Source organism: Lytechinus variegatus, chromosome 3, assembly GCF_018143015.1.
Source record: "Lytechinus variegatus isolate NC3 chromosome 3, Lvar_3.0, whole genome shotgun sequence".
NCBI classification, from domain to species: Eukaryota; Metazoa; Echinodermata; class Echinoidea; order Temnopleuroida; family Toxopneustidae; genus Lytechinus; species Lytechinus variegatus.
Genome location: NC_054742.1, coordinates 28,405,685 through 28,549,863, shown reverse-complemented (window position 1 = coordinate 28,549,863; position 144,179 = coordinate 28,405,685). Strand labels below are relative to the sequence as shown.

The following is a 144,179-nucleotide window of genomic DNA, read 5'->3' as shown; positions in this document are numbered from 1 at the left end:
TCACTTTCATCCTAATCATCAATCATTTCACACAAACAACAAATCAGAGTCCTAATTAATAGCTGTTTGCTCTCTTGCTGGTGGTCATTGATTGAATGGAGTTGTAGGTTGAACTTGATTATTACTCTCATTACTATTTCATTTCTTTATTTCATTCAGATGCCGTGATTGAGAATAGAGTATGATATTACATTGAGGATTTATTACCTCGTGTGTTGTCGAGAGAAGTTTCACACGCAACGCCAAAGTTAAAGATGCGACTATGGAATCACGAAAATTATTATTCCAGGTAGGTATAACAAAATTGCCTAATTCCAGACCTACAAATAACATTTACAAAGAATTTGACTTGTGCTGGCACCAAGTATATTAGAAGGGAAATCAAGAAGGTTTTGGGGGATTTGTTTAAATTATTTTGTTTTCGTTTTTTTTTTCTTAATTTCATTTATCCTGGGTTAATTTTCCTGTTGGGTGTTTCACAAATCTGTACATAAGTTACGATTGACTTTACAAACGATTGGCAACCATTTCTTGTGCAAAATGATATATTCCAATATAGCTGACTGAACTAATAACATGTTACAGTCGTTGAAATAATTGTACGGATGGCCGTTATAATCGGGATGTTTTCTTAAAAGTAATTTTCCTGAAAGCGGCTATCATGATTCTCGGTGACCTCAGTTTTTTTTTGTGTGGGGGGGGGGGGGGGGTAATGACAGGACATGTTGAAGAGGATGGATAGTCTTTAACACCATTTTTCATTATCTATTTGCTGATATCCGGGCATGTTGGCTCAGTGGTAGAGCGTCCGCCTCATGAACCCCCGGCCGAGTCATACCAAAGACTAAAAAAAATGGGACATTCTGCCTTCTTGCTTGAACTGGAGAATGGTAATCTTATGATTGAAATTGCTACCCTGGGTAAATAAAACGTTATTGTTATCATTTATCCTGCAGCGTCTATATAGTAACACGAGTGACCGTCATAACCGTAGTGGGCAAGCCTACGAAATTGCTTTTAGGCGTTCACAATAAAGTGCAATTTCGGGGAGGGGCCAAAAACAAAGTTTCACTTCAAAACGAGCTAATGCTATAATCATGATGATAGGGATGACAAATGCGATATGTATTCAAGTGATGAAATGGGAAAAGAGATGATCATAATTATCAGGAATAATGGTGTCTTCTGAATGAATTACATGACATTACAGACCCCAATATAAACATCCCCCATATCATGAAAATTGAAAAAGCACATGAAACATATAGACTGTGTTATGGTTAGTGCAAAAAAGAGAAGAGGAGATGAGACCTACACATTTGTCATGTTAGTGGCAGAAAAGGCAAATTTTGTTTGTACAAAGGGGAAAATACATGAAAATAAAGAAACATCTCGCGAAAGGATATATCTTAAATAATCTTAAAGGGATACTCAAGGCTGAAAATGTGATTTTAAGAGATGAAGTAAAATCAGACAAACAAACACCACTTTCATCGAATTCGGACAAGGAATGACAAAGTTATGACATTTTGATTTTTTTTAATTGTTTTGGTGAAACAATTCTATGCATTATACAAAGAATAAGCTGATGATAATCATGTCTCCGCTTATACTTAATATGTATTTCATTATATGGAAGTCACTTTCAAATGTGTCATCCAAGAATCAAATAATTATTATCAGATTGAATTCTGATTAAATGTGTAAACCGCTGCATAATTATTATTTTGCTACAAGGGAGATATATCTTATAGGCCTATGTCCATACACACAGGTATGCAAATATGAAATACTGATTTCACCTATTGCACCCGCCTATTTCATATTCATGACGACTGTTTTAACAAAATAATTTTAAACTTTGAAATTTAATGACTAATGTGTAATCAGATGCTTAAATCTTCATCGTGTGTTGTGGGGGTATCTCATCTACTCCCTGGATTTAAACTAGAGGTATACCATTTCAAAACTCGCATTTCCCTGTGTAAAATAGTCTATCAAAAGATTTGTCTATTACAATGAATATCCAGTAACCTACTTTAGCACATGTCTGAAACATTTTCTCCGTAGTCTCAGCTTCGAACGTTGTTCAAAGGTATGAGTTTCATGTAAATCGAGCTTTATATTCACAAATGTTTGTTTCAAAGCCTGATTTTTCCAGCTGTGAATATAATCATGTTTACGTCTAATGACGTAGTCACATTTCCCTTACAGCGGCGGCGAATTGAAAACAGTCGTTTCAACATTTTTTTTACCAGCTACATATAATGTTTTTAAATGATAAAATGAATAAAATGGCTGTTTTCAACTTACCGTACGGCCGCCGTCGGGGAAATGTGATTGCGCCATAACCAGCATGACCAGGGAGTTGTTTAAAGGGGAGGTTCACCCCGAAAAAAGTCTGTTGGAAAGCCACCAGAAAATAATGAAAAATACTGGTGAAGCTTTGAGGAAAATCCATCAAAGATTAAGAAATTTATTATTTTTATGTTTTTGATTTGCGATATCATATACCTTGTACGACCGGCTGCTCCATAACTAATATAAAATGCATAAATTTGATTTTTTAATGATTCGTGATTATGATTACAATTCTTTTTTTTTAGGCAAGGATGTGAAATGGTTTGTCCGTAGAAATACTGAAGGTACAATAAAAATCATTTTCGTGGGTTTTTTTGGTAGAAAATGACATTTTATTGATTTGTTTTACTACAGAATATATAAAGACGCTGCTTGCATTATAATGTCACAAAACACACATACAAAAAATATAATAACTATTTTAGTATTTAATCGTTTTTCCTCTAAACTTCATCTTTTTTTCCCCTGCTAATTGCAGACCGTTCGCGGTTTGCTTGATGGTCTTGTTCTAGATTTTTTAAACATCTTACGAAGCTCTATCTTCACAAAGCGCCATAAGAACATCATACGAGCTACACAAATTTTGTAGAGTCAAAAGACAATTGTTGTATAGAAGCCCTTTATTCTTACGACGATCATAAGTCGTACATAGGGTTGCCTTACAAACGGAAATTTGCACAGCGCTGTTATGAACGACTTACGTTTTAAGGCGTTCGCAAGAGAATCGTAAGGCGTATAGGCATGGCAGGTAAACCGTTAATTAAACTGCGGAGTAATACACAAATAATGCACGTAAGCGCGTGCATGAAGGGCCAAATAATGAACGATGTGCGAGAAGAGCCAATAGACCGCACCGAGGTCCGCACGACCGAGTGTGGTATATCAATTTGGCGAGTCGAGCACATATTTTAGGTCTAATTTGCACAAGAATGCGTGCATTTTTTTTGTTTTATACAACCCTCCCCACTCCCCCATGTTACCGAGTTGCCCCTAATGCTATATTTGATCTAAATCCAATATAATTCTAGAGTCTAGACAATTCCAGACAGTGGCGAAGCTAGGATTTTTTTCCTGGGGGGGGGGCACTGGGGGGTCCTTGCTTTTTCAGGGGAGCACCATTTTTTCTGGTGTGTACGTGTGTATATGTCACAAAGGCGGATCCGACTTTCGCCAATAGGGGACGGGCCCCAAAATGATCTTCACCTATTTTTTCCCCGATCAGTCAATTCTTACTTTTATTCTTATGAAACAACATAAACATGAAATAATGTCATAAGCCTTATAAAAAGTGCGACTGCGAAGCACGAGGGATTTTTTTTTACTTTCATGTATTTTGTCCAGAAAATTAATATTCTGGGCAATGTTATGTGTGATCCTGAACAAGACTCGTATGTAACTAGATGGTTACAGCGAACGCCAAGGGCGAGCAGAAATTTCTATTAACTGTTCTAGCATTATCGAAAAGGGACATGTTATGGACTGCTTACAGTTACCCACGAAGACGGTATATATTTCAATAATGCGAGCGCGAAGCGCGATCAATTTTTTTACATTCCGACCTAAAAATGGTGATTCTAAGCACTTATTGTGTTAATAAATAAGATAGGTGTGTGACTAAACAGTTGGTGCGAGCGCGAAGGGCGAGAGGACGAAAATTGAGATTTTAGACCTAAAAGCGGGACACTCTATTCATATTTTGTAAATCATAAATAGGATATAGTTAATTGGGTATCATTAATAATGCGATCGTAAAGCGTGAGCAGACAATTATTGATATTCTGATGTGAAACTGGATAATTTAAGTATACTTTAGATAAAAAGCATGCAGGCTATCGCGCATGTTTTAGATTTAGACCTAGAATCTGGGCATTCTGACTACATTTGTTTAATGGAACATTATGGATTACACGTTGACAATGGGGACTTGGCAAATCAAACAATGTGACCAATCAGCGTGAGCTTAAAATGCTGATATGTAGACCATAAAACAGACATTTTACAGAGCAAATTTGTAAATGAAAAAAAAATAATGAAAGCTCGATGTTCGAGCTAAAAAATTCTGGCGCGAAGCGCAAGCAAAAATTTTATGTAGTAATTAACATGAAAGATCTTTTTTGCAAAGTCTTCCCCTCACATTATTTCATTCACTCGTCTTCCTCTTCTTTTTTTCTTTTGTCTTTCTTCTTATATTCCTTTTTTCTTTTCTTCTTTCTCCTTTTTTTTTGCTTTGCCAATTATTTTTTTCAGGGGGGGGGGCACCTGGTGGGGCACACCAAATCTCAGGGGGGCACGTGCCCCCCCCCCGGCCCCCCGTAGCTACGCCACTGATTCCAGACCTCCCATTCACTATCCAGAGTGCAGGATAGTGCATTTTGGATGCCATCGTGCATTTCGCTGAATATCATGTGATCCGATTTGGACCAATCAGATAACAGAACATTCTTGGGAGTTGTATAATATCTTCTTCCCGATGACTTCTTCAGTTCTTCTTACCAGTGTCATGAGTTGCATGTCTGACCGTTTTGTGACATTATTAAGATGGCCGCAAATATGAAGAATAACTCAAAGCATTCTCACGAAAAACAGAAATTCTTGGGCCATTGAGTAACTGAAAACAATTTTGTTTCTCAAGAAAGTCTTGATTTGTTCCTAAGAAGGCAGTAATAATCTATGCCCCATCTGCGATTTTACGAACTCCCGAATTCGTACGAACATCCAGATTCGTCCATCATGTCAATCCTACTGGTTTATCCTCTTCTTTTGGAGAGTGGGTTATTGTGGTGATTTTTTTTTGGGGGGTGGGGGGAGAAATGCATGCTGCATATTGTCCTCGTACGTGCCAGTTCCTAAAATGACCCCCCCCCCAAAAAAAAAAAAAAAAAATCTGTCAACGGATACCGCCACGAAATATGAGTTTCTTTGTTTATATTGGCTTTATTTTATGGAGCCTGATTGTTATCGTTTTAAAGGCAACACCGAAAGTTACGAGGTGAATGGCGGATCTTTTCTCATACAAAAAGGACGAATGGGCTACCTTTACACACACACATCATCACACACCCTCACACACACACTCACATATATATATATATACATGTATATATAAATATATACACTCCTCAAAAAAGTTTGGAAATCTGACTTTGATCGATAAATTCTCCTCGCTTTTACATGTTTTAGTAAATATCAATGTGTGGTTAATATCAGTGAATAGAGCATATAATTTTCTTTAAAATGATGCCATACATGATATGATTTTGGTTCACATGGAGGTGCAGTGCCTTGAAATGTGGGGCAAGGTCAAAATTCAAAAGCTGCAAAATGACACAATATTGAAAGTCAGTGTTCTTTTTACCGTGGTGATGAGTGAGTTTCTTAGCGGTTTCTTTTGACTGTAATCGATAATTCCTCATCGGTTTTAGTAAATATCAATGTGTGATTAATATCAATGAATAAAGCATATAATTTTCTTTTTTAAAAGGATGCCATACAGGATATGATTTTGGTTCACATGGAGGTGCAGTGCCTTGCAAAATGACACAATATTGAAAGTCACTGATCTTTTTCATTGGTGATGAGTGAGTTTCTCAGCGGTTTCTTTTAACTATTTTCATGCACTTGAACACCAACTTGCACCTTAACATGAACATGAACATGGAATCACACACATCTCTGCACAAGCAAACACATAACAAACCAACCAACATATATATTATATATATATAATGTTTGAATGGAAGTGTACCTTATACAAATAATTTGAGAGGGATAAATTGAGAAGGATGGCTTTAAAAACAGAGGGAGTAAAAAAGAGGTAGTAAGATAAAAGTATATATATGATATAGAATAAGGCTTACTGAGGGGAAGATGGAGGACGGCTAACTACGAATTTCCCAAATCACATCTCGATGACAACCTTTAGGCCTGTCCTTCCCCTCCCACGTCAATCCGTTTAAACCAACTCATAGAACAATGTATCATATCATGTTTTATAATGGTTAAAAATGGGGGGGGACTTATATTTTGCATGTTTTGTACCTCACGTTCGATATGTCGGCATTGCGCGGTAGATCTGCAAGCGCAGACATCGTTCTTTAAATTTACGGGTAAAACTCCGCTAAAAACCACACCGGTTGTAAGTTATAATATGGCCATAAAACGAAGCGAGGCGGTATCTCTTTGAACTATCTGCCCTTGTCCGGTATTTGGTCACGGTGTCATAAAAATACAATTTTCGGTCCAAAATCCCTATCATATAGCGACCTTCTAGTTTAAATAGAGACACACTCACCGGAGACAAATACTAATATGTATATGTTATCAGCCTTTTTTCCAGCAAATATTAGGCATGTACATTGAGTTAGATTAATATTTCAGTATATTAGATTCCCATTCAGGGTTCAATTAGTGCTGTGGTATTTATATTTTCACGTACTTCCTACGATTCATATCTTATTGACGGTTGAAACGTTTAGGTATTTTGTCGCAAGCGGGTAAACTTTCTGCATAATTCGCTGATATCATTGGTTAATATTAGAAATTAATATATGGGCCTACATAATTATATTAAAAGTAAGAATTTGTTTACATTATTGGCATATTCCATGATGGTCACTTTAATCAAATACTGATAAGATAGACCCATATAATTTGCATAATTTACATATTTATGGAATTTAAGTAATATTTAAAATGCTTTACAATCTCCGTGTTCCTACAGCGAACCATGCACTGCCTTAATTGTTCATGGGTGTACGTTGAAAAATACACTTTTCAATTTAGATTGGAAGTACAAAAAAGGCGGGGAGCGAATGCCCCTTGTGTTTTTCAAAGTGATTACAAGACACAAAAGGAGAAATATGTTGGGGGAAGCCCAGAAAAGTGGAAATATGAAATAGGAATTTCTGGTTCATGGAATCATGGACCCTACTATTGAATATTCTCAACTGATATGTATAAAGACTAAAGTCTTCATGCTTAAAGGTAAAGAAAAGTAGCTACAGTAATGAGAAAGTCTGTAAAACCAAGATGAATTGTCACAATATCATACTAGATCTATATAGATCTGGTACATATACATAAACTGAACTTTGTGAAATCATTAAATCTGAGCTGAAAAAATGATCAGGCTGAAGATCACTACCTCAAATAAGCACATGTGGGACAATGTATTATTCATTCTATTATTGCCTGGAAAAATTCAGACATTTTGGTGAAATATCATCCTCTTTTACAATTTATTTCTTCCAAAATTACTTGGCACATATATGCATACAGACACTTTGGTGGTAATTTTATTGGATTCTGTATGAAATGATTTTGAAATCGTTACCAAATCTAGCATTTCTCTTCCATTTACCCCACTCCGTAACCTTGATGCCGCTTTTCTATAGGGGAAGGCGGGGTAGTTGTGACAGTTTTTGCTTTTTGCATGTTAGAATTGATATGATTAATAATCTTGTCGAAATAAGTACCTTGCCTTGAAATTTAATTCTTCTGAAATATTTTCCACCTAACTTTTCTATCCCCACACTGAAAGTCATCGTGACCTTTGAAAAAAACGATGTCAAATGGCTCAACTTGCCCCATATATGGGGTAAGTTTGAGCCACCTTCTGGGGTAAGTTGAGCCACAAAAATTATGTACAAAATGTATGAGGGGAGAACCAGCATGTCAATTTTTTGTTTAAAGTCTTTTCACTTGCTAATTCTCTATAAATACTAACATCCTTTAAAAGGAAAAGGGCAGTCGTGTAAATTTGCTCCTTTCAGCCAGCATTTCAATCGATTTTTATGGTTTGTTTGTTTTTTAAAATACATTACCATAGGAATTACCATGGCTCAACTTGCCCCATGCTGTTTGGCTCAACTTACCCCAGTCCGAACTTAGTGCGATAATTTTGTATCCACACATTTATTATGCATCCATCATATAAAAGACTATCACAAGAATGAAGATCCGTACCTGGACTAATAGTGTTATCATGTCTTTATTATATTTAAAGACGTGTGTGTTTATAAAGCACTTATCTATTTCACACTCTGTTTTACTTTTTTGGCTGAAATTCATATTTTTCCCTCTAAAAAACTAGTTTTTGCTTCAAAGTTGAAAACAATATGGTGGGGTTAGGGGTTATGCTATGGGTCATCAATACACGACACCACCACAATGTCTGACTCATTCATTATTGGCCTGGGGCTGGTGGCTCAACTTGCCCCTATGCTCAACTTACCCCGCCTTCCCCTACATATAGGGGCTCTAAAACTTATCATTATAAAATGACCAATATGTACTTTCTTTTTCAATGGCATTCCGTTCAAATTCGATTGTGTATATAATGATTCTCAGAATTGATATTCCATTATACTACCATACAGGTAGCCCTGTAAAATCCTAATATGTACTTTGCTCAAGCCCAACACCTATCGTTTGGCTTATAATTTACGACCTTCTTGAAATTTAAATGAATAAAAAGATTAAAAAAGATATAAAATCATATGAGCCATTGGACCATGAAGATGGTTTGGATTTAAGGAAGGACAAGAGAGAGATACCTTATTTCAAGCCTCGCGTATACTAAAGTATAGGTGATGGTGGAAAAGCGTGGAAGGTGGCATATGTTACGTGCGGGCATGGGATGGGCTTGGGAGACTTGAACTTGATCTAGGAAAAACAATTGGGGGTAATCAACATGATGAACAAAATAGAAAGAGGTCAACGATCACACTCTGAAAGCAAGGCGACTAAAAACGGAATAGATAGAAAGAGAGAAAAAGCATAATATAAACACGATATAAGGGAGGGGTGAAAAGAGGATGAGCATGCAGAGACTACAGGAAACACGGTAGATGTGGTACAGTAATTAATTGTAACACAACAGCTTATGTCATAAATTTTGAAATCAAATTTCCACTAAATGCCTCGAAGATCTAATATTTCCCTGTTCTTATCCAGTATCTCTAATTTTACTGAATTGAATATATACGGGTAGGATATAATTCATTAATTTTCTATTTAATAAATCACCTTGATCCACTTTTAATTTTGACTTCTGATTTGGACTGAACGTGTCGTTGTAATTGTTGAAATTTCGCAATGCAACACGAATCTTGCCACATTATCTGCCTCGCTATAATCATAATAGCGGCCTAGAGTCTGTAATAGACTGTACGCAAGATTTTAGTTGATTTTCGAAATTCATTGTTGGTAAATACGCGTATATAAACACTTATTCTTTTAGGTTTACAAACATCTAAATAGAAAAAAAATCAAAACAAAAATAACAAAAAGAAGAATATAATTACAGCAGGAAAAAAAGCAACCAGCATCAACTATAATGTTCTTCATCTGTTTCTCCTTATTATTATTTTTCTTCTTCATCTTTTTCTTCTTTTTTCTTCTTCTTCTTTTTTCTCTTTCTCCTTCTCCTTCCTCCTCCTTCTTCTTCTTCTCCATCACCTCCTTCGCTTTTCATTTTTTTAACGAATAAACTTTGCTTTCTAAGTCCATGTCACTGTGGTTAATATCCACCGAAACGAGTATCTTATGTAGTTATTGACTTTATCCAAACTTTTTAATCGAACTTTGCAAACTTTGTAAACGCGAACATTTTTTTTTTATATTCATGTAAATACGAACAGAAGAGGGTTCTTCTTCATGAAAAAAAATGTCCAGTTCGATATCTCAATATACGTCAATATACCATCTTTTGAGTTACGTCTTTCAGTATGAGCATGGTTGGTGGTATCATGGACCAGACCTAAATAGACAAGGATTAATTTGGCTGTGCAAACCAAATCATTAGCACTTATTCTATACACACAAGAACATTTGTTAATTTATGCGCGCATATAGTGTCAAGGACAGGTGGTAAAATTGATAAACTAACAAACTACTTAAAGGTCAAGTCCACCCCAGGAAAATGATGACTTGAATAGATAGAGAAAATCAAACTAGCATAGTGCTGAAAATTTCATCAAAATCGGATATAAAATAAGATAGTTATGACATTTTAAAGTTTCGCTTATTTTTCACAAAACAGTGATATGCACAACTAAGTGAGTCAGTCGATGATGTCCCCCACTCACTATTTCTTTTGTTTTTTATTGTTTCAATTATACAATATTTCATTTTGTACAGATTTGACAACAAGGACCAACTTGACTGAACCATATAGCATTAAACAATGCTAATTCCACACGTTCAGGGAGGAATTAATCATTGTATCACTTGACAATGAGGAGAAAATTATAATATTTCATATTTCATATAACATAAAAAGGAAATTGTGAGTGGATGACGTTATAGTCTCCTCATTGCATACCAGCCAGGATGTGCATAATATAACTGTTTTGTGAAATTAAGCGAAACTTTAAAATTTCCTAACTTTTTTATTTTACATCCGATTTTGATTAAATTTTCAGCGTGATGCTTGTTAGATTTTTCTCTTTTTATTCAAATCAACTTTTTGTTGGGGGTAGACTTGTCCTACAACATGTCTAAAATGCGCCGTTTAGATTTAAACATCAAATGATTTAAGAAAACAACAACCAGTGATTGTCTCAATGATCAGATATTGACATTATAAGTGAATCTGCAAGGCTGTTGCTGTTGGTTGTAATACAACGATGATTGGGTAAAGCTAAATTCAAACGATCATAATCCTGGTAATGAACAATAAAAGAAAAGGGTCTTTTAAAAGAGTTGAATGATTATCATATCACACAGATTCAAACATTGGCATATTACTACCTAAACTCTTAAAATGTTGGACGACATTCTGTCCACTCAACAATTGGTTAACAAATTGATCCAACTCTGGGTAGTTTTCAACCAATAGACTGTAGTTTTCACCCAAAGCACACTTTATTGGTTTAAAACTAACCAAAATTTGATAAAGTTTTAACATAATTGTTGTGTGGACAGTATGTTGCCCAACATTTTTAAGAGTGTAAGGCTATTCAAACTTGTGTTATACTAAAATACGAAAACCGAGTGATATTGGAAACCGTATAGCAAATAAGTCATAGATGATATCAATCTATAAAATCATACGCATAACAAATTAATTCGTTTTATTAGGTTTAATTTGTTAATATAAAATAGTAAAGTTTTTCTTTACACGAAATATAGGAAACCCTTCAAAATCTTCTTTTCGTTGCTTCTTATTTATTTGTTTTTCACATTGTATAATAGTATTCACATAGACAACAAGGACGTTACATTAATAATTTGCTGTTTATAATAAATACTAAACATAATATGTGCAGATAAGTATTTTTTTAAAGAAAAAACGTGGCTTTTAAGAAAGTACTAAAAGTATAAAAACCCAAAACTAATCAGTTATAATTTGGTACATTTGTATTCACGTGGTTTATTTTGCAAATGTGACGGCATTAAGATTATTCTTAAAGGACAAGTCCACCCAAACAAAAACTTGATTTGAATAAAAAGAGAAAAATTCAACAAGCATAACACTGAAAATTTCATCAAAATCGGATGTAAAATAAGAAAGTTATTGCATTTTAAAGTTTCGCTTCATTTCACAAAACAGTTATATGCACATCTCGGTCGGTATGCAAATGAGGAATGACATCACTTACTCACTATTACTTTGTATTTTACTATATGAAATATGAAATATTTTGATTTTCTCGTCATTGTCATGTGAAATGAAGTTTCATTCCTCCCTGAAAACGTGGAATTCCATTATTTTAACATTTTGTGCTTCAGGAATGATGTCCTAATCGTCAAATTCGTAAAAAAATAAAATTTTGTATAATTCAAACAATAACAAACAAAAGAAAAGTGAGTGAGTGACATCACCGACTCTCTCATTTGGATGTAACTGGCTCGTTCATATAACTATTAAAGCGATACCTTGAAATGTCATAACTTTCTTATTTTACATCCGATTTTAATGAAATTTTCAGCATTGTGCTTGTCTGATTTTTCTCTATTGATTCAAACCAACATTTTTCTGAGGTGGACTTGACCTTTAAGCATTCTTTATACTGGTATGGCTTACACGAATCGTTTACGGTTCAGTGCAATCTGGGGCCTGTTGCTTACAATCTATTAACCTGAGAAAAACTCTGGTAAATAATGAAAACTAAGGTTAGTCTGATTTCTGCCATTGACTTTAACACAGGGCAAAAACTTCGGTAAAAATAACCTGAGTTTTCTCTGGTAAAAAGTTTTATGCAACGGGCCCCAGTAGTTCAGCATCCTATTTTTAATGGGGGGTGGTTGCATTATACGCACAATAAAATTATGCTGATAAAACGCATTATCCGAGTTGAATTGAGGTATGATATGAAAAAAAAAACAGAATGACAAACATGCAGAGAAAAGTCAATCCTCGACAACAGATTATATTTTCGATGCGAGATTTTACATAAATGCTTGAAAAAAGGGCCCCTTTTATTATATTCATTTAGGTTTTATCCGTTCCTTAACATGTTTAATGGTCTTTTTTCAATTCTTTTAACAACTTGATGCTTGTATCTAGGCCTACTTGTATGTGCCTATGCAATAAAGCTGAAAATAAGCCTTAAAAAATCCTCTCCGCATTGTGGATTCCTTGTGATTTTGAAAATATTCATTCAGTCATTGAGAAGTCTGATTAAAAATTAACAATCCAATTTGGGCCTCATTGAGAGAGTTTGACGACGGACATGTAGGGGGTATCCTCCATGGTCTGACCATGGACTGACTTACCGTTAATGTAGTCAGTAATTCAATTACTACAAGTTCGACACTAGCTGTGTAACTCCTAGATGACGTAATCCATTGTGGTCGTTTTTATTCTAGTTTATGGTTATTGCTACCTAATGATGACAGCTACGTCAGAGTCATTAAACCCGCCGACCCTCATCCCCCGCCGTTTAGCCAGATATATCAATTTTATTACCCTCATGACTCGAGTAATTAACAATTTTTCTCTTCCCTCTCCAATGAAAGAAAAGAAAGGAAAAAAATCTTTTGTCGAATTCATTGCCAAGCTGCCTCTCCATAAAACGAACAAAGTGCCACATGGAATTCCCGTTGGGCCACTGTTGGCGAGATAAAATCCTTCATATTTCCACTACTTGAAGATTAAAGCCCTCCCGTTTTACGATATATCGTATAGTTCTCTATACGAGCGGATGCCATTTTACAACTGTTTGGGCCGTTAAATATATATATAAAGTTTTACAAGGTGTTCCAACTGGCAATGATCCTGTTGAAAACTGATCGAGGTAGTATAAATCCAGCTGCTTGTTGGCAGGATTGTGTTTCTGGGAGCAAATATTCAACGGAATAACATCAGGAACATTTTCCAGGGAGCTTATCAGGTAATATTGATTATTATTATTCACATTCAGGTAAAGGAAATTGAAAATTGAATTTATTTGATATTTCAAAATCCTGATTAGATGTCCCTTCAGTTTTGTTTTTATATATTTTGTAATTGTTTATTTGTTATTGTTAGCTAATCCACAATAACACCTGGAAGTATTGAATCATGAATTTCTAGTTATTTGTGATCATTCATGATAAATTTCATGTGTGATTATCGAGGATGTAACGAAATTGAGAATGTCATGTATTAGTCCACAGTAATCAACACGTGGGACTGTTGGTTTATGCTGAAGTTGATATATTCTACGCCGTCAAATATTCATCCTTTCTCCACATTATCATCGATTCTTTTAAAGCGAGATGCACCTCTGAGATCCCAGCAAAATGGATAGGGTTGTCTCGAAATTCAGAAGGGAAAGGGCGTGAAAAGAAATAGTGAATCTATATCTCTACAGGCTCTTCAAAAGTGTGATATCATGTGATATTGTGTGGAGCGTTGTGGCCCAATGGATTAGTCTCCAGACTTTGAAAAAGAGGGTCGTGTGTACAAATCTCAGCCACAGCGTAGTTTCCCCGGGTAGTTTCCTTCAACACAAAATACATAGCCATTTTCTACTGCAATCGATCAATGTGAGGTAAATGGGATTAATTTCTTGAAATGCGTGCGCGCTGTTAATTGTTGAGGCCACCAAGCTTAAACCGGGGTAGTCATAAAATCATCCAAGTCTTTTGGAAGCACATAGAGACGTTTTAATGATAACTGATTATTATTATTATGATGATTATGTTTGAATGTAGCTGTCAAATATTTTCGTGTGCCAGTATACCAGTATACCCCTCCCACATTCTCTCCGTTCAATACACATGATATATACACTAATTCGATCATATTTAATTCAATGTTCACAATAAACATGCTTGCTCTCAGGATACAGATTGAAACGAGTTTCTCATGTCCTTACAAACTCTCAAACCACAAGATCAAAAATGAATTTATTAGATCAGGCATGTCAGGTTGCGAACAAAAGAAGTAGATGTTGCAAAGCCTTGCTTTTGTGAAAACGTACATGATTATGATTTTATGCGAATAATAGTGATCTACACTCTAAAAAATGAAGTGCTAATTTAGCTCTTAAAGAGCGTGTGTAGTGACTGCACTTCGAAGTGCTGATTTGTCTAGTTCAAATTTGAACTAGACAAATCAGCACTCCGAAGTGCAGTCACTATACACGCTCTTTAAGAGCTAAATTAGCACTTTATTTTTAGAGTGTATGAAGAACACAACATGATTGTATAAAGCATGTGTAAAGCGTAAATGTATCATCATTTTCATATAAACATTTATCAATTTGTCATAAAGAATATAAATATATACGCATTATTTGCGTAAAGGGTTGTACAGAATATTCACATAACATGACATAATTCTTATTGTATGAATTAAATGTACCCGATCGATAAGAAAGGAGGATTGCTTGTATTGTGTTAGAATAGACAGAGAACTCCCGGCTTCACATTCTCTCCCGAAATTTAGAAATAAGGAATATAAAATCAATCCATGGACCGAAATACCAACCTTCACGACGATTCAGACTCCTAACCGAGCTAAGCCCTCTGCTAACCCTGCTTACAGCAGTGGGTATCAACTGCAGTGTCATCCATCGCAAGAATAATTGCAAAATATTCTTACCTACCCCCCGCCCCCCCAAAAAAAAAAAAAAAAACATAAATGAATAAATAGATTAAAAATAATAATAATAATAATAAAAAAATCTAACGACAATGTTCATATCAAAATCGATGTACTTATACTGTTGGAAATGTACATGAGGTACGTTACCTCTATGAGGTAATTAGGTTCAACGTTATAAAATAATATTCATTTACTTTCGCCAATTACGATATTTAATGTATTCTACTGATCTAAATCTGATTTGATAGGTTTGACTATGATAGTGGTATTAGACAAGGTTTGTGACAACTGCTCCTTTTTCATCCAACATGTCCACGGGCATAGGGTTGGAGTAAAATATTTTATAGTGAGTTTATTTCAGGTATAGATTCTGGTTTACATTTTGATCCGGGGTTGGCATTCTGTATACTAATTACAATACTATTTCATATGTCATTTTGCGTCGTAATCATTTTGATTGTATTTGGGTTCGTAAATTGACCAATTCAGTCTGTGCTGCTGGTCAGTATTACTTTATATCAAGTAAATATATAGATGAATAAACATATTTAATACTCTGCATTGTTTTCATGTTCAAAATCTTCACCGGAGTCAACTCCATCCAATCTGCTCGTGATATCAAATCGTTCAATAAGATACAGTGGAATAAACTCAATTCAGATAATCATTGAGTAAAAAATAATATGTTTAAGCATCACTTTTCTCTCGTCTGTCGTCATATCTTAAAAAATATGCATGTAGAATAAACAGATTCATGATTAAGAGAGGACGGGGTCAGAAATAGAATCAGTGATATGCGTATGTTTTCTGAAGAAAAAAAAGGTTGAATAAAACAAAGGTATTTCAAATCGGCATAATTGCACTTCGTTGACTTTATATCTACCAGCGACTATACATGTTTGGCCAATAGTCATCACCAAATTTGACGCACCCTTAATTTTCATTTTTATGTTTATAGTATTTATCAGCATCATTTCATGTGTTGATTATAGTAAGATTCCGAAAAACAAACCGTTATTTTCCAACCACAAGGTCGGATGATTGAGCAGCCAAAAAATATAAACATGAAAAGCAGCTCATATTGACAGTATAGGTATCTAAAATACTATAGAGAGGTTATTTTGTTCAGTCTGCAAATTTTAATGTATTTAGTAACATATCTTCGTCAACTTTAGTAATGAACCATTATTTTTTTGTGCCATGTTTTCCCTGAAAATGATATTATTATTGAAAGCATATCATGGCATTGGTATATAATCATTTTCAGAATATAATTTTCATATCTATATAAAACGATTTTGTTCTAATTTTTAAAGCCATCATCAAAATTCATTGATTACTTTCAAAAGCCAATCTCTCTACAGAGAAGTGGTCAGTTAATGGTGTCGTAAAGTTAATTAATGACGCCAACTATGTCATTGCTCGGTTACATTTTTCGCAGGTGCACCGCCATTTTGATTTATTGTAATCCTTGAAAAATAATGACCAACACAAGAAAATGGCAGCCAAATCGTGTCTTATCACATACGCCATCTTGTTCAATGCTTGCGCTAAACGTACTAACGAGAATTCGAATCTCTGTCATCATCTTAACTACCTCCCCATGACTAGAGGTAGGTATTACACAAATTTGTCCATTTTTGGCAGAGCAAAGCTTTAGTTGATTTGATTGACAAATTTGAAAATTTACTGTAAGTCAAATGTGAGGGTAATCTGTATAATATTGTGGATTAATTCGTTAAATTCGTTTGGTTCTGACAAAATTTGTATGTTCATCTGTTCATGTAGGCATATTCATAGTAATAAGAATATGGAGGTTTTTAAATAAATCATATAGGTATACCATTATCAAATTATCTAGGACTGAAGGATTGGCATATTGACAACGGGAAAAATATTTTCACATGTGTGAAAGTAACATTATCATGAGATTCAAGATTCGAGCAACAATATTGCTGCTATATGACCATAAAATGCATAGATTGATTTCAATTTGCAATGACTAGGATGGATATGTCATGTAATCAGAACAATAATTATATCGTTGATTTTGTGATAGATGCACAGGTGTTCTATTGTTTTCTTCAATACAATCTAACAAATCTTTTATTCAATAATAACAGGTTTCATTCAACTTTTTTTTTTCAATTCCGGTTTTACGCTCAGGAATGGGTGTGTAAATTAAATGTAATCTTCCTTGCTCAACTTCAAAGTAAAATTTGGTTTAAACGCTACCATCCCTAAACATGCTAAAAGAGTGTATGTTTTATCTTCGATTTCTTTTTTAAAGGTACACAGTGGTTTTTTTTTTATTATCTACCCTATTCCGTTCAAGTACAATCATGCTTCACTTTCCTCTCTTCTCGAGTATTTGGATATTTGAAAAAAAAATGTCATCATTCAAAATCTTACAACTTTGCAGCTGAATCCAATAATGACCACCAACGTGTCTGTATGTATAGAGATTTCAAAAAGAAAATATACACCAAATGCTTAAAATGATTCAAATGAGCTGAGAAAAAGGCAGCACCCAGATGAGATGTGTGTTTTTTTTCTAAGCAAGAAAAGTCCCACATAATTATGCTTGTTTGTGTTGGCGATCATTTTGTTCAATTCTCAGCTTATTTTTCATTATTTTACAGAGTTAGGTTTATGCAGATGAAGCAGATTCATCGATATGGTAACTTGATTTTAGAAACTTTCTCATTTAATAAAAAAATAAGGAACCTGTTGTAGTCCCATGACAAAAAATATATGTTTCAATGAATGTTTTTCATCTGTACTTATGATATTTTAAATGACTGGAGTTATATTCAATCTATTCAACCATTCATGAAACTCTTTCTATCTCGATGGAAACCCCGAGACGCTATTTTCATTTCAAATTAAAAGTATTTTCTACACGACATTCTATCTGAGCTAAATATACAGTTAATGTGATTTTCAGGTAGCCATTTTCAAGGAATACATCTGTCATCTTGAAATGGATTTTACACAGTTTTAGTGGTCCCATGGGGTTGTTTGATGACTTCCTATATGACTCTATACCTGCCCTTTATTATCCTAAACACACAATAGATCACATTGGTGATATACAAGCACATTGTATTGTTATGTCCTTAGGAGGATGCAATCTACAGCCAATTAATAAAGTCTTCTTGCTCCGGTTATAAGGATTGAAACATTTCTATGGCAACTTGATCAAATAATCATAATTTTTCAATAATTTCAATATCTTGTAAAAAAAATGTAATTTTGTTATCAAAACGTTTATTATGAAATCTGACCGTATACATCTATATTGTTTCAACTATTCACGGTAGCGTAAACTATCAAATTTGTCGTTACAAGGTGTGAAAATTGAATTTTAGAAATGATACTTTTTAGAGATTGATGAAAGCCATAAATGATAAGTCCAAGGTGTATCTTGTTTTCAAGTACAATTTTACAAGTTCAACAACATTTCCCTTGTTCCCACATGACCCATCGATAAAATACAAATAAGGATTAAGTAAATGATACAGAAAGCTTTCATCCGTTGGGGATGAGATTTTTTTCATTTGCTCTAAATGGTTGATTTAACTTAAATTCTAATCGCTTTGCCATGTATTAGATCGATGATATTATGGAAAGAATCAAGTTTATCCGAAAATGTGTCGCATTATTGAATTACTTTTGTATTTTTTATTTGCTCAATGCTCCAATCAACTTCTGTCGTGTCTTTAGCTAATATTCAGCCTGAGGTATCGGCATGGACATCGTTAGGGTATGGTATCCTCGGGACCTCATTAAAAACTGAAAATGGGCCGCTAAAGATCATTTTAATGGCCTCCCTCCTGCAAGGATGTTGACAATAGTTTTAGGTTATTATCAGCACTAAAGACAAAAAATAACGGGTTATAGAATTATATATATCATGTATATTGGTGCTCGTTATTGAACAAGGTTATGGACTTTCTTGAATAGTGGATGGATGGGCCTACATGTATAATATTGTTCCTTCATTGTACCCCATCGGTCAAAATAACTAATATGTTATTATAGGTAAGTTTCTGTATCCAACCCACAAAATGGTCTGAATGAAAATATTTTTATCACAAACATTTTGACCAACACAATTGTTATTTTGACTGATTATAAAAATGGGATTGAATTATTGTTCTCAAGTTGTTAATTTGTTTTAATTATATGTTTTATTACATTTGACATTTTGGAAGACAAAGTAAATTTGTTTTGTCCCCTTGATTTCAGAATAGGAGTTGGGGCCGGAGAAGGGTAAATCTTAGAAGTCTCTTTTATATATTTTTTCATACACCAGCACCGCCCTTTATTCAGACATTAAAAAAGTGTAAAATTGCACATCAATCCACCAGAATAGCTATGAAATCACAAATGAAATAACTTGTTTAATTTTTACATCAAAGTAGAATGAATATTATGTTATTTTGGACTATCGTGTATATTATGTAAGCCGAATTGCAATCATGACACCGCAGCTCAATCATGAAAAGAAATGACAAATTGTGGATACAATATTAGGAAAGTGATAAAGATTTGATTAAGTACATTATTATACAAGTTTTTAACTACATGGATATGATGGTAATAACAATACAGATATGTAAGGCTAGTTTAGTTTTCTCATTTTTATATTGAAAATGTTTCAGTGGGTGTTATTTCCCCTTTTATTCATGTCTTTATTAGATTTCCTCGCAGACATTGCTGATGTAAAATTTCTATAAAAAATAACATCATTTACCTTTATCATGTTTATAACCCTCTTGGTAGTTATCTCATTGGTTAGTTTAAATGGCTGATTTTATAGTAGGACTCTGGTTTTCTGGGAAGGTTAAAGGTAATTGTCTGAAGATGACAATGATAAGGAATTACGCATAAAGTCAATTGGATGGAAAATACATCGAATGGTATATCTTACTCCTGTTAAATAAATATGTTATGATTGCATAGAAATCGTATATGAAAGAGCGAGAGTATATCTTTTTAAATGAATTAAATTAATTCTGCTTTAGTTAAAACTGACATTGAACATGAAGTATTATTTGTCATTTGGGTTTTCAAAAGTCACCTTAAGTATGACCGCTGATTCATTGAACTCTTAACATATCGATGCTTTGAAATAAATTATTGAAATATAATGATAAGTATGATAAGTAAATTAAACCAATGATATCATTATAATTACTAAGAAGGAAAGAGACTGAACAGACTGATAGATAAGAGAGGATATAGCGAGGGATAAAGAGAGAGAGAGAAATGTAAATTTACAAAGAAATGAGAGACTCTCTTGACATGTTGATGTTTCGCAGATGCAAGGCTCCGGAACGAAAAAAAGAAAACATAATTGAGAAGTTTTATGGCGTGTGCAAATTGATAATTAATGATGGTTTGGTATTATATCGCCTTTGGGAATTTCAATTACACATTCAGATCATCGGAGAGAATGTTGCCTTGTCTGTACGAGCAAAATACATCATCGTTTCAAACATGGGAACTCGCATTATGTCTAGTTGACGTCTATGTATGAATCATTTTTCCTATTCTCATAAAACAATGATGGTTGGAGAAAAGAGATCATGAACAACTTGATAGTCATATCAATTAAACACATTACCTGACTGATAATGTCGTTGTTCAGAGAGCTGCTAAGTACTAGGACCAGCTAGCTCTTGCTTGTCGTCACTAGACGGACAAGCTCAGGCGTCGACGACAGACTAGAACAGATGAAGCTATCACCGCAGCGCAAGATTCATTCTTACTTATTCGTGAGGAATTCATGATTCTTGCGTTTGTGTAATGATTCGACATAATAAGAGTACCATGTTCGATTATGATGTCTCTTTCCTTCTCTGTCATCCCAGAGAGTGTGATATTCGTGTTTTGAGAGAAGTCTTCATGAGTTTTGGGTAGTCATTAGTAGAACGTGCCGATCGGAGGATTTGGAACAACATGTAAGACGACAGCGGATATTGGTGATTAAGTTCAACGGGAGACCCATGCTTGGTCATCGGCGAGCTCCCGGCTAGTGTTCATTCCACCTTCGATTCAACGTTTATATACGCACTTGTCTCTGCTGTTTTCTTGAATTGACTCCATGAAATCATATTCAAATTGCTTTTTCAAAATCGAAAGTAACGTTAAAAGTTGCTTCATCATAATAACGCCTACATCTATGAAAATGAATAATGCCAAGTGTTAAAGTAACAATTGTTCCTTATTGAGAACGCAAAATATTACAATGGTTCTTAATATCAACTTACTAATCATTAAAATCAAGCATTTCTGTGCATTTAATTACTATCTTGCTCATTATCAAAGACACATTTGATACTTTCAATCCTGAATTTTAATAGGAAACACTAATCAATCAAATATTTGGGGGAAAAATAAACCTAATCGATCTGTCCATTGGTCAAGAAAATAAACTACATAAACATCGTTACAGCATTAAACAAATATGGCTCAATTATACTTTTTTATCTTGCTGTAGGCAGTTGGGCTGCCCGAAGGGTCACTGTTCCCTCTTGAATTTATAAAATATACTATTTAATTGATTTTTTTCCCTTTTAACTCCCCCCCCCAAAAAATCCACTTAAACTGTGCACCAATTTTTTTTCTTTCATCTTGGAAATGGAAGGGAAAGAGAGAATGGTAAGCCTATATATGCTGGATTATACTTTAATCTCTTATTTACATTGGGTTTTCGAACATTCTACATATTTTGTGTGCCCCCCCCTTCCCTCGAAAAAAAAGTTTGAAAAAATAATGTGCTTTCGACCATGTCTATCCCTTAAGATACAGTGTTTTGCTGAAATCGTATATATTAATTCGATAGAAAGCTCTGTATCAAAATAATCAAGATGTCCTTGTTAAATCAAGTGGTGAAATCGGCGAATGAATTGCTGTATTATAAATTTCAAGATTCATATATCAATGGTAACCTTAAACTATGTAAAATTGTTTTCATATTCATTAAGTATTGGGGTGTTTCCTTACTCATGACAAAGCAGAAATGATTCAACATAAGTATCCAATTTTTAATGTCATGAATGTTAGACTAACAGTGAGCTAGTTATAAAGGAAGAAAAGAAACAGATAGGGATGGAAGGAAAGAAAGCAAAATACACAGAAGATGTTAAACGAAAGCCGGATAGACACAATCGGGATCATTGCCAGAAGAATATATTGTTTAATTGAAATAGCTGGCTAAGTTAGTTACGTCATATACACTCGAATAGAAAGGTTGTGTAATCACCAAGATAAAGAAGTATAGGTTTTCCGATATCACGAACTTTTGATATAAGGTTTCAATGGTTTATCTAATAACATGTCTTGTTAGCATTTACAGGACCGCAATCTCATATCATTTTCTACAGAATGACAAGAATTTCTGGTCCTGTTTTTCATTGGCAACACCATTACAGAATGAACCCTGGCAGTCACGTGACTCTGTTAAAGTTACATACTCTGAAACTCATCGTAAGCGCCATGTATTCGATCAAGGTAAGTGTATACTAACAGGGCGTGATTTATCCACGCAATCTAATCCTACTACCTCGCTCATATCCTTTACAACCTTTAAGCAATATAAATACCTTTTTGAGACTTCACCGGGTATTAGTGTCTCACCCTCTTTTATAAATTGATGATGATCACGATGATCGTTTGTAGATATTGCTTGATGAGAAAGAAGAAACGTTTACAACCGTGCTGTCCTTGAATAAGTTTTTTTTTGGCTCTCGCACGAACGGAGCTTTTGATTGGTCCAAAATTTGGCACGTGGTGTTATGTTTTGACTTTTCACCGTCCCATTCACCAATATCGATTCGGAAATGTTCGTCGTGTGACTAACCAATGATTACCAATCTTGAACAAAGGCCGTCGGATCATAAGATCATTAGAAACTGGAATTATAATAACTTGAAACAGTCAAACTTTAAATCTCTTGAAGAATGATAAAAGTGGTTTTATAGATGATGACCTTTTACCTCGATACTCTTCTGCTACCGCAGGTCATGTTAGTCTGTTGTCTTTACTAGATGATCCCAAAGGCATTGATACCCTGCCTCCCTCCATTCAATATCTTCGCAAGAGGTGTGTGTTGTCAGCTACCGTTTACACCCATATGAGGACGCACTTTATGACAATCGTCAATGTCCTGGGGGAAACGATAATAACGTCGTCTGCCTGAATATATAGATAAACGCAACGAAGATGAGCTATTCTTTTACGCTTATATAGGTTTTTGTGTAATTACCGAAGCATAAGCAAATCGGACGTTTTCGATAACATGGTAGACAAAGCACAAACTCAATAAAAGTGTATTGGAGATTTTGATTGTTACTTAGATTTTGGACAGTGACGATTAACCAGGGGTGGCCAAAGAGTATAGATTATTTCTACTTTTGCCAAATGGAAGGTATACAGGCTCCCCGTGCTTTCCCACATAGCATTGGAACATTTTATGACACGGTTGCCAATGGTCATAACAATGGTTATAACCTTTCTCACGATGGTAGTTATGTTGGTTTAATGAGCAGATTTTCTTACCACAGCAGCACAAACTGTTTGAGAGGCTACCCAAGTCCAGCGGGCAGTACCAGCGGAGGAGGAGTGGGCGTCGTCGACTCGGAGTCCATTTCGGCGGGATGCTGCTCGTCGACAGCGGCTGTAACGCCGGCGAACTGTCCCAACACTGGTGGGCATTCATGGACCTCACCTCCTCCTAATCATGGTGATAAGCCTGCAGGACATTTTCCTTTCTTTTACCAAGAAGTTTTCACGCCGGGTGTTCACCACAGTCCACCGACATCATTAGGTCACCATGTCCTGGCTGCTCATGGAAAACACGGATACTCGAGCGGGTCTGGTAACCCTCATCCCGCCTGCGGGAACGGCGATGAAGACCCGGCAAGACCAGATAGCGACTCAGGTTAGTAACACAAACGAAGGCTGTATGCCTATACCTTTATGTTTTATTGCATTCCTTTTCATTATTAATCAGTTTCAATTTTTCTCTTAATTAAATTAAATGACGAAAACGTAGTCAAATGTGAATTACATTTAAGATTTAGCATCTAACATCATTTTCGTTTCCTCGTTGCGCTCGGATGACTTTCTTTCTCCATTTCTAGTATGTAAAGGGAAATATCTATCTTTTAAACGCAATTTGATATTCATCCTATACCATTTCTATTTCATGGATGATTTTCTTCAATCTAAATTTGTCAGACCTAATGCAATTGTTGATGGTATACAGTCATCAACGGGAAAAAAATATTATGGGTAAACATGAAGTTTTAGACGGTTTTGACATGTATTCCTTTTTCTTACTAATCTACAAGGCAGAATATAACAGAGGAAAAGGACATCACCGAGAACTTTGTAAAATATTTCAAAATTAGTAAAGAAATATGAAAACACCATTAGGGATGTACCTCATATTGGGATTCAGGTGTCATGTATTTTGCTTATACTATTCAATAAAAAAAAACATTTTGATTTGTTATGATTTTCTTTTTAAAGATTTGATGTTTTGAATCCTCACTATAATAAACACAAATCTCAACAAACAGCAAGAAGAACACCTGTGTGTTCTTCGTCGATGATGCCCTATCGTGGGCCATCTTGTGTAGGATATGAAATTTTATACGTATTTATTTGTTTTTTGTTTCAGGTGTGATAAACCTGTCTTACATTTCAGGCACTTTTTTGTGTCAGACACTGCGGGGCACATCATAAACATAAATTTAGCAATAAAAAAAAATCAGATTCTTCTGTTATGAAATTGTGTAACACAATCACCACTATGATGCAAGTTTACTATTCGGCAAAATTCTAAAGAAAATGCAAAAATTAGAGAATATATGATTGTTTCATCTAATGACAATCTCTCTTACGAGGGGATCATACCCAAGGAGATATAATGAAACGAATTGCTAATCAGAATAACATCTCTCTTGTATCTCTTTTGTCACAAAATAATAGATCATATTGATTCATCGATATTTTCTTCAGCAATTACACACATACATAATATACAGTACTTGGTCTTTTTTAATGAGTATAATGAACCTGATACATGCGTGTGTATGCTTTAGTAATAAGGAAATGTAGGTCCTTCGGGTCACATCTCTTGCATCTATAGCCTCTTCCAGTGTCCCCCTGAAGAGCTAGGTTGGGGGAGGAGATGGCTGTTGAATGGTTGAGGAGGAGGAGGAGGAAATACAGTGCTATGTAAATAATTATTATAATATCATGAGAAGAATTGGTATAGGTACTGGTATGAGTGATATTATTCTGTATTTATTACATAGGCTTCACGTTTTAAAGGGATGCTCGGGGCTAAAGATATTTATATCTCAATAAATAGAGAAAAATTCACAAAGCAAAATGCTGAGAATTTGATCAAAATCAGATAAAAAATATTGAAGTTATTGAATTCTAAAAGTTTGCATTATTCCGGTGAAACAGTTCTAAGTATGTCTTCATGAATATTCATTATGTGGGCTGATGGTGTCATATCCCCGCTTGTTCTTTTGAATGTTATAATATGATATTAGGTTTATTCAATTTTTTTTCGACCAAGAACTAAACAATTGTATTGACAACTGATTAAGTGCATTTGTTATATCTTGCTGCAACACATTTCATCACAATGGAGACACATCATCTACACATTTATGAAAAAATGAAACAATTATTATTTCATGTAATAACATAAGAAAAAGGAAAGTTAGGATGTGAAACCATCATCCCACATAATGAATATTCATGAAGACATGCCTATAACTATTTCACCGAAATAATGGAAATTTTTAACATTCAATAGCTTCGTTACTTGTTATCCGATTTTGATGAAATTTTCATCATTTTGCTTTGTGAATTTTACTCTATTTATGTAGATATAAATATATTCAGCCCGGAGTATCCCTAGATATGGATATAGATATGATAGAGAGAAGAGGTGGGAGAGAGGGTGAGATGGGCTGGGAGAGAAAGAGAGAAAGGGGAGACAAATCAGAAAGGGAGAGAAAAAAAGTACTTTGAATATATAGTATTGGAGCATGTGTCCTAACGTGATTGGAGTAACAAAAGTGATCATGGCTTTACTTTTTATAAATTTTGTTTCTCAGATATGTTTGGCATGTTTGGTAAGATCTAACCTACATTAAAAAAACAAATTGGTTAAGGTTCAATGCAAACAAATTTCTTGAATTCATACTACATGTTTTATTCAAAGAACAAATTATTCTCTCGCATAGTATTGGTCATTACAAATCAACTACAACAGCAGCAATGGATTATTGAAACCAAAATCAGATTAAAGGGGAAACGATGGAATGAAATGGATGCAATGTTAGATATGTTAAATTTAACAATTCAAATATAATTGTATGAGTAATTATTTAGCAAAAGGCCACAATACTGCAATAATATATTTTTATTTCAAATACAATTAAACGAGTGTCCTGTATTCGTTACAAAAATACATAGATAAAAGATATTTCCTATCAACCATTGCTTCAGGTCATTATAAAACGAATGGTTAGGTTTTTTTTCTTGATAATATTTATTTTATACCCCACCCCCTTTAAATTGAAGGGAAATCGATTCGCACATGTGTTTTGAGATTTCATTATTCACAGAGCACTGTGAAATATGGAAAATCTTTCATTTTACATGTTTCATCTGACAATAAATTGCAACCTGTTTTAAATTTAGCTTTCTTTAGATTTATTTATTCTTTTCCCGATTTTTTGACTAAATGTTGTTCTATCCCTAACATGTGGCTATGTGTTTATATCCTTTTGACATGGGGGCGTACTATTCCTTCGTCTACTAAAATAGACCATGTTTAATCAGAATGTGATGTGTTATATTTATCGACTTTGGATATTTATTTTCTTTGATATTTATCTGATCCCTTGAATATGCTTAAAATATTCGGGAGTGCTTTTTGACTCTCTGAGCAAACTGACCTTTGAATGCTTATAACCACATTTATCCAAGAAGCGTTACATTCGAATCGGTCATTTATATAGAAAGGAAAAAAATACCGACTCATGAGTATCAATGTATACATTTAAACATATACTGTCCATCGTCGTGATAATCACAGATCAGCTCAGCTTTTGGGTGCAATCACAGTATGATGTTCGTCATTAAGACATACAATTATTATCGATTTTTCTGTACCAACTTCTCATGATGATAATGTTGTTTCTAATTATTAAGACTAACATACCACTGACTTCCTACTTTTGACACAATTGATTGAATAACGATGGCAAAATCGTTATTGTTGAGATTTAAACATGCTTATTTCTTCTTTGCTTGATCAATCACTCGATTCTAATCGGATCAGACCAAAACGGAAAGAGGTTGGATCTCTTTTAATTGAAAATGATTTATAAAATGGGGATTTAAACAAACAGAAAGCTATACCAGTTGTGAATTGTGTGTATTTGGGCAAATATCTTTTGATGTCTCCGCCCAGAAGATATTCTGAACATTCATTTGCTTTTTTAAGTGTTTGCCCTTCCGGGAAAAGATTATCAAGGGGTTCGATGGTTTATAATTTCCCTGTTTTAACATGTTTAAAGCGAATCAAGTAAAGAGAAATGTGCATTTTAAATTACAATACTGCAAGAAGTGTATTTTTAAGAAAGCGACAATAACAACAATAAGAAAATGACGTCTGTTAAAAAGATTTATTTCACTTAAATTTAGATTAATATTAATTAGTTTTCAGACAGACATTTTTTTAAAGATATTTCCCTAGTACATTAATGTATTATAATACAGGAAACCATTAGAGGGCAGATGCACTATGGATGACAATATTGTTTGATATCACAATTAAAACAAAATAAACAATGGTATTAGAGTGTAGAAACTTAATGGAAATGACGGGGCATGCTAAAGACAAAGACACTATTGCTCATGGTGCCGGTAAGGTTTGTCCCCCTTCACCATGCTCTCGGTATTCAAATGGCAATTTTCTAAAAACACGTAAACTTTATAATGCAAAAGAAAAAAGAAAGCATCAAACCAGCGGAGTATACACCAATGACAATATATGTAACTTAACACCCCCTTGATAGCCAGGTACTGGGGACTCTCAGTCAAACGGGGAACAGGGGAGGGGGGGGGCTACTCCAATCCCGTGCTCTGCTGTTGGAGAATTTCCTACCAACCTCCAAAACAAGAAGCTCAAGTGTGTGATTTTTATTTTCATTTCAGAAGGACAACCGACTGAGAAACAATCAATCAGATAAAATCACTGACAAAACGTTTCATGATACCCTCCCCCCCTGTTAATCTACAAAGTCTGCTTTGGTAAAGATGCATTGACACAAATTGTGTGTATTCTGATCATGTTAATATTCTGATTTAACTTATTAAACACAATCATGACAATAGGTCGTTTCATTACAAGTTTATCCTAAACTGTTATATTGGTTGTAATTTTCCCCCGAAACATATATTTTACGATATAAACGCAAGTATTTCTTTTTTAATTTACATGACGAGGATTAAATATTGGTCATTCTAGTGCAAGCTCTAGAAATTATGTACAATTTTATAATGACATTGTAATGTTGTACCAAATCGTCTGTTACAAGTTGCTCAACAATTCCTTTGCGAATAAAATGAATAAATATTAGGTTTGAGAAAAATACTGCTTAGAAATTAACGAAACGGTACATATAAGGGTTATTTCAACATCTAAAATGAAAATGATAATATTCATTAACGAATTTTAGCATCATTTAAACTTTATCATGGGTTGTATTCCTTAAAAAGTGGCCATTTGAACACTGATAATCGAATTTACATGTAAGGGGTCTATTTTTCTTTTGAAACGTCGAATACCAATGTAATGACCACACACTTTTTGGTGAATTAACCCAAACTTAAAACTCGGAGGGTTTGGAAAACGTTTTTATATTTTGGATTGCTGTTGATTTGGTAAGTGTCAAGTGATAGAGCATGATGAAAATTATATTAGTTCTGAGAAAGATCTGATATCATTAATACCACATGATTTGGCTTTGTCCGTATGTTTCACTAAACTATACTTTTTGACGAAATGGACTATGAACAGATGAAGAATATCAAAAATTGTTTTACAGTTAGCTGTGTTCAGATAATAGTTTTGTTGTCTATTCACTCGTGTCCATTAAATAATTGACAAGATAAACTTCCAATTATGGAAACTTAAAATCATAATGTCTCTACCATCATTCAAATCATATTCATATCAAATTGAATATGTCTAAATGGTTAGATGACTCTCATGACAGATTGAATTCACACAGATTGAATAATGAAATTAACGAACCATTCGTTCTGAGATCTGGACTCATAAATTGGGACATAGGGCTATCAATCATTGCATTGACTAATAAAACAAAAATGATACATCAACTTTTGAAGTTGGGCTACTATCAAGAAAAGTTGTATTAAAGCATCCTATATCATCTAAGATGGTTAAGTACTGTTATGACTGTCATAATTGATATCCGCAAGGTGAAATAAATATTCATAGATAATGAAATAGCATTCGAATAGTATATGTAGTTTGAAAAAATAAAATAGTTTAAAGGGTCGTTAATTCGCTAAAATTATTTAGGAAAAGACCAATGAATGTAAATCAGTTATTTCATATTCTTATCTTGAACAAAAGTGAAAATTATCATCGCTCATACACCATTCCCCCACTCATGGCACAAGAAACTTTTAGATTGATAATTATTGTTCAACATTTATTATGGTCGTGAATTTTTTCCATTCTGCATGTTCGAGATGCTATCGAATGGGACACTGTTATCAATTCTGAAGAGAACTATTTTTTATTACCCCTCCGATAATTGTATATCATGTGTTCATTTTTATGGTATGGAATAAATATCATATATTCATTTGATATTTATGACAAGGTAAATTTACTTTTAAATAGATAGGTTGACATGGATAATGTAACTCTGAGGAATGAAGAGTTCGCAAATCAGCAAATGGAGGAAACGGAACTGCATATAGGCCTACATATTGACATAGATATTAGTACAAGTGCAAATAAAGGTTACGAACTTGCGTACCAAAACACGGAAGGCATGTGAGTTGCTACCAACCTTCAAGAGAAAAACGAATCAGTAAAAATGAAAATGAATAGGTACACCATGATAATAACTAATTAGTCTGCCGTGTAAACCCTTCACTCGAGTTATGGGTCTGAATGTGCAGCCTATCATTCATTGTGTACCGACAGCTAGTTTTGTATGTGCTGGTCTTTGCGCGGAGACCCATTTGTTGATCAAAGTTTCAATCGGGGTATGTGCTTGTAGACTAATAACTGATCGATGTTGTGATAACGGACAATAAGAAAAAGATAGGGCGGTGTACCCATCCCTGTTTGATGATGCTATATCTTTGTCTTATCATGCTCATTGGAGTTATACTAACTCATCGGAGTTAGTAGTCTTGCTCCAGTTACACCAATAAAACCGACTCTAGACCGATTGCATGTCATCGGAAATAAGAAGATAGCTGTCGTCGGTCTAAAGTCGAGATGCCGTGGCCGAGTTGGCGACTGACTCTAATGTGGGAAGTCCGAGGTTCGATCCCCGGCCACGGCACCTATAGGGGAAGGCGGTGTAAGTTGAGCATAGGGGCAAGTTGAGCCACCAGCCCCAGGCAAATAATGAATGAGTCAGACATTGTGGTGGTGGCATGTATTGATGACCCATAGCATAACCCCTAACCCCACCACATTGTTTCCAACTTTGAAACAAAAAGTAGTTTTTTAGAGGGAAAAATATGAATTTCAGCCAAAAAAGTAAAAAAGAGTGTGAAATAGATAAGTGCTTTATAAACACACACGTCTTTAAATATAATAAAGACATGATAACAACATTATTAGTCCAGGTATGGATCTTCATTCTTGTCACAACCTTTTATATGATGGATGCATAATAAATGTGTGGATACAAAATTATTGCACTAAGTTCGGACTGGGGTAAGTTGAGCCAAACAGCATGGGGCAAGTTGAGCCATGGTAATTCCTATGGTAATGTATATTAAAAAACAAACAAATCATAAAAATTGATTGAAATGCAGGCTGAAAGAAGCAAATTTACATGACTGCTCTTTTCCTTTTACAGGATGTTAGTATTGATAGAGAATTAGCAAGTGAAAAGTCTTTAAACAAAAAATTGACATGCTGGTTCTCCCCCATACATTTTGTAAATAATTTTTGTGGCTCAACTTACCCCAGAAGGTGGCTCAAACTTACCCCATATATGGGGCAAGTTGAGCCATTTGACATCGTTTTTTTCAAAGGTCACGATGACTTTCAGTGTGGGGATAGAAAGTTATATATAGGTGGAAAATATTTCAGAAGAATTAAATTTCAAGGCAAGGTACTTATTTCGACAAGATTATTAATCATATCAATTCTAACATGCAAAAAGCAAAAACTGTCACAACTTACCCCGCCTTCCCCTATGCCTGTGAGCAAGGCATTTAATCGGCAATGCATCCTGCATTCAAATAAATGAAAATGCTGCATTCTTGGTAACTAGGTGTGCTCTCTTTTGTTAAATAGAGTCGATTTCGTTGGTGTAACAGTGGTACCGAGGTGGGATTTTATTTAAAGGTCAAGTCCACCTCAGAAAAATGTTGTATTGAATCAATAGAGAAAAATCAAACAAGCACAATGCTGAAAATTTCATCAAAATCGGATGTAAAAAAAAGAAAGTTATGACATTTCAAAGTTTCGCTTATTTTTAACAAAATAGTTATATGAACGAGCCAGTAAGTATGCAAATGAGAGAGTCGATGATGTAACTTACTCACTATTTCTTTTATATTTTATTTTTTTAATTATACAATATTTCAATTTTTACGAATTTGACAAGGGAGGAATGAAACTTCATTTCACATGACAATGATGAGAAAATATAAATATTTCATATTTCATAAAATAAAATACAAAAGAAATAGTGAGTGGTGTCATCAGATCCTCATTTGCATACCGACCGAGATGTGCATATAACTGTTTTGTGTAATGAAGCGAAACTTTAAAATGTCATAACTTTTTTTTCTCTTTTTACTCAAATCAAGTTTTTTGTTGGGATGGACTTGTCCTTTAATATCACAACATCATTTACCCTTGTGTGAAGTAAAGGGGCTCAGCAGAAGTACCCTAATTCTACACCTGTTTAACCCAAGCAACAGCACCTTGTGGAGTTGGTATAGAGGGGAAAGTTTATCATGCCACTCAGTGGGAAAGGAATATCCATCATACACACTTTCAATTTATTGGGAAAGCAGCTTAGATGATGACAGTTAATGTTCATTGAAAATGTGCAAAACCTTGAAACATGACAGAATAGAATGACATTTTAGACGTGGAAAGATTTTTTATTATTTACTTTACTGCATTTTTATGCACCGTGTTTCGGTTTTGATCTAAGGATATAAGGGTATTACCTAAATTGCACAGAAAGTCATTAAATTTATATTCGGATTAAAGAAATTGGCATTGTTTAAACATTGGTAATTCCAATTTCCCCCAATGTTAGAGATCTATGGCAGTGGTGACGGACATAGACGTTCGACGGGTGAGATATTAACACAATTAGTCTGTCTTATCACGCAAAATCAAAATCTACTGGACAGATAAAGAATGCAGTGGAAAGAGCGTCTTGTCAAAGCGGTGGGATTCGAGCACACAACCCTATATACGAAGAGAAACTCAAATTACTACCCAATGACACTTCTAGCTATTTTGTCTTAAGATAGTTTCGGAAAACTACTTGATTTAGTATAGTGCAAATTGGACGACCGGTATAATTACCTACACCGTGAAAAAAAAGAGTAGATTTACGTTGGTCATTGTTTTGTTGGGTAATATATACGTTGGTTATTGTTTTGTTGGGCATTATGTGCCCAATACTTAGGCAAATTTTTACTCTGCCGCTGCCAAAATACAGATGTCCAATTGTTGGGCTAGTAATTGCCCTGCTGAGTGGTAAATGTTGCGAAACTTTACGATCACGAGTTGCGCTTGCAGCATGCTACACACGGTCGATAAGATATGGAGGAGCTTCTAGATGACTGGGGGCTGGGGAGCCTCGCTGAATCTTTCATAGATGAGTTGCTTAAACGTTTTTTTAATTTTTTTTATTTTGGACTTTACGTTAAGCATAATTTGTAAGGAATTTGTCAGAATAGGCCTACATACAAGTCATGACATATATCTGACGCTGTTTTGTTTTTGCTTCACTCACTTGAGATATGCACTTGCACTTGTATGCAGCGTTATTGTGCATGCAAAGCACTTTCGGATAAGGTCTCCGGATCGACACGGACCAGGTACACGAAGTGAGTGTAGGCCTTGCCCAGATGTTGGGTTAATAACTTTATTAAAAAGTTGGGCAAATTAATGTCCCCAAAATGTAGTTCAAAATATTACCCAACAGTTGGGCACATTAATGCCCCAACAACGTTGGGTAAAATATTGCCCAGTAGTTGGTAGGGTTGACTATCGGCCCAACGTTGGGCAAAATATTGGGTAAAATATTGCCCAATTTTTTCACAGTGTATAACGCGATTAACATATCGGTACATAATATAATTGCTATTTAAAAAAAGCTATATCATTATTATTATTACTATTATTACTGTTATTATTATTACTACTACTATCATTATTATTATTATTATCATTATCCTTATTGTCATTATTATTATTGTTGTTGTTATTATTAATCAATACCAAAGGCTATCTTGGTAGTCCGAGATATCAAACCGTCTGTACAGTATATGCGATTTTCGAGAAACACTATGCCTGATTTCAATGATTTTTCTAACTTTCAAATCATGATCAAAGAGTGACTGAAAATCACGTTGTGTTAGAGTTTTTTAAGTTTTTGTAACTGGCCACAGAAATGTTAGATTTCATTGTGGTATATGCATGCATAATATGCTAAACGACTTGCATACTGAAGCGGTATTTTAGTGCATTTTTAGAATGATATATCATTTAAAAACTGCAAATCTATGATGAGCATCCAATCCCTGCTTTTCTAAGTTTACTCTCGTGATTCCTATATTCCTATAATTGGGGTAGGTGACCGTAGACTTTGCAAACCCGGTTCATTGCCTATAATTTTATTCTATGAACTGCACTTATGGACTAAAAAAAAAGGATTAGGGAATCCTTCCTCTTTTTAATTTTCTTTTTATTCAATACAGCAGGGGTTCTTAAACTACGGCCCGCGAGACTCTGCTGGTTTTGTTTTTAATCACTTTTAAGTCACATTAAGAAACATAGCTCAATATGATTACATTGTGTATCCATGTAGACCTAATAAAAGTAATGGCAGCCATTGACTTTTAAACAAAGTTTAGTGGAGTCTTTTCTGTCTGTTCGATCGGCGCTGTTCTCACCATGTTTGGATCTACATACAGCTGTGCGAAAGTGCATTTTCCACAATGTACATTTTGAAAGAACTGACTCATACCGAGTTACCTTGACGGGGGCCGCGGAACGGTTTCAAAGTTGGGGTGGGGGCTGGCCACGCAAAAAAATCACAATCATATGATAATTTTTAGATGCATTTTTAACAAAGTACTACAATTTTGTAATCATTAATATTGACTTCCGCTGTGTTTCGAAAGCTTTTCCAATTTTGCCTGCGTTACTATATGAAACTTTTATAAATTAGTTGGATTAAATGGTCCCAAAATAAGGGCCAGATTTCACAAGAGAGCATCTAGGACCCCGACCGCAAGGATCTTTGCGCTTCGCGCATATTTTTTCCACTTCACCCTGGCCCTTTTAGGTTTACTTGGAGTCTCATCTGGCCCTTCAAAGAAAAAAGTTTGAGAACCCCTGCAATACAGGATTCTCCTGTATTACTAACATATCATTTTTTAATGGTTCTTTAAGAAGATATGATTCTTTTATTAGATTTAGCGCCCTCTGTCGGAATGTTGATAAAATTATTCTTTCAACGGCTCATCATTGCACATATGTATAATTATGTATTGTACATGTATTGTTAAGTAATGTATTCTATAATTTAAGCCTCATCCCATACTTAACAGGTTGTTTTCAAAACAAATATAGATATCCATGAGTAGGCCGATATACGCATAATCATGGAGAAATAATCGAAGAATCAGCTATTAGCTGGTATAGCGCCAAGCTGGTATATGAGTTAATCAGGCTTAGGGCTGACCTTACATAGACGACAGAAATTACTCTTGTGTCTTTTTTTTATCAAACTGGGAACAATGGCATGAGAAAATCGATTGTGCAATATACTCATTAATTCTTTTGTATTCATCATATTAATTATCAAATAATTCTTTCTTTTTAAGAAATGATCATAAAGTAGCTCATGAATTAACGGCTGTAAAATAGGTGACACGACATTTGCCCCTGCGACAATATTGCTCCGGGCTTGATTTCGTCTCGGATGTAGGTTTAGGGTTGCAATGTGATTTTATGCTAGGTTAAAGCCTGTGTATAGCTTTGGTAAAGGATCAATAATGTGATTGATAATCGAATATCATCTAATATGACAGTCTTACTGAAGCGTAGAGACCGTGAAATATTTTTCCAACTGCACTTCTCTGAGAAAATTTCAAATATTCAAATTTTGGATATATAGCGCCCTTTCTCGGCGAGAAAGAACATATCTTGAAAGTTTCAGCCCATTCCATGATTTGGAATAGGATTTCATTGAAAGACAAAAACACACAGATATTTTAATTTGATCGGGTGACCCGATCAAGTTAAATTTCCATGTAAAATCGCAAAATTTATCCTGTAAAACACATTTTCATTTCATATCCTCCACATCATAACTGTTATAGGGCATATCCATTCATATTAGCTAGCAATGAATTGGAATAGTGATAGGTGCATTTTGGTGGATTTACCAAAACTATACACAAGCTTTAAGGCATGGAGCTAGTAGCTCCATGGTAAAGCATAAGGTATAGTGTTGAACCCAGGGTAAGTGTGTGGTATTTAGAGCTGAGCAATTATAACATAAAACAGATATGACAAAATAAAACAGATATGACATTTTGGAGTTTAGCTTCATTATGGGGAATATGTAAATGACGGAGTACATGCATAATTTTTTTATGAAATCATAATTATTAAAAATTTCATATTATTCTTATCTTAAATCAGTTTTTAATGATGTGTATTTAATTGTTTTGCTTCTTATGCAATTTCCCCCTCATTTTTTTAACTTGGAGGGCTAGGCCTAGGAATTAAAACTCCTTAAACAGTCCCTTATGAAACTTGATTTTCTGCTATCATAATTATTAATAAACCTATTATAGTGATAATACATATTAAAAAGCTGTATATATGTAGAATCATTACACTGTGATCAGATGATCGCGACGATTACATCTGATACTGATCTAATCAAACAACCTATATACAATTAATGACCCCTCCCCCTATATTTGGAGCATGGTACAAAAATCATGACACGTTTATGATTATTGTAATATTATTTTACGATGCATGATCACTCCAGCGTCACCTGAGTTATCATTGTGACATGATGTGATGAACAAAATGTGTAATGCTTTGGCTATACCAGATAGGGCATAGATAAGACATGTGGACATCATTTTAGTGTCACAAAACTGGACACTGTTTCATAAAACTTGTCATCAATTGCAAAAGCTGAAACTATACAGGAAATATCAGATGACATGATTTAGGTAGCACACTTTGTTCAAAACCGAATCATAGAGATCACTGCATTTGTACACATACATTCACTCTTTAATTATTGAGCCTAGTTTGTTGGTAGAGACTTATGATGGTTTCAATTAGATGGAAACGAATGAAGAGATTATATAGTGAGATGCTTGTAGCGTTTAATTTTCATGGGATTTAAAGTCATTAAATATTTATTTGAATTTGATTTAATCCAATAAGTCAAAAATGCGATGAGTTTTTGGCAATTTTGTCGTTTCTCAAGTCGTCTCACGTGTTTTATCACATATATTATTATGTTGTGTTATTAATCGAAAAATTAGTTTTGATTTGTATTACAGCCTTGAGACAAATAATTTTAATCAAATCTTCACTAAAAAAATATTCTGTTGTAATGGTATTATAATTTTGCGAAAAACACACATAGTTATAATACTGGCAAAAAATGGCACTTGGTGGATAAATACAAACAAATTGATTATCTTTGGTTAGAGGCATTCCACATCAAAGTTTTAATCATATTTTTTCAGAGTTTTTAAGTCAATTCTAATTTTTCAAATCTGCCAAAAATTACTAAGTTTGACTAAAAGTAAAAAAAAGAGTGCTTCAATTGTGTAACAACACACATAAACGTGTGTATATCCTACACAAGCAGGTGGATGAGGTAACCCTTTGGAATAGTAGGGCTTACTCGCACCCCACTCCTCAATATCGTATCATAAATTATATTAAAGTAAGAAAGGTCATTTTCGACCACTTGCTCTTAACCTTCTCCTAATTAAGTAATGTCTGCAAATCACAGGTAATGGAAATCGGCTGTCTGCAGCATACACGTATTTTCATGGGGAATCCCCTAGCATGTGATGTGGCTTGCAGGCAGTTTAATGTTTTCAATGAAATTGTTGCTTCATCGGTCGGTGGATTGGTCAGACATCCACATCTCCGGTAGCCTGTACCCTTCAATCTCAAGGGAGTGGTCTCAGGAGAGGTGTCAAGATGAATCCCAGTTTGAATAAGAGGGGTGTCGCATTACCCCTAATGTCGGGTAAAACTCCTGAACAGTTTCATCACTAATCATTGTTGACATCATCCCCATCCTTTCACTGACGACCATGGTGGATAATTAATCGTGACATATAATTTCATGCTTCTATTTTCTGCGTTAATTGGACGACTTGGGGTCGATTGACCTGAGAGAACGGATTTGACAAATAAGGTGGTTGACCTATTAAATTTCCCCAAATTGCACGGTCCAATTCCCTTTGTAATATACACCGACGTCTGGTTTCATTGCAGGTTAATCAAAAATATAAATGGTGATCAAAACTTGTCAATGTAGCTTTTATCTGACTTCCTTTGTAAGCGTTGGTGACAAAATTTGTTTAGGTGGAAGAACTCACGTGTCAGTCTGCGGCTTACATGACAGGGAGCTTTTCGGTAAACTATCAATTTATTGATGATTTTATAAACTTAATCGTTGAAGCTTAAAAATGTATGGGTTTCTTTTAGGTCGATACATTGGACAAAGTAATGTAAAAAAATTACATTATTCATAGCCAAATATAGTACTTCATTCCAGGCACTTTGGTCAAATACCCCTTGCCCACTTCCAGCCCGTTTTTCATCGTTCACGACTGGTAAAGTTTAGAAAACGGGGATAATATTGAACTACACTAACCAATAAAAAACAAAAGCAACAAAAAAAATCCTGATCATCCGATATTTCAACATTGTAAAGACTATTAAGTGATGATCCTTTATGAAATTTTCAATTTGTCCATTAATGAGACTGAATTACCGTAGTAATGTTTTCATTTTTCTCACTAAATTAAATAATTTCAAGACCCATCTTACCTACATGTATTTAGTCGTATCCGGACATCTACCCCCTGGACATCTACCCCCCGGACATCCACCCCCCGGACTTCCACCCCCGGACATCCACCCCCTTAGGACAAGTACCCCCTAGGACAAGTACCCTCTAGGACATCCACCCCCCGGACATCCACCCCCCGGACATCTACCCCCGGACATCCACCCCCGGACATCCACCCCCCGGACATCCACCCCCCGGACATCTACCCCCGGACATCCACCCCCCGGACATCCACCCCCTTAGGACAAGTACCCTCTAGGACATCTACCCCCCGGACATCTACCCCAGAGACATCCACCCCCCGGACATCTACCCCCTGTCATTTTTTTGTCAAAATTGCTCGTTCGTTATGATCGCTCACAGACGAGCAAAAATATATATCTTATCAATTCAAAATCAATTTAAAGATGAGGGGGTAGATGTCCGGGGGGTAGATTTCCTAGGGGGTACTTGTCCTAAGGGGGTGGATGTCCGGGGGGTGGATGTCCAGGGGGTAGATGTCCGGGGGGTAGATGTCCGGGGGGTAGATGTCGGGGGGTGGATGTCCTAGAGGGTACTTGTCCTAGGGGTACTTGTCCTAAGGGGGTGGATGTCCGGGGGGTAGATGTCCGGGGGTGGATGTCCGGGGGGTAGATGTCCAGGGGGTAGATGTCCTAGAATCGTATTTAGTTATCGGAAAGTACAAAAATGGCACATTTCCAAAGAGGTGCATCCTTTCCACAATAATAAGATTGAATTTTATGATATTCAATTTTTCGTTCAGTTCATCTGAATTCAAATTTTTGAATTATATAGTCACTTAGGAAGGCCTTAACTACCAAGCACACCTGTCTTTTATTTGCACCTAAAACTACTCATTACTCACAGAATATGTTTTATTAATTAGTGATTTCCAGTATGGAAAATGTCTTTGTGTAGAATACACACAGTCTTGAACAGGCCTACCCTGTAGTATAAAATAAAAATACAAACAAACAAATGAATAAATAAACAAATAGATAAATGGTGATTTTATGTGAGAGCAAACATAAATACCTTTTTTAAGAGTGCAGTCTAACACATTGTTATTGAAAAGTTGGATGCAAGTAATAATGATCAATAAATATGATTATCTATTAAGGTACCATATTATATACCCTAAAATGTCATCAAACATATGTAATTAATTGATTATCCTTCTTGTTTGTTTGATTGATAAACTTTAGATCAGAGCGTGGGTCACCAGACTGTATCCGCCAGCTACACCTGGATGGCGCCACCACCCAACGTCCGAACACGTAAGAAACGAAAACCCTATACAAAGTTCCAGACCTTCGAGTTGGAGAAGGAGTTCCTCTACAACATGTACCTCACACGGGACCGACGTTCCCACATCTCAAGAGCACTGAGCCTCACCGAGAGACAGGTCAAGATCTGGTTTCAGAACAGGAGGATGAAACTGAAGAAGATGCGGGCAAGGGAGGATAACGAGAGGAAACATCAGACGCACCATCCCTCCGGACAGCATCATCACCACCACCATCTAGAGTCGAAAGGTGGCGACCATTGCACGATCGCAGGCAGTGGCGCCACCGAGCTGATACACAAACCCAACGCTATCCACCATGCCTATGTGGGCGGTGGCGGCGGTGGCGGTGGAGGCACACACGAATCGAACCCGTTGATCGAATTACAGCAGCATAGTGCTTTACAACATCATGTCATTACAGCTATCTAATCATTGAACGGAATGGAAGTGAATCGAAGATGGACCACAGCTGAGAAAAAAAATAAATAAAAACCTGAGACCAAAAATAGTGACAAATTGAAAATACAGATTTCCAACAGTATGCTACAGTCAGACCTACGAAAGTGACTCAAGACCTACCAAAGCTATGCTTTATTTCTATCGATAGATTTGGGGTTGCTTTATCTGTGTGACTGGGCATTGAAGTGCTTGTTAGTTATTTTCACCACACTGCAAAAACTACGGTGTTGATTTAACACCACCCCAGAATTTATATAGGCCTATGTCCACACCAGAGAAGTTTGAAACAACACCAGTTTCGTTTTGGTCTAACATCAGAAAGGTGTTTATACAACACAAATTAGTATTAAAACAGCATCGGTTTGATTCGAAACTGGTGTTGTTTCAATACTTCTCTGGTGTGGACATATATAGATTCTGGGCTGGTGTTGAATCAACACCGGAGTTTTTGCAGTGCATCGTTTACGAAAGATCATTGACCAAACTGAATTTGATTTAATTGAAACTATCCATTTTTTAATACACAACTAACACACTCAGACTCTATTCTATCCATGCTGGTGGATGGAGTATAAGTTTTATTTGAATGCCTGTTTAGAATTGTCTGAATGAATGCGTATTAAGAATACACAGAAAATCGATTTTCTTTCACTCAACGATTTAGGGTAGTTGGCGGAAATTCAATAAAAGAATTTAATTCTTACTTTACTTTCGCCGTTCTCATTTTACGCACAACAAAATCAACATGTTTGGCATTTACAGCAGATAACTGTACGCATTTGTTATGTTTATGTATGATTATGCTTATAGTTTAAAGTTGATTTCTTTTTCTAGGAATGGTCAAGTAGTAACTCCTTGGTATGGTTTAACAAAGCATTCTAAAGTGTTGATAACGACATGTAGTCTTTTAAAGGGATGGCCCAGGCTGGAGATATTTATATCTCAATAAATATAGTAAAATTCACAAAGCAAAATGCTGAAAATTTGATCATCAAAATCGGATGACAAATAATAAAGTTATTGAATTTTAAAGATTTGCATTATTCCGGTGAAACAGTTTTAGACATGTCTTTATGAATATTCATTAGGTGGGCTGATAATGTCATAGCCCCACTTGTTCTTTTGTATTTTGTTATTATGAAATTAGGTTTATTCAAAAAATTTTTTACCAAGAACTAAAACAATTGGATTGACAACTAATTAAGTGCATTAGTTTTGTATTGACGCAACTTATTTCATAATAATGGACACACATCATTTACACATGTATGAACAAAAATTATCAATTCATTTATAATTTCATGTAATAACATAAGAAAAGGGAAAGTGGGGATGTGGCATCATCAGCCCACCTAATGAATATTCATGACGATGTGCATGTAGCTGTTTTCACAAAATATTGATAAAGTTTAAAATTCAATAACTTCGTTATTTGTTAACCGATTTTGATGAAATTTTCGGCATTTCGCTTTTTGAATTTTACTCTATTTATTTAGATATAAATATTTTTAGCCCGGACCACCCCTTTAAGTACACTTTTTGAGCAGATTATGTTTTAAAATTTAATTTGTTATTATAAATTACATTGAAGAGGTCTTATCATCAATATTTTTATAAATTCAAATGAGACTATGCTTAGTGTTATATATGATTATATATGTATAAAATAAAACTAGCAAATGGTAGTAGTCACGACTTATTGATAAAAATAATTTCGTATCATGACAATTATGACTTATTTCCTTCTTTGTTACGCTAAATGAATAACTTTACTAGGTGTGAGAATTGACCGTGCTCCTTAAGAATATCAAATTCTCGCATTAGAAAAATGATAAAATAAAAAATAGATTGATAAAGAGATTAAGCGATACAAGTACTCGATGATTCAATATTGTATGTTTTGATCTGTAAACAAACTCTTAACTGGTTAGCTTATTTTATTTTACAAAGATTGATATTGTTACATCATCCACACTTAGAAACGTAGGGTAAACTTTTCAACTTTACTATTCACAATATGCTGGGAACACGGTAACTTTCTACCATTTTATCTGAAAGAAGTAAATTTTTGTCAACGTGGTGTAGGCGCACCAGTGTTGTCACCTTCATTGCCCCTTTAAATGTTAAAAAGATACAGATATCTTTCTTAGAATTCACCAATAGATGTACAGATGTTGCCACTCCGGTGCTCAGAGCATTAAAATAATAATTTCAAGTGCACATATATCATGAAGAGAGCCATATTTCAGTTGTGGATATAATTTTGATTAATGTATAAGGATGGTTTTTGTTCGAAGAAGAAACACTATCATGGTCATAATTATGATTGAAAAATGTAAATTTATAGGTTAGTTTCATGACCTGAATAGAGTCAATTAAAAACGATTTTAATTGGAATTCAATAATGATAGAAATAACTGGACTTTCGAGGAAGTACATTCCGAGTTGTGTGGACTCGATTAATAAACCTTGTACCCATTGGAAAGTCATTTGTCCTCATTACCGCGGATCCCTTGGATAGGACCCTAAACCTTCGGTCCTATGGTTGCTTGCTTACAAGCATGCATGCTTTCTTAGCAAGCAGGTTAAACAAATCAATATCATATCTATACTTGTTCATACTGTTTAGAATGGTTCAAAGGAGAAAGGGAGTGAATAGTTATGAATTCAAGTGTGAATACACCCTCCCATTGTCATTCCTTTATCATGTAAATAGTATACATGTATCACATCCATACTTACATTGAATTATTACCACAATCTGCTCTCTTTTCTCTCCTCACCTACATACTGACATAGCATCTGACATTTTTTTTTTGATAGATGTTCACTTCCCATGTCAATTCTGATGTATTTATTTGTTTTGAAATATTTTAGGTAGAGGTGTTTTTGTGGGGTCCAGCAGTTATTATTGCGATTTCATTTAGCATTAATATGCTGCCCACTAATTTATAAAAAAAATGAGAGTTTAACATCACTAACTGTTTAAATGTGTTTCATTCATTCAATTCTTGCCAATGGTCGATGTATAAACTACATATAGACGTAGTGACTTTTGTAAATGTGTATTTTATTCATATGGTTGTTTCCCAATGTTATAATGCAACGGAATGATTGTTTAAAATTCATTTTGGGTTTGTTATGTAGAGTAGTATTTGTGGTTTGTCGGTAAACTGTTGGTTTTTTATTACATCTATTTGAATGATGAATTTGAAGGATTGTTATCTGGCTGAACCCTGGGACAAACAACACGTTATGACACTATAAATATGATTATCTTGTAGATCATTATGTTTCATTTGATACGGGTGAATTTATATGTCGTTGCGGTTGCTTGAATATTTGTTTAGTTTTGGCGATTTTCTCTTTCAACAAAAATAACCAATTTATTATTTCTAATGATGTTTTGTAAAACACATATAGGCTTGCTTTATGCAAAATGGCAGGTAGAGGCAGATTCTAGGGTGGAGATAAACCCTACCCCCCCCCCATTCTCAACGTTTTTTATACTTATAATTTTTGGGTCCTTTGACCACTTTTGAGTGCTTGGCAAAAAAATTCTTGTCCACCAATGCCCCTCCCAAGATTTGCCATACATGGATCCGCCCCGGATGACTGGGGAAACTATTTTATGTAGGGGAAGGCGGGGTAAGTTGTGACAGTTTTTGCTTTTTGCATGTTAGAATTGATATGATTATTAATCTTGTCGAAATAAGTACCTTGCCTTGAAATTTAATTCTTCTGAAATATTTTCCACCTATATATGACTTTCTATCCCCACACTGAAAGTCATCGTGACCTTTGAAAAAAACGATGTCAAATGGCTCAACTTGCCCCATATATGGGGTAAGTTTGAGCCACCTTCTGGGGTAAGTTGAGCCACAAAAACTATGTACAAAATGTATGAGGGGAGAACCAGCATGTCAATTTTTTGTTTAAAGTCTTTTCACTTGCTAATTCTCTATAAATACTAACATCCTTTAAAAGGAAAAGAGCAGTCATGTAAATTTGCTCCTTTCAGCCAGCATTTCAATCGATTTTTATGGTTTGTTTGTTTTTTAAGATACATTACCATAGGAATTACCATGGCTCAACTTGCCCCATGCTGTTTGGCTCAACTTACCCCAGTCCGAACTTAGTGCGATAATTTTGTATCCACACATTTATTATGCATCCATCATATAAAAGGCTATGACAAGAATGAAGATCCATACCTGGACTAATAATGTTGTTATCATGTCTTTATTATATTTAAAGATGTGTGTGTTTATAAAGCACTTATCTATTTCACACTCTTTTTTACTTTTTTGGCTGAAATTCATATTTCTCCCTCTAAAAAAATACTTTTTGTTTCAAAGTTGAAAACAATGTGGTGGGGTTAGGGGTTATGCTATGGGTCATCAATATATGACACCACCACAATGTCTGACTCATTCATTATTGGCCTGGGGCTGGTGGCTCAACTTGCCCCTATGCTCAACTTACCCCGCCTTCCCCTATGTATTGACTGCGAGTCATTTGTTATAATAATCATTGAAAATGACGACCAAAGTTGAACTTACATGATATATTGTTGTCACTTTTTAGTTCGTACATATGAAGATAAACAATCAGATATTTCTGTATTATACCTTGCATTATGGCAAAACCAAAGACATGTTTAGTTTATGTATCGGCAGGTACATAATGTCTCCACTTTTCAACGAATCTCATCTTGTAAAAAGTTGTAGTGTGTGAACACGTATGTTTTTTTTGCCTAGTCTAGGCAGTGTATCAATGTATACATGTATATGACCTATTAAAGTTTTGATCACCACTAGAAAGTTTTGTGTAATGTTTTAAAATAATCTTATTCTCATGAGGTTGATGTCTCTTTTTTCATCTAATCAATACAAATTCTTAATTACAAAATACTCTAAAAAAGTTATTCAATTTCAATGAAATAAAGAAATGCCCCCACGTTAATTGGAGTGATTTGAAATTAATGAAATTAATATGTAAGAAATGGTTTTAATAAAGTACGATCCCCCATCAGTTGTCCTTAAATATTGCTGATGAGGATGATGATGGTGGTGATGATGATGGTGGTGGTGGTGGTGATGATGATGATGATGATGGTGGTGGTGATGATGATGATGATGATGGTGGTGGTGATGATGATGATGATGATGGTGGTGGTGGTGATGATATGATGATGGTGATGGTGATGATGATGATGGTGGTGATGATGATGATGATGGTGGTGGTGATGATGATGATGGTGGTGGTGATGATGATGATGATGATGATGATTTTGGTGATGGTGCTCGTTGTAAGTACATGTACATTATAATAATTCTCAACAATAAACAAATATATAAAAGTAATATGATAACAACATATTATTGTAGGGCATGATGATGTGGTGGTGGTGGTGGTGCTTTTGTGACTGTCGGCAATGGTGCAATAAAGACGATGACAGTGGGATGACTGATGACGATGATGCTGATGCATAATAATGATGATGTTGGTGATGATACTGATAATGATGATAACTACGATGGTTATGGAAATGGTAGGAGTCGACAAAAATGATAACAGTGATGATGGGGCTTGTTGTGGTCACATTATGTTATTGCTGGTGGTGGTGATGGTACAAAATATCAGTGGTGGTGAAAACATTCATGACCAAAACAACATCAATCATATATATCGAATAGTAATGAGATAATGACAATCGCGTATAGGGTCGTTGTGATGGTAGTGGTGATGTTGTTGGTGGTGGTAGTCGTAGTGCTAATAGACGAGATGTATATAGTAAAGAATTTGTTACTGGTCGTGACCTTGAGATAATCATGAATATCTCATGGTGGTGGTTGTGGATGTGTTAATGGTTATGACAGTGGATGTGAAGGTGGTAGTTATGATGGTGATAATAATGAAAGTGACGATGACAATCACAATGATGACGATGATGACAATGATGATGGTGATGATGATAATGATGATGATGGCAATGATGATCGAATACTCGTGATGTGAATTTATATTGAGAAATTTATACCAGGTCAGCAAAAAAGTCTTGGAAACAACTTCATCAGCAAGTGTAAGGATTCAAATATATTGCGTCTTTGCTGTTGTCATACGTTTATCGATTATTATTATTATTGTTTGTCAACCAATATTAGAAAGTGTGCTGTCCATGTTACGAAATCACCGATCTTACGTCAACGTTGTTAAAATTAAAACAACTTATCACAAACATAATACACATAGGCCTACTGTGTATGCCCTAACATGTACTTACGACATGGATGGATATCACAGCACATCGCCAGAGAAGAAAATGATCTACGCCCCCACACGGCCGACGATATGTAAGGTATGGAAAGGTTCAGAGGTCAGGTCGTAAACCTGGTCGTTGACTCTTCAAGAAAGATGATTTTTACGATCCTGGACGTGAACCAAGAAATACTATGTGACCCCGGAACCAAAACATACCGACTATGTTTATACTGGGAGAGACTATACACGTATACAAAGTTTGCAACAGTTGCAACAACAGCGAGATATTCTGAGTGGATAAAATCGAAGGGGGAAAAGTCGGTTTTAACTTTGTTTCTACATTTCCAATTAGAAAAACTAGGAGAATGACAATAATATTTCAAAACAAAAATAGAATTACTGTCAATTTTTTTTCCAATCATATTTTTTTTCCTCTGACGTCTGAGATACTGCGCTTATAAAAATAATAATTAGGCCTATAAAATAAATTACGGCGCCATGATCACACTGCTGATGAATTAATCATGAAACCCGCTCGAATGAATAATCATTGAACCATTGGGGAGAGAGGGAAGAGAGGAAGAGTCTATGAGAGAGAGAGAGAGTGATAGAAATCGGAACAACCAATATAAATTTGGAAATATTAACGCCGAAAGGAATTTTGAAGCGTAATGAAATTGGGGGATTGGGTTGTCAAGATATTGATAGGTTTAATATGTGTACGAAAAACAATGATAAAAGATAAAACTTACAGTGATAGAAATTAAGTGGTAAATTTTGGTTAGGGCCTACTCTTTGTTTTTCTCTTGGCCTTTTGCCTATACGTCACAAATTATTTGTATATTTATGTATTTTAATGTCATTAATGATCATAATTAACTATACTATCAATATCGAAAAACTGATACTGATAATTAGTTTTTAAAATATATTTGCATGTAGGACCTCTCATTAACGCATGCGACAACAGTCTTTGTGGTTGATTCACTCAAACGCTTCTGTCGTAGGCACGATAATCTTGCACTGCTCCCTCTGCGTCTACATTTGGAAAGGGAAAGGCGGAGAAATATTTTTGCAGGCTATTTTTTTTCTAATTTTCCTAATTTTTCGAGCAAAACGAAAATGTTGGCTTTATTGTTTATTATTTTAAATAACAGCACATAATAGTTCTTATGCTTAAAGTGAAAGGCGAAAAGTTGTTGTGTATATTTTTTTACATAATAGTATACATAATAAATTATATATATATATATATATATATATACATAATATGTACATATATTATGTTACAGAAAGGGGGAAGAGGATTCTCCCTATCCTTTTTTTTTGGGGGGGGCAGATTTATGGTAAACTCAACAAGAATACAAAGAAAATAATGTGAAACAACAAATTTGGGAGTTTCTGATGGTTTCATTGTTTGATAGGACAATGGACGCAATTTGGAGTTGAAGTCATTATTCCTATTTTCCAATGATTATAACTCTCTGGAATCAAAATAAGCTACATGAAGAATTTTAACGTTAACTCAGTAGAACATAAAACTGAAATATCGCATAATATATATAAAAAAAATTGAGCTTGTGAAATTTCGATGTAGCGTACAATCTTTGTTTAAATTTATTATTGGCATAATTAACGTACACGTTTGTTAATAATCCGTGAATTTATTACTTTGAATCTTTTGATTGAATCCCAGTATATATTTTGTATATAATATCAGTCAATTAAACTAATTGTTAGAATAGATTTACTTTCTCATAAATTTCCATTCCTTGTCATATCATAAATTGAGTAATCCCCAGAATCTTCCCTATTTCATTCGATATGGACAGTAATTTGAGTAAGTTTTTTTTTGGATAAGTAAACATGATGGTTCAAGCAAGTACATCAAGGGGTGGACCATGGTCTCCGATAAAAGCTAACAGATATATTGTTGATGGGAATCCCAATTTTTTATCAAATGCAAATTCACTGACCCCCCCCGAAATTTAATATTGAGAAACGATTTTATGACTGGGATGACCCTGCAGATGCAACACGTATGTTGTTATCCTAATGGTTCTTCCGAATTTAATGGATTATTTACGTCATGGGTCATTAACTTCATGTGACAATTACTGCTTGGGAGTAGGAAAAATAATGTGTGCATTGCGTGCTTTCATCTGATGATATCTTAACAAACGAGATTAGCCAGTTCTTGGGGGACAACACTACAGGCTAAAATTTGATGTGTTCGATCATAACAATAATAAGTTTAATAAAGATATTATCTTATATTTGTGGAATAGAAATGTGAATTTTGTTGAAAGGGTGGAATGTTGTGGATTGTTTCCCACGCCTTTTCGTAACTAGTATTGTAATTTCTTCTTTTTCTTCTTGTGATATAGTGCAGTCCACCGACTGGCGTATTATCGTACTAAAATTGGTATTATACCTGTATTAATTTCTACGTTATGATTAAGCTTGCATTTTCTATACGTAATGGGGAAAAGAAAAAGGAAGATTATCTCAAATGCTCTTTGTTATGTGGAAATGTATTTTAGTTCGTTTTTACCTTAAGATCAATTGTTTGAGTCTTGAGAATTATCTGTATTTTCTGCGTTCTTATATGCTCATGAATATTTTTTTTTCGTTCTCATCATGCTGAAAATGATAATTGATTATCAATAAAATCAAATATAAATAAATTAATACAAAATGGGATGATAAATGATTTATGAACAAACATTGATCAAATGATTAATCAACAAATAAATGAATATGTATGAATGGATAAATGAATAAATATATATTGATGAATAAATGGATGAATAAACCAATAAATAAGTAATAAATTATAACAAATAAGAAAATAATTCAATAGATAAATTACTTAATTCATAAATAATTAATTAAATGTATAGATGAATAAATACACTGTCAAGGGTTTTTATTTATTATTTGTTCATCCGACACTAGCACGGAATATGTATCTGAACCACACAATTTTTTTGTAATTTAGGTTTCGGTCTAACACCACTAGCATGGCAAATATCATCCTCATCATTCTTACCACCCTCCTGCTCCTCCTCTTCCTCATAATAATTTTCATCATTATCACTACCATTATCCTCATGATCATCAACTTCATCGATGTGTCGTTTTTCAGCACCTTTCTATACACATTTCCTATGATTAAATGCTAGACTGGTGTTCATTCAATTTTGCAGTGCAAGTAACAGAAATGTATTATTGCACAGATATATCACAGATCTGTTGGTAGCTCCATGGATAGATGGACTCCTTGTATTCTGGGGGGAAAAAACAAAATAATTGTTTAACTTAGTCAGTGTGTTAGTAGATGGTTCATAGCCTACGAAACATAAGACCATCAGTGTTAAATTGATTTCCCTGTAAATTCTTCGAAACAACTTTTTTTTCATAAATAAATGTAGGCCAACTACATGGTTTACAATTATAATAATTGAACCAGAGATATGTAAGCTACTTGCTTTGAATAAAATAGATATGCAGATTTGCATGTAGTATGCCAACATTATTCATCATTCTTTCACTATCAAAAGATGTATTATGCCACATACATGTATTTCTTAGTGTGTGTTTGTAATTGATACCAAAATTTCATGTATTAATCATCATGTTAATAAACCACAAACATCCACCACTGGACGTCATTATCATTAAAAAAAAATCCCATACAATGCACAGAGAGCTCATTCATTGTCACGGTTCATTCTGAAAACAAATGTTTTAGTATTTCCTATCACAAATCATGAAGGGAACATAAATAATAGCTATTTTTATGACAAACGTTGATTATCACGTCGTTAAATCGCACTTATAGCCACCCTGTGCCCATAAACCGTTTTAGAGTTTCAATGCTTTCTCCTTCCAACGCCTAAAAGTTACTGCCTGTCTAAAGAAAAAAAAAGATTGAGGATATGTGGTCACGTGGTAAGTATAATTCCCACGGTTCTTTTAATCATCCTTTCATAAGATAGAGGCAAGTATGATAAGATTATTCAATTCAGTCGCCACGGAGCAGATAGGAATATACCTTTGGTTGATAATAAATGTTTGGATATAAAGCGAAAAGGACAGCCATCTACTCAGTCACTGCTTGTATACACCGATGCCATCGTTCAGGTAGGGCATTCCACTACCCTATTCGATAGAAATAACCGGGGTAAATTACCCGTTTCTCACTTAAAAACATGGCAGTATTTTTGTTCTTATAAGATCGAATTTTTACAAAACTAAGACGTACAGGTAGAGCATTTTATAGTAAAGCATTAAAAGATCTACAGCAAAGCTAAAGATTTGAAATAGATACTTAAAAATTGATATGGCTTGATTTAGATATATATATTTTAATCATTATCTTTGTATACTTATGTTATATATCTTTGATGTGCATGCAGAAATAAAATCAAATATAATTTTGAAAGAATCTGAAACGAGCGTTGGAAGAACAAACTCATATTATTTGTTTATACTATGACTGCGAATTTCACTATAAAAAGGCTTCCTTTACTTCACATCGTGTTGCAATGTGATATTTTCTGCATATAGATATTTTTAAACACGTCTTCTCTTTATATTTATATCTTTAAACAATGTCAAATCAACATAATGAAATATTTTTACTAGTTACATCAGTGAGTTCAGTAATTAAGGTATGCCCCTTCGGATGATAGAAGGGGCTGCAAGCCTATATGTTATTACTCACTCTAGTTTTCGAGAGAGCGTTCGTGCTCCTCGGTGCTACGTAAAAAAATGCCAGACGTAAAATGACCGAGGTAAAAATGGCAAGAAAATTATTCAAAAGAAAAGAAGGAAGTTAGAGCCAGGATATGAAATAAATGAAAGTTTTATAAACACAGCCCTAACATGCATGAGGCGCACTACTTTCACAAATTTGGGCCAAATTAAGATAACAAGTATTTTTAATGAATATTACCTCGATCGAGTTCGGTTTAAAAATATTATAATAAAATCGAAATGGACGAGTGTCACTTCACTAATTGGCAAAAAGATTGAGTAATAGTTCATTTATTTATAGTAAATCATGTAAATAGAAACCTTCGTTTTCTGTTCTTACTATCGACACTTTCACTTGATTATGATCAACAGCCCTCCAACTTGAGATTTTTTATTGTGTCTGTAGACCTTCTTATTCCAGGTATGACTAGCGGCCCTATACTGGCGATTCTCCTTATTACTCGATTATGTCTCGCGACCCTCTTCCATATCGACCCTTATGAATAATTATCGTAGTCATGACTAGCGACCCTCTTCGTTAATCATGTTGATTATGGCAAGCGACCCTTGCAAATAGCAATCTCCTTACCCATGTTTTCTATTGTGACTAGCAGGGGAACTGTGCAATGTAGGGTAGCGGAGTATACGTGTCTATCTACCATTTTGGGGCAGAAACATATAAACGAGGGAGTGAAACAAACGAGGAAGTGAAATAATAAAATTTAGTTTTTTCTATTCCTGCCATTGGCGTTATATAACCTCTATAATTTTCAACCCAGCCATTCTTACATCTACAATTTATACGTCTGTCATCTTGGCATAAGACTCTATCATGTGATCATCCCTGATAGAGTTTACCGCTACCACAAAAATGGCGGGAAATATACCTCTTTTGATAGACCCATGTTCTGAAACTGTATTTAGATGTATGTACGCTCGTCATGTAGTAGGTGGGAAAAGGGGAGTTTAGAAAGGGTACGACAAACACTGGTTGCACGGTAATCATCCACTCCCGCGCGAAGCGCAGAAGAAAAATTGATGTATAATTAAAAAAAGAGAAGACGCCTCTCTTTTTTATGAACAAACAATAAAAAAATTGTCACAATGCTTCTTTCTACCCTTTTACGCATTCGCTCCTTTCCTCCTTTCTTCCCTTGCCTAATATAAAACTCGGTATGATCATGATAATTGCTGGAACGCTCATATCAAATAATTATAAGATGGGGCTTTCTGTGTCATTGACAGACGCTCGACGTATTGCTACCCTGTGAGAATAAGAGTCATATGAAGCAATATCTGTATTCATTCATGAATGTAAACATGATTTCATGCTACAGTTCTATCAATTGAGGAAATGAGACAAAATAACCGATCATAACGGCAAACAACATCATGGTTTCGATCAGGGATATGTTTATGATTTTAAATTGCAATGGTTATTTCTTATTTATCATTTTATAAACAATCTGAGCACAATACATGCCTCATGAAAATGGTCACAAATTTATATATCAGCAGAGTTCATCGAACGTATACGGACCCATTTGGTATGGAATATTAGCTTTCTTAGCGACGAAAAAGTATAAGGATTGTTTTCGGCTAGATTTATTTTCTAAGTGAAAATTATCACGTAAGCAAATTTGGTCATTAATCCAGCGTAAACCTTTTTATCGTTAGAATTTTTCTGCTCTTCATCAAAGGTGAATATCGATAAATGACAATCAGTGCCGAATAAGATCGTTTGAATCAGCTGTAAATATATACGTTTTCTCACGTTTGGTAGTTGATGCGGTTATCAAGATGGTAACAAAGGTCAGATGGTCAAGTTCTTGAGGTGGTGTGGGGGAGGAGCGGGGATGCAAAACGGCCTTATTTCTAAATTTCGGGTTTTGTTGGCACCAACAATTCAAAACGAAGGGTTGAGTCGCAATTGGTGGAATATTCATCGAATGAAACCCATTTCAATTTAATAATTTCCACATCAGAAATGTTATAAAGGGGTTCTCCGGGCTAACAATACTATGATTTAAACAGATAAAGAAAAATTAAATAAACAAAACACTGAAAATATTATCAAAATGGGATAAGGAATAACAAAGTTATGATATATTAAAAGTTTGTATAATTTTGGTCAAACAATTCTGGACATGTCTTCATGGATATTCAATTATGATGTCATATCCCCATTTGTTATTTTATTATATGAAATTAGGTCTATTAAAATTTATCCCACAAGAACTAAAAGTAGGATTGACAACTGAATTAGTGCATTAGATATTCATTGCTGCAACTTATTTTATTGTAAGGGAGACATATCATTCGCGCATGTTTGTGAAATTGTGCTCAATTATGATTTCATAAGAAAAGGGAAAGTGGTGATGTGACATCATCAGCCTACCTAAAGAATATTCATGATGATGTGCATAACTGTTTTTACAAAATATTGCTAAACTTTAAAGCCTGTGTATAGCTTTGGTAAAGGGTCAATAATGTGATTGATAATCGAATATCATCTAATATGACAGTCTTACTGAAGCATAGAGACCGTTAGATATTTTTCCAGCTGCACTTCTCTGAGAAAATTTCAAATATTCAAATCTTGGATATATAGCGCCCTCTCTCGGCGATGCTTGTTTTAAATTTTAAAAAATGGGCATTCAAGCACTTATCTTATAAATTTAGTGATTAGATATCCAAAAATTACAGACAAAGAACATATCTTGAAAGTTTCAGCCCATTCCATGATTTGGAATAGGATTTAATTGAAAGACAAAAATACACAGATATTTTAATTTGATCGGGTGACCCGATCAAGTTAAATTTCCATGTAAAATCGCAAAATTTATCCTGTAAAACACATTTTCATTTCATATCCTCCACATCATAACTGTTATAGGGCATATCCATTCATATTAGCTAGCAATGAATTGGAATAGTGATAGGTGCATTTTGGTGGATTTACCAAAACTATACACAAGCTTTAAAATTCAATAACTTCGTTATCTTTTATCAGATATTGATGAAATTTTCAGCATTTTGCTCTGTGAAATTTACTCTATTCATTTGGATGTAAATTATTTTCAGCCCAGAGTATCCTTTAAGATATCTATTAATTACTTGTTGTAGTGACAGGCACTTAAGAGAATTTGCCAAAACGTAAAGGTCAAGTCCACCCCAGAATATTGTTGATTTGAATTAATAGAGAAAAATCAAACAAAATTAACGCTGTAAATTTCATCAAAATCGGATGTAAAAAAAGAAAGTTACTACATTTTTAAATTTCGCTTATTTTTTTTACAAAACAGTTAAATGCCCTACTCAGCGAATGTGAATATAACTGATTTTGTGAAATTTAGCAAAATATTAGCATGTCTTAACTTTCTTAATTTAGATCCCATTTAATAAAATTTTCAGTGATTTGCTTGTTGGATTGTTCTCCTATTATTCAAATCAACTTTTTGGTTGGGTGGACGTGTCCTCTAAAATAGGCTTAAAGAAAATATTATCTAGGCCTATAAGTTGGCAAGGGTGACTTACCAGGTTAAGAAACATGTGTTTTGACATTTCACTCATTAATGTACTTTATAAATACATATTCAGAGAATTACTCATAAAACCAAACAGCCCAATATAATGTTAAATGAACACTGAATTATACACCTAGAATCTAGATTTGTCTTCGGACCAAACTAAAACTAAGGCTATATCGCAATCTTACAAAAAGTAAGTTAATTAAAGACATAATTAACCTAGCCTACATATACCTTAGTTTATTTCTGTGCCGGACGTGTTCACTTAAAAATGACATTTGCCATTCCTTTTTAAAGCTAGATTCGTAAATCTAAAACAAAACGGGGAATGTATAGAAGGACTATTGAACGGGATACTTTGGTTTGATCATTATCATCATTGTAATCATCGTACTAACACCACCACCACCACCATCATCATCATCATCATCATCATCTTCACCACCACTACCATCATCATTTTCATCATCTTCATCCTGTATTTGGGACCTATAACGAACGCGCCGAATTTCGTTCGGTTGTCGACTGTTTTTTGTTCCTTTTCAAACTCACAAAGCCCCTTGAAAATTGAGAAGTTACTAGTATATGAAAGTCCTTTATTTTTTTTTTTTACATTTTTCTCTTCCAATGGATTCTTGGAGGTATCGGTCACTCGAACACATTGACATAATTTGACCAAAGTCATCCCCGATGAGGGCGAGCCATCGTTCAGCGCTTGCCTTCAACCAAAAATCTTTTTTGAGTTTGCCGAATATTGTCGGTCCTCGTCGTGATTAACCGTAAAACAATGAAGGACGGTCGTAAAAACCCCAAAATGGGTCGTAAAAGTTTTTTCCCCTCATTTTAAATCGAATCGTGGGACTCATTGTGAGAAAGTGGCAAACATGAATACTGAATGTTATCAAGGGATGCAAAATGAAAACAATGTATTCATTATAAATCTTGCTTGGGTGGAAAGTATAATTCATGATAAGCCTATAAACTATGTTGGATACGGAATTCGACGGCAAAACTAATTTTCACAAAACACCATCATCGTTGCCATTTTTTTTTAATGAATATGGTTCCCATGTCAATTACTTTCAACCGCCCTTGGAAAAGCAGCACTTGTAATCCTAAGCTGAAAAATAGAAACGAGATGAAAGTGTATTTGATTTCTACAATACCGGTCACATGGGTGTGGGTAAGGGAGGGGTGTAACTGGTAAAAATCCGACATAGCACCACGCATTCCATCAGCGCTCAAATAGAAAGACAAAACTGACGTCGCCCAATGTAGAAGGGGTTCGCTCCTTATCACGATCGGCTTGTCTTTTGGGTGACACTGCTGAAGGAAAAGAGACTTTGGACGACGAAAACAAAAACATTCAACCGATTATGTCATCTTTTGATGTTCCGAATACTCCTCATCTTAATGGTCGTTCCCCTGATCCATGCCTGGTCGTTCCACTCAAGGCCGAAGTCATAGAATAAACCACCCTGTTTTAGATTTTCACTTGTTTTGGGACTTCATCTTCGTCCATACCAGGAGGTGACCACCTCGAGAAAATTCAGCTCAGGCAAATTGGTGGTGTATTGCGAGTTCATTTCAAAGTGCTATGTTTTCGGTCGCTACGCTTTCTCGCATGATTTTTTCGGGATGATGTCACTTCTGACTTAATGTAGGTCCATGATGCTACAGACCCCTATCCTTGTTATCATTTTTGTATCTTTATAACTCTCCCCTCAAACATTACAGTTTATAATTCAGAACAATCATACACTATATTGCTATTAAACTTCCTGAGCCACACACCGTTTCGCCGATAAATTGCTTCGTTCTCTCGACTTGCCCTTTTTTCATGCTAAGGGGGAAGGGGGGTGAATAGGCCCGACAAAGTTTGTGGTAAATCGTATCTGAATATATGGAAATAACCTAGTCCTATACACACACATTTTATGTTCTTGAATAGAATAAAGAAAGCCCCTGCCTAGTAGGCCCATCTCTATTATTTATACAATGTTAGTATTTACAGTTGCAAATCGTATTGTAATGAACCATAACTGCAACAAACGATGAGAATGATGAGTGTAATTTTCTTATCAATGAATATCATTATGGTAATAATTTCCTATTATTATTTTAGATCAGGATCATTCATCAAATTTCAGCGTAAATTCGTTTTCATCCATGACAACGCCCCCCCCCTTCCCCGGATACCGATAGATTATCGTTCCATCCATCGTATTAGCAAACTCTTCTCTTGCCAGTAATCACCTACCGCAATACTACTGTTTAATCGCCGTTCACAGATATCAAATAACACTGTGGTATAAGCGGCATGATCTGAAAAGGGGGTTCGTTAATCTAATTTTATAGGTATTCGTTGGTGACGACTTCGGCGGAAGTGGAATTTCATTAAAAGAAGCAACTTGAGAAATGTTCCTGTTCAGACTCATAGTTCGTTTTGAATAATTCTTTGATTCTATTTTCTAACTTCATGTTGGTCAAGTCCGCTGGACTTGAGAAAAAAAATGCCGTTAAGCTTAGCAATGAATTAGTTGACAAGTTGATAACATCCTAAAGGACGCATCTGCTACAGAATGTTAAATGAAAAGGTTGACTTCGAAATTTAAATTGAGATTAATAACTGTATAATGACTGTTATCGTACTTTATATTTGTTTATTCATTTATTAGAACATAAACATAGCTACAAAAGATCAGCAAAAGAACAACAAAAAATCATTATCATACGTGAAAAAAAACCTGAGTCAAAGATAACAATGCTTGGTAAACAAATATTTTACTTAAATGGGAATGAAAACTTTGAAATAAGTAGGCTTGTCTTGAAACAGAAAAATCGAAGAATAAGAACAAAGAAAGTTTGAGAAAAATCGGACAAATAATGAGAAAGTTATGAGCATTTGAATATTGCAATCACTAATGCTATGGAGACCCTCCAATTGGCAATGCGACAAGGATGTGTGATGTCACATGTGAACAACTTTCCCTTTGATTGACTATAAAATACCTCAAAATGTCTCTTTCTGCTTTTTCTTGTGGTGATACAAACTCTTTATCCATGATGTATTCTTTAAAATGCCCTCCAGAAAGAACACATGACCTACTGATATATGTGATAAAAGAGGCAATTCAAGTGAAATATATACTAAAGTAATGGAGAGAGTTGTTCACAAGTGACATCACACATCTTTGTCGCATTGCCAATTTTAGAATATCCATAGCATTAGTGATCGCAATATTCAAATGCTCATAACTTTCTCATTATTTGTCTGATTTTTCTCAAACTTTCGTTGATCTGTTCCTTTGAGTTTTCTGTTTTTCACACAAGCTATCTTGTTCCAAATGTTTCATTCTCCTTTAAATGATAACATGAATAAAACTGAAGTATTTAAAGGTCAAGTCCACCTCAGAAAAATGTTGATTTGAATCAATAGAGAAAAATCAGACAAGCACAATGCTGAAAATTTCATCAAAATCGGATGTAAAATAAGAAAGTTATGACATTTCAAAGTTTCACTTATTTTCAACAAAACAGTTGTATGAACGAGCCAGTTACATCCAAATGAGAGAGTCGATGATGTCACTCACTCACTATTTCTTTTGTTTTTTATTGTTTGAATTAAACAATATTTCAATTTGTACGAATTTGACAATTAGGACCTCCTTGCCTGAAGCACAAAATGTTAAAATAATGGAATTCCACGTGTTTAGGGAGGAATGAAACTTCATTTTACATGACAATGACGAGAAAATCAAAATATTTCATATGATAAAATACAAAAGAAATAGTGAGTGAGTGATGTCATCAACTCTCTCATTTGGATGTAACAGGCTCGTTCATATAACTATTTTGCTGAAAATAAGCGAAACTTTAAAATGCCATAACTTTCTTATTTTACATACTTTCTTATTTTACATCCGATTTTGATGAAATTTTCAGTGTTGTGCTTGTTGAATTTTTCTCTTTTTATTCAAATCAAGTTTTTGTTGGGGTGGACTTGTCCTTTAATGTATCAAAACGGAATAGTTACTAATCATAAAACTACTAATTGTATCAACAAGTGAAAAAATCAATATAAGTTAAACTTTTAGACAACATAGGAATGTGTGAATTCCATTTCAGATTTTCGTCTATTTCGACCCCAAGATATCTTATAGTTTTGACCTGTTCTACTGGCATATCATCAATAAATAAATGAAGTTTATCGGTGAATCTATTTTTGAGCATCATGACTTTTGTCTTATCAACATTAATTGTAAGATGATTAGTGTCATACCGCTTTTTTGTTTTATCTAAATTATTCTGCACACTAAATTTATTGTTGTTATACTTGGATCAATATTATATATAGAGAGAGCCTTGACCTGTTATTTATAGGCCTATGCATTTCGTATCTTCATTCAATTCAAAATGGTTCTCCATCAAACAAAAGCCAAACATAATTACTAAATTGTATAACTATTGCAATTTTCATATTGCGGGATTCTATTCGTTTTTGCCAGAGTGATTTTAATTTTTAATCTGCAATAGAGATGATAAATTCTGGAATGACGACGCAAATACTTATTGTAATTGTTGTAAATCATGGTGGCATCGGAGCGAGTTTTCTGGCAGGGGAAGTTCGAGCTACGAACACCCTTCAGCAGCTCGTTCTCCGGGTCGTAATACGGCCCCTCCTTCCGACAAATGTCCGAGTGTTTAGGGCCAAAAGATGCATTTTATGTTGACACGTTATAAAGCCCATTTCTGTCTTGATAATCAGTGCTATACCTCCCCTTTCTCCTCCCCTGATGTAAACGGTTTACTACTAGATGACATTTACTACCAAGGAGGAAAGGACTCCGCATAAACAATCAATTAAAGGAGAGAAACCGAAAAATACATTTACATCAGAAAGGGGAAGACTATCGAAAGCTCCTTAGCCGAATATGATAACTATTTATCAATGTCTTCATTTACTTTAAAATCTTAGGTATTTATAAGTTTTTACACTAAAACTAAAAGGGAGCGATTTGGTACCTCAGTTGTGCGATTACTTTGGGAAGAGATGGCGAAAGATGTCTAATGAACATTGGTAGAATTGTTTGGTTTGCTGTCTTTGCTGGTTAGAATGTAGCCTAAGCTAATAGGGGATTATCGGAGACTGAACGGGTATAACAACAGCTTTAATATTATTTTTTTATTTGAAAGAACTGGCAGAAACTAGGGGACCTTTCTTCAAGCTTGCCACCTACTTAGGGCCTGGTTTATCGTGCCGTAAAATTTGATGTTGATCGTAAAAACCGTTTTAGGAAAATCACTGGTACGAAGCAAAGGGCTTGGAGAGAAGGTTGAATGTGATGTGGAGTTCAAAAAGTGAAGCATCTTGAGTCGGAGAAAAATGATTTATGCGAGTCATATGTTACCCTGTTAATCAGATGCGAGTCAGTCTTCTGCATGGATTCTTTTCTCGGTCTCGGTCGCAGTGTTTTCCTTTGAGCTCGAAGAAAAGCTTTTTAAAAAGATCCTCAAATTAAATTACGAAAAACGAGATGCAGTTCGACACTCTTTGGGTATGTGCTGGAATATATAAAGATCGATTCATTGGCAGTTGGCGGTAGTCACCTTGGATGAATAATAAGCTCACTCTGATGCTGATTTGGGCTCTTAAATGTAGACAGTCTAGTCTTTTCCTCTATAGCTCAAATCACCCTTTTAGAAGACCAGTTTTAACAAGAAATATAAATGAAAAACGTGGGTGCAAAACCCATGAATTATTTAGAAACATAATATCAATGATAATAATTATTTCTATTCACCTCAACTGGGTTGAGTGCAGTACAATGTGGGTAAATTTCTTACTGAAGGAAATCACGCCGTGGTTGAGAATCGAACCCACGTCCCTCAGATTGAAAGACGAGGACCGTAATCACTAGACCACGATGCACCCACTTAGGAAACGATACCCCACTCATACATAAATATACAATGAAATGAAAATGGAATGATAATGAAAGAAACAATAATGATTATATAGAATAACACATAACAAAATAAAAAAAATACATATTTAGTCTTTGTCAAGAACTACTTCCTTAACTACAGATAAAAATAAAGAGGAAAAAGGGGGAAAAAGTTTAGTATGACTGTAAGTTAATGAGTAACTGCAGAATGCAAAAGTCATCACCGACTTAGAACTACTATCATCATCATCATCATCATCATCATCATCACCATCATCATCATTGTCATCATCATCATTATCGTTGTTGTTGTTGTTGTTATCATTATTATTATGTTACTAATTCACGGGTTTTGCACCGACGCTTTTCATTGATTTTTCTTGTTAAAACTGCTCTTCTGAGAGATTACCCGGTAGGAAGACATTCCTCGAATGCTTGAGCCCCTATATTTGGCGGCTCGGCTACAGCCGGGGTACTAATATGATACCGAATGTTGAGCGCAGGAGAGTATATTGATAAAGTAGCTGCGCTATATAAATGGTCCATATTTGTATACATGATGAAAATATTTATTGGTTATTTATTCATTTATTAAATATTTTATTTCTGTATTTTCCCTCAATTTTTATGTTAATTTGGTTATTCAATTATTTATCTATGGGTTACTTTCCTTGGGGTCATTTGCACTTCCATCTCAATTGTAGAAGGCCTACAGTGATACTGCATTGAAATTGATATGTTTTTATATCCGTCTAGTTCTGTCCGCTATCATAGTATCATTCAAACAAATAAATCTGATAGCTCTTCATAAGGTTGTCAACTTTTGGAGAAATTCAAATGGAATAGAATAACACAGACAGCATTAAATTACGTGTTATGACAATGTTCACTGATTTAGTATCTACTGTTATTGGTAAAATGAAAAAAGGTGGGTAATATAGGTCCAGAAGAACATGATGATCTCAAGGTGAGGTCATGGTAGGGCTAGGGCCTATAGATCTTATCACCGGGACCATGCTAACCGTCCATGCTCGGTCTCTTCTGTTTGTAGATAAAATTATGCATATCAATTTGCTCTTTGATTTACAATTTTTAATCTCATATCAAAACATGCTTACATGTCAAATGAACACAAAAAGGCAATCTCAAAATCGTCGACACTTAGAAACAGCAGTACCAAACATCATGAGAACATGATTTTGTAGGTGAACATATTAAAGGCATGGTCACACCGCCCGAGCGTTGTTGGAGCGGTCGTGGAGCGGAGAGAAAAAAAATCATCACCGCTCGTTACCGTTCACCATTTTCGATTTCGATTGTTTTTTTTATGTTTTCGATTTTTTTTTCCGATTTTTCCCCCAATTTTGAAAGCGAAATTCGACCCTCTTTCCCTACCGCTCCACGACCGCTCCAACAACGCTCGGGCGGTGTGACCAGGCCTTAGGCCCTTTCACATTTGACGTACCACCATTTGCGACCTTTTAGTTGTGCGACAGGCTTCAACAGGCATCAATCTCTAGTCATTTCATAAGATAGCAGAGAGGATTTCACAAATGCAACAGCTGTCGTACAACAAAAACAACCAGTAAACCCCGTTGCACGAGTAAGTCGCATATGCTCTTATCGTGCTCGTGCGATCACATGCGAGTGTTGCACGAGGGATTGCGAGTGGAACGGTCGCATACATGCGAATGCAACGGTAGTGAAATGTTGTAAGCCGTTGTGATCGGTCTTGCAACAATCTTATGGCTTATATATTATCGCAACCAGTCGCAAGACTGTTCTCTGTACATGTAGGTCGCTAGCACATGTACAAGAGTTGTACGACTACTACGTTGTGCCACATCTCGCACCAAGTCGTACAACGTTGAACAACACTCACACGATGATCTCGAAGCTGTTCTCACTAAGTTCCTAAAACTAGTTTACTGGAAACTAGTTTAACGCGTAGTGAGAACGGTCAAAGCGTGTCACCCCACTGAGAGCGTTTCCATAGCAACAAGAGCGCTTTACGTGAAGTGATTTTGAAAACCACTTTCGTGTGATCAAGTGGGAACGCTAGCAAAGCGATCTTCCCAGGTGGTTTCCTGAATCGGTTTCCAGTAAACTAGTTTTAGAATGCGTAATGAGAACGGACAGCTCCAGATCGATGATACGATCTGATGCGAGTGAATCGATCGTATTTGATCGCGTTTGGATTTTGAACATCTTCAAAGTTCAGATGCGACCAGTCACGACCACCTCGAGTTCGTGCGATTGTCTACAATGACCGCGAGAGCTCGCAAGATACCAAGAGATTGATCGTGCAACAATTGGGAAAAAAAATGTTGCAGGTGGTCGTAAACAGGTCGACGTCAATTGTGAAAGGGGCTTTACGTTACGGTCATAAAGAGTCGTACGAACGATGCATTCGTAAAAATCTCAATCTTCGTACGAATTCTGGACTTTGTACAGAATCGTACAAACGCCATTTAATTCGCAAGAACATATCACACTCTAAAAAATGGTTTACCCAATGTTGGGTAAAATGAGAACATGCACGTTGCTTTTGTAAAAAGATTTCAAATATTTTGTAAATTTTACGCAATGTTGCGTTGATATTTACACTCAAAACATGCATTATGCCCAATATGGGATAAAAAAATCCAGCAAACATGCATGATCCCTGTCTACCCAACATTAGATAATATTTTACTCAGTGTTTTTAGAGTGTAATACCTCTTCCGAAACGAAATGATTTTCGTTTATACAATGGCCTCTCGAGTCATTCGTGAGAGGGTTTGATATAATTTTGTAAATATTTTGTCGGGTTGTAAAAAAAGACACAGTCTCGTTCTGTTGTAATTCCTGTAACTGTTGAAATATTTTTATACTTTCAAGATAGAAGTATACCAAAGAAACTATGAGTTTTGCTAGTTTGATTTTTCTCTATTTATTCAAAATAACATTTTTCTGGGGTGGACTTGACCTTTAAGAATGTAAGGCTTGTAGAATTGTCTCTCTACGCTACAAATTCTTGCGCGGTTCTTAAGATATTCTTACGACGTCCGTATACATCGGCCTTTCGAAGAGAGAGTTTTTCACGACCTTACATAATGGTCTTAAAATCGTTCGTACGACATTCGTACATGTTCTTAATGGAATTTGTGACCGAGGCTTTATACATCACAGCCCCAATTTCGGGGGAAATGAACTGGGACGTTTTAATTGTAACCCCTACAAAATAGTATCTAATATGGCGAACTTATTTTCAAAAGGAACGAACAAATTTTGTTGTTGTCCACACAACAATTGGTTAAAAGAATTATCCAACTCTGGGTAGTTTTCAACCAATATTTTGTAGTTTTCACCCAAAGCGCACATTATTGGTTTGAAACTACCCAGAATTGGATACAGTTTTAACCAATTGTTGTGTGGACAGAATGTTGCCCAACATGTTTAAGAGTGTAGCCAGCTGACTAATTTCACTGATTAGTGTATATCTGATTTTACGTATTAAACATCTGTATTTATTTTTTTCATTTGTATCTGTCTATGATAATTCAATAATATTGATATGAATTATAATACCCCAAATTAAATCTGCAGAGTACTCTAGCGCGATGAAAGAAAGAATAGAGAGAGAGAAAGAGAGAACATTGATAAGAGAAGAAATAGTCAATGACAATTAAAGAATAGAAATCATAATCATGATGGTGTCGAATTTGTCATATTTATTGATTTAAGAAAGAGAACTTAATAATTTTGAAAATATCTCAAAACTGTCAGTCTTTTTCTCATTCCAAAAGCACTTTTTGCTTAAAACAGAATAAAAAGAAATAAGATAAATTCCTAAAAACATATCACAAAATGATTTTTATTCACAGAATATAGACAAATTCTAGAAAGAAATATTTAGTAAAATAGTTAACCAAAACGTCATACAATATATAAGGCATGCTTATTGAGTTGCGATTTTCAGCACTTTCAAGCCGTTGGTCAGTTTTCAGGTATTTGTTTTAAAGAGTGAAACAATTCCTCATTATTACTTTTAAGTGGATCTTCCAAGTTTGTTTGGTAAAAATACTACGTAAGAACGTGTATCTCTGGTAACAATGGAAAATACAGCATGTACATTTGTAATGAGTATTATACGACACTACCTAACAAACATGCAAGTCTCCCTTTGACTAGTCCTTCTTCTTTTCTGTAACCTTAAGTGTAGTTATCATTATTCAAAACATTTGGCTTGCTTGCCTCAGAATTTAGCACGCTGATGCAATACAAGTCACCTTATCCAGAAATGTATTTTTTTTTCTCTAGATGATTACTCACTGACAAAATAAAACATTGTAGGAATACAGAAAACACACCTCTATGTATTATTGGAAATAAGATATCTTCTGAAACTATGACAGGTTTCTTGAACTACCTGATGAACAAAGTTAACAACATGCTTCATGATGTAAATTCCTTTCCTCAATTAGTTTTGGTCCAGTTCTTAGAAAAGTGGAATAAAATAAACTTTACATCGATTTTTTTTTAGATATGACGAATATAGAATTTGCATATTTGTCAACAATTTTAGGGATATCGATTGTCGATTTTTTTTGAGAGAGAGAGAGGAGGTATCTCTAAAAGTGATAAAAATAGAACGGCCAAATAGAAAATTGCGTCATTTCCCATTCTTCGAAATTGCACTAGGGAACATGTTTTTGTGTGTTTCTTATTTTTTTTACTCATAATTTTCAACGGAGCTTACTTGGCCAATATCTTCAAAACTATTGATAGGCTTACCGTTAAGAAAACCAAAATTGATATGAAACAGGATGGGAAAGAGGTGAATACACACAAAGCTCGATTAAGACTAGTAAAAATCAGCTAGCAGTCGAGGAGCTCATGTGTCACCATACAAGCCAGCCAGCGGGAACCGAGAGGTCTTCCTAAGATGGCGTAATAGAAATTGATATCGTATTTCCATGCTCCTGTTTCAATCAATGTTATTAGCAAAAGAGTCAATGTACACGATCACATTACAGATTAATCTAGACATATGCATACCAGTTTGTCTCATGTCACGAAAAGCTCGGATAAATCAAATATCCTTTAACACAAATCAAACAGAATTCATGTAAAGAAAGCTTTATCATCGTTGTCACCATGATTATCGAGAAAGAAAAATTGTATGTCATTGTCATACAAAGAAAAGTAGTTTGAATTCAAATTGAATTGCAAATTCATGCCATATACCTAAAAGATTTCACAGTGAGATAAATATTAACCATACCCCTATCATCACATCAATACAAATCAGATTCATAGAGGAAAGAGTGAACAACAAATAAGATTTCTGTGAGGATCTAGAAGTATTGGTTACTTATTAAAATACGAAAAAGAAAATAGAATTATGCTTTCATTATCATAATCTCATCCATTTGTTTCTTCTCGATAATCAAACTGTCTGTTTGCTGTAAGATAAAATATCATTTTCAAAAGATGGTGAAAACATTCAATATTTTGTTTGTATTCTTGCAAAAATAAATGAGGCCGTCATCTGTTAAGTTATGTCTGATTTGAATTATAATAATGGCAAACGAAATAAATAAGAAAATAATAGATAATATAAAATCTATCGCTAAATAAATTAAGGCATCACACAAGCTAAACAGTTTGTTAAAAACTTCACAGACTAAATTCAGAATAAAACAAAAAGTTGATTTTGAAAATAGTTTTTAAAAATCTAACAGGAATAGCGCTGAAAATTTCACCAAACGGTTAATAATGATAGGCCTATAATTATGGACAACATGGTTGATAATGCTATGAAATGATAATGCTATGAAATTATGGACAACATGGTTGATAATGCTATGTGATGATGTCACACACACCATAGGTCCATGCACACACTCACTGTGTCTTACGTTTTATTATTTAAAATTTTCAGAATTTTCATTTTTGCAGATTTCACATTAAGGAGAATCACAATAGGTTTCAACATATTCAAACAGAAGTAAAACCTTTTGTTTCATATTATGATGAAAAAAGGTAAGATATTTCATACAATGAAAAGTAAAAAAAAATGAATAGTGAGTTGGGAATATATCGTCTTTTTCCTCATTTTGCTTAGAGGTTCTTAGTCTTTTGTGAAATCAACCGAACCTATCTTATATCAATATGATTTTGACGAAATTTTCATCGAAATTTTGTTTTATTTTTCTTTATTTATTCATATCATGTTTTCTTGTCTCATGATGCAGTATGATTTGACTCCAATGTTCGTATCAAGTAACTAATTCAATTAAGTAATTTCACCGATGTGGAAGTCTCGGGAGATGCAACTCCGGAAAAATACCGGATAGCCATGCGATGGTATTTTTATCGAATGTCCAGACTGTCACTGTTTTCGACATTACCATTGCCCACTATTACGTAATGAACCCTTTCATGGAGCCGCTTCGGTCGGAACACTCCAACGGGATCAATTTCTTCTATGAAAACATCCAAATGATCCCCTTCAATTATATGTTATGCTATGCTATGTGTCGCCAGCACTTTTCTTTGGCAACTACCCGACCTCCTAGTTTACAAACATACTGGAAAGTCATCAAATAGACCCGCGTCGAAGAGAAATCATCACTTTTTCTTCTCTCTTCCGAGAAGGTAATCCCCCTATATACCTCAAATAATGTTTTACATGTTCTGATGTTTTAGTGGTTCGTTGCGTAATTAGTACCACCAGTCTCGTTTCGATCTTCATTCCATACTATAGCTCTAGTGCGCATGTGTAGGTGTTTTGACGTCTTCTCCACCAAGTTGACAGCTCATTTCTCCTCCGTGTATTCCAAAAGTGCTACCGGTTTCTAAAGAAGTTTATATCAGTGTCCAGTTTTTTTATATTTTACCTCTGGTCGAGCAGTTATTTCATTTTTCACCAAGATATCACATAGTTATCTATTCTTGTCCTGATCGCTCTCGCTATTTTGTTCCAGTAAGGTAAGATTTGACAAGTTTTATATATATATATTTTTTATAGGTGTGCATTAAATTTTCTCGACGGCCTTTAAACATTAAGGGGTCGCACATGCTTATGAACGAACGGATATACAAAGGAACATAAAATTACGAGGTAAGTTTTATGGCCGGACAGGAACTGGTCATATATTAACCATTTTCAGTTTTTCAATTCATTATCCTCCATTCAACATATTCAAATGTCGATATGTCACCGCTTTTCAGGGTCCATGGTGGTACATCGTGTACATGTTTAGGACGAATTCTCATAAATAGCTGTAAATGATAAACAATCCTTATCATCATTTTCCTTTAACTTAAGGAACTATATTTTCCATGGAAACATGTAGGTCCATTTTACACATCAATTATCCGATTGTTTGGCTGTTGGCAAACTAATTTTGCAATGAAAATGTGCCAAGGCTGCAATATATAATCGAGTTATGAAGAAAGTAAACATGTCGAACTTAATATCACTAAAACAATTATTTTCATTCATATGGAATTTGGTCCGCATTGAGGTTTTTCATCGAGCTGTGATTGCTACAATAGTCTATTTTTTTAAAGATTTTTTTGTCCCTTTCCCATTTTTTTATAAAAACAATCATAAATAATGTGTTGCTGTTGGGCCTGCATTGTTGCATGGTAAGAGCATGTTTGTAAGACTGAAACAATGTTAATTTGTATGTATCGCATGCATGTAATTGTTGTAATCTTGTATGTTTCAATTATAATTCCATTTTGTTTGAAGTTCTTGTTTTGGTGGATTGTACATGATAATTTGCAAAGCCTATTTCTCAAAATAATGTCCTCATACTTTCATTACTCTACATGACATGCATTCACTACCCACCTTGTCTCATACGTATAACCATTAGCTCCATGGTATAACGTACTGTCCTTTTTTTTGTTTCCTTTTTTTCATCTTGTGATCTACCAACTTGTGTTGATCGTACACTGTTGAAAGAAAATAATTGTAAAATGCTGTCTACTATGCGAATCGCAAAGTAGTTGTTTAACAATTTCAACAAGTGTTTGAAATCTTACGAAAACCCTGCTTAGATTATTGATAATTGAATATTTGAATTCAAACTTTGTTGTTTAAGATTTTTAATACTTGTTTAAAAGGTGTAAAGAACTACTATGCGATTCACAAAGGAAACAGCGTTTTTTATTTTTTTAAACAGTGTATGTTATCCGTACTTAGTCGTATTCAAAGTTTCTGATTCGTTAAATTAGCAGATAATATGGCAGAGGGCTAGATTTGTATGGAACTAAAAGCATGAGCGAATACTCGTCACCACGCACGCCCGAACTTCCCCGTAATTAGCTCCACCCGATGGGTCATGCCCAGCGTGCTGGTTACATATGAGATTTGGAATAGTTTGTCGGTAGCACCTGCCTTCATATCGAATTGTTACTTTTTGTGATAAACTTGAATTAATATAATACTCTCCTACTTTAATGACATTGATATATCTTCCAAATTGGTAGGGGGTCGTCAGACACCGAATGCTCATGATGCTTGTCTTGTATCGTGTGTGTTGGTGTGGCTAGTATTGTTTTCCGAATAAGTGTTTTTTAATGAAATCTGAGTTGTTGATTTTTGTCTTTGAAATCCAAAGGGGGAAATAGGCTGGTTCCTAAGTGTTTTTTTTCAAAGTTCACCGCTATCATTAGCACAATTGATTTTACTAATCTTTTAAATGTCTTTTTTTCACATGATTTGCCGCACCGAACATCAACATGCCGAAAAGAGAAAAAAAATCAATTGGGAATGTACCTCCCCAAAAGCTATTGCATCCTTCCTAAAAAAATGTCTGATTTTTAAAAAACAAATAAGCATACTAAATACTAGATTTTATGTAATAGAATGTGTCCCCATAATTTTCCGTAAACTTTGTTATGATCTGCTGTTTAGTCGGTTAAAAGTTTTTTTAAGATAGATTTCTTGAATAATCAATAAAATGCTTCTATCCATCAGTATTCCATCGATATCTATTATCCCCGTTCTTAGTTGCAACTGTATGATATCCTTGGTATTTTTTATACTACGAGTATGTTGATAAATGGTTAAAGAAAGCAAACATCTTGGCTGGCGGTGACGCGATTGAACGGTAAATGTAAGAGCTATATTAATGGGAAAATTGGGAATTAATATTTCAAATCCCCTAGAAATCAAAGCTGATGATGATAGATTAATATAGAGTAATGGGAGTTATAACTTCTTTAAGACCGTCTCAATTTCGCTTGAGAAGTTGAAATACAATCATTGATACGTCCTAAAAACACGAGGAAAAGGGAATTGTATTGAATTCTTGTCGTTTGTTCAAAGCATTGCTTAAACAATTTACTGTAGGTCCTTTAAAGTCAAGTCCACCCAAGAAAAATGTTTATTTGAATAAATAGAGAAAAATCAAAGTAGCATAACATTAAAAATTTCATCAATATCGGATGTAAAATATGACATCTCAAAGTTTTACTTATTTTTCACAAAACAGTTATATGCATAATTTAGTGATATGCAAATGAGACAGTCGATGATGTCTCTCACTCACTATTTCTTTTGTTATTGTTTGAATTATACAATATTTCATTTTGATACAGATATGGACCAACTTGACTGAACCTTATAACAGTAACAATGCTAATTCCACATGTTCATATAATAAAATACAAAAAAATTGTGAGTGGATGACGTCATCACTCCCCTCATTTGCATACCGACCAGGATGTGCATATAAATGTTTTGTGAAATTAAGCGAAACTTTATTTAACATTCGATTTTGATGAAATTTTAGTTTTGTACTTGCTGGATTTTTCGTCATGTTCGTTTTTATTCAAATCAACATTTGTTGGGGTGGACTTGTCCTCTAATTTAATTTGTAATATAGGTAGTGACTGGAAATACTATATGGAATAATTGAATATATATAGGAGGGGTAAAATGATTTACTGTATGGGATTAGTGACACATTTTGGCTAAATATATTAGCTATATATAATTTAATTTTACAGCATGGTTGAAGAAATTTATTGCATTCAGAGTCCACAATTTTGTTGAGATTAGAGAAAATTGAATTAAGAATATCTAAGCAAAATATACTCATGATTAGTCAATTACTATGAGTTGTCTTTAACAAAGCTTTGTTTAAGACAACTAGGAATATTGCAACTATAGGAATATTACAACTAGGAATATTGCGTTACAAAAATGAGTGAAATAAATGGCGAGCTTATTTTGGTTTTCTATCATTTATAACCATATTAAAGTTGATTTTTGTTTGCAACGATTTTTTTTTTGGGAGGTGGGGCATTCTCAAGAATGCTCACAATATTTCTCATACGATTTACCAAGATATTCGAAAATATAGAATGAGACAGCTAGGCTGTAAGCTAACATGTAATGAAACAAACGATATTAAATTAATTGAATGTATTAATGACACATCATGTAGGCCTAGATGCAGGCCTTGTTATCATAATGGAAGTTTCTTAAAAATATAGCGACCAAGAGGTGTATGAGAGTAATAACATGAAATCCTTCAATACTTCGTTAACTTTTGTAAGAGGAATCGTGCCAATTTCGTCTTGTAGTCTGTATTGATTCACATACATGAACTCTGGACAATGCCTAACCAAAAGATGATATATCACAAATTTGTTAAAATTAGTAGATGAAAATGTCAGGCTGGCGCTACTATTACTTGAACACTGTCATATATTATGATTTTATAATTTTCTCTTTCAATTGAAAAGTCACTGTCATCAAAAATATAAACACATGCATGTCATACCAAGTTTGACGCACTTAAGTCCGATATTGTATGGTAAGCAAAGTAGGGAGGATTTATCTTGTATTTAAATGTCTTATTTAAATTTTAATCTAAAACTACATGAAAATTAAAGAGCAAAATTAATATTAGAAAAAAAATAGCTAGACGCAATGCAATAGTAATATTTTCTCACAGATCTATATAAACCTAACTTGGGCTGGATTTTTTTTCTCTGATCAATTTGATAGAACTCTCAACTAACCTTAATCATGTCGATTAACTCAATTAGAATCAACGTTCAAATTGAGCAGTGATCTTGTTCCCATACAAATTAGATGTAGATTTAACTAATTTGGCAAAGAATTGAATTGAAATGGAAATTTTAAACGCAGCGTTATCATGGTGATTCGTGCCACCCAAAGATCATTATGAAAAGTGCATTTACAGCTCATTTACGACCATGGTGACATTACCAGATGATATGGATCATAAAATCGAGAAGAATAAATCACCTAGGAAAATGATCATTAAAATACAATCACGTAAATGTATTGATGGTTCTTTTCCAATACCATTAACAGGAGCACTTTGTTCTTAATCACGTTTTTTTTTTATATGCCAGGCATCAGTAATGTTATGTAATATCTTTTTTTCATTTTGATTCATTTGTTCAGCTGTATTTTTATGATTGTTAAAGTTTTTTCTCGGGATCCAGTAAATAACGGATAGCCCTTCTTGACTTCTTCTCCGAGTCTGATCAGTTATTGTCTACCATTGAATCGATGAAGGCATCCATGGAAAATAATAATAGTAAGACTTATTTTGTTTATGGCACAATTCAAAATTCCATGTTCGTGTTGACGGTATTATCGCCCTCTTTGATTTGAGGCTGATTTTTTTATTTAATTAAGTGGGGTTTTTTTCATTTCCTGACATGACGCCAAACATGTCTGACTTGAATTTGAAGAAGATTTTTTTTTCTACGCATGCCTGACATTCAGAGCTAGGTGTCTTTATATTTTAACTAAAAACGAAAATCAAGTTTTACATGAAGATTAAGGTTGGATGTTTAATTGTGTGTATGTGAAAAAAGCCCTCAACAGGATACAAAGGACATTTCACAGCAGAAAGAAAAAATTGACAAGACTCCCCCCCCAAAAAAAAGGACTTCAACTTCTCGTCAGGGGGGCAGGGATAGGTCCCTTGCATGGGTTGTGACTCGTCGGGGGGGGGTAGTTTGCCCCCAAGGAAAAATGTCCCCTTGTCAATCTTTATTTTGTATTGTGCCCTCTGTGATTTTACATCCGATTTTGGATTTTTCTCTTTTTATTCAAATCAATTTTTGGTTGGGGTGGATTTGTCCTTTAATGTAGTGGCGGAAGTTAAAATTTTCGAAGTGAAACCTAGTATTTTGAGCACTTAATTATGAACTTCCAAATAAATGTAAATCTAAAATATCTTTCAAATATGTCCCTTTCTTTTTCTAGTTTGTTCATAATTCAAGATGCTTGTAAGGCAATTTTGATTAATTTCAATTCAATTCTGAGGTGGTAGCAGCACTTTGGGCAAGGCGGTATTTGCCCCTTCCCCCTCCCAAGAAAAAAAAAACTACGGGGAAAATGTCCCCTTGTCAACCTATATTTTGTATTGTGCCCTCTGTGATGTAACACTTTAATAAAAAGCGGATTTTCGTCCTTGAAGTTGATTCTCTTTTGTTTATGTATTTCATGTTATAAATCATTTAGTGTTTTTTAAATTCATATTTTTTTCATTTGTTTTCGTTCCTGAAGGGGCACCCTTACAGTATGGTATCTCATCTTAATGCCATCCATCACAAGGTAGCAAAGTTAGGCCCATGTATAATGGCCCGATGCTCCACTACACCCATGCCCAATACCCATTCAATTTCCTCCATTTCACTTAAAGGCAAATATGTTTGGTTTGATTGTATATTCAAACTGAGTGAATTGAAACCTGTTCTGAAATAATTCGTAACTGCTAGGCCTAGTAGTTGTCTTTTATTTATGTAATTATTTACATGTATTTTTGTCAGTGACGGGGCACGTCGTAGAATAAAAACAATAATTACTTTTTGCGGGAAAAATGGCCGCACTCCATTTTTTTCGCGAAGATGACCCTAAGTTATAAAAAATTGTCTTTCTAGTGGGAATTTTGTGACAGCCACTTTCTCTTCTCAAACGAAATGCCCTTTTTTGTATCTGAACTTACTGTACAATAAGTCTACAATATGCATCGATGGGCATTTCTATTGCGGTCAAATGTAAGAACTAAATCATGTAAATCGGAGAAGCTAAAAGTTTGAGGATTAACTCTCATTCTGTTTTTTTTTTCTTCAAAATGCTCAGTGCTTGCTGCAAGCAATCTAGTCCGTGTCTTAGTATGAAATGAAGATCAAATTAAATATTTTCAAATATAATGTCCATTTTCAATATTGTTGGCTTAGTTAATGGTGGTAGACTTCAGTTTCTCGATCTAAAGGTGTGTGATTCGAATCCATGCAAGGCCATGGCGGTTGTATCCTATAGGGTAAGGTACTTTATCCTTTTACCCGTCCCTCTGATAGGAAGTAAGCCAGTAGTCCCGTGTTGAGACGGAAACACATCAGCACGAAAAAGAACCACGCAATTCATCATGTTTATATAAAAGAAGGGTGAAAATTTTAAGGTGAAAAAGATTGGTGTTGTAGTCGCATCTATGTGCAAAAAAGAAAAAAATAACCGGTCAGGATGTCTGAGAGTAAAAGTAGTGAACTTCACTTTCCTAGTTCCTCATCTGACATGATAACGAAATTACGTGTTTTACATTGTTGTCATTATTTTATTTTGATATTTCTGCCTTCCAAACAGCTTTGCTCATTGAATCCTACAGATCCGTTTGATTTAGACGGAATTTCAAAATATATCCACACTCCTCGCTGAATTAATATATAGGCCTAGTAACATGACTATATTAATGTTTTATATTCAATAGTCATAAATCCCTTTCAAGGTTTTGCTTAATTTTGACACATTAACATCACAAAACACAAAGCTGCTCAAGGCAGAAACGTAGTCTGATGGTGAAAATATCTTTTCTTACCCATTTCCCCCTTTTGACATTTAAAGTACCCTCCCCCCCCCCATGAAGATACGTTCCACTGGCCCTTATTCCTCATGCTTAAAAGGGGGTACTGCGGGCTGAAAATATTTTTTCTAAATAAAGAGAGTAAAATTCACTGTCAGCTAAATGCTGAAAAAATCATCAAAAGTTATTGAATTTTAAAGTTTTAGCACTGTTTTGTGAAAATAGTTATATGCACGTCATCATGAATATTCAGTAGGTGGGCTGATGATGTCACATCCACACGTTCCCTTTTTTATGTTATTACATGAAATCATAATTTTTCAATTTTTTCATACGTGTGTGAATAATGTGTCTCCATTGTGATGAAATATGTTGCGGCAATAAATAACGAATGCACTTAATCAGTTGTCAATCCCATTTTTTTCAGTTCTATGTAGAATTTTTTTAATAAACCTAATTTTATATAATAAAAAAGTGGGGATATGACATCATCAAGTTGCTCATTGAATATTCATGAAGACATGCCTAGAACAGTTTCACCGGAATAATGCATGTCTTTAAAATGCCATAACTTTGTTATTTCTAGTCCGATCTTGATCAAGTTTTCAGTGTTTTGTTGACCGATTTTTCTTTATTTGTTTAAATCATATTATTCTCAGCCCGGAGCATCCCTTGAAGTGTCAGGGAATTTAAACATTCATGTTCTGTCTGTTAGAGTGGAGTAGATATTCTATTTTTCTATTATTTTGTTTTTGTTGTAAGATAGTGCCCTTTTGCACATTCCCATTTCAACTTCGTTCCGCCGCCCTTGCTTACATCAACCACAAAATAAACCAAACAACTTGAGAAAATTTAATTTCATATTATACAATAATATAAAACAAATGCGAATATGTTTTATCATGAGTTCCCTCATATTATGGACCAGGATGTGAATAAATCTGTTTTGTTGCGAAATCAAGCAAAATTTAAAATCGTCACAACTTTCTTATTTTGCTTCCTATTTGGATCAAATTTTAAGTGTAAACTTGTTTGATATTTTTCCCATTCTGTTGAAATCAACTGTTAATCATCACTAACATTTTTGTAGCTGCTCGCATGTGACGCCACAGCTTAACTTTTGACGTTTTTTTTTTCAGTTACATTATTATTTCATTGATTTTCGCCAAACCTTCGCCGATATGCTTATTCTCAACAATACTTTTGTGTAGTCATAGATGAGATTTTCGTCTTTCAAGTCTTGTCTCATGATAATTTAATTTCTGATTTGTTTATCATAATCAAAATTATTTTTTTAGAATTATTAATTTGTGTCCATTTCGGAAGGGGTAGACGAACTAAATTCACAGTCTATTTGCATTTTGTTGACGATTTTTGCTCACAAAAATATCTGTATCCTCTTGATACATCACGTATGTCGTCACTTGAACATCAATTCATGCGGTTTGAAGACATGAGGGAGTATACCTTGACCATATGCAGAAAAAGTCATCGAAAGCCATCTGTTTATCTGCGGAGTTTTCTAGGCCTACATTTTAAAATATTTTTAACTTGTTTTCATTTGGTGCTATTTTTTATTATAAATTACACGCACAATCACTATGTTGATTTAAACAATTAAAGCGAAATCGAGGGAAAAAATACAAAACAATAACTTTAAAAATCAACTTAAATCGGATCTAAAAAAAAAAGAACATAGTGACAGTTTTAGTGGATTTCATAAACAAGAATACACGCACACAAAGGCGAATTGAAAATGTAGAAACCGATGATGACGTCACACATTTACCATTTTTGTTTTATTTTTGTACTTTATCAAACAGGGCCCCTTGGTCGAGTAGTTCTTGTAACTGAAAGGGCTACCCTCTTTAAATAAAACCACAAATAAATAAAAATAGATAAATACATATCATAGATTATGATTTTTTATTTTATTTCTTTGCTCGTTTTAACTTTAATCAGAATTTGAATCTTCCGTGAACAACATGTGGAATTATATTGCAATACCATCTTGTTGACTCTACAAAAAAAGTGTTTCATATTGTAAGATTGAAAATAAATAGTGGATAAGAAACACCATGGACTCTATCATTTGCATACCATCCGCGTTTTTTATTAATATATCTGTTTTGTGAAAATAAACGAAACTCGGTGTCGTAATCTTTTCTCTCTCTCTCATCGCCAAATTATTGAGGTGGTCGTGTGACATTTTAATATAATTGTTCTAAATAAATGTATTTCAATTGTTGTTTATGTCGTGAAAGCATCGTGGTGTAGCGGTTCTGATGACCCTCGCCTTTCAATCAGAGGGTCATGTGTTCGAATCCCACAGCGGCCAAGTGTCTTTTGGCAAGGTGTCAAACTGTAAATCCACAATTTGCCACTCTTTACCTGGTAGGATGCGAAAGTCTAGGCTATGTAGTTTGCCTAGCAATTGAGTCTTGTAACTCTTGTTGGAATGCCCCCCCCCCCCCCCCCGGGAGTGGAGAAAGTGCATAGATTGTGTGCGGGGATGCCAGGATCCGACGACCAGGGTAATAATAATTACAAAGCAAAGCGCTTATAAACAAAGTGTAATAAACGCAGTAAGTTATTATTACGTTTTTGTTTATCTACTGCAGAGCCCGGGGTAGAAAACTCGCATTAAATATTCTAAAAGATTTTGTATTGTTCATTTATCTTTTTGGATAAAAAGTGAAATCTAACTTCTAGAAATGAGATGTGAAAAATGATTTATTACGTCTTGGAAAACTTATCCGCATTTTCATTTGGCTATTGTCTGTCAAAATGTCAATAAATGTTAATAGCCAATTCAAGACAATAGTGATGTGTATTATGCTAATTATATTAATATTTGGTAGTATTCTTACTATTTACGACCTGGAGTAACCTTGTCTGTTCTAATTTCATTCGACCCCATGCTCTCCGCGGATCTGATTATTACCAATTGTGTCTTTGTTGGGAGGAAAATAGAGGGGAAATGCTTGATGAGGGCGGGTTATTGGCCTAGATGCATCACGTGACAACTTCAAGGTTCTCTCTCTTCCTTATGTTTTATGCCCGCAGGTCGTGGGGGTTTATCACCGTCTCCACCGGACTAGCCCGTAATATCGACGACATAAAAATACGAGCGATATTAAAATGACGACATCAGCCTTCTGTGTGAATTCATTGATAAATGGAGGAGATAACGTGACTGCGGCTGCCTTAAAAGGCGCCGTCCAAGCAGATTTACATTCGTCTATCATTCACGGATCGTCGAAATGCTCGTTGACACCGAAATTTGCCGATACATCGATCCAGGCGGCGTCGGTGGTGACGGCGACCACGGGCAATGGACTGGCGACGACGCCTCAGGTGTCAACAGCAGCGAACATGTATCATCTACAAACTGACCAAAATACCAGCTATGCATCGCCTTGGTTTTATCCCGCCGAACACCATGCTTACTCCACCATGCCCGTGCCCATGTCGGCTGTCGCAGACGACTTCGACAACTCGGCCTACTCATACGCCATGGGTGGACCAAAAAACTTTGAATCAGGACTGATGGCTGCATCTGGCGGTGGATTCTACTCGATCGGACGGCATCAAGCCTATGATAGATATCCCAACCATGCTAACACCGTGTATCATCACACTGCCGCTGCGGTGTCACACACGGGACCCTTACCTGTAAGCCTTACCACCGCCGGGACTCTGGCGACGAAGTACATCACCAGCGATGGTGGTGGTGGAGGTGGAAACACGAGTCCACACGCTACAACGCACACCTTACTTGACGAGAAGCACAAATACATCACCAGTGGTGGGTATGACGGGTACAACTGCCCCAAAGACGCCCAAGCAACTACCAAATCTGCTGGGCAAAGATCGGTGGAGATCAGTCCAACGTACCCCTCGACGGGCTCAGCTGGTGGTTCACCGGTTACAGTCATCCACAGTAAAGACTCACCTGAATCAGATATGAAAGAAAATGACGTCATTGATGACTGTGATGGTAAGATTTGTTTATGTATATCATTTTGCATGACAGAGAAGCGAGGAAGATATATGTTTTTATTAATTGTAAGAAATTCAAAAATTATAACATATGGTAATGAAATTATTATTCAGGATAAAAGTATATTGTTTATAAAAGCAATGATATTATAGATTAGAGAGAGAGCTTAAAACAAGAAATAATATAATTGGTTATCAATAAAATGAGAAAGTTTTGAAATAGGGCATAAACATTAAAGCATATGATTGCACCTAAAATTTAGGGGGAGGGATGCCATTTTTTCAGTGATCAGTACTTGACTAAACAATTTTAAAATTTTCTGAAAATTACTACTAAGAATGATGGGTGACATGTCTGGAGTTAAAGTGGTAAGCTGAGGAGATGGGGAGGGGTGGGGTTGACGTGGGACAGGGGGGAATTGAGCGTCAGGCATAAAATAGCAAATTTCAATGACGATTAATCTCGTATAATTACCAATGTTTTAATATAAAAAATATTCAGGTATATTTCCATGAAAATATAAAATTCTGAAGAAAAAAAAATTGTCCACAAGACGATACTGGTAATATGTAAACGGTTCACCTGAGTGTATGGGATATGTAGAAATTTAATTGGTGGATCCGTTAAATTTAAGATATGCTAACTTACGGACCAACTTTAAACGAACAATTTTTATGAATAATCCTTTAAAGGTTTCAGAAGTACTAGAACCTCTGGAAGAAGAAAGAGTCTTCTTAAAAAATGATAGCTGGCTGCTGAAATAAGACATGGACAATTCGATGGATTGATATGAATGATAAGGAATATTCACCATCAACCCAACACGTTTGTTATGCATAGGCCCTAAAAGAAAATATAGCTGTGTCGTATTTTTTTTTCAAAACACATACACACGTGGGTATCAATAATGCAAAAGTATTATTTTATTTGATGTAACATAAAAGAGCAATGTATAGAAAGACACCTCGGTCAAGGGCAGAGAGAGTATATAAACGATCTTATAACTGTTCCAGTACACATTCCGAAAAATATACGTTGTAACCGACTTCCCCTTACAAATACAGTTACAAGAAATTGTTTTCCTGAATATTCTTATTCGAAACCTTCAACGCCAAGGTGAAGTACATCTAAGATGGAAATGAAGAAACCAAACAAGCATACCACTTGAATTTCATCAAAATAGAAAAATAGGATAGTTCTAAAATTTTGCTTAAAGGGATACCCCGAGCTGAAGATATTTATATCTTGATAAATAGAGTAAAATTCACGGAGCAAAATGCTGAAAATTTCATCGAAGTCGGTTATTGAATTTTGAAGATTTGCATTATTCCGCTAAAACAGTTGTAGGCATGACTTCATGAATATTCATTAGGTGGGCTGATGATGTCACATCCCCACTTTCCTTTTCTTATGTTATTACATGAAATCATGATTGTTTCTATATTTCATAAATGTGTCTATATTATGGTGAAATAAGTTGCAGCAATGAATAAATAATGCACTTATTCAGTCGTCAATTTATCCAATTGTTTTAGCTTTTGGTAGAAAAAATGAATAAACCCATTTTCATAAAATAAGATATAAAAGAATAAGTGGGGACATGACATCATCAGCCCGTCATGAAGACATGAATAGAACTGTTTCACCAAAATAATGCGAATCTTTAAAATTCAATAAATTCGTTATTTAACCAATTTTGCTCTGTGAATTTTACTCTATTGAGATACAAATATCTTCAGCATAGAGCATCCCTTTAAATTCACGAAAAAGGTTAGGCTTATTCGTTGTATGTAATATGCTCATGAGTGGCCCTACGACGTCATTCCTTTTGGATTTGATTTTATATTTTAAAATTATTTTTTTGTATTAATGAAGTATATATATCTTTAATAACGAAACGCAATTATGGAGATTTCAATTTTGACAAGAAAAGGAAATGCACTGACGAAAACTTGTTATATGTACACCTTTGTTAATGAATAGTAATTTCATATAAATATTGGTAATTAAAGTGAACACTATGAAGGTGAGGTTGACAGTGATAAAAAAGTTGTCCCGATGGTGGTAAGATAAAGATATGAACGAATTCGAATGACCTTTTACTACAATTATTAAAATGGTAATATTTATGACATATAAAATACCTCTATTTTGGTTATTTGTTGATTACTAGAATTTAATTATTAAAGGAGAATGAAATCTTTGGAACAAGATAGCTTGTGTGAAAACAGAAAAATCAAAGAAACAAATCAACAAAAGTTTGAGTTAAATCGGACAAATAATAAGAAAGTTATGAGCATTTTAATTTTGTGATCTCTTGCTATGGAGATCCTCATCTTGGCAACGCGACAAAGATGTGTGATGTCACTTGTGAACAACCCTCCCCATTACTTTAGTATATATTTCACTTAAACTGCCTAGTTTATCACATCTATCAGTGGATCATGTATTCTTCCTATAGGAGGTCATGTAATACAGATTTTCAAAGAATACAGCATGGAGGAGTTTGTATCACCATAAGAAAAAGCAAAAAGATACATTTTTTGGGGTATTTTATAGTGCATCAAAGGGAAAGTTGTTCACATTTGACATCACACATCCTTGTCGCATTGCTAATGGGAGGATCTCCATAGCATTAGTGATTGCAAAATTCAAATGCTCATTACTTTCTCATTATTTGTCCGATTTTTCTCAAACTTTCTTTGTTCTATTCTTTGATTTTTCTGTTTTCACACAAGCTGTCTGGTTCCAAAGGTTCCATACCCCTTTAACATTGGCGGTTCCGATCGTTCATGGAGCCGTTTATTCATTTTATATTACAGAAAGAAAGTTTAGAATATCGCATTATTTCATATAAATAAAACAAAATAAAAATGTTTGTGATGTCATTTACTTTCCAATATTTAGATACCACCTTTATCATATATCCGTTTCCTGAAACTAAGGCCTGCCCCATCCCAAAACTAGTGGGACTCAATACACAAATATCCAGTTAAAATAAGCAATCAGGTCTACAGTAAGAAAGTTTATGGCACTTTAAAGTCTTGATTTCACAAAATAATTCGATTTTCTCCATTAATACAGATACATTTTGAGTGGAATAGATAAACAAAAAGCAACCAAGCAAGCATAACGATTATAATATCATCAAAATTTAGAATCGCGCTTATTTTCATAAACGTTTATTCACACGTTGTCCTTGTCCTTATGCAACATATGATGATGTCACAAACTATATCATTTAGAGTCAATATTTCAGTTTGAGTTAAGGTCTGCAGGAATGAAATAATTTCTCAAACGTGAAATAGACTCATATTGCAGAAAATAATTTAAGTTAAGATTTGAAAGGGCCATTTTTCAACTTTTTTTTCAAAATAAAAACTTTTCCAGAGAGGGTTTTAAGCAATTGTATCCTTAACAAACTTTAAACTTAAAATTACAAAAAAAAATAATAACAGATGAAAAAAAAGAATGGTCACTATACTTTTTTCAGAATAAATAAATGAGCCCAACATACTTTTTGGCCACCCTTAGCACTGCTTAAGCATCGCTTTATAGGTCCTGCTAACTTTTTGAAAATAATATGGGAACCAGTAGGGCAATTTGGTCTATACATTATTTTTTTGTTATAGCTCTCACTCTGACCTGTAGTTTTCATCAAAACATTAAGCCACAAAGCCGAGATAATGGCCTAAACGAAGGCTCGTCAGACTATTACTAGGGTGCAAAGATGAGAGTATAGTACAACAGCTCATCTTCTGATCAGGGAATTATACCCATGCTTTATCACATGAGCAGTCTATTCATCACAAATGTGATGATTGCTTTTAGAGATACCGCTTATATAGAAGTCGTTTTGATGGTTTGGGAAGAGCCGCTGGGAACTGGTATTCTGTATTCAACAGAGCGGCGACGTCGAGAAAGTTAGCCCGACTTGGTCTGGTGGATCCTTTGTTGACTCGGGGCTAAGATGGGACATTACACGCGACAGAGGGTGATTTATGAGTCTCCTTCGAAGTGTATGCGACTCATATGCCCTGTAATCATCCTTATTTACTTGTTGTTTAGGATGTTAAAATGTTCTCATTTATGTAGACTAATAAAGAGAGGATTACAAGATACATAAGTAGCTAAAGGAAAAAAAAGAGATAAGAGGAGACAAAGGCCAAAGATTTAAACACTGAAAATGTATATAAAGACAAATAGATGCGTGAAACTTAAATACTGTTGATGTTATGGGTGTTTCACACATAATAATGACCAATAGTTTTTTTTTCATAAAAAACCCATAGAATAGGATTCATCGGAGTGCATGAATGAAGGAAGCTTTGCGTATATCATTACCAGTGATTACAGGGGAAAAAATACGACCATCTGAGATGGAGGCCCAACAATTCTGAAGTATCTTCCGCTCTTTAATCACTTACGTGTGATTCGCAAAACCTAATAAAATACGCGCGCAAACTCATCACCAAAATATGTGCGCGTGTGCGGTCCAAGTAGGATCGTCTTGAGAGAGGTGCATTACATGAACGCTCATGAATGTATCCATGTCATAATCGTCAGCTGTATCAACCTAGGGTTGAAAAATGATTAACGGTTGGTAGATATTTCACTAAATCACGCTTCTTTATTACATTCTTGAAAGAAAGACAAAATCCAAGCTTCGACAGTGCGCCTTTGCGAGGATGGGTGTTAAGTATGTTCGGTTCTCGATATTCCCTTCAAAACATGACAAATTGTTATGCACGTGGCTAATGTATGCTTTTGAAGAACAAATACTTAATCTGGAGTGTAGACCTAACCATGATGTCCACCCTCTGCCCTAATTATAATCAAAGCTCAAAGATAAATTAGTTCTGAACATATAGAAGAAAGGTTCTTGCCTATGTGACCCCTTACACAACGATTTTCGTAAGATTTGTGGGACATTTGTCCATAACTATAGTAAATTTAAAAAAAAGAGTAATCATGAAATTGTGGTTGGATTTTGACTCTTTAATGTCAGCTCACAATACAATTAGCATGATTAGGTAATGAGATCTAATAGACAGGATGAGTGGGAATTCGCTCAGTTTATAATCACTAATTACAGTGATTACTTTTCACAAAGTCCTTACGCATTTTAAAGCAAGATCTCGGAACAGACCAGCTTTGTCGAGTTGTATGATTTGCACTTTATCTAAATTGTGAAATACATGAAGACATATTTTTTTTAAATAATTCTTTGCCCATTTCACCTTTTTGAAATTAAACTTGAAAAATGTGCTATGAGTGATACATTATTAATCTTATCCAGACGCATTTTAAAATGCAAGTCAGGACTGTACAACCCATTAAAGGTCAACGCCTTGCAGTAGTTTCGGATTGGTAGACAGACTGGCCCAGCCCCTTTCCTCAAATTACAATTCAGAGAAATGACGATATCCCCTTTTAATTGATGGAAACTTCTGATTCCAATCTGACTCATTAAGGGTTCCTATTCCTCCCAGACCAATTCTTGTATAATTAGGAAGTCCGTCCCAGATTCTTAAATTTACAAGGTGAAGTTCGATCACCCCCAAACAAACATCTTAATTAACGTAATGGACCGTCTATACAGACGCAGTAGGTGACTGGGGGTGTTCCGTTTTATTATTCAAGAGACATCATGACCAAGCCCGGCTGAAATTAGCCCAGGAAACATCTATCCATTTTTTCCAAAACGTGGTGACTAATGGGTGGAAGGTTGGTAGGTGCTTCATACGTTTGATTTTAAGGCTGCGTCAGCAACCTTGCACCTCATCTTCGAGGCGCCATTTCTGAGGCGCCATCATTGTAAGCGTTGGCCAACAGACTGACAGCCAGACGGACTATTGCGTTAGTGAATGGTATCTAGGTAATATTCATACCAAGGCAAGCAAGATGGCATTGCGTGGTGCATAACTGTGTCTTCGGTAATGTTCAGCGATGTTTGTAAAGTATTTTATATGCGCTAACTGCATGGCTGTCAGTATTCATACTTAGGCATATATCTTTCCTATAACCTTTGTTGCCGTCGCTAATGTATTTTTCTCTTCGACGAATGAAGCATTATGATCTAACCTTCTGCATTACGCATGTTAGGGAAACAAACTAGAGGAATGTTATGTATGCTTGTCGCCTTTGCAATGCGTTAAAACCAGACATTGTATACAGATTCATTGATAAAAAAATTTTTTTTATATTTCTGAGGGATTATTAGATGAAATATCTAACATAGGGGAAGTGTGAATACGACGAAGTGGTGAATAGGCATCGTCATGCTTGACAGATTAGAACAACGTTTTATTAAATGTAAGTAGAGTAGCTGTAGATGGAAGTTGAGACGCAAATTGCACTTCTTCGTTCTCATCATTCAAACACTTCTGAACAGCTGAGATAAAGGAAGGGAGCGAGATCGTGGCCCTGTAAAGTATTCTAAAGGACCCCATTAGGATGTATGGCTGTCACAACAAATGGGGGTTTAAGGTCGGGATAGGGGCGCTGTCTCATTAATAACCCTCCAAGCCGGTACTTCGGGGGTGAGAAATCCGTCACGACGGTCATTCATCTCCGTCGAAATTGACTTCCACTGCCAAACTTGACTGAAATTATCGGCAAATATTGGGCTTCTACCACCAGTGGTCTGGCTGCGTCACAGGAGAGTATAGACCTTTGGTTTAGATAGAGACCATGAATAGGAATGTAGGTCTAGGTGTGAAACGTCACTGACCATTTTATCGGAGGTCACTGCCCCTCTGAGAAACGGGATCGAAATAAATGCGTACTAGGAGGGAATATGGATTTTTTTTTTAATTGTTTGAATTTTATATCAATTTTATTCATAATATTTGCATTCTTTTGTTTGACAGGGTTTGTTTGTATTAATTTCCATGTAAAAATGATAAGATATATACATGTTCAAATTTAGAAATCGTTTACATCATGAGGATGGCCCATCTCAGCGGTATTAACAAAATATACTGTTCTTCCATGGGGTCCTTAAAAACGTAAATACATGCATATAAAACAATATATATATATGTATAATCAATGTAAATGGAGCATAGGGCTTGAAACAGCTGAACCAGCGGCTTGGCACTTTATAACAAAACATAGGAAGCGGGGTAGGCCTAAAATTTGTAAAATTGGTGAAAAGTATTCATCAGAAATTATATAATAATGAATGGGTGCTCTCATGTTATTATTGGAGACTCCTGTACATTTTTCTTTGAAAACAGAAGATTGATACTTTCTGAAAATTATGTTAATCAAAATGGAATATCATGTTTCCTGCTCTAGATTGCCATGATGACGTGATTCCCTTTGTGTATCTCAGATACCCTTTTTCAGGTTGGTTACATTTACCCTTGATGTAAAACATATTGCAGACAGAAATGACACTAGCCATTTTCAGACTTGAACCCCCATGTCTACAATAATATGTTGACTGGGATTTCAGATTTAGAAATGGAAAAGTTAATGCAGGGTTTAAACTGAGGGATTAACTTGTCATTTCAAAGTAATTACATTAACAATCATATAATCATAATAATCAGTCCACTGGCCCATTCGAGAGAGAAAGACCTAGATTCCCTTCCTTTTCTGTCCTCGATCATATCGTTCGAGTATTATTAAAGGTAGTGGGTTTCTTCTTCATTTAATTTCTTGACAATCTTGTTGCCATGAGTCAGCAATATCTCTTATCAATCACACAATCTTGTGCACCATTGACGAGTCGCCCCCCGAAAAAAAGCATGAGAACAAAATGCATATAACGTGATTTAAAAAATAAAAAAAAAATAAAAGTATTCGCGCGAACTTCGCGGCTTGCGTTAGACGTTTGTAAAACTTTAGTGATAAGAATAATGTTTTGAGAACATCGTATACACACGAGTTATCACAGTTTTGCGCATAAGGCGAAGATTTTTAAAAGTGTTTAGGTACAAACTGCGAAGAAAAGACGCTCCAGGATGTGAAAACGTTTGAGAGTAATTTTCTTTTTGTTTTGTTAAGTTGTGCCGAATGAAAAACGACATAACCTGCGAACGATTGGCAAAGCATTAAAATCTCTTCGGTGCACTTTGTCGCATAAAAAATGCAAATGTAGGACTACCGTTTTTTTGTAATTGCATGTTTTGTCTCGACTGCAGGTGCCCATCGTCAACATTTAATTCTAAGCCACAATTAAAGTTATTGTTTAACTTTGTGAGCAGCCGATTTAAAAAATTCTCAAACCAAGATGAAACATGTGTACAAGTGCATGTATTAGAACTAATAAACCCTGAAAACAACCATTATTGAGAATGAAAAGCTAAAACTACAAGGCAAACCCTGATTTTGTAAATAGGCGTCTTATAGACGCATAAAATAGTACACATAAGTGTATGAGATGAAATTAAGATGGTGTTTCCGGTCACTTTATATTTCAATCTTTGAAGCACTAAATTATTATTTTTGAACGCAATTTTTTCTGAGCTTCATTTTTGTAACATATCACAGACACAGGTGACAAGTGTGAGCTTCTAGCTCAGATTTTTTCAAAGTCAAACCAATGTTAACCAATCACTTTAAGCTTTTGAACTGTCATCATAACTTAAAAAGTACATGGATCTATTTCATGAAACTTAGACATAAGGGCATTCAGGCATCGCTGATCACCTTGAGAAAGGTTCAGGTCACATGACTAAGGTCAAAAGTCATTTACGGCCAATGAACTCTGATCACTTTGAAGCTAACAACATTATAATCTCACGTCTTAGTTTTCGAAATGTCATCATAAGATTTGTATACGTGGGTAAGCAAGTACCACTGATTGTCTGGCATGAATTGCAGGCCGCACTATCAAGGTCAGATGTCGCATGAGGTCATTAATTTTTACCATTTTGAGAAAAGGGAACATTGAAATATTAACCAATGTATTACCAAGAAATTGGATGGATCTATTTCATGAAACTTCATTTATGACGCAAGAGCATAATCTGGCATGAGTTGTAGGTCACACGATTAAGGTCAAATATTTTAGGGTTAATGAACGATTACCATGTCGAGTTAAAAACATTGAAATCTTAACCAAGGCCAAGTTTTTGGTACATTATCAAATTAAATGTATATTTCATGAAACTAGGAAATAAGGGCAATCAAGTATCACTGTCCCTTTTTGCGTAAGTTTCTGTGCATGCTCAAGGGCAAATATTTTGTTGTTGTTGTTGTTTTTTGGGTTCAACGAGTTTTGACTATGTTCTGGTATCAAAATTAAATGTCATCAATTTTTCAAAAAGGAAATTGATCAATTTCCTGACATTTTCAGATGAAGTTAATCAAGGGTAACTGACTATCTTTTAAACACATGCTCAAGGGCAAAGGCCATTTAGGGTCAATGAGGTTTGACCATGTTCTGGTATCAGCATTCAAATATTCACGAAGATTAAGTTATTAAAATGTCATCAACTTTTGAAAGTTTATGGATCCTTTTCATGAAAGTTTTAGATTAAGGTAATCAAGTGTAACTATCTTTTAGAACATTATGATCAAGGCCAAAGGTCACTTGAGGTCAATGAACTTAATATTTTATCATTAAGTAAATGGCGCTTTGTGAAAAATTATTCAACTTAGTTTTCAGAGTCATGGACCCTATGTAGATGGACCTACTACCTGACTGCCCTGACAGAGTAGAAGGTCCACGGTCGAAGGGTCCATGTAGAATCGCGTAGCAAAACGTACATAAGCCTCGTGAAAACCGATGTGCGCCTGGTGGGAGAAGCATGAATCCTAATATACTAAATTACTTGGGGCGCGCGCCATCTAAAATGCGACACAATGGTTTGTAAAATCGTATAGGACTGCCTTTAAATGCATTATACACTTCCTCGTGTTTCTTTATAATTCGAATAGTAGACTAAATGTTAGTGGAGACGACATCCCCTCGAGAAATATGTATACCGGAATGCTCATTTCCAATGAGTTGCCGGTTTAGATTGAACACTGATTTCCCTGATGAGTTCTGCTGTGATCAAGATTACCATTATTACCAATACCTTGTGTCCATGTAGAAGGTCCATGGTCCAAAGAACAAAATAGACAATTAAGATTTTTTAAATGTTATTGTAACCGACACAAAATGATTGAAATTCATGTACGTTTTAAGATAAAGAACAACAATAACTGATTTCAAAGTTATTTTGTTTTACTGATTGAACTTTTCCTTATTAGTATCTCTACCGTTATGTTTGAAGGGCAATGCTAGAACGTCTGTTCTCAGCCCATGTTACCGTAATATTGCATTCTTTAAAACAGACCAAGCTGCGAGCAAGAGCAGATTACTACACACAGATGTGATTTTATTAGCCCTTTTGACTAGAGGCTTGCTCAATTATTATGCAGAAGTTAGAAGTATATCTCGAATGTGAAGGAAAAGTGAGAATAACTCAAAAGTGAGAATATCTTATCTTGTTTATTACTTGCCTAATATTTTCATTGTCAGTATTATTGTTCGTTTGTTAACAGGGCCACATGGAAGACTACCAAATTGGTGATAAGTGCCACCGTGTATAAATGTCAAATAAATACATAAATGAATAAATAAATAAATACATAAATAAATACATAGATAAATAGATAAATAAATAATTAAAGGACAAGACTACCACAGCAAAGATGAAATCAAGCAAGAATAACACTTTGTATTATGTAATGCTTTAATTTTCTCCTCGATGTTATGTAAAACAAAAGTTTTATTCATCCATAAACATATTAAATTACCATTGTTTTAACCTTTCGTGCTCCAGAGGGTCCTTATTGTCAAATCTGTATTTAAAACATGAAATATTGTACAACAAAGAAATAGTGTGTGAGTGGCATCATCGAATATAATGTTGTGCAGCATGATTATAAACTGTTCTGTAAAAAAAAATATAAGCGAAATTTCAAAATCTTATTTCATGTCCCAGTCTGAGGATTTTTTTTTTTTTGGGGGGGGGGCTCTTTATCATTCATGTGATATATCTATTCCCCGTATACTGATTAAAAAAAAATTAAGTCTACTCTAAAAAAATATTGGGTAAAAATGCTCCATGAGGGTAATTATGTGTCCAACCAACATTGGGCATTTCTTTTGGGGCATTTTTATTTATCCAATTTTACCCATTCTAAAGTAATTGCTGCTTATTTTGTAACCTTACTGGACAATTATGCTTCCCGCACTGGGTAAAATACTGCCCCTAATTGGTTGGACACATAATTACCCTCGTGGTGGTAAAAAAAAATACCAATTCTTTTTTTACAATGTAGTAGGCTAATTTCAAGTGATAAAACAAGATACTCTTTTTTATCAATTTATGATAAATTTTTCATTGCCTGATTGTTTTTTTTTTTTTAATTTGGTTAAATCAATATGTTGCTGGGTGGACTTCATTTTCAAACCTTTTCAATGAACCGTTTCATCCGATTTTGTCTTCTGATTTGTTTTCTTGTTTGACTTTAACTTTATTAGCAATTTTAATTGGACTATATTTTGACAATAATGATAAATTCTACATGTATCGCACCAGTGCAAGAATCTTTTCTATACACAGCCAAGGGCGATCCGCCTTTTACACTGGTTTCAGTTTATAATTGGGGGTTCCTGGGAATTACGGAGATTACGCGCAGAATCGATGGACTTTCTTACGAGAGGGTGTCGGCAATCAGCGGGGAGTCTGCCCGTATACTGCATGCATGCTGTGTTGTATCTGAATCCACGCGCCCAACGCAATAATCAAACATTATTGTCGGCAATCAAAAATAGGCGATGATTGAGAAAAAGAAAGGTAAATGACCCTTGAATTATTCTGAGACCTGTATTAAAATAATTATGTACATGTAGTTTGCATGGTTATTCAGTATTCACCATTCATTTTGGTTCATGAGAGAAAATAGTTATTTGGCGGGTACCTGAAATAATAAAATGTTATTGATATAATCTGATATTAATATTTAGTATAAAAATTGAAATAGTGGTTGATTAAATGATGAATGATGTATCAAATCTTCAGTCTTCAATTTGAAATCTATTTAGGGATGTCTCTCTTACTTAATAAAGTCATTGCTTATTGCTTGCGGATTGTTCACTAATTTTTTTACAAAAAAGGAAGAAAATGCGCATGCAGACTGAAAATCATTCAAATTTCCCTGCCAGGGATGGTGATGAATTATATAGAATGGCATTGGGATTTTGTTTACGGTCATTTTTACATTTCCCTATTTTTTTTTAATATTGAATATCGGCTGTTCGGGGCTTTTTTCAGGACGTCATTTTTAGAATACAGACACAATTAACATTATGGACCTTAAAGACTTTTATACTTTGATGATATTTTCTTAGTGTTTTCCACATTTTCCTCAGAAAATTTACTTTAACTTGTAGCTTCATTTTTCACCTAGCTTGAAATGAAAATGATTCGAGTGAGATAAATGAACGACCCAGGGGAAACTATATCAGGCATTCTACCCAGGCGCGAATTTATTCCGATTCATCTAACTTTGTTTTTCTCTATTTACACTTATCAGCTTAATGCACAAATCATTCAATTTTCTTCTTCACGTGTGACTTTGTGCGCAATATTTTCATTAGGGTCTCGAAATTTGGTAAACATTTCAGGCTCATCCTCGTCGGATTGGAATCGGGTGTTTACATGTTTTGTTCTCCTTAATTAGAAAGAATTGGTTTAAATAATTTAATTTAATTTCCTAGTCTGATCAGGTCACAGAAAACTAAGGATTGCTTATTGCAAGCGGCGATGAGTTTGTGAGTCGAATTGACATGCGACATGTGTAAGAAACGCACTGTGTAATTTATTGCTTGGGCAGGAGAAGCTTGATAATTAATCTACGACCAAAATATTTCCAATTGTGTGTATACTCAGCTTCGACGGACTTCTCTTTTAACGAACCTTCAAATACCTGGACCCTCCATGTTGATCAAATTCGATTCTGAAATTAATTGTGTATAGTATGACTAAAAAAAATAGAAAATGCATTTCGTTAATCACGCTATTACCCTATTATTTTGCTCTCCTCTTTTCTTCTTCTTCTTCACTCTACATTTTTATTTATCCAGTCTGATGAAAATTTTGCCCATTCTAAAGTAACTGCTGCTTATTTTTTTTTTTACCTTACACGAGACAATATAATTCCGCATTGGCTAAAATACTTCCCCAAATTGGTTAGACACATAATTACCCTCGTGCTGGTTAAAATTTTATCCAATATTTTTTTTTACAGTGTTCTTGTTCTTCTTCTTGTTATTTTTCTTTTCCTTCTCCCCTCCTTCTTTTCCTTTTTCTTTTTTTTTTCGTAGGAGGGTGTGCGTTCATCCCCTCTCACACTTTTTTTCCAATGGGGGAGGGGGCAACACATTGATACAGTTTATCTAATTACATTCGATTCGGAGGGGTAAACATTCTGACCAAACGCTCCACTTTAGTTTACTTTGATGCCCATGAAAGTAGAAGAAAGCGGGGTTTTTTGGCCGTTATTGTTAATGTAATATTCAAGGGAACGCATAGACTATTTAGAAAATTTTGGGAAATTTATTCCTAAACTTATACAGTGTGTGTGTGTATGTACATATATATATATATGTATATATATATATATATATATATCTTCATCAATTTACTCAATTTGCAATTCTTTGAAAATACCAACTTCTTTATTTTCTTTATATGTTTGTCATTTTGCTTCCGAAGAAGATTCTGCTAGGATCGAAAGCTTAGGCCCCTTTTGACTCTCTATAATTTACTCCTTTTGCTCCTTTTTTTTTTTAGATAAGCAGTTTTCAGCAGCTTTTTTTGCCATTCGTTACTTTCTATCAGTGTTCTGTTTTATTTCAGGTTACTAGTATTATTCAAAGATATTTCTTTATAGGCATATGTACTATTATTACGTCTTACGTCTTTTATTTTGCAATTTCCCTGGCCTGCATGGTTGGAAAAGAACGTTCGTTTTGGTGAATATATTTCGCTACATATTGGTAGCCTTAAAGCTATATATATTGTATTTGAGAAAACACCTGAAACATCCTTGCCCTGTATTTTCTCGGGAATTCCCATGACCTTTGCTTAAAAAGACCCTCAATATATCCACCTATACCGTTAGACACGAGTGCTATGTTATTCAGTCAAAGTCGGCACTCTTTTGAAAATATGCAAGCATATTTTGAAATTAGGAGCAAGTACTTGGCGGGGCATTCCGAAATAACTCTTTAAACCTTGAAGAATCATATTAATCATTTATCAAACCTTTGTCGGCAGAATGTGAACTCCCTTTTAACCACTCGTCAGCATTCCATCATGCGAGGATTCTGAAAGAAAAACGACCTGAAAAATATTTGCTGCAGATCATGCATTGCGCTGGTTCCCCTTACCGAGATTGATAAGTTCGTCTAATCCGAGATTAGTTTTTATTTTCAAACGTGATGAAATCAATGATTAGTACAATATTTCGGGAATGAACTCAAGGAACGGTGATGAAATTATAATTCAGAATTATTTTCCTTTAGTGTGTCATGGTTGTAATACATGCATCAAATTAATCTTGTTGTTGTGGTTGTTATTATAAGTTGATATGTACGGGGGGGGGTCCTGCATTATTCCTTAATAAGACAATCTCATTGAATTTGGAAATGGTTTTCATGATTTGTCTTTTGGCAGTAAACTAAATTATGTAAAATGATATTTCCTTTGAATATAACTATCAAATAACCAATGCGTAATAGACAATCAGATCCTCACATGTCTTGAGAATATTGATGATAAATTTGATATTTTTCACTGGCTGTGGAATGATTAACCCTTTCTGTAAATATAGGGTCTTTAGTGTAATTTTTTATGGTATTGTGCTCTTTTAAAGCGATAAATATTACATTTGAAAAACATTTAGTTTAATTTCGTCTCTTTTCGCCACGTTTAAAAGGTAAATTAAACTTTACGAAAGTAAAGTTGGAAATCACGATTGTAATATCTGAATATATGCATCGCAAGTAGAAAAATAATTATTTCATATCCCATAAATTAAATATTTGAGAATTGTTACAACAGATGTGAACTTTGAGGGTTAAATACTTCCCAAACTTGAATTTAGGGCACACATGAGTATTACAGACCCCCATTCACTCACGTGTTATATCATAGCTCATCAAAAAATCATTAAAAATCAATCCCTCGATAGATTTTGCTTTAATTCACTGACATTAGTCACAATTAACAGTACATTAAGACTTGATATGTTAATCAGGTACTTGACCAGCTCAATCAAAAGTTAAATGGCCTGAAATAAGACTAACCATAATTTCGGCCAGTTCATTGCCACAAAAACCAGAACTGCATTGTGGGTAATAATAATTAAAATGAAATACAAAAATGCAGTCTAGCCTCCCCAAACGCCTTAATTATGAAAGAGTATGAACGTAGCATTTTCTCTATCGTTTTTCTTTTGATATACAAACATTTAATCTATTTTTAATGAATTATTTTAATCAATAAAGTCATGTGATCTTTACTTACGCCTGTCCGGCATGCTTTGCGCGCGGTTGAATTACTCTCATGTGCCCTATAACGCGGTAAGTTTAGTGATTACATACGCCAACAGAAGGCGCTGTTCAACATCTTCTGACAGGACTCCCTAACACGGAGCAAATGGGATTCGTTTTCATGTTGATTGCCTGAAAAGAATATCGTTATTTTTCTAAATTTCAAAATGGTTTGATATCTTTTAATCTGTCAAGTACTCGTGATTTCCTTTCCGATAGTAAAATACATTATCTGTTTCTTAGTTGTTTTATGATTGTATTGATATTGCTGTGGAATTACTGTATTGTTCTTGCTGTATACAGGAAAGCTTTTCTTTCACTTATCCTCGTGAACTACATGCATTTACCGGTGCATATAGCATATAGACAACGACCAGTAAACACCCTGGAAATTGATTTTGCTTCTTATCTGACAAAATCGGGATCCGAAATTTCCCAAGGGCATGATAATTCTCATTTACGACAAAAATGTGATGTGTAAAAATTTGATTGATTATCAAAATAAGTATATATTATGCAAGAAAGTAATGATAAAAATGATGAATCTGGATTGAAAATATGTTAGGTTTAATCACAATGGAATCGATCGTGGTGACACTTGTAATTTATTTTGTTTGATTCATTAAAATAAATTAAATCTTCTAGAAACGAAAAAATGACAGAAAAACATGTGTACAACAATCTACATGTATGCATCAGTTTCATCTATTTATACTTATTATCTCACCCTATTGGCATGATTAGGGATAAAGATTGTTCGGATAGATTTGTTTCATAATTATGATAGAGGGTATGCACTTCTCCTCTTTCTGGCCGGTGAGGGGGCATGACCTCAAAAGTTCAAATGACCAGCCGCAGCAGAGTCTCTGTCATGCGTCCATATCATTCTGTCATAAATTCAATTTATGAATTCAGAAGGGGGCTGTTAAGAGTTAGTTTTATTGCAAGCCGGTCTTGCTTTGTTTTCGTAGGCCACCGCAAATTGACACTGCCCTACAAATAGTGATCATTTACTGGCATTAAATGAATTATTGATGAATTGTTTCTTATTCTCGATTATTATTATCAATTATTATTACTAAGAACCGCTCGATTTTCACTTCGAGAATATGCATGTATTACGAAATTGTAATCATATTAATATGACCTTTATCCTCCACACTTTCCTCTGTGATATTTTCTTTAACTGAATAAGCACTTTATATTTATTTGATTTTTAATGTAAAGAATAGCTGTTGTGTACCACAAAATATTCATTTCATCGTCTTTAAAATAGAAGCGATTATCGAATTATCACAATGCGTAATATTGGTATTTGCTTTATGTAGTTCCTTTTGTTTATGTAAAGAATTGAAGTCATTGTAAAACAAAAACAAAGACTAATATAATAAAAATAAGTTCATGAGAGATTATATTAAGAATCACCCAACGAAAGGAAAAGGGACAAATTTGAAAATAAATAGTCATTATTGAAATGAAATAAGTAGAGACTGATATATTGTTTTTCTGATTTTGTCAAACTTTTAGGGAAGGGGATGATAAGAATGAACTTCCCAATTTGTTTTTAAGAAGTAAAATTATACACCTCTTATGTCTATATTCCCTTAAAAATAAAAAGAGTGACAATGGAATAATGTTTGTGAGCTCTAGTGGAAGATTAAGATGAAAATTAGTCATTTTGATAGAATTATTATGGCCTGACTAAAACTTCTATACCTGTCTGTTTTTACATTCCCCTCTCGTGTAACTACAGATGACGAGAAACAGAAGAACGGGGACACACCAAACTGGCTCTCGGCTACCTCCGGGCGGAAGAAGCGCTGTCCGTACACCAAGTTCCAAACGCTTGAGCTGGAGAAAGAGTTCCTTTTCAACATGTACCTCACCCGAGACCGCCGGCTTGAGATCGCTCGTCTACTCAGTCTCACAGAGCGGCAGGTCAAAATCTGGTTCCAGAACCGGAGAATGAAGATGAAGAAGCAGAATCGCGCACAAAATTACCCTTAAATTCCGATTTGGATGTCAGGAATGAACTATATTACGTTGGAACGGTAATCTTTGGAACAATACTTGGACGTGATTGTGAACTGGTGTTAATTGATCACACTCCGTGGACACTCTGTGATCAATGCACGAAACAGCAAGCGATCTTACATGATGCTATTTAAACATTTCTTTCTTTAATCATATAACAAGAATGGTATCAACATTAACTTCAAGTGACACTGTATTTGACATCGATTTCAAATGTTTTGTATTCAATCGTACAAAGATGTATAGTGAGAGTGTGAACATTGATCATGTTGATTGCTTAACCTGTGATTCATTTTCGTCATAATTAAGGAAGGATATTTTTGTCAAACTATTGTCATTTTGGTATATGAATTATGCTTACTGTCTCAAATTATGGAGATCCATGTTTAAATCCGCGAGAATATATTCATGTGGTAGAATGTTTTTGTCACCTTTTAAACATGTTAATTGCGGATGTTAATGTATTCATTGTTGTCAGTCATTGTTTGTTATAGTGCAGATACTAAACACCTTGAAAGTATCTTAGATAAAATGATCATACACGTCCCTGTTCAAGTCTGCAAAAATCTGCAAATATCTACTTGGAGGTTGTTAGCTTATATTTACAGATAAATACCTCATACCCCCCCCCATTCATGAAATAAATAAAAAATATAACTGCTAATTAATTTTCACACCAACATAGGTTTATTGGATGATTGGTGTTTACAAACTTAATAGTCTGAAGTATTTTCCGTCAGTGGGGGTACGCATGAATTATTAACTGTTTTGCCCCCAAAATAGCTTTAGCCATAAAATACCAATCATGATTAACTAGGTATAGAATTAAGAGTATTTTCTTGAAAATTAATGTTTGAAAGATTGCGGGTTACACAGTCAAAATAATTCGATCAGCAAAATTCATATAGAACAAATCTTCAATGTGTTCTTTTCGTTCAACTTTCAAGGAAAAAGGATTTTAACAACAGTATTACATAAGAATATCTTGAAAACACAGGTCTTGTTTGCCCCGAGTATGTTGTAACGACTTGTACATATTATCGTGTTACTTGCCATATTGTCTGTATGGAATTGTGAATATGGATGTATCATATTTTTTCTTATTGCATCATGTTTATTATACATGTGATGATATATATTATTGTATTCATCTTTAGTCGCTCGAGCCAAAGGTTATTTTCAGTTATATCATACTTTTTGTCCTGATACAGCAAACAAAAAATACTACTGTGATGATGATGATGATGATGATAATTGAGTGAGAATTAGTACTGCCTGTAATTTTTGTTTTTAAAATGTAAGAAAACAATTTAAAAATATTGAGTTTTGTGAGCGAATGTATTGAAAAAGTACATAGTCTGACTATTAATATATATATACATTTTCCATATTGTTACATTCGTTTTCAGTTGTCAATGAATGAACAACATTGATACGTAATGGTGTTTCTAATTTATACGATAATTCATCAAATTAGAAACTTTCATGGAAATATCTTTGCCCGAGATTTAGGCCTACTACTTGTACACGTAAAAACAACAACGTATCATTGGTAAAAGTGTCAACAATATTCTGGCATCAAAATTATCTATAGGAATTCCTATTTCACTCATTGAACTGCCCACCCCAAAAGTAAATAAAATGTTGACACATTAACATTTCCAATAATGTCTATCAGTTATTTGATATTCTTTCCAAGTTTTGAGTAAAATTCTATGTGTCTGTTTTTAGATTTAATGATGACGCCCATATCAATCAGGCCATATGCCTTTACCATGTTTAATCTTAAGATTTGTTTATCTTAGATTTGTTTATCTTATTCCAGCAATGACACTGAATCTAGTGAAGCATGTTTATATTTACAAGAAATCAACTAAAGTCAATTCAAGAAAATAATAATGTATTCGGTAAAATAATTTCACTGACTGATTTATTTTTCGTATTAAAACTAGATTGAGAATTCTAGTTTCCTACGTAACATGATTGAAGTTCTATGAACATTTTTGACCCATGTATTAAGATATGATTTAATGGTAATAAATGTTATCACGTTCTTGTTCAATCCATATCAGTGCTTTCATGTATGTGATTCTACGCAAATCGCACCCCATGTATATATATATCACCGATAATTATTATGTTCGAAACTTTTGTGTGTTTTTTTATTTTCCTGGATAGATGACGACGTTTTATAGGGAACTAGCGTGACAAACAACAAAATACCGCCGCCCACCCCCCCAAAAAAAAAACGAATTAAAAATACCAGCAATAAGCGAAGCTGAGTCCATAGCGCCATCAACGTTTGACACCAGTCATTCACCTTCGACCTGACCTTGGTGTAGTCATCGACGAAGAACTGATGACAAAAATGAACCAACAACAACATTCCATTTTGTCACTCGCTACTTTCCTTGCAACTGCCCCCCTCCCCCATCTTTCTTGCTTGACCTTCCATTCTTGAAACATTTTGATGATTTTTGTTTTCTTTCTTTCTTTTACTTGACGTCGGCATTTTCGCAAAGGACGAAACCATGGATGATTTACTGGCGAGAGCGGTCTGATTCGAAACCAGGGAAATGCCAAGTATTTCAATCTCGGTCGCGTTACCCTCACCATGTGTGCTTTTATTTCAAGGGGCTCTCTCGCTGATGAAAGGTGGCATAAATTGGCGTGTTGTTCAGAAACTGGTCTCTCATTTGTTGTTGAGGATTCGACCAAGCCATGGACATGATAAATGTGACGTTTTGTTATTGTGGTCTGAACAAAAAGCAGCCGCACTTAGATAATGTAGCATCTTAGTGAGAGAGATAGAGGGAAAGGATGATAATAGAAAGAGAGAGAGAGGAGGAGGGGAATGAATCATAAGGAGGAAAGGAATCGGTACCCCTTAACTGACTTGAATTAAAATTGTTTATATAAAAAGAGGAGAGTATTACACATGATTATGATACATGCATGTGTATTATGCAAAGTCCCGTATAAAATTGTATTCTAAAAAAAAAGCAAACGAACAATGAAATTACTGAATAATACCTCCCCTATTGGAAAGAACACAGTGTGTCATGGCTTGTACCACAGTGTATTCACAGTGTGGAACATAAAATGTGAAATCACATTCACAATGTTATTGTTAGCATTTCAACGGTGTGAGTCATGGTATTCACATATATGTAGTCGATACTAAGTATGTGAACACTCATACTGTCTAGGTGTCAACAATATTAAAATATCTTCACACTGTTGGATTTGAGTATTTCAACAGCGTGAATATTTTTTTTTCACATAGTCCACGATATGAACACACTGTGATCACACTATAAGCGACACTGTTCTTTCAAGAAGGGTCATTATGGAGTGTTTAATCACCTGATAAAACGATATCAAATATATATATATATATATATATATATATATATATATATATATATATATATATATATATATATAACATCGATACAAGGAATGTATGAACCATAAAAACTATACAGAGTAAACAATTTTAGATGGATGCTGCTCAGGAGCAAAAATTCGATTAATATGAATGAAATCGCAAAAGCTCACAACCAAGTTAGTGATGTTGAACAGAAAAGTCAATTTCCAACAAAATTTGATTTGACATATGACTGTTGTGCACATAGCTATTTAAGCGATTGTTTAGGTGTCATAATCCGATTTAGTTGAAACTTTCAGCATTGTGCTCGAGTCTCTGTTTTATCGAAAATCTTCTATTGGGTGACTTCTGCTTTAATCAACTTCAAAAGCAAAATTACATTGGAAAATAAAGGCTCTACGTGTATTATACAAATTACAATACACTGACGGGTTGGAAAAAAATAACTGTTCACCTACGGTATATAAATTATTGGTAGGATTTGTATGTTGATGATTTATTAATAAAAACATAAATAAATAAAAAATCATTGGTTATCTAAACGAGTCTGTCTTGATTTGACAGAAAAAATATCACAAAAACCAAAAGTGTAAAATGTGCCAAAAGTAATCATGGATGAGACAAATACTTGAAAAAAAGACTTTGTGCCATAATTCATTGATCATGTGATCAAGTCTACTTTACAAACATTGTACAATTTCGATGTAGGCATTGTTTATGTATGTTGTACATCCATAATGTTAGCATTGCATGGGAACCAAAACCATGTATTATACTTACATAATGTAGTATCGAAAAGAGGCGTTTTATGGATGACTTGATTTCTCAAGGACTGCCTTCAACTTGTTTAATATGATCTTGAAGTTGTCTATAAACCTAAATACGTACGCGCATTCCTTTGAAGAAGAAGACTTTTTAAATACTTACGACCCATTTTAGAGTACCATGGTAAATTGGCCATCGGGGAAAAGACATAGCCGTTATTATACTCGTTAATATAGATCGTCATAAATTCTCACACTGAACGCAACACGTTACGAGCGACGGCGATAACTCATATGAAAACTGGGAAGCAGGCATCTTTAAATCAAAGTCTGGATGAAGAATTGTGCGCCAAAATGTTTCTAATGTTTGTTTGTGCGGGTGAGGAGGTGTTTTGCTTTTAGGAGCGTAAATGCTTATTTCTGATTTATAATTACTTCTCTTGGACTTGGAGGTAGTGAGATTTTCAGGTTGTAGCAAAGTCGAGAAGGGAGCGAGACTGAGAGGGGGGGGGGGCGATTCTTTATTATAGTTTATACACCCATGTGCGACAGGTCAAAACTTGTCTTGGAAGAATTATGATATCGGAGCTAATTGCTTGGTTATTAACGATAATTACTTTCATGCATTATTTTTTTCATTAAATATATCGAAGTTTAGTCCATGGTTATATTCAAATCATTTTCTATCTGTGGCGTCTATTAATGTGAACTAATGGGATAATTGAGTGACGTTTCTGTAAAAAGCATGGACATTATAGTGTAACTTCAATTATATATTGACTGATTGTTGGATAGGATAATTATGAAACGTGACTTTTAATGAAATAAATGTACATAATCAGAATAGAAGAGTCGAGGATCCAGGGGATCCCGTAGGGGCGCATCCGGGAGAGGGCCCACCCCAAGAAGATAAAATACAATAGCAAAGTGTGTACAAAAATACATCCCCTCCCCTCACCCTGCTGTATTGAGAGGGTTGAAGTTCCTTGTTATTACTTTCTTGAAAAAAAAATTGTAGGAGTAAATGCATCCCATTTTGCTTGTCACAGATTTTTTGGAAGGCAAAGAAGAAAAAAGCGGCAGCCTCCTCCTAGATTAGAGACTACAACGCTTGATGAATGACAGTCCCAACCAAAGTAGAACTAATTAACAAAATGATGAACACATTTTATCGTCCATCATAATGAATATCCATCATTGAAAAGTACCACGATATTGTTTTCTGTACATAATTAAAGCTCATGATACTTTCCGACACCGTTTACTTATTTTAATTGCTCGTAATTCATTGGAACTAAAGGGAATGTTGATAAATATATATCAAGCCAACTATAATTCAATTTGCTACATGATTAAGAAGAAATAATGCTGTTGGGTCATAGGTGAGGCTAAACCGAGGGGGGGGGGTGGGCATTGGAATCAAGTTGATGTCCCTCGACTCTGAGTAGGCCCCGGAGTAGGCCTATACCCCCTGGACTGGAAAACACCCGGGAAAGTTTCGGCCTCTTGAATCACCTCTGAACCGTTCCACACTACCCAACTCGAAGTCTGTATACTTGGGTTTATTTTCTCATAACAATCAGACGGGTGTTGTGCAGGATTCTCCCATAAATCAACCTATCTGAATCTTTCAAGAAAGTAAAACAGTAACCTTTTTTAAAGAGAAGTAAATCACTAGTCGCTTTCTAATTGGGATGAAGTGGATAAATTGGGAAATCACTGCGTCAAATTATTTGATTTCAGTTTAATTTAGTTTTGGGAGATATTTGAAAAAATCCTAGCCTCTACATTTTGATTCCCATTCCCTGTTGGAACTCACTACCTATCTACCAGCCATCCACGGATGCACCCCGTCCTCGTCTATAGATTGGTATAATAGCCCCTCCTGCCACTCCCCTTCCTATTTCTCGTTGATTCGGGCTTTATTTTATAACAAGTAAATGCCAAATGTAGTACGTTCCACCCGCCATTCCGTTTTCAGAATACAATGTAAAACCATAGACCTACTAGGCTCATGGTAAAACATAAAATTAAGCATAATTGTGTGGACATACAGTGGCTCAGAGGTCAAAGGCGCCTGACTAGACGCATGGAGTCAGGGTTCGATACTCGGCCTTGAGCAAGGAATTTAACCAACAGCGCTCTCTTTTATCTTACATTGAAATAAACAGAAACGCTATGGATGTTGTTAGTACTCACAGGAGTATAATAGTGTAAAAAAGGCGAAACGTCCAATCAAAGGAAAATACAAAAATCTATATACTACTTTATTGAATGGATAGTGTTTCACTCGAACCCATTAAAATCGGACCAAACAAAATCGTTGAATTATCTGAATTGAAACAAATTAATAATAACACATTTGTTTTGTTTTTAAACATGATTTGTAAGATGAACTATGCGTTTGTGAATGGCGAGTGTTTTCAGACAATGTTTTACCTGACTCCAGTGGGAAGTTCACCTTGGAAACAATTGGTTTCAAATAGCAACAGAACAATAAGAAATTACGCGCGAAGGTTTGAAGAAAAGTGGGCAGCTATGGATTTCTCGTTGTAATATGTGTAGTATAAATGCAAATCATGTCAATGGTTTATTGTGACTTACATTTTGTTTGATATATCGAAATATGCTTGCACGTGACCTGAAAAATATACTTTAATATTCTTATCTCTGATAATCTCAAATGTATTTTCACCAAATCCTCAGTTTTGCTTTGTTTTTATTTTTAAATTCCATGATAACAATACGAAATAAAGAGAGTTTTAGAATTTCGGACGACCTCTTAAATTACTTTGACCTTTATTATGTTGCATTTCATTGATTGATTTTAAGTTTATTGGGTGTCATTTTTTCTCTCTCTCTCTTCGATGCATACAAGCTCTGGGTACTTCGTCACCATTCGAGTATTTCATGGTCGAGGGCAACGCGAGTCGAGATAAGTAAGAACAGGCGCTCGTCCCTCGCCAATGATATAAATCATGAAGGAAGAAGGATGGAGTCTGAAGCTAAAAAAATGTGAAGCCGAAATCATGGAAATAGAGGATGGAGAGAACTCTACAAAGGGTTGCCGCTAGAAACGATGGAGGTCTTATTTTGAACGAAAGAGGGGAAATTATGGGGTGGCGGGAAGAGGAGAAGATGGATATTTGAGAAGGATTGATGAAAAATGCAGAGTGAGTTGAAGAAAGAATGGCCGTACCATCTAAAAAGAAAACAGACTGGAAATGAAAAGAGGACAATTCAAGATATTGTAGAATGGGAGATAATAGCTGCATCAAGTGTTGAACGACACATTTAATCGTGAAAATCGATATCAAAATATCAATGATCGAAATCTTGAAATAATGATAGTTAAATAGCAAGTAGTTAGAGTTGGGGTATAGGATGCAATACTTAAAGCATGGACCTATTATCTCGTAATAGGTCCATGCTTAAAGGAGGAAGTTAGAGATACAGGGGGGGGGGACAGAGCATGAATTCAAGCGTGATGCGATGAAATGATCAATAGAGAGTGAAGGATGGATAGAGAAAGGTCTGAATTTTAAATAGATGATGACAGTGAGGGAAATATACAAAAGAAAGAGACTTTCAGGTAGATAGAGAAAAGGAGAGAAAGATAAAGAGAGAGAGGGGAGAGAGCGGGGGGGGGGGGAAAGATATAAGAAAATATAAAAGAGGGGAGGGGTGGGGAGAAGGATGTTATCCGCCCAATCCATTACCGGAGAGAGGTGATTTACGGACTGTCCTTCTGCCAGCGGACCCGACAACCTGTAAATTTTCGGCCGACACAGAAATCCTCCATGTCTGGGACAGAATCAGGCGGTCTCCCTATTCGACCCCCACTCGCTCCGCTTCGCTGATGATCAGCTGCCGATGTTGAGGATGAGGAAAGAGAGTCGGGCGGAGGAAGTAAGATGGAGGCGGAGGAGGGGGTATGATGAGTTGGAGCTCTGTTGAGAAATCGTCTCTTTGCACCCCTCTCTTTTGATATCGACATACAGACTAAACCCTTGTTTTTCAAGCAAGGTGCCAAAACTAAACTTTTATGGTAATCGGTCCGATTTAGTCGTACAAATTACGTGGAATTTTCACTCACTAGCATGATCAAACAAATACAATTCTAAACATCCATGCTATTTGGAGCATCAAGTAACTCCAGGGGGAGCTAAAATGAAGATGACACGAACCAATAACGGAAAATTATTCTAATAAAAAAGCAGTTTCAAAGAGAGAGAGAGAGAAGGGGCAGATAGGGGAAGGAGGAGCACATTACAACACTTTCTTCCCTAGATGGCCTACATCCCTGTACCTAAGGAAGTGTTTGTAGAGTGGCGAAATATTTAGACTATGGTTGATACAAACAGCCAGAAATCATCTCTCGATGTAACATTAAAGTGAACGTAAATCACAAGATCACTCATAAATCAAAGTAAAATCAGCTCGATGTTCTCAGTCAGTCAACCCCACCCCCTCCATCTTTCTCGAAATTCTTTGTTCCAGTTCTACCTTTCCTCTTTCATGCTTTCTTCACTCTATCCTTTTCTCTGGTTATATTTTCCCCCTCTACTCTTCAATATTTCCTTTCCTTTACCCATCTTCTTATTTTGGCTCCAAAGCTCACCGTATTCTACCTGCCCTTCATCTTGATACTTCCCATTTTCTTCTTTAATTCACATAGTTTTATTGTTATCCTTCCCCTTCTCATCTTCATCATTTCTCATCGTCTTTATTTTGTTTCATAAATCCAGGTTGATTTTTTTGTGCTTACCGCTCTTGTATTGATTAGGGTTTTATCCCTGGTTTTATAATGATCCATTACTTATTCCTTCCCCATCAGACATAAAATTATTTCAGTATGCTATATAACGGTGGTTTGTAGATATTACATGCACTTCCCCACTCATGGGAAGCATTAGATAGCAGCAGAGTTTAAGCTCAAATTTAAGGTATATTCTTTTGCATTTACAGTATGATTCCTGCACATGGGCCTAAACGTAAAATTATCACCATCATTAACATCGTCCTCTTCGTTGTCACCTACAAGAAGGAAAAAATACCTCACATTTCCATGGAATTCTGTTTTATGCTCAAAACCATGCACTGTTGGAAACAGTATTGAAAAAAAATGTATTGAAAAACACCTGCATTCTAAAATCAGTGACGGTAAAGAAATATAATAGGATGTTATAAAAGTTCAATACATTTTTAAGTATTTGCATGAATATGTTTGAACTGACCCAATCGATCATTTCTTTGTGAAGGCAAAGCAGTATTGAATACAAACATTGTGTGGCGAATACCCTGTGGTATTTTCATATCTAACCGTAGATGGGGTAGTGATACTATTTGTCGGCCAGTTGATCATCACTTCGTGTATGCACGCACTTGTTTGTTTGAAGATAGTAATTAAAATATAAAAATTGGTATACATGGCCTTACAACAGGGGCGGGGGGGGGGGGCTTCGTGTGATTAGTGATGATAAAAACATCGACCTCATTTTCACTCTTTTTAGTTGATAGACATTTTATTTATTTATTCTTTTTATTTTATCATCATTGTTTACCTCCATCGTTGATATATTTTGTCGACGAAAACAACTGTTTCACAAAATACCCACATACACACAAACAAAATGAGAGAAAAATGATGTATGGGCTTCATATTCCAACTAAGTTATATTTGGCAAATTAATTTCTAAAGATGTTCAAGGTGTGTATTCGTGCGAGCTTCGTAGGAGTGTTGCTCAACTTGATGCATGAGTTCGTACAATTTAATAATCGCAGTGGGTCGTATAACGAACGTAAATCCAGGCTGACACTTGCACGACTTTTGGCAAGTCGTGCCATTTTGGGGCACGAACTGGGATGCTCCCGCACTGTTTACGACTTGTTCACGCATAGTTCACGACAAGTTCACGACGAGTTCACGAATAGTTCACGAATGCGTGCCGTCAGTGTCCACATTGACACGAACTGGCACGACGAGTTCACGCATAGTTTGCGCATAGTTTACACACTTCCCGCATTGGCACGACGAGTTTGCGCAATTCGGACAGTGTCGTGCTGAACTATTCGTGAGCACGACGTGAGCTGTTCGTGAACTATTCGTGGCAGTTTGTTACAGTCGTGGCATGGCGCGCATTGCCACGCACTGGCACGCATCATCTCGCATCGTCTCGACGAGTTCACGAACAGTTTGCGCATAGTTCACGACCCGGTCGCTAAATTTTGTCGTGACCAAAATTTTGAACATTTCAAAATTCTCGTCCCGACATGACACGCAGTCACGACGTGTTTACGCACACTTCACGCCAGTTCACGACTAGTTTGCGCACTGGCACGACTTGAGTCGTGCCAATGCGTGACACAAAATCGTGCAAGTGTCTGACACTTGCACGACTTTTGGCCACGATTTTGTCGTGGCAAGTCGTGCCATTTTGGGGCACGAACTGGGAGGCTCTCGCACTGTTTACGACTTGTTCACGCATAGTTCACGACAAGTTCACGACGAGTTCACGAATGCGTGCCCGTCAGTGTCCACATTGACACGAACTGGCACGACGAATTCACGCATAGTTTACGCACTTCTCACATTGGCACGACGAGTTTGCGCAATTCGGACGGTGTCGTGCTGAACTATTTGTGAACACGACGTGAGCTGTTCGTGAACTATTCGTGACAGTCGTGGCATGGCTCGCACTGCCACGCACTGGCACGCATCCTCCCGCATCTTCCCGACGAGTTCACGAACAGTTTGCGCATAGTTCACGACTCGGTCGCTAAATTTTGTCGTGACCAAAATTTTGAACATTTCAAAATTCTCGTCCCGACATGGCACGAAGTCACGACGTGTTTACGCACACTTCACGCCAGTTCACGACTAGTTTGCGCACTGGCACGACTTGAGTCGACTTGAGTCGTGCCAATGCGTGACACAAAATCGTGCAAGTGTCAGGCTGGCTTAATTCTCCATGAAAAGATTACCCTTCAAATTCACCATCGCGATGGTGACTTTGTTGTCCCTAACAGAAACCATTGCTGACATAAAAAAATCAATACCTGCTACAATTCGATCCTGATATGTAATTTAACCTGAAGTTGATCTGATCGCCTAACTGGTGGAAACTGCCACTCTTATACAGAACAAATGATTCATTTTTATTGAGTGGAATACTAATCACTCGATATTACTTACTGTTACATTTCATCCACTCGAACAAGCGATGTACCTCACTTTGATAAGGCTTCTTTTCTATTAATTTTGAGAGTACTTTCAGTATTTTACAATTTAAAAAGACTCTTTTTACACGATATGATGTAACACATTATCAAATTAGCGAATTAAAGTCCACCTTAAACTTTGTGGGACTGTAAATATTGTGAATCATAATTCTAGTATCAGTTTTTCGTAACATGCCATTCTTGCAAAATTTGTACTTGCCAATCTTATTTCAACCTGTTAATTCTTTGTGAACATTTTAATATTGGTATAAAGTAACTCCTCTCGGTATTTTTAAGGGTCAATATGGACATCGATATTACATATTTAATGATTATACAGCGGAAGACTGCAGACGATATAATATCCAAATAATTGTTAGCACATTTCATGGTTGAGAAGAGAAATTTACTAAAACGCCTATTTTATTTTGATCGGGAATTCGCTAAAAAATAATGTTCAACCAAATAATGTGTTCAATTGAATAGTGACACGGACTTTCGATGTTTTAGGAAAACGTATATATGAATAGGCTTTAAAACGATTGGGCATGCCTTTTCCTAAATGCATAAGAGCTTGATTTATCCCAAATAACACTCCTCCCCGAGTGAAACGATCTCACTCCATTGTGAATAAGGTTTGCAAATTTTGAGAGTGGATTTTACCCTTTTTGGAGAGAAAATGTCTGAAAAGATGCACAGTTCGATTTGAAATGAGCTATAATGCATTCTATAAGGATTTACAGTTCACTCTAATAGGATTGGCCATATTATCACTCCGAGGGGAGTGTGATTAGGTACTATAGTAGATTAGCTCTTCTTTGCATAACGGATTCGCCAATATGAATTTTGCAATTAATTTGCGACTTTCGTGCTTTGGACCCTTCATATCCTATCCCGGCTCGTTTGACATTTTGACGGTAATTTGTAAAACCTTTAATGAACATGTGAAGAGGCCATAAAATCCACAAAACATCGAATTGTTTTTTGCCTCCTTTTAAGAGAGAAAATCGAACAAGCATATAAAACATGTAATAACAAAGCTTTAATATGATTAATTTGAAATGAAAAACAATGAATAACAAAATAACGGCGTATCTATCACGTTTATGATAATTTATGTTACAAAAAACAGTGATCAGCAAATAAGATACAGAATATCTAGTACTCACTATTCTTTGCTGCTGAATGAACGAGGAAATATAACACTGAATTACAACAGCACATAGTATTCAGAAAATGTGATATACCTTTTTTATTTTGATATATCTCATTACATGAATTTACATCTGCAGGGCAAAAACTGAACATAATCTTTAAAATATTTCAATTCCACGTAATAGGAATATTAAGATTTATCAAAATCACAGAGTCAGAATCAAAGAAGCCCCTCCCCCTTTCTCTCCATTTCTTCTTAGCTCCCATCATCTCGGTGGGGTCAAGCTTGGTTTGTCGTTTTCTTTGGTTTATATTTCTGTATCAAGCCGCCATGAACTGGAGATTGTTAGGTTAGGAGTGAAATGTGCAAACGTGAGCTTTTCAATATCATTACTCTCTCTAAGGAATACATTTTATGGGCCTAAAACATCCACCTAAATGGCCATTATAAATCAACTGCTTAGCAATGCCTCCCATGTTTTTACCGAAAGTCATTATGTAATTGAAACCTGAAAATGTTCCGTCACATTCTCGTGAAATGTTCATCAATCTTTCCCCTTCTAAATCCCCTACCCACCCCCCCCCCCTTTCACCAGCGACCTCCTACCAACCATCATATGCTGAAACACTCTACGTCGTTAGGCCTAATCGAAAAGAGTTATTGTTAGGAATTGTCTATGAGCTGGATGACGAAAATATGTTTTTAGATAAAAAGATTTTGATATGAAACAAACATACCTCCACCCCGGTGGCGTGAAGGTTTCTTGTCACGTGACCTGCTCACACACGGAATGCCCATTATGAAGAAAAAATAATAAATCAATGAACCTTTCCTCTTCCGATGAAATAATCAGTTATACCCGTATGGAACAACCTATAAAAAAAGCTGACAAAATAATGTAACAAGTTTGCTGCAAATGACAGGGGAACACCCTCACTATAATAATTGTAAGAGAAACTTCTTGCAAAACGATTAATTCTTCGCAAGGAACTTGAAGGAATTTTAGTGCGATAAATTCTCGCCAGTCTGAGAGAAATTCGAAGGAGAGTTGGTTTGGAGTGATAATCATCACTCATCTGAAGGAGAACATCCCTCGGCTGTCGGATCCTCAGCAACTTTTCAACTAAACCCGTCTCCATCTTCAATAAATTGACGCTTCGATATCACCAATTAAACCGACCACTGGCTACTCTTGGTCAGGCAATACTTCGTAGTTTTCGACACATTCAGAAACATAGCGTGACGAAATATCGGTGAGTTGTAACGATTGAATGTACCGCAACCTGAAAAAGAATAAAAATATTTAATTTCCCCATTTCTTCGATCTGGAGGTGCTGTAACGTGTGGATTTTACGATTTGTCGTCATCGTAAATGTCATATTAGATAGGACGAGGTAAGGATTTACTATGCCAGCGGTCTCCCGTGATCGTAGGGCATCTTGGTGCTTGTAGGCCCTCTTGACCCTTCTGGTAGGTACTCGGTCCCACCAGTGAGTTTTCTTGTGGTGATATCAGATTATTGTACCATATTTAGTTTATTGGATATAAAAGTGCAAGTAAATGTGCGTTTTAATCTGAATCACTCAGTTTGGGTAATACGATCTGGGGACATTTATATGGTTATGCCTTAAAACGTATACATAAATAACAAATCTACCAGCTGGTTGAAGTAGGTCCATGGTTGAACCATGGGGCTAAATATCCATGGTTGAACCTTTGTTTTTTGTAGTTTAATCTGTTCATTGAAAGCACTTATCCATTTCAAGTGGATTTGTTTAATCATTGCCATCTTGTTGATCATTACAATGATATGAGTGATAGTGATAATGGTGTTGTCGATGATGGGATTGGCCAATATTGATATGAAAATATTTAACATAAGTAAAATAATTGTTTTAATATGTATGAACCTCTCTCTCTATATATCTATCTATCTATATATCTATCTGTCTTTCTATCTATCCCTGTATTCATTCTCTATCCCCACGCTCTCTCACTCTCTCTTTCCTCTCTCACTTGTATTCATTATTGATAATTATTAGCTAAAATACGTAGGTCTATGAATAGACAACTGCAAATTGTAAAAATATTTGACTTCAATTTCAAATAAAAATTATCATTGAAACTGCATATTCTGTAGAAAAAATCATTTCATCTTCATAACAATATTGTTCAACGATTTTCTTTAAAACATTTTGTTTTGTCGGGCAGCATACTGTCCACTGTGTTGGGTAATGGGTGTTGATAGAAAATATATACACGTATATTCTGAGCAATTATCATCCAATCGAGCAAATTTATTACCCAATTTGGACATTTTTAAACAATAGTTTTGTGGACAGTATGTTGCCTAGGGTCGGTTAAAAGTTGAACATTTTTTTGGCCCAATTATATTAACATTGTATTATCCAAGATAGCTATTAAATAATAAATAAGTTAAATTTCCATTTTTTTAACAAGTGCACACCTAGTTAACAATACTGCATATAGCATTTCCATTTATTTTAAAGCAGGATAAAAGAGCATTGCAGATTAAAATGCCTTGCTCATGGGCATAGGTGCCGCGGCCAGGGATCGAACCCTGGACTTTCCATGTATAGCCAGGCGCCCTAGACAACTCGGCCACGGCACCTCCACTTTAATCGATTACTTTGATATAGGCCTATAAGCTGCGTGATTTTTCATGTATTATGGAAGCAAGTTGTTGAAATTCTGTATGTAAATGATCACAGTTTTCTTTTCTTGAGAGAAATCTAGCCATAAGTTTAACCCTCATATTATTGTCAGGACATGTGGTTATTCCGGTGGCATGGTGTACTGAGTTTCTCCTGCAAATGTATTACATTCATGAAAATCTGTGATGAACATTGATAATGTATTACCTTGTGCTACTCTAATATTTTTTCTATATTGACTAGAAATGTCGTATGTTGAACATATCGGCATAAAGTGAAAAGTCTAGGCCTACAGAACCAGGCTTACTATTTTTATTGATATCAAGTTTCATCACAAATACAATTATGAATTACATCTGTATATTATTCTAATTAGCCCCATGTTTTTGTATGATACATATGATTTCCCTTCCCATTTTAAGATGAAAGAGTGATATTGTTTATAACAGAAATAAGAGAAATGAAAAATAACACATATGCCATCCAGGAGCTACTCTGAACAGTTAGTGGCAAAATGTACTTATAACCAAATAAACCAACGGAGGAAGGAGGTGGAAATGTAAGCAAGTAACTTCATATCCGACATACTTTAGTCATGTATCTTTGTCAGAAAAGGGACTCTAAACTCCAGGGTTCAAATACATACCCTGCTCTCCATGCAGCTGTACCATCTGCCTTTCATGTAGGCCTATTTGTCAAAGTGGATGTTTTTGTATATCTAAGTGATATGAATATATTGATAATTATGTGACATTGACCGAAAATCAATCAGTAGTCTTCTAATGACAATTAGTTTTTTTTTATTGTATGGGGAAAATATTGTAGATTGTAAAGGCATGATGGGTGTGGCACCCAAGGCAGAATCATGTTTAGGAGATAGGGTTTCCTTTCCCTTTTTTACAGCCGTTTTGTAGCCTTATCGAGAAATGGCTACATGCAGCCATGACAGTTTGGCGAAATTTGTCAGTTTTCCATAGCGTTGCTCACTTATCGTCTTTTTATGTGCATTAAATATAAAATAGCATCAAAATATAAAGAGGGACAGACAGATTAAATAAATAATCCGTTTGATTTGGTTTATTTATCGATACACACAATCGGCCAAGTTTATTTGATCACAAATTCAGTTGAAATCAACAGGTGATTATTTTCCCCAAAATATTGCCCTTTTACCCAAAATAGAAAAGTAGGGCGGGAACCTGCCCACCCCATACTGCTCAAAATACTGTCAATCGTTTTGGGTGACGAATTCATCAAGTCTGTTAAAGTTGCAATAATAAAAAAGTAGGCATACTGACTAAAAATGTAATGTAATGCAATCATCCTTTGCAGACAGGGTCTGATCGATACAATATTTTACGATTGATTTATATTGAAAACCCCGCCCTTTATTGGACAGTTGGAAAGCAATGATTTTGAATTTATAATTTTACCCATTCAATCAATTAGTTCTTTCAGTAAATGATATTAGATATTTATATTATCGAGTCTACTAGAAAATTTACTGTTGACCTTTTTGGTGCAACATTATTTGGCAATAAAAGAAACAAGATATTTTAACCTCGAGTCTTTAATATCCAAATAATCAATATATTTATGTCATATATCTTTAAAGAAGTCAATTCGATCTTATTTAAGTAAATTAACCTGAATTCAAATTTATTTGGGTTAATTATGAGAAGGAAGTATTGCTGTGAATCTGTGTTCTTCTATAAGACTATAGCATGCATAGGAGCATGCCATGTCAAAAAAATACATTTTAAGTACGTGCTGTCTCTTACAAAATGCAGATGATGAAAGATGAAAAGAAATAGGATTATGTCTACATGAGAAAGAGAGAAGTAGGAGGTGCCACTTTCTTTTTACGAGTCAAGTTCGTTCCAGCACATTGATAGAAGAGCCCATTTACTAACCTGTATTAGACACGGGTCGTTTGTTACGCCACTAGTTACGGCGGCATGAGGTATGATGAACCCGTTTCGTGCCGACTGGTGTTCCCTTTGATTATTCTTTATTTTGGGGTCCATAGAATTTATGACGAAAGGGAAATGAATGAACATAGTTATTGTTGCTTGAAAGTCAACAGCAATAGTATTTCTGATGTATTTTCTTCAATATCAAGTCTATAGTCTTTGCTATACATACAATTAAAGAGATACGTATCAATTTCACTTTTACCGTGGCAACTGAATATAATCTGATAATGTTTCATGACTGCTGTGCATGAATATAATCGTGATTGTGCGTCTTCTTACATGGCTTGTATCCAGAAAAACAACTTTCGCAACAAATTAAGGCAAAGGAGGCAAATATATGAGTAATCGACTGTTTGAATAGGAAAACAAAAACGGATATTACTCCTGCTACACATAATTGTTTCCTACCTACGAGCAATGAATGATTAAAGTTAATTTATATTGTAATTTTAAAATTCTATTTTGCCATTTAGAAAAAATTATATATATTTATATTTAGTGAGGAAAAATTCCTGCTACCACCTAAAACGACCACAACAATGAATTCATGAGAAATAGTAGAATAAATTGTTATTAAAACACATGAATAAATCATGCGTTAGCAACAGAAATTGTAATGCTAAAGATTGCCCTAATGATCATGGTGATTGAGGAGCAGATCTTGATGATAGCTGTCATCTTATCAATATTTGAGAAACAAAATATAATATACATTGCTTCTTCTTAATCAATAATATCTTATTTTTTGTAGGCCTAATATTTATAAGACCTGGGGTCCGTTGCAGAAAGAGTTGCGTTTATACCCAAGTCAAAAAATCAATCGCAATTCACAAATGCGCGCTGTTGATTGGTTGAAAATAAAGTTGCGTGATTTTTAGAGTTGCTATTGATTGTAACTCTTTCTGCAGCGGGCCCCATGCATGGGCTGTTACTGGCTTTGCCGCATTTTACAACTTTCATAATGTTCATGTTCCCGAATCGATTTTCATCTACCTATAAGAAAAACATGGGAAGATCAAAAGAGAATGGACGTAAAGGTGGATTCCCGTTGAAACAAACACGATTCAGCCTTCTATCAGTCTTTAAACGGCTTCAGGGGTCTTTAATAATTCTAGGATATAGGTTGATGACAACTACACCGTAAAAAATATTGGGTAAAATTTTAACCAGCATTAGTGGTATAATATCTAATATGGTGAGCATATTGACCAGTAAGGTTAAAACATAAGCAGCAACTACTTTAGAATGGGCAAAATTTTCATCACACTGGGTAAATAAAAATGCCCAAAAGAAATGCCAAATGTTGATTGGACACAAAATTACCCTCACTTGTTGTTGTTGTTTTTACGTTTCACTGAAAATGAATATCTCCGATATGATTTTCAAAAATGTATAAAGCATTCGATCTTGTGTCAAATTTCGATTATTTAATGTAACATAAAATACAAAGGAAACAATATCGGACATGAAAGCATACTACGTGAAATTTGAGCGAGCCTTCTCTGTCACGAAGTTAAGTGAGATATGCTTTCCGGATGACAAATTGCCGTAGCAATGAACCACCATCATTTTGCCAAAATATTGATTGAGAAAACAGCTTTAATGGCTTTATTGGCATTCCCTATCATTTGTGATGTAAGGAGTTCATAGAGAGTGAGTAATTTGAAATATTACCGGGGAAAACTTATCCAACTTTGGGCGAATCTGGTCAATTACCATCAGTTATTGGTCCCTAGGGGGAGATTCTTGACTCATTCGAAACATTATTCCAAGGTTGGTTGAAAAAAATCTTTGATTTTCTTTTTTTTTTAACTTAATTTTAGACGTCCAAAAGAAATGACGAGGAATGGAAAAAAATGGTTTATAAGAGATATAGAATGTCTGTCTTATAAAAGACATAAATCTACATAATTATTTACAAGACTTGTGTATTTACTAGTCATTTTTAACAAGAATAAAAAAAGAGGAAAGAAAGGAAGATAAGGAAGATGAAGGAGAAGAAGAAGAAGAGGAAGAAGAAGAATAAGAATAAGAAGGAGGAGGAGGAGGAGGAAGAAGAGAAGAAGAGGAAGAAGAAGAGGAAGAAGCAAAAAGAGCAAAATAAAAGGCTAAGGAATGATAACAATAGATAAAGCAATGGCAAAAACGATAATATCATAATTAACATCAGTGAATTAATTTTGTTTTGCTAATTAATTGTTATTTTTCATAATGTTGTCCTCTTCAGTGATCCATTTTTTTAATTCCCACGACTTTCAATGAAAAGAAAATGTGAAACTAGGTTGTTTTATTGATGACTTTTTTCGGTAAATGAAATGCTACTTATTTTATTAAAGATTCAAAATGAAAGAAACATAACACTGACCAGTGTAATTTTGCAAGTTATATAGGACATAGGCCTGAATGAATTTAGCTAGTGCTGTTGAAGTATTCCGAAGTTATATATATCTTGATTAATTACCTCGTCCTGAATTCAGAGTCATATCAAACAAATCCTTTATTAAGAAACATTAACCACGAATTAAAATCAAACCAATAACGCATGATTTTTTTCCATCCCAAGTTTTGCAACTTTGATTAATTGATTACCTCGCTCTGAATTGTGAGACAAAAGCCTTTATTAACATGCCTAAAAAATACACTTTTTCTTTTGCTTCGGGTTTTGCTTGGCATGCCACGAGGTAATGAATAATTAACTTTTGATAGGCACATGCATTTTGCTATAAAATCGCCCAAAAGAAAAGCTGACCCTTAATGACTTAGCACAACTCGCTCAATTACAAAATCTATATTCTACATTGAATTTAATGTAATGAAGCTTGATGAATTTGACGTTTATATCTTTATTATGAAAATAGAAAGTGAAAGGGCATATCCATAACTCCTTTTAAAAGTTTACTCGGTCATACGTCGATCATAATATTGATCGTAAGACCAGAAAATTCTAGTACTGGAAGACATGGGTTCTTTTTGTACATTGTGCCTTGGTATGGTTGTAAAACACCAATTTCTAACAGGATGAGTTACAGTTTGCATAGTATAGTCCTCTTTAATTTGTTATCATTAGTACATCATTTCATTGCACTGGCTTCGCCACTCATTGCAAGTAATACCTAGTAACATGCTCATTTATGAAATATATCATATTTCTACGTTTCTACGTGATGGGTGTGAAATTATGTTTAAATAAAAATAACGTCAAGTAAAGTAAACCTCACACGATGGACATGCTAGGACACCCGGGAAAGGAAGCACTTTTTACCCCAATGGGTGACACGGAATAAACAATGTTAACCTCTGCCTCAAAACACTATGTTTGATCTCAGAAATATACCGAAATGGGTTTGGGAGTTTTAGCCACCTTAAATGATAAACATTCACTGGGTTGTCGATATAAACACAACAATTTATCAGAAAATAAAGTGACAGAACACATTGTTAGATGCATTCGGACGGTTTCTATACGATATGCGTGTAGGCCTATGACTTTAATCCCCAGTCTTAACTTGGGCATTTGCGGTGACGTACCAATTATTAGATGAGCCAATCAATGCCAATTTTATGAGCATTTAGAATGTCATATATCATGACGAAATAATCTAATTGATATCAAAGGTCATTTGATTTACTCGATTTCATTTTGACTTAGTCAAAGGGTCCGCCTTCTCCTGCTCATGATCTTGATGGGGATAGATATTGAAAAGGATGATGGTGAGGATGCGATCCTTTGTCTGGAGATGGATCATACTGGTTCTCTGGAGTGATGGGGGTGGATACGGGGGATTTGCTCTCTTATTTATAATAGACTTCGTTCCTTTGGCACATTTGCGGCAGTGAATAATGTCTTCTGCCTGTTAGAACATTTTTAAGCCACGTGTAACAGATCTCGCTTTGATCCAAATTTCAATTCCAGAAGGGCAAATTAATGCCATTAAATCATGTCATTATCATTGATTTCAATAATCCTACGCTTTCTGCCCCCTTCTTCTTAAATGATAGAACTGCAAAATGTCTTGAATGTTTTTGGCTAGGCCACCTGTTATTATTCGTGAGCGCTTCTGAAGTAATGGGGGAAATCCCACTTGTTTCAGATATAGGGTTGCGGCTACATCTGAACGTGGGTGATTCCGCTTTGGTTCTTCTACATTTTATAATTTCACTTTATCATGATTTCCGTGCAGTATACACACTTAAAATGTTGGGCAACAGTGTTGAGTAATGTATGTATGTTGGTAAAAAAGTATATATATATTGGGCAGTTATCATCAAATTGAACAAATTTATTACCCAATTATTAGTTTTTATCACCCAATTTAGGCAGATTCTAACCAATAGGTGTGTGGACAGTATGTTGCCCAGGATTGGTTAAAAGTTTTTCATTTTTGCTCAATTATTTTAAGAGTGCATGTCTTTAATTCATCTCCCACCCCCTTCTTTTGAAATTGATAGAAATAGCTTTCGTCTCGCAGTTCTTCAAATCAACTGCTTTGACTTACATTGTTTCTGAATGGACCTTTTAACCTTTTTATCCTCCCAAGCTTTCTTACTGAGTTGTCATGGTTACTCTGTATTGATCCATTTCTTGATTTTAATACGATTATGATTATAGTCAGTCATGATATCCATATTTGGTTACGGTCCCTATTACAAAATCATGTTAATATACCCCACCCTCCTCCATCTTATGCTTTCCATTGCAATCTCTCAGTGGTAGAGTTTATGTTATAAGATGGGGTGTCAGTGTTGTCGAATGCACCAAATATCGCCACCCTAACCGATCACGGTTGGGCAAGCAAGCGAATCGAGCGAGGTGAAAAGGAGAAGTTTAAGTTAAGATCGGGTCGGGTTGAAAAAGGTAAATCTTTACCACCAAAATATATAAAATCTTGGAAATAAAAGGGGTACACCTGGTTTAACTTGAAAATAATATGATCATACATCAAATGCGATAAAATCAGAAAAACAGAACACTAACATTTTAATCAAGTCGGACAAGGAATAACAAAATTATTACATTTAGATATTTGCATTATTCATGTGAAACACTAACCTCTATGCATGTCTTCATGAATACGCAACGAGCAAGCTGATGTTCCTATATCCCAGTATATCATTTTTGTATTTTATAGAATAAAATTATATAGTTATTTTCAAATTAATAATTTAGAATATTTTTTTAATGGATTGACTACTAGTTATAAGGTAATCATTGCTGTAACTTAATTTGTTACAAGAGCGACATATCATTTCTAATATTTTAGATAATGTATTCACTAGGGCATGTTAAAATATAATCTTGTTTCACATATTATGAGGATTGTTGTTTGCTTCAGATGTTTGCATATTATTTGACTGATGGATATGTATGTATGTATTTTATTTTTTTTTTTTACCATATTCCAGTTTTGTTACAATATGTTAATGTTTTATACTAACTATAGGACCCCATTGGAAATAAGCCTTTCGGCTTTCATGGGCTATCCTGTCAAGGTATTCTTCAATTTCATTGTAATCTCTTATGATATTCTTGACGAATAAAATCAATCAATCATACACACATGTATGGGAATATGAAATGATTATAACTCTTTTCTCAAGATGTTGTTAAATTTTGAAATTAGATAAGTCGTTGTTAGATTTTCATGGACTGACTTATTTCATTTCGCTTACCGATAAGTGACTCTACCTGGCCATGCGTCTTAAACTCGCCCCATTTGTGTTACGTCGCTCAAATCTATATTATAACGCATCTATCGGTCTAAAACTTGATCATAACTTTGCAAATATAAAAAAAGCATACTTTATCTGAATGGAAATTTCATGTGAATTCCAAAAATGGCATTAAAAACGTGGTAGGGTGAACTGCTCACATTCTACGAGTGAAAACATTCAACTTTTAAGGACCCCGAATATACTTTATTTCAAACATTCATATTATATTTTTTTATGTTTGCCCACATCTTTAATTACTTTCCAGATGTATTGCTCATAAAATTCCCTTTCAAATAATATATAACTTAAGGGGATTTAATGATTTCATTTAGGTAACTTTTACATACAAATTCATATTAATTTTCAAACATCCAAAACAAACATTTTAATGGTTTTGACCTTAAATTTCTAATTAATCATATGTGATGTGTATAGAGAGGTGTATTATTATTTTATTATTTCTGTAATATTTAGCTGTAAAATGCGACCAAAATCAAAGGCCTAGCCCCTTAAAACCAAAGATAGACATGTTTAGCACTAACGATACAACAATCTCACAGAGCAACATCACGTGTAATATGTGCCGCTTCCACCACCCCTCAACTACCCTTTCTTTATTCATTTTGTCAAGCAAAGTGTCACAAATTAATAAGCATATAAGATTATGCTATTACCCCTAATATAGCTTATACTCTGCTATCAAATGACGTCAATTTCATAATACATCTCCTTTCTGCCGAAAAGTCCCACCTTAATTGTCCCCAGGCGAGAATTTCTTAATATCATTATAATTAATCAGGATTAATTAAATGAAATGAAATAAGAAAAATGTTCAATTATTATTCTACTAACATGAAGCTTTAAAATGTAACTAAAACAAGTCTCTAGCCCTCTGTATACCAAAGTTATTCATGTTTGCAATAAGAAACGTGACTCTCCCATACACTTTTTGTATACCGCTTCCCCCTCCTCAACCACCCTCGCCATTTTTCTATCAGTTGCAGTGTCGCGAATTAAAGTGCTGTTGCGCTTATTTTTTTCAGACATGGTAGAGTATATATTTATTTTTAAAATGATACCAATTTTATGACAATATCTTTCCGCCCAAATGAGATATGTTATGTTAAACCATATAAAAGATGAAAAAGCGTTACAAAACCACCCTTTTGCCAGGCGAAATCAAGACACAGTCATGTCCACCCATGATCATTCTATCTATCTACACTCTAAAAAATGAAGTGCTAATTTAGCTCTTAAAGAGCGTGTATATAGTGACTGCACTTCGGAGTGCTGATTTGTCTAGTTCAAATTTGAACTAGACAAATCAGCACTCAGAAGTGCAGTCACTATACACGCTCTTCAAGAGCTAAATTAGCACTTCATTTTTTAGAATGTATCTATCTATCTATCTATCTATCCATATATCCATTTATCTGTATTTTTGTCTATCTATCATATCTCTCAATCTGTCTATAATATTGTTACCTCTCTGTATTTGGCTGTTTATCTTATTGCATGACCCTGTCTCCTTCAGCTACATGTTTTGTTCTTTATACATTTTAAAGTCTATTATGAATGATTTTCTTTATTATGCATACTTCACCAGTGTATGTCTGCACTATCAAGAGATCGGTCCAATTACCTTTACTAAAGCCTATATGCATCGACATCTTACATGATGATATGAAGTATTTTTTTTTCAAAACATATACATGTTCCACCGAGAGATGTAAACGATCTTTTTAATTGTAGTTTTTTTGAGTGAAATGCTGCCCTGGGTGAAAGGAACCCCAGGTCCATGATCTAGCCGATTAGTCTTTTGTGGCAGAATTGTCGCAATTTTTATCGAAACGACCAAATTTCTAGGCTATTATGTTGCTTAGAACACTGGGATAGTACCAACGAGTAGGACTGCAACTTTCAACATTTTCAATTGACTTCATTTTATCTTACAAAATAATATAAAAACAAATTTGAAAATCTCTCAAACTGGAAACTTGTTGTTTTTAAACACCACCTTGCTTAAAAGTGCAGATAGGGCCTACTTAATCAGTTGGCTACCAAACACGGCCACTACAGCACTACTCTCTTAGAAAGTATGGGATTTTTATTTTTTGTTGTTGGGATCAGATGATCTATACTCATTTGATTTCCTTAATATCTGGTCAATTATTACACCGTTCCCTTAAGGTCGGTCAGTTTGACTCCATTTCTTACAATGCGGATTTTTGCAACTCATTTTTCAGCCTAATTCTTTCCATGATGCTTGTGTCGAATTGGTTTTGGACATACAGGATAAAAAATGTTATGTCTAGATTGATACCTAACTTAAATAATAAAATTCTTGTAGATTAAAAATCGGCTGATTTAAATTATTTCCCCACCTGTCCGTTGACCCTTGATAATAAGCTAACTGTGATACCCAGATTATCAACCGATATCTGAGTTTCTTTTAAACAATTTTTCCTCAATATAATAAGCACAGCGTGAGAGGGGAAGGAACTACTAAGAGAAATGCACTAAAACAAAATAGGCAGCTAGGTAATTGTAAACAAAACAAAATTATATATGTTTACAGCATACCTTCCTCGTATACAAGATATCCAATAGGATGTTATCATATTTAGAATAGTATTTTAGTCCGAGCAATACTTTGTTCCGTTTCCTTGATCTTTTCACCATGTTGAGGTATGTATCCGGTCCCATATTGTTTCTCAACAGTAAACTCTGATATATTCTTCTAATTTTCATTATAAGTTTATAAACAAGTTGTTGCGTATGTATATTTAAAACAGTTTAGTCTACTGGTTTTTCATACGTGAATGTACTAACTACTCCAAGATTTTTGCTGACTATACGAATCTTTTAAGAACAGGGGTGTTACATTTCGGGCCTAACCGCGCGTAGATGTACACTCTTTAAAATGTTGGGAAACATACCGTCCATACAACAACTGGTTAAAACTTAATCAAATTCTGGGTAGTTTTAAATCAATAATGTGTGCTTTGGGTGAAAACTGCACAGTATTGGTTGAAAACTTACAAGAGTTTGATAAGTTTTTTAATCGATTGTTGTGTTGACGATATGTTGCCAAACATTTCAAGAGTGTAGGGTACGTAGTAAAGGTGTGAGGAATAAGGTAGGATCCTTTAACCACTCAAAATTTTCAAAGGATCTTTTTTATTATAGATTTTCCTTAATTTTCACCCATAATATACACCATATCGTTCGATTTCGCTCGAAAATATTCAAAACTACCTTTGAAAAAAAGAGTCGTGATATAGCGGACTCTCGCCCTGTAACCAGACGGTCGTGTGTTCGATTCCCTCTGCGGCCTGGAGTCCCTTTGCAAGGCGTCAATTCACACTTTGCCACTCTCCATCCAGGTGTTAAATGGGCACCCGGTAGGATGCGAAAACCTATGTAGTATTCTTAGCAATCGACCCTAGAACTATTGTTGGAATCCTCCCAACGGAGTGGAGAAAGTGCATACATTGTGTGTATGCATTCCAGGATCCGATGATCGGGATGTATAATAAATAAAATATGCACAGCGCTATAGAAGCACAAATTATTAAGGGTTGTATGAAATTCGTGTACCGCTTACTTTTCGCTTCGCTCGCTCACTTGTAATCACGATAATTTTACGTATTATTGCTCCCTCCCCTAAAAAACTGTTCTGTCATTGGGTCTTTTTAGTAGGCCCTATCTCATTCCAAATATTTTAACCCTACAACCTTCTCGCCAAACTAACCTTTGCATCGATCTGCAAAAAAGAAGAAGAAAGAGATGACAATGCATTCAGTCATTTTCTGAGTTGTTCAAACGAACAGTGCTATGTTTATTTTGATCATTTAAACACAGTTATTAATCAGCTCGTTCGCTGAGCTTTTAATCATTATGCACAATTGGTAATTATTTTCTGAGTTTAAAACCAAGGGGAAAATAGTGGTCGTATTTAAAACATTAATGCAGTATAAATAATGTTATATTAGCCGTTATCCTATTAATTTCCATTTAATTGGTTGTAACGTTCATTGATAATTTTCTATTTCTTTCCCTTAATTTTTTTGAAATTAACCAAGGAGTCTGATATAGTGAGTTATCGTTATGGATAGTAACATTAACAACAATGAATTATTGATTTCTTATTTTCAATGTAGACTTATTTAAAACTTAACAAATGAGCAATATGTAAAATTTACCCATCTGGCATAATAATGGTTGTATAGATTGAAAATGCGATTTTTTTAATTAATTCAACTATATTTTTAAAATTTTATTTTGTATTGTGTTATTTCATTTACATATCATGGACCCGTTTGATAAAGGAATTGCAAATGTTGTAACTTTGCCATTATGGCAACTACCATGGTAACAGGGCTCAGCAGCCAATCAAAATCAACGTTACCTTGGTAGTTGCCATAATGGCAAAGTAACAATAGTCATGATAGTTGCAAGTCCTTTATGACACGGGCCTCATATCTTGGAATGCTCAGTATCCTGTCCTACTAAAGATGTAGAATGTGTGAAGAAAATGAATACAGTTTGAGGAAAGATTACTTTTTTATATTTTCATCAAGTAATAAATGACTTATTTGCTCTGGTGAAGCTAGAGGTGTATATTTCAATTCCAATTCTCATAGAAAATGAATCAACATACTTATAATTCAACATGAGAGGGTTAAGAATATGGGAAAATTCAATCATGTTTATCTTTTTGTGTTATATTTCAATATCTCATATCCTATTTTCCGGTAATCATGAGTCTTAATGGAATCCTATGAGTGGTCTGAACTATGGATTTATAATTTACCATTGTTTGTTAACAATTGCATAATTAATCACTTCACAGGTTGTGTGTGGTTCATCACGGCTTGTGATTGGTCGGTTGACTGTATGACATCTCGCCCAAGGTGTCTTTGACGAGGACGACTGGCTGGATAGAGAGTTGCAGGAGATAGTGGTAGTAAATCCAGCCGACTCTGCCCGACCAGGAAGCCCATAAAACTCCGTCTAACGAGCTCACAAATCAATCGTTTAAATGAGCTCAATGTTTTTGAACTCACTTTTCAGCAAATATCAACCGGGTGAAGCGTGGTTTCCGAGTGGTTTTGATCCCGCGGTGAGCGCTGCCAACAGGAACTGCAAAACGGGACCAGGGGAGCCCGCCGTAGCGGCGGGTGCCTCTTCTGTAGGGTGGAGAGGGATGCATGCGGGTACTGCTGCTGGACATTATCCCTCTTTTGATTTTACAAACTCCAATTATTACACGTCTGTCAATAACACCCCTTTCAGTACATCATATGGGTACCAGGCATGCGGTTTTGCCTCTACTTGCCCCCAAGTACAAGTACAGAATGGGGGCTATACGGAACAATATACCTCTTACCCCCATCATAACGGGTATGCCACGCCCAATATCACGGCTTACCCAACTACATGGAGCCCCTCCCAAAAAGACACTGGGTTTGTTAGTCCCGTGAGTGGGGCCTTTATCGGGTCGGGACAGGACATCACCATTCAGGGGCACCACGAAGGAAAAACGCTCGACAACCACATCGATTCCAAAGCCGATGATGGAGAAAGTGAACCTGTCTATAAAGGTCCTGTGTATAACTGGATGAAAATACCAGGTGAGTAAAATATAATCGTGATGTTTATTATCTTGTTTTTACGGTTTTTTATTTACCTTGATGTGCATGTTTTATTAATATCATTATTATTATTGTCATCATCATCATTATTATCAACATCGTCATCATCATCATCATCATCATTATGGTGTGTGTGTTTTGTTTTTGTCTTTTGCTCTTTATCGTCATCAACATCAGCGATTGCTTCTCTATAAAGCAAACTGACCATGTTTACATCCGGTTTGAAGTAAGTAAAACACCCCAAAATAAAAACAAACACGAATGAGACCTTATATTAACCTATCCGGTTATTTCATTATCATGCTTTCTATTATTCGAGAACGAAATATAATTAGTGAATTACCAGCAACATTTACATTTTTTCGTTGTTGCAATTTCCTGAAATTGGTATACTTATTGCTATCGGAATAATAATGATTAAATTCAGTTATCGAGATATCTCACATTTTATTCTCTACAGAGTACAATTTCTAAAATAATAAGTCTGTTATCACGATAACAGGAATTCTGAATTATTGCAGTAATAATTTCGCATAACAATAGATAGCCTGTAAGAACGTCAAAATACCTATTACTACATTTAGATATTAATAAGAATCAAGAAGCAAGAAATAGAAAGGGAAAAATTAAACGACAAGAGAGAGAGAGAGAGAGCGGGGGGGGGGGTCTGAGAAAGAGAAAGAAATAGATAGCCAAAGATAAGATGTGAACTGAGAAAAAAAAAGGATGAGAATGAATAACATGCATTGCCATTGTGTGTATTAACTCAACTATTACTTTAGCTAAATTTCGGGATTTTTTTAGATTATTCGTACTATGCAAATATGAAATGAAATACTATTGTCATCATATTCGTAATTAGTACCTAATATTTTGATCAATCGTTTTTATTACTGTGGTGGTATACGGTTATAAACTTCCGTAAATGGATAAGCCTCTGTGGATACGTAACACATGCTCGCGATGATTTCTTATTTAAAACACTTACCTTGCTTTAAGTACATGGAATTGAATATAAAAATACGCCAAAATGTCATAGCGTCATTATGAAGTGATCAATAAAATATTTTTGACACTGTATAGCATGTAACTTAATGGCAGACATCGGCGCTCTTTTTTGTTCTATTAGAATTCATGGTATTATAGGTTAATGTAATGGGTGTCAACCTGATAGTAAAACTATGAATTTGATTTTAGAGTTGCCTCTAGAAATGGATTAGACATTGCGACAGTTTCGGTTTATGAGATATGTTATTAATAGTTCTAAACAGGAATGAATTTAAAAAAGCAGTAATATTCGTTGCAGAAGTTGTAGTGGTTGTCAACATAGTTGCAGTAGATGTAGTAAGATTTGTAGTAGTAGTAGCAGCAGTAGTAGTAGTGGTAGTAGTAGTAGTAATGGTGGTGGTGGTGGTGGTAGTAGTAGTGGTAGTGGTAGTAGTAGTAATGGTGGTAGTAGTAGTGGTAGTAGTAGTAGTAGTAGTAGTAGTAGTAGTAGTAGTAGTAGTAGTAGTAGTAGTAGTAGTGGTGGTAGTAGTATGAGCTGTACTATAATAGTAATAGTAGTAGTACACATATCAGTTTGTTGTACTATAGTAGTATAGTAGTAGTAGTAGTATTAGTAGTAGTAGTAGTAGTAGTAGTAGTAGACGAGGTAGTAGTAGTAGTAGTAGTAGTAGTAGTAGTAGTGGTAGTAGTGGTAGTAGTAATACAGTAGCAGCAGCAGCAAAGGTAGTAGTAGAAGTAGCAGCAAAAGCAGCAGCAGCATAGGAATTAGTAGTAGTAGTAAGTAGTAGTAGTAGTGGTAGTAGTATGAGCTGTACTATAATAGTAATAGTAGTAGTACACATATCAATTTGTTGTACTATAGTAGTATAGTAGTAGTAGTAGTAGTAGTAGTAGTAGTAGTAGTAGTAGTAGTAGTAGTAGTAGTAGTAGTAGTAGTAGTGGTAGTAGTGGTAGTAGTAATATAGTAGCAGCAGCAGCAAAGGTAGTAGTAGAAGTAGCAGCAGCAGCCTAGGAAGTAGTAGTAGTAGTAGTAGTAGTAGTAGTAGTAGTAGTAGTAGTAGTAGTAGTGGTAGTAGTAGTAGTAGTAGTAGTAGTATTAGTAGTAGTAGTAGTAGTAGAAGTGGTAGTAGTGGAATTGGTAGTAATGGTAGTAGTAGTAGTAGTAGTAGTAGTAGTAGTAGTAGTGGTAGTAGTAGTAAAAAAATTGTATTTGATTTGATTTTATATTACTTTGTATTATGTTTTGAATAGAAATGAAATAAAAGAATTGAATTTATATTCGAAGTCCCTTTTTTGGGAAAATGTTTGAAATGATTTGATTTGAATTTGATACTGTAATCAACTTAAGAGCTTATCTCTCATCAAATTGCCCCAAAATGAGATATTTCATGTAATGAAATATTGGAAGAAAGATACCGAGTGAGTGAAATCATCGTATTATATTATTTGCACATCGTACATTCAAAAAATGATTGTGAATTATGCAAATATTTAAGTTTATCTGATTAGGTAGTTTTCCCCAATTTTTTTTTGTTTATTCATAGATTTTATTTTATTTTATTCATATAAACGTGAATGTGCACGCCCTAAACAATTATAATGTTGCTATTTGATACAGAATAAAAGTATGTCTCATTGGACATATATGAAGACATTTTAATTTATATGTTTCAATAATAATATATCTTTAAAAATGGCCACTTTACTTAGGTAATTACATAAATATTTGATTGTTAGATGATAGACAATATTTGTCAGCTTAGTAAATGAGTCAGTGCGGGGAAGTTGACATTCTTTTCAATGTTAATACCCTTCTTCTTAAAAAAAATTCCGTTAAATGAAGACAAAACTGTTAACATCAGTAAGCGAAGTTTAGTCGAAGCTGATTTCTTTAAAATTGCCAGGCTGAAATCGACAATTTATTTTTTTAAGAATTATACGTGTTGTACTAGTAAAACTTAAAAATTAGACCTTTAATATAAAAAAATCAAGTTTCAAATGATTAAATTTCAAACATCTGGTGTGACAACATGTAAGTCTGATGTTATCAGAACATATACCTCTTTCTCAAAAGATTATTTTACAATAAACAGCTGCTTGCGATAAATATTGTAGAAAGGGTATCAGCTGCGTCGCTTGGTCAGATCAGAAACGGAAGGGGAGATGACAGTCACAAAGTGGGTAGAATGAACACCATCCTACAACACAATGGAAAGTTACTCGTAAAAAGTGAATTGAGCCTTATATTGAATATGGTGAATTGCCAATTCGTCTATTGCTAACTAGTCCACTGATCACATGGTCTACCTTCATTTAGCATGCATGCCATTCCGTCCTCCATCAACATTTCGTCTAACAACCATTTGGTCCAGTCATCACTTCGTCACCAGTTCTTCTATGACCATTTCGTCTCATAATCAGTCGTTCTAATTCCTACTTTATTTTCATTCATTTCGCCCAATTAACACTTAATTTATTTTACAAAATGGTAGGCCTATATGGACTAGGTGGTTATTGGACCGATCGGTTATTAGACGAGATGGTGAGTGGACGAAATGGCATTTAGACTATACGGATAGTGGACTGATGTTAGGCCAATTATAGTAGACGATTTGTCAATTGGACGAATTGGCATTAGACCAATTGAAAATGAACCTTGAATTTCACGATATCGTCGAAATTAGACTGGCAACTAGGGGAATAACACAAGGTCGGCCTTTTGTTTAATGTACAAGTTTGATATTTCATGAATATAGAACTTTGAAATTCCTAACACGGAATTATCACGACCCCCAACCGCAGTTTTAATTACTAACAAAGTGAATAGTTTCTTTAACTTTATTGAAGTTTAATATATCTTACTACTAAAAACGTACTACCAAGTAGCGTTGTATGGATTTTAATGCCACGCATAGAAGCCGATTAAAAAAAACACATAGTAATCTCTATGATTTTTTATTATTTTGATGATTTTACTGAAAAAACATCTTTCTCCAGTTATTTTCTTAAAAAGACATTTCGCCTATTTTATTATTACGTGACATTATAAGGATTCCAACATGGCATTCTACAAAGTATACAGTTCTGCGTCTTGATTACCATTCCGAGATCAGTGTCGGAGTAATGAAATATTTAATTGAATTGAATCCTAGTTTGTCTGGTGGATGAGTTAGGGATTCGTTATGTAATAGCTACGTCTGCATATCAAGTTAACGTATATTAATATTTAGATTGAATCTTGTGACGACTGACGAGTCTATTTTGATGATGACACGTCAAATATAATTAATTTGCTGTACAGCATATTTTGATCCGTTTAAAGCAATTTATAGAGTGTCGAATTATGTAGCCTTATATGGTCTGTGTGTTAATATTAAAATGTGTCCTCTGATCACTCGAAATTTCGTTGAATTCTATACATTTGAGAACACCAAGAGAACGAAAATGGGCATTGTGCGTTCAAAAGGGTGTGATCATAACTCTGAATTTTTACATTGATAAGACTTTGACTCAAGTATCAGCAATAGACTAGAACTTTTTGTGAGAGCTTTGAGCTATTCAGCATGTTCAGGTCCAAACCGTCCAATAGACAGAGGGAAACAAAGAGGACAGTAGTTTTACAAATTTCCCTTCTCAAATCAAAGTTGTCAAAGGACTGATTCAATGATCAATGGATGAATGCACTTTCAAGCTTTATTTCAAAGTGTAGGGGTGCGGGGTGGATTGGTAATCATCGATGACATTGGCAACAGCCAATTAGGCTAATTACTAATAGTAAAGAAAAAATGTAATGAAGCAAAGTAATTCATAATACTACACTGATGGGACATGGGGTCTTTGGTCTCGCGGGGTCGGCTGCGATCTTTTGAACTTCGATCATCTGGATATTCTATATTCATGATATTGGTGCATTAAAAAATTAAAATAAAATTTGCTAATTAATTTAGAATCTTATATAGGCCAACATAACTTGTATAAGCAATCATTCAGCAGGAGACAGTTAATAGATTTAATACAGTTTAAAAGAGAATGTTTTTCATTATGTAACATTTGTAACGCTAACTCTGATATTATTTAATTGTGATGACATTCAGGTTATTTTCATGTCAGAAAAATAATTCCTCTTTAACAACGTCAGTCTGGATTGGCCATGGACAATCGTCCTCAGTGGTAAGCATTCGACCGGTTTGCATTTCGGTCCCATGGGAGTTATCCGGTATTGCAAAATACGCCGCATATGATTTCGGAACATGTGCTGTAATATCGGTTTCTCCAAGGAAACCAGATATAGCACATGATATAACACTCATGTGATGTTACAATATCAAAATCGATTTTATTAAAGGGAAATAGAAGATAAATTGTATTTTACGTTGCGGTGCATCTTCAAAATGATACACACCTTAGATCATGTATATAGAAAGGTTAAGTGAGATGGGAAATGAAATGCGTTATTCTTGTGGTTTTGGTTAAGGAAAATATGAAGAACTCATCAGAGCTGCAGAGTAAAGATGATAAAAAATTAAAAATAGTGCAAATTATCAAAATATGAGTGATAATGTGAAGGCAATTTTTTTTCTAAAAGTGATATATGGCAGATAAGTGTCATGTTATTCAAGGGAATTAATGATACTTTTAGAACTTGAGGAAAGGAGAGATTACAATTGTTATTGTTTTGTATTGGGGAATGGCAAGTTGATCATCGTCTTTTCTTTAGAAAGGATGGCGATCTTGTAGTTTGTTAACATTTCATTTTTCAAAGCCCTGTGTGCACAACTCTACTTTACATCTTTTAAACATGGATAGAGTCGCAAGCAGGTGTCCTCTTTTTAATGCATTACTCACTGATGAAATATTTCACACGCGGGGAGAATCAGTTGACACGGTCTTTGCTTTATGCGTTGATGATCTGTAACTCCTCTCTTGGACGTGACGGATGCTGATCTGCTAATTGGCGGGTTGTTCGCCGGGAAGGCCCCACCACGTCGACATGTCTGTGCCTCGATTGGTATGACTGAACATGACAAACATCGAGAGATATTGAGAAGATGCAGGGCTTATTTTAAAATTGGAATGCAGTTTGTGTAGCTCACTTCTTCAACGTGTTGATTTGTGTAAAGGGTATGCTTCAGTCGAGAGTAAGTAACCCAGTGAATATGGTTTCATATTCATTTTTCTTAAGAGGCAAAAATGAAACCGAACTTAATAACGGGTCAATGGAATGAATACATACAATAATATGAAGATAAACTCGCTGAAGGTAACTATAGTTAACCTTTGAAAACAAAATTATTCAGATGAAGTTAAAAAAAATCAGAATAAATAATCTATATAATCCGATACCGTCATTATACTTAAAAAGCAATAATGACCCTGTACCATAATAACATGGCATTTAGATAAAGACATTTTTGATATAAAGAAAACAATCCCTGAATGTACTTAACCTTTGAAAACAATATTACTTTGATGAAGTGATTGAAAATCATTGAATTCAGTATAAACAGTGCATCACATTCATATTGCACATTAACAAATTGAATTTATGTTGGATATTATTCCAGAGACTGTAGCCATTTTATGAACACTCCAAAGCGACGTTCTGAAAGATTTGAATACGCGGTTACCCCCAGATTTCACGTAAAAAAGCTAATGTACAGAAAGGACCAGTCTCTGATCAATTGGCTTTATGACAGTAATGGTGATGAAGCATCAATCCAAAAACAATTTTAGCAATTGGCCTTGAATTAGATCAACAAATATATTTTCGTTACAGTGTCATTTGCTTGGATCAGTGGCAGTACCAAAACTCTTGAACTGTACATGTATAGTCTGACAACAAGCTCACCACCGATGCCTCCATAATGGATCATTCTAATATATGATAAGCAATTGTCTAATATCAGCTGCTTGAAAAAACGGGTTTTTCAATATTTTGTCGAAATTTTGTATCACTTTTGTATAGTTTAATGAACACACATTTCTTCACCTTGATATATGAACAGCCTTGGAATAGAACTTCGTGATGTTTCATTAATTTAATTCAACAAGATTTTAAAACGTTTTAGCTTCTTTTTTTATTCAATATATAGCCGTCATTTACCTAATCAAAATATGATACTGGATTGCGTTATTCTAAGAAAGAACACAATGCAATTATTATGCAGAAATATTATTCTCTGTATAGTTTGATAATTTTGATTGTAAGCATCGGAGGCACTGTTTCGAAACTTTAACTTGAGAATTATGATTAAAAATAACAAAGATCTCGGTACTGCTCTGCCTGACAAAAATGCACATAGGTGCTCTATCCTCCCTGGTATATTCACATAGATCATAGTCTCTCAGCAGGCTAAACAGACTAAATTAGAATGGGATTATATTTCTCGAGGTATGCCTGAAATAATTCAAATCTCAAATTAACGTTACGTATAAGATCAGTATGACAATGTCCGCACGATTATTGCAATCATTGAATAAATATGCTAGCATACCATAATACAATCAAGTGTCATATAGTATTAGGAAGGAAACCATGTCATATGAATTTTGTTTTGTGGTCTATGAAAATCAAATAAATAATTTTGTTTTAAAGTTGTGACGTCACAATTGGCAGCAGCTGCACATTTATGTCGTAAATGAATTTAAAGAATCGTTTATGAAATACTGAGTATAAAATCACGTGTCTGATGATAATAAATGCACACTGTTGGATCTTTCGGTGGTCTTTTTTTTTTGGGGGGGGTAGAAGATGGCAGTTTATGGGATTTATATCTATGCGGGATGGGCTCATCTGACGTCACTATCTAATCTTTAACAAGTCATTATACACTAACTTGTGTGGATTTTCCCCAATTTTTATTTTAATCTGAACTAACTTTACGTCAGAATGAACTTCGTCTTGTGCCAAGTATTCTCAACTGCCAGCTAATTATTAATGCAACGTATTCATTTCAATTCATCATCACTCATGCCCACTGGATGAATGACGTGAGCTCAAACTGCTTGAATGGTCATGGACATTTTGGCTATGTTCTTGTTTGTGATATCAGTGGCCTATAGACCTATAATGCTAGATATTAATGATTACAGTAGAAGTAATGGGAACATTATACTAAGGTAATCTAATCTAATATGACTGGTTGGTCGAAGTGTTGTTCCCTGCAGGCAGAATAGCAAGGGTATTTGTCCTGAGAATAGTATTTCGGTTCCCAACTAATACCACAAAACATGCAGAATGGTCACTTTACGATTGGGACTTTTTTATTCGATCAAAGTGGTTACCCTGGGTAAATGCAAGTTATTATTATAGCTAACAATCTTGATGCAATGTGCAGTTATCTTTTCATATCTGACGGGGGAAGATTCATTTATGTATATCTTCTCTTTTTATATATGAAAATAAGAATTTTGAAATATTACAGAAGCGGTCTACCAACGATGTTGATGGTATCATGTAAGTCGGCTTATCTGTTCTCGTTCAAACCAGTCAACATTCAAGTTTTTGAAATCATTCTAAGTTTTGTTATAAACATTTCCATGCCAGTGATGATGCACGAATCATGCCTGACGACAGTTGTCCTTGCTCCTATCACACACAGTTCATCCCTTGACCCTTGACCTCTGGTGGACAAGAGACTCGGGTTCAACATCGAAGAGGAGGAGAAGGAGGATCATGAAAAGCGGGTTTATGACTCGAATCGTCAACGGCCTAATTACTCCATGTTTGAGCGATTGATGGGTATTACTTACAAACGGATTTATGACATTCTCCGAATGCGGTGGAACGAATATGGCAGAAGTTTATCGAGATTTCAATTTTCGAACGACATTGGCAATATGATGATAATCGTCTTCAATTTTGATGTTCCCAATTTTGATGAAATGGTTTTGGCCCATGCACTCTAAAAAAACGGTTTACCCTATATTGGGTAAAATTGGAACGTGCATGTTTGTTGGGTAAAAAGATACCAAATATTTGGTAAAATATTACGCAATGTTGCGTTCAAATAGCCCAATATGGGATAAAAAAATACCCAGCAAGCATGCATGTTCCCTTTCTACCCAATATTGGGTAAAATTTCACTCACTGGTTTTAGAATGTATATAATGCATTCAACATGTTCAACATTTATATCTACCTTGTTAATTAAAGCAGCTAAAACCCATAGTACATACAGTGCACAGTTGTGCAAAACAGCCAGATCAAATAGAACATTTCGAAACACTCTATTGGCATATGCCAAGTTTAAAACATAGTGTACGAGTGAAATTCGAATTCCCTAAAACAAATGCAATAACTCAGATGGAGCAAAGTTGTCAGACCCTCCCGGACATTCTTCCTTTCCCCTATGCTTCACCTTTAGATTTCCATTTTTTCACTACTCGTCATATAGGGAGAGCCACTCCTGCCCCCCCCCCCCCCGTGGTGCTGCTCGTGTGTATATTCTCAATTTCGATAAAAAAAATAACCTTGTCATACATGTATTATGTATAGGTTGAAGCTAGAAAATGACGAATTGAATAATATATATTTCTAATCATTATAAGTTCACATCTACCGTTGATGACAGTGATGTAGTGTTCATTCTTTATTTGAAATAAATAGGCCGATGTTCTCTCCTAATACCGGCTCAAACTTAGCTGTCATTTTTTTTGGACGTGGTAAATGACCTGCGGTTAGTTTTGACACACGAAGCGTTCAAGGCAGTGATTCGTTATTATAAACAGAACCGTGTGCAAAGTTGTCCCCTCGCAATGTGGTCTTTAGTGTGATGTTCAGATGGATCAAGTAGGCGGGTGTAGAACTTTACGTAAACTTATAAACTTCACAAAAAATGAATTAAGAATGGTATCATCATATTCTATGCGTTGCAAATAGAGGATGACATTTAACAATTTAGTATTGACAATCACTGGCCTACAGACGGGGGTTGCTTTGGGGCTCTGTCCTCCAAAGTAATTAAACTGTTCTACCATCAGCGGAACCTGCATAGCATAATAAAGATTACATGACGAAAAAACCAGCACCTGACAAGAGGAAGGAAAAAGAAATAAAAAGAGGTGAAATGTGATAGTATTTGTTGAATATTATGTCCAAATCTAGGTCAGATATTAATTTCAAAAGCTGAAAACTCTCCCTCTCTCACGGGTTTTTAGGAAATTTTCGACATGCGCTATGTTGTGCCCTCTTGAAAATATGGTGCTCATTTCGCCACTGCTGAAAATACTGTATAGGAAAATAACACTTAACAATATATTATGGTGTTCTAATATACATGTAATATTATACCAGGTCGATTTGATGGACATCTGACAGGGAAAAACAATAATTGCATTACCTTATTGTCATGAGGTAAGGAGCTAAATCCATGCGCGCGACGGTGGAAAACGATGTGAAAGGTATACAAATGGTGTAATGACAAACAAGGACTAAATCGATATCATCATACTTCCTTAACACTTCCGTTTCCGCTTCTTGTCACGGAAGACGATTGGTTAAATTTCCCACGACCTTTCACCCCCTATCATTGAAGCATAATTTATTTCGCATGAGGTCTTTCGTGGTCTTGATGTGCAAGATCAAGAAACACACCGTTATTATGTCATAGAGCAGATTGTGAAGGATCGCCCAAGAGTAGCGGTTGCTTCAGATCCGCCACAAAATTAATATTGATAACATTGCTTGTGTGAACTGAATCTATAAGACTTACAATCAATCTTAAATTTGCTATTGATTTACAATCGCAAGTAGGGGTAAGACGGAGGCCAATATTTTTTAAAAAACAAGTTATAAAAGGAAGGCGTCGTCGTTTCAGTACTGCTCCTAACATTCACTAGTACTGTTGGCCTTCTTTTTGCCATTTTTTTTTAGACCAAACGGGCTCCATTTTGGACTGATGACTTTAAAAAGAAGTCCTGAATCTATGCCTGCTATTCTTTCTCATGTCTGACCTTTCCTCGTATCTACTAGTGAAGAAAGTAAGGAAAGTGCAGTGCGATTGAAATGAATGAATTAATGAACAAAAACTAAATTGATTAGGCAATACATGCCAAACAAATATTCATCTTTGGCTTAAGTTATTATTCCTCACGAGCAAGTACATTTTCCTTCTATCTTTCCTTCAGGTACCCACATCATCGGGACAGACCGTAAGCGTGGTCGACAGACCTACACCCGTGCTCAGACCTTGGAGTTAGAGAAGGAGTTCCATTACAATCGTTACCTGACGCGAAAGCGACGCATCGAGATCGCCCAGGCCGTATGCCTGTCAGAGAGGCAGATCAAAATATGGTTCCAGAATCGACGGATGAAATGGAAGAAGGAACGAATACGGGACGGTGTCGGCGACGAGGAGGACGATGTGAAAGAAGGCGAGGGCGATGACGTCAATAGTTGTAGTATAAAAGAGGATGAGGACACTGAGATAGACTCCGATAAAGACCTGGGAAGTCATTAACACCATCGTCTTTGTCTTCATCACTATCAGATACTCTCTCTTCAAGTACTATTTGTATCATCCCATTTCACTTTGGTCATGTTCGTAATTATGCCAGCGTCGATCTGCAACTGGACAGTATCATGAAGAAATCGGAAGATTCTTCGATTCTGATGGGAAGATCAATACTTTTTATCACTTTGTCATGATTATGATTATATGTGTAATTAAGTATATGAAAATGTTTAGATCTTTTGCTGCACTTGCAATTTTTATTGCAAGATTACTTTACCATGTTACTACTTTCCTACATGTCACTTGCGTATACCGGAAGATATACCCCCACCATGCCCACACACTTTTCCGAGGGTGTATGATCCATACAAGACCCCCCCCCCCCCTCATTTTCAAGAAATGATTTTTAATCAACAAAAATATAGTTTAATAAATGCGAAATTAGCGATCATAACTTTCTAACATGACATTTTCACCTTTATGCTTGTTTTATATTTCTGTTTTGACTCGAATCAACTTCCTGTTGCATGGGATGTACTTATTCTTTTACTTAACGGAGAGTGTAGTGATCTATCTGCATGTTCACGTTGTTCTGTCATCGCCCTAAGATGTAGTAAAATGTGAATTGTAGCTAAATTCAATGAAAATGTTTATTGTGTAAAACTATACATATCACACATTGCCTAAGCCATTCAAAATGTAACCCTCCCCTCCCTCTTTCACACAATTAGAATGACGAAGTTATATTCGTGTATTCCTGACACCGCATTTTATTTCAACGTTTGAAGAATATTTTCTTTAGAAAATGCTTTGAAAATAATGTTTTTTCGGGGGAAGTCATTTTTTCAACTTGTCGAATTTTAATTGAAAGTGAATTTACCAACAATATAAACATAATTGTATAATATAAATCCAGCTAACGTAAAAGCAAAATAGTGTTTTTATGTTTCACCATGTTCTACATCGCTTCTTCGTCGTTAGTTTCAAGTCCAAGTCCACGTCAACAACATACAGATTTGGAATAATTTGACATCATCGAACAAAGAATACCTTTATTTAGTCTTTAAAAACTTGTTATATTATGCACATACTGCTGTGTACGTAAACATTGGTAAATTACATGAATTAGGGAGCCCTCAGTGTCATACATTTCACTTCTTATTTCGTATGCCATTAATTGTAATATAAAATATATAATTTTTATTCGTACGATAATAAGCTCTTTAAGGATAAACTATTATGCTCCATGGAAAATCTAGCCAATTGAGTTTTACATTCATTATGGGAAAACAATTGTTTATGTTTTATATAACAACATTCAAAAGATTGCATATCGCCCATGGTGTACATGACATTGTTTTGTATATGAACGAGAATTGAAAATGACTTTTCTTTTAAACATCCGATGTGAAGAAATTGTCAGAATTAAGTTTAGTTCTTTGTTATTGTATTCAACTCATTTTGTATTTATTTGTTTTATTTTATGGGGTTGGATTTTACCTTTAACTGCATTAGTCTGCCGATAAACAAATCGCCATCTGTAAATAACATGAAATGTGATTCGACTGATAGAATTATATAGTTGCACCACTTTTCCTCTTCAAAGTATTGTATGTAAGACATACAAAGAGACATGTTAACATCAATAGTGTATGGTACTTGTGTTGTAAATAAATATGGGATAGACGTTGTTTTGAATATCTCTCTTTTTCAAAGTTTTCTTTGAGAATCAAATATATTGATTTCGTAAATTTTGAAGATGTGATGGTTAGATGGACAAATGAATGGGATTGACTTTGTATTTTGGTCCATTTAAAAAAAAATGAGTTGTATTTGTTCACGGACTGTATAGATCGATTATTTGATTTTATCTTCGATCTCTTAATCGAAGGCTGTGATTGATTTGGTTGGTTGTTTGGTTGGTTGGTTGGTTGGTCGGTCCGTCGGTCGATCGATCGATTGATTGATTGATTTTGGTTTGTGATCGTTATTTGATTGATTGATTAATTGATTGATTGATTGATTGATTAATTGCTTGATTGATTGATTGCTTGCTTTTGGTTTGTGATCGTTATTTGATTGATTGATTGATTGATTGATTGATTGCTTGATTGATTGATTGATTGATTGACTGATTGATTGATTGATTGATTGATTGATTGATTGATTAAGTTGTTAGTTGGTTATTTTGGAGGGATAACTGGATATTCAAATAAATAATCAGTTTGTTTCCTCACCGATTGTGTGGATGCTTGGTTGGTATAGGATGAAAGCTTCTTCGATAATCTTTCATAATCAAATTTCGATTGTTTTTTATTGATTGTTAATTCATAATTGATGGGCAATTTCGTTCTTTCGATATTGGCTGGGGGTCTCTCCGGGGTCTCTCTGAAAAAAAATAGTATGAACATTCCATCTTTACTAATTGTTTTATCTTTAAAATGATAGCGAAAACGAATCGTGCAAACCAATATCACAGTGGGATCACCTTTACAGGTGCATTTTTGTTTATTGGTGCACCTACTTTGCACCTTTTAGAAAGGAGTAAAACCTTTCAATTTGCAACTCCATGTTCAAGAGTAATTTTAAAGGTGCATCCAGTGTGACATTGGTAAAGGTGCGAAGTTGAACCGATTTTTTATTCTGTAAGCTGCAGTTTGTAACATCAATTTCCTCCAGATCCGTACAAATCTATTTCCTCTGAACCATTTCTTTTTTTCTGAAAAAATGACAATGAAATGTTATAAATATTCAATAATTATTCCTTCATAAGCCTATCAGGTTCATGATCTGGGCCGGATATTTGCATGAAACTCTTCCACATTTTATTAATAGTATAGTGTTCTTTATCAATCACTTTCTCGTAAAATCATAAAAAAGAAGTACCCCCCCCCTCCAAAATATGGATTATTTTTCAACAAGCATGAATAGATGGGGAGGAGTGTACGATAATCGGTGGAGAAAGAAGCAGTGACATAATGAGCCAATAATTATGAGAGGGAAATCAGCATGACGTGCGTGGGTTTTTAAAAGAAAAGGCGACCCCCCCCCCAAAAAAAAAAGACCTTTTTAGAACAAAACTAAAATTTTGTAAAAGATTTAGATATGATGGGCAACAAAGCGACCTCTCCCACCCCCTCCGCTCCTTCTATGCCGGTGTAAGGAAGAAAATGTGAATAAAAACGAAATGAAGAGGAAATGAGGGAAAGCAAATAAAGGATAACAAATGGGGGGAGCAGAAAAGATTTAAGGGAATAGAAAATGAGACTAGAGCAAACTGTAGAAGAGGGAGAATATTTGTAATAGTGGCGGTGGTGATGACGACGACGACAATGATCATGATGGTGATGATAAAGATGATGATGGTGATGATGGTGGTGATAATGATGATGAGGATAATGATGACGACGATGATGATGATGATGATGATGATGATGATGATAATGATAATGATAATGATGATAACTCCGATGATGATGACGACGACGAAGGGGGTAAGGAATAAGAAATCAACGGTTACAAAGGGGAAGAAGAAAATGCAAAGAATATCAAAAAACGCTTGCACTGCCTGACATCATCCAAAATCTCTCTTGAAACCTTTATTCCCATAGTTGGTCATGACTTACACCGAACAGATGACCTTGTAAATCATTGTACTGGTGATTAAACAAATTTAATGGAGTCCAATGATATACTTTTCAACACGATAATTATCATTTGAACTGCATTATGCCACGCGATCTACTCCTTTTGAGGTGCAACTATTTTCTGAATGGCCGACCCTCGAAAGAGAGCCTAGAAATACCTCGTGGCAAAGTCATGAAATACGATTATTGCGTGTAAGAGTCATAAAGAAATCGAGAATGGTCATAACAATTTGCCGAGATAGGGAAACAGATAAATTACAATGAGCCATTATGTTGGTAGAGCAGTCATCCTCTCTCATTTTTCACTTTCCATTGATCACTATTGTTTCTATTTATTACCCGACAAGAGCACGAAGGAAGAAGGTTGGGGAAGGCGAATAATTCACTGGTTGAAGTTTGGAACTAAAAGGCGAACGAATACAAACGAAAACATATATCTTGCGATGTGTATGTATGATAAACTAATTTTCTCTATTTTGAGAATCGAAATCTGAACGATCTCTTACCATGCTTACTGCGTTCAATAAATCAAAAGTCTCATTAAAAATATAAGAATTCTTTTCCTTCACCATCATTAATAAAAAGAAGTGGGAAATAAGTCTACACAAAATGTGCATTATAATTATCAATGCATCATTTCTTATCAATCCCAAACTCACAATCTCAGTCATTTCATTTTTTTATTCCAGGAAAGAGGATATCCTAATATATTTATTTCAAATCTCTGTGTGTTTACGTAATTCAGAGAGCATAATATTGACAATTTTTATTTTCATGTTTTCTTTAAATCTCACCTTCCTTACTGCATCATTGGTGCTGGTTATCATTCATCGGATATTTCCCGAGAAAAAAAAACAAGCATAAAAGAGAAAGCTAATTATCATTATATTACAAGGTTACAAATAGCGGAACGAGTCACGCACCTTTATTTATTAATATCTGAACTAAAATTAATATAATCATTATTGTTGTTATTATTAGTAGTATTTTTGTTATTATTATCATTATAATTATCATCATCAGTATTACAAATGATATCAGCATCATACCTTCATTCGATGTGATTTGGTAGGGTTCATTGCAGAAAAAAATCATCTTGTAAACCCAATAATCTTTGTTTTAATCTGATTCTACATTCTCTCTTTCATACATGTACTTGTTTTCGGTCTTCTCAAATTACTCATTCTGCTGCCAACCTCACCTCAGACAAATGACAAAAATATCACGAATATGAGCCCGAACCTTCTCGCTGATGTAGAATTTATGAGCCCGCAGAGGCAGCCCTTCGTTGTAGCTAGTCACTCCAGCGGTGTCACCTCATCCCACTGCCGGAGCTACGGGCAGACAGTGTGGTGAAAGATAGGGGTCAGGTGCCGAGGTTATTATGTTTTTTTCCTTCCTCTTCTTTTTGTTCTTTTTCTTTTTTTTTACTGCATGGCTCTAACATCGGGCTCAAATATATTGAAAGCTTTGCCTTTATTAATTTCCGTGCCTTTTTTTATATTTGAATTTATATTTAAAAAACACGTTTCCTTTGTATATGAACATATGCAATGCTGCGGGGAAAAATGAATAGGAATATTGCAAATTAATAAAAACAACTTGATTTATATATATTTGTTATTTTCTGTTGTTTTGTGGCTTTATATAGAAAAAATGCATAGAAAATAACAGTCAAAGTATTTCCTGATCAAAATTGATGAAAATGTAGACCACTTTTGCTATTGTCAGTTTCCTGTAGCTTTGTATATGTGTAGGCCCTAATATAGCCTAGATTGCCTATAGTATTAAGAGACATCGCAGATCACCAAATAAGTTTTTTTTATCTATAGCGTACAGACATAAGTTTCTGTATTGTAGTACTAAGTATTTTCGATGTATTATTCAACGTAATCGATTGAGAAAAAAAATGCAAATGATACAAATTTACAATTGGTTGCAAGCCGTACCTACTCATATATTTTCAACAAAGAATAGGCCTATACAATAACATGGAATGTGATATTAAATTAATTTTCACTGTCCAAAAATGGGAGAAATTCAATCGATTTATTTTTTGACAATTTACCATTGATATTACAGGAGATTACACAACTACGGATATATTCTTGAACATACTCCATTGAGGGTTTAAGGGAGGGAGCAAAGAAGAAAATTTAGAGTGAGAGAGAGAGAGATAGATAGAGAAAGGGAGAGACATAGATAATGATGCAAAAATAGAGAGCGGGGTTACTAAGAGTTCAAACAAGGATGGGCACTGTGCTTAACATGCCTATAGAACTCCCCAAAATACGATGACATCGATCCAGATTATCATTGCAGCTATCACTGTTAACATTCTATTTTAACTCGAAAGAAAGTCACTTCTCTATACAACACTGGCCAGAGGACGTAAATTTGGCTGGTAAACGTAATTATCCAAAAGATTGGTATTCCGATGTTGTTCTTATACGTGTGTGTAAGTGTGTGTGTGTTTAAAGGGGGTGGCTGATTATATCACTAACGATTAAAAAAATAATTAAATGAGGCTTAATTATTCGTTAGTAGAAACTGGGCGTTGTGGCGTGCGCCTGTAATCAAAGCTGTGGGGAAGTTACAAATTGATGCAGAAGTTCGAGGTTCGAGCCCTGGTCACGTCTTTCGGATGGTGACGTTAAAGGTCGGTCCCAGACGTAAATAATCATATCTGATTGATACACGTCTGACAAAACTAAAATACACACACACACACACGTTGTTAACTGGGCGTTGTGGCGTGCGCCTGTAATCCAAGCTGTGGGGAAGTTACAAATTGATGCAGAAGTTCGAGGTTCGAGCCCTGGTCACGTCTTTCGGATGGTGACGTTAAAGGTCGGTCCCAGACGTAAATAATCATATCTGATTGATACACGTCTGACAAAACTCAAATACACACGTTGTAGTATACTGGGCATTGTGGCGTGCGCCTGTAATCCAAGCTGTGGGGAAGTTACAAATTGACGCAGAGGTTCGATGTTCGAGCCCTGGTCACGTGGTCACGTCTTTCGGATGGTGACGTTAAAGGTCGGTCCAGACGTAAATAATCATATCTGATTGATACACGTCTGACAACACTCAAATACACACACACACACACAGTAAGGAGTCCTCATAAATGCAAGAACGTACCCATTAATTTGAAGAGTTATACATTATCATGTACAGTGTGGCACAACCGATTAGCAGCTATTGTTATATTGTGATTCCCTTTTAGATATATTTTATTGTTTGTACACCAATGATATTGTTGTATATGTATGTTTGGTTATAAAGCTTCAGCCTCAATATTGCTTTCCACCATTTTTTTTTCGTCAGATGATGGCGTACTTTCAAGCAGATTGCAGTATGCCCATTGCTGAGTCAGCATGAACATGATATGTCTTCATCTTGAACAAAATCGTAAGGTGAATATGTATTTAAAAAAAGATAAGGCAGTAAATTTTTAGCTTGTAAATTTGTTGGATTTTTTTTCTTTCTTTTTATTTTATTTTACTCCTTCTATGGGTTTGGTTACTTAGAAACTCCGTGCATATTAATGATAGTGCTTTTGGAAGTAATTTACTTAGAGTAGAAGAGGATAGTACCACTGTATTCAGATCAGTGGATAGTACATGGCGCCTCGAAGACTTATGAAAGAGCGCCATCTTACGACAAGAACTCTAAATTTATTTGTTAAGTGCCTTTGTTCTTAGATTCATTTTTTTATAATTTCAAAACGTAACAGAATAAACTTTATAT

The 144,179-nt window shown here is 35.0% G+C and overlaps 3 protein-coding genes across 3 annotated transcripts; all 3 read left to right on the top strand.

The window, feature by feature from the left end:
- The first annotated feature begins 22,945 nt into the window (after positions 1-22,945).
- Positions 22,946-40,812, top strand: LOC121410696 (homeobox protein Hox-A10-like). The gene is made up of 2 exons (XM_041602946.1): positions 22,946-24,347; positions 40,260-40,812. Exons 1-2 carry the CDS (start codon positions 23,828-23,830, stop codon positions 40,769-40,771), a joined length of 1,032 nt encoding a protein of 343 aa, XP_041458880.1. The 5' UTR covers positions 22,946-23,827; the 3' UTR covers positions 40,772-40,812.
- A 27,247-nt stretch (positions 40,813-68,059) lies between these two features.
- Positions 68,060-98,818, top strand: LOC121410695 (homeobox protein Hox-D9-like). The gene is made up of 3 exons (XM_041602944.1): positions 68,060-68,279; positions 78,224-79,157; positions 96,482-98,818. The coding sequence occupies exons 2-3, from the start codon at positions 78,299-78,301 to the stop codon at positions 96,733-96,735; spliced, it is 1,113 nt and encodes a 370-aa protein (XP_041458878.1). The 5' UTR covers positions 68,060-68,279; positions 78,224-78,298; the 3' UTR covers positions 96,736-98,818.
- Positions 98,819-110,205: 11,387 nt separating this feature from the next.
- LOC121410694 (homeobox protein Hox-A7-like) lies at positions 110,206-138,474 on the top strand. The gene is made up of 3 exons (XM_041602943.1): positions 110,206-110,547; positions 124,513-125,293; positions 136,451-138,474. The coding sequence occupies exons 2-3, from the start codon at positions 124,702-124,704 to the stop codon at positions 136,780-136,782; spliced, it is 924 nt and encodes a 307-aa protein (XP_041458877.1). The 5' UTR covers positions 110,206-110,547; positions 124,513-124,701; the 3' UTR covers positions 136,783-138,474.
- The last annotated feature ends 5,705 nt before the right edge of the window (positions 138,475-144,179 follow it).

Bases quoted from the DNA above. Each gene is read 5' to 3' on its own strand.
- LOC121410696 (XM_041602946.1), top strand. From the start codon at position 23,828: ATGGAAGGTATACAGGCTCCCCGTGCTTTCCCACATAGCATTGGAACA. The intron at 24,348-40,259 runs GTTAGTAACACA...GATAAACTTTAG, and splicing joins AAGACCAGATAGCGACTCAG to ATCAGAGCGTGGGTCACCAG.
- LOC121410694 (XM_041602943.1), top strand. From the start codon at position 124,702: ATGAGCTCAATGTTTTTGAACTCACTTTTCAGCAAATATCAACCGGGT. The intron at 125,294-136,450 runs GTGAGTAAAATA...TCTTTCCTTCAG, and splicing joins TAACTGGATGAAAATACCAG to GTACCCACATCATCGGGACA.
- LOC121410695 (XM_041602944.1), top strand. From the start codon at position 78,299: ATGACGACATCAGCCTTCTGTGTGAATTCATTGATAAATGGAGGAGAT. The intron at 79,158-96,481 runs GTAAGATTTGTT...GTGTAACTACAG, and splicing joins CGTCATTGATGACTGTGATG to ATGACGAGAAACAGAAGAAC.